Source organism: Phoxinus phoxinus, assembly GCF_949152265.1.
Source record: "Phoxinus phoxinus genome assembly, chromosome: 12".
NCBI classification, from domain to species: Eukaryota; Metazoa; Chordata; class Actinopteri; order Cypriniformes; family Leuciscidae; genus Phoxinus; species Phoxinus phoxinus.
The window spans coordinates 20,345,819-20,489,997 of record NC_136887.1 but is presented as its reverse complement, the minus strand read 5'-3'; the positions used below and the strand labels follow the sequence as shown (position 1 = coordinate 20,489,997).

Sequence of the window (144,179 nt, the reverse complement as noted above, 5' to 3'; positions counted from 1 at the left end):
ACTTATGCATAGCACTGTATTTAGTTCAGAGAGTCTTTACATCAGTGAATGAATACATACTGTGGATCCACTTTGAATGTTTGTGTGTCCTAATGGTCTAAGCACTCAAAATTTCAAAAACAAGACATTCCAGCGTAACGGCGTAAATAAAACTTCGTATTATTTAACGAAATAAATGAATACTTTGATTGTCAAATGGAGATGTTTACGTGGTTTTAGGAAGGCTACATCCGTGCTGTGAAATGTATGGAAGTAAAATAATGACAAATGTTTTTGAAACAAAAAAAGCTTGTTGAATTGCACTACTTGAAAAAATATGCATTGCATTAAACCTGCCTGCATTTTTATGGGTTGAAATTCAACATGGTTGTACATTTAAGCTGTGAATATTTAAATGCAAAACATTTCACACACGTTTCACACACTTCCACAAATTCAGTGGTTAAAATTCGACAGAAAATTCAACATTTCATATCCGGGAACGGCAGGAATATCAGTAGATTGCCGATTGATAATCTCCATAGCTGTTAGTCGACCTCACCAGCAGGGGCTGTTGACGAAGAAAACTATAGAGCAACGGGTGAGAGACTCATTCATAAAAACAGATTTACATTCCCTCAATATGTCATTCTCCTGGATTCCCCTGCGGTCAGGACACTAAACGCTTAATGGACTAATACAGTGATATAAAAGACCAAACTTGCACCTTATTGGGGATGTAGGCTATACTATCCTACATCAGCACCACACACAAGCTTCACTGTGCTCATGTGAGCAGCGTCAGAGACTGACACAGAAGAAAATAAATTGTTGATTAAAGGGGGTTTTTTTGCACAAAAAAAGTATTTGCGTTGCTTCATAAAAGGAAGGTTAAACCACTGTAGTCACATGGATTTTTTCAACAATGTCTTTACTACCTTTCTGGGCCTTGACAATGGCAATGGTATGGAAGGATAAGCTATTACATATATTAGGCTATAAAGTTCTCGGATTTCATCAAAAAGATCTTCATTTGTGTTCCGAAGATGAAACAACAATTGTGTGTCCAAATGTTTTAGCATTGCAATTTAAGCAATATGGTAGCGTCCGTGCAGTATTGGAGTATAATCACAGCTAAAGGACTCTGTTAGGCACGATGTGTAGCCCTTTAGTATAAGCATGACCTTGAAAACCTTCTTCTTTTGGTTCAAAGTTTGTTTTTATTGTTTTTAACAATATAAATCACATTCACAGTCCCCCACCCCTTAGAATAGCATACTGTCCATTAAATCAACATGGAATTGTAAGAGCCCAGTATGTACATACAAACATGCTAACAAACATTAACCTCCAACCAAATACATACATACATAAAAATAAAAAATAATAAAATAATAATAATAGTAAAGTGTCTATAGTAGTGGCATTATTTAAACAGACTTTTTTTTCCGATCCTATACACAGGTTTCTTGTATACAAACAATACCGGATGCGCGCGCATCCAAGAGGCAAGACCGATATGTTATGCCGAGTTCTGTAAAAGAACATTGTAATTAACGTAGATTTCGCATTGTTTGTAAATTCTTGTTGACTCAATAATAAACTGCAATTTCAGAGTTGAATCTGTTTGCTTGTGTTTCATTTGCATATTAATATAACATTATGTAAAAAGTTAGTTAGTTGACTAGTATGAAATTGTCCAACTAAGTTTGCGAATCATAAAAACATGACATACCCTATGCATTTAGGTTAGTTTACAGCACAACAACTCCGCGTCATCTCTGCTTCTGCTAGATATAGCCGTAAAGACTGTTGCTTTCTGCCTCTTAGATGCGCGCGCATCTACGTGATGACGTTGCACAGAAACCCGTGTATAGCGAATATCTAATTTTTTCTAGGCAGAGACAAGACATCATATCTTTGATCCATTGAGTGTGAGTTGGTGGCAAGGGGTGAAAACCTTCTTCTTTTAATTTGTTATTTAATTCATAATATAAATATTGAGAACAAAATATTAAAGCATTATTTTACTAAGCAAATTCATTACGTTTCATCCTTCCGATGGAGAATAGTGCTTATCTCTGACATAACAGAAAGTTGCTAGGCAACAAAAACAACATTCAGCTATGAGTGCTGCGTGATGTGGTGAGCAAGTGCTTTGCTGTTACTAGTGCGTTTTTACACTGCTAGAATGCATATTGTCCAATCCGGAGCTGTAGGACTGCAATTATTTATTTTATTTTAATTAAATTTAAAGGGATAGTTTTTTATTTTCTTTCAAATTTCACCCCAGAATAATAATGCTTGTAAACACCACATCAAAGCTGCATGTCGATTCTGACCTACCAGTGTTAACAACCATTTAAAAGGTAGTTCAATTGACACTGTGACATTCAGGGAACGAATTTAGCAAAACATCAATATGGACTGATTGATTGTCTTGTGACTTAGACTGCATTGTGTAGGTGTCTGTCTATAGGCATTTTCCTCCCCTTTCTTCTTCCTCATTCACTCTCTTTTGCTTTTTTTAAAATTAAAAATACAGTTCTGCTTCATAGAGTTCAAATTCTCTTCTCTATCTTTTCCTGGATTGATGTTAATATGGGAAGTGTCTCTCTTTAAGCAAACCCTAAAGATTTAATTTAGATTTTGTACTATTTTCCTTTTAGTTAAAGTCTCCCCATTGATTACAAATGAGCCTCATTACCTGCCGTACACTCAACCTGTCAGAGAGAGAGAGAGAGAGAGAGAGAGAGAGAGAGAGAGAGAGAGAGAGAGAGAGAGAGGCGGAGAGAGGTCAATTTAACAGACTTACTGCCACAGTGCAAAATCCCTTAATAATCACTCAGTTCAATCATGCGTCTGAAAGCCATAAAGAAATAAACGTGATAAAAAGGACTCAGGCACTGAACTGTGAAAATCCCTCTAGTGTTTAAAAGATAGATGCCAAACAGGCTTCCCGAAAGTATTATCTAAGATCTTATCCATTACAGCCGGCATTTTGCTGGTGGGATTACAGGGGCTTTCTCACAGGAAGAAATTTATTAACACCTGTCGACATCATGAAGAGATGGCAATTCAGGTAAGAGCCCAGATAGACCCGGGATCAATCCAGAACGGCCCCAAAAAGTATTTGGACACTAACAAATGTTTTTTTTTGTGTTATGTAACTAAAAATCGACCTAATTTGAACAAAACAAAAACACTTTTTTAAGCAAAGCATTCCACAAAAAACAGGTTAATTAGCTTTCAAAAAAGATATATAGGTTGAAATTTTACTAGAAATAATTAGGGACATCTAGTTGGTTTGAAAAATTGGAAAGACTACGTATGTTCTGCGAAAATGTTTATTTTGTGTCAAATCTTAAGTGTCCAAAAACATTTTTTTTTTGCATTTACCTGCACAATGACATATTCAACTTCACAAAGCAACAGCGAAGCAGTTTTTTTTTCACAATGAGATGTGTTGCTCTGAGTTTGCTCCCTATTTTGTGTCACCCCTTGACAATGTGAAAGACATGAACAAACAAAGGTGATGGAAGGAGTGATACAGTTTCATAATGAAGTGAGCTATTTTTATTGGGCTGTAGATAGTTTTTTTCCTGCATGTGAGGAGCACACAGTTGCCCTTTGATTTTCTCTCACTAGGCAGATGCAAGATTTAGGCTACAATGCCTTTCTCTCTCTCCTTCATGTTCTCTCTGGCACATTTAGACACATACATGCCCTACAAGAAAGGTTGTTTCATTCATTATTTTGAGTTTGTTTCCTTGTTTGTATTGGCCTGCCTTTCGCATTGGGTTTCTGCAGGAAGTTGCCAGATGCTAAAAAGGGAAATGACATTTGCGCAGCTCTCCGCTATTGATTAGACAATCTTTTCCAGACCCTCTTTGTAGACACATCATAAGCATCTTATATATCGATAACCATCCCAGGTGTCTCATTGAGGAAAAAATCTGCAAAATAATAACACGTTTCTTGCACATTTCGTGACACGTTTAAACTGAAATTTCCAGTAAGTGCCACTAAAAGACTGTTCACTTTTTTTCCAAAACAGATCTGGCAACATTGGCGCTATAAGGATACTGGTCGTGTTTGAAAATAACGTATCACCAACGCCACCCTAAACATAACTGTTACGATCCAAGATGTTTTTAATATCTCTAAGGATATTAAGGGGATGTAACATTCACAACGAACAACTAAAATTTACAGCGAGTGGCAACACTCCTAAACTAATGAATTAATGCACTCTCACACCAAAGGTGAGCAAAAGGGCACGGGAAGACACCACGCTCAAATCGAAATCAACAGACAGAAGACAAGGGTTAAGAAACAAAACAAAACATGTTAAGGGCAACAAAATAACAAGTTGGGCTCCATTACAGACCTCAAAGAGGCGCGCGCACACACAAATAAAGCCCAACCAAGCCCCTACCGAAGACAGAAGTTATTTTTTATTTTTTATTTTATTTTTTTATTATGCTTCAACAACACAAACAAACAAGGTACATTATCAAATCTCTGAATATAACTGCAATTGTTCATCCCGAAGACAGATGTGACATTGCCTTTTATACTTCCGGCAGATCGTCATGGAGACAGCGGACCAATCCCGGATGACTGACAGAACGGAAGTCAATCAGAATCTGGTGGAAAACAAAGACCATGAATATACAAACGTGACTAATCGTAACATTTTAGTTTAGGCCTCAATTCTCTCTATTAACTTATTAGCATGCATATTACTAGTTTATTAGTACTTATAAAGCACATATTACAGTGTTTCTCAATCGATTTGACACATTTCTCCAAATGAATGTAGTTGCTCTCAAAACAATTAACACAGCAAACTAAACACACTCTTATGCTGGCCAAACAGTAAAATTTTACTGTGTAATGCACTGTATTTTATTCTAGTAATGCATTTATCAAAAATAAATAGTAGCATCAAAACTACAAGTGTGTTCTTTGTTGATTTGATGACAAATTCAGCTGTAGATACACAAGTACATGAATAAAAATACATGTTCTTTAATCGTGGTCTTCAAAGTTCTTTTATGAGAAGATTAATTGTATAACAGTGAATTTTCAGCACTTGTTGTCCAGGGACATTGACTGTGGCACAATGTTTATATTAGGCTGAACTCTCTGTCCAGCTTCTCTCAAGGAAAGACCATCATTTATGACATCAAATACGGTGGCTCTGATTTTATTTGAAACCTGTATGTTCCCTATCTTTCTACCTTTCCTCCCTCCTCTTACACCTTGCTCTCCCCTTCCCCTCTGTCCTTGTCTTCTTATATGTTCTTCGCTTGCTCTTTCCACTAATACCATTGCCTTCCACTCTACCATCTCTTCTACACCCTCAACTCTTCTTGCTCCATCTCCTCTACCTATACCATCTATTCCTTTCCCCTCATCTCTTTCGGCCTCTTCCACTGTTCCTCTCCCTCAATATTACCCTTAATCTATCCTCCCTAAAACCTCTCACTCTTACACCTTTTCTTTGTCCCGTTCTTCTTCTTGTTGTTTTTATTTTCCCCTTTTCTCCATCTTTTTCCCCTTTTTGTAATTGAGATAGCTGTGTAAACAATTTGGAAATTTGCATTTCCTGTGTTGTGCATATTACTAACTCAGCAGATATTTATTTGGAGCCTATTGGAGAACATTCCAAGTGCAAGAACAATTTAACAGATAACAGAGTCTTGTTTGTTGTGTTTTGAAAAATGGTGCACAAATGATTGTGATTTTTGTATGAATAGTTTTTTTCCTGATATATGAAAGTTTTGGTTAGCTGTATGAACTACTGTGAACACATTTGATAATTTTGTGCACAGTGTTTTGAGAAAATTATGCATATGATTTGCAATTTGCATGAATTTTTTTAAAAAAAAAGAAGAAATTTACTGTTTTTAATTATTAATTAATGTTCCTTCATAATACATTAAAGTAATATTAATTTATATTCAAAATGTTAATTTATTGATACTATATGAACGAATAAACATTAAGCTGTATTGCTAATAGGTTATGCTATAAATGCATTTATATGTTATAAATGCTTAAAAATGTGTTCATTGTTATTTCATGTTTACTATTGCATTAACTAATGTAAATTTGTGTAGTTTGGTTTTAAAGTTTGATGAAGTAGATAAAGGAAACACACTGATCAATCACAACTCTTCTATCACCTTCAAAGTTGAAAGTGACATTGCTCATTGAGCCATTCACAACAACATTCCCATGATGCACCATTACAAGAGTAAGTGAAATGGATGGCATTACGGTTTTGGTCTGTGACTGACTACCTACAGCATTCCCTTCACACCTTTCCAATCCGTCTGTGAGCTGAAAAATTCATGAGGGCATCCACACCATGTCCATGAAATATTCAGAGCCTTGTATTGTTCACTGATTTTTTTTTCTACTCTCGGTTTAAACCTTACCGCCCAGCGCCAGGAATAGCCAGGTGAGCTTTTCAGCATACATTCTCTGCATGCTAATAGAAGCTCTGGAATGAAGTTTGTATTTTCCCTTGCCTGAGGTAGCTTGTGGAGTTTTATCCATAATTCCCCATGTAAAAGCATAACATTTCCCCACCAGGGTCGTCTGGTAATAATAAACTATAGGAAGCGAAATGCATGCATATCTGTCTTGCTGCAGTGAGTGTAATAGTGTGAGTCTGTGTGTTTCTGCTCATGCCTGGAGGTCCAGATTAGCTCTAATCTGTGCAGTGTGAAAACCTGCTAAAATGGAATGCTATTGATGTCATTATTCTGTTGAAATCATGTCTCAAAGCTTTTATAATGCTGTGGAAACGTGCTCAATCCAGTCAGACACCCCGTCTCAGATGCATATTCAACCTGATGTGAGGAGGTCAACATTCAGAAGCTATTATTACTTTACTGGCCTTTATTAACCCCTGAATCTAAACCATGGGGCGCTTGAGACTCATCGTTGTCCATTGCAGCGGTTCATTTTCGTAATGCTTGCCTCACCCTGGCTCACCCAGTGTTGTCAAGGAGATTATAAGCATTAATTGTTGAGGACAGTTTTAATCACACAGTGAGGTCATTATGTAGCAGTGGTCACTGCAGGAGAACACAGTATGACTGAAAGAGACCACTTGACGTAACCTCGAAATGCAATTAGCAGCCCCTTCGCAGGCAAGGTTGTGCCTCTCCTTAATTATATGAGGGTCAGACGGGGTCACTAATGTTCAACATCTTTAAAAACGTATTGCTTTAAATCACATTAAGAAATTACTTGATTAGTGCAGTTTTTCTCGATGCTGGAAGAAGTAGAAGAGCTCTTCCCTTTTTTAAAGTCAGCATGAAATGTAAATAGCGATTGTCCTTTCTTCTTTAAAAATGTTGGGTTTGTTGATTTTGATTTTGATGAAATCAAAAACTTGATTTTGTTCATCAGGAATTGACTGGATTGTTGTCGTTCATTAATTTTTGTGATTTCATGTGAGTGGCAGATTGCTAAAGGGGAAAATTGTCCCGCTGGTCACATGTCATCAGAGAAAAGATGGCATTCTGTACAGTATACAAATGGGTCCAATATGTTTTGTGGTCTACATTACAATGAAAGCTTTAGTGTAAGTTCTGGCAGGAAGACTCAATCGTTACGTCACGTATTACATCTAACCAATCATGTTCTAATACGTGCAGTATAAAAGATCGGTACTTACACATGTCTGAGTTCACAGATGCTTACGCAAACAATTCCTCCATCCTCCCCGCCACCACCAAGATGGTCCCTTCCCATACCTCCCAGGGGTCAGCTGCAGACAAACCCGTGAGCTTTTATTTTCACGGAAACCACAGTCAAGCTTTTATTTTGGTGGAAAACAAGTTAATAAAAGCGTCTCATTACAAATCTAGTGAAATGCTGTGACCGTCAACTATGCTAATGTGAAAATATTGCGTAACTGTGTTCCCAAATGCACGGTAAACTCATCACATGCACAGATGATAAATATATTTTCCGGCCGCTAGTCTAGTTAATGAATGGGAAGCACTGAAGTCTATTTGTGGCGGTCAAAATTGATATTGTGGTGGGCTGCCACAGATAAACTAATGTATGGGAAACACTGGAGACTGTAAATTTTGAATACATATATAATGTATATGCGAATTTTAAAATATAGGCTCTTCCAAGCAGAGCCCACCATGACTTGACCTTTTTAAATATTGCTTTTAAAAAGTAATATTTTACATGATCCTTTTTAATTGATTCCATGCTTCTGTCCTGCTTCAGTGATTAGGTAATTAAAGCTATTTAATGGGCCAATCTCATTTAGCTGATTGATATCTTGACCGCAAACCACGGCTCCTGAGGGCCCAGCATGCTGAATGTGCTCACCTTACAATTAAACATGCTTATGAATGCGCACTAGAAACAATAACCATTAGCACAGCCAATTACTGAGGCAATCATCTTTTGTTCTTTTTTTCTTTCTTTTTTTGAATAATCCAAATATGAAGTAATTAATGCTAGAGATTTGTTTACATGAATGAGAGCAGTTTTAAGTAGATCGGGGCAAGACATATAATGTTTATCAGGGCTTATAAGAGACACTTTACAGGAATGTGGTATGGTTTGTGTGGCACTATGGAAATTCTTAAAAACTTCGAGGAAGTAAAAATGTCCCTTTTTGATTAAAGGTAAAGAACCATTTTGAGGCAGTAACAGGATTTATATTGATATTTATCTTCTCATTATCTTGAAAAAGCACTGAAGCTAACTGCGTGGACATGTCTACATTTTGTGTAAATGCTCATGATTTAGTTCTGTCTATCACCAGATAGTAGAATTAATGAGTTTATGCAGCAAAGATATCCAAAGTATTGTGGAAATGAATACATTTATTGTTGTCTCACAAAAGGTTAGATGAAATCTCAAGGATTTGTGATGGATTCTTAAATGAGAAATATTTAATTTCAGCTTAACTCCCATGTTAATTTCTCACTGTATTGAAATATTAAATTTCCTCGCTGAATGGAAGATCGGCTATTGTTTGAGTTTAGTTCTATTGAAATGTAATGTCTAAGGCTTGACCCCAAATTAATTAATTTAGTAGATATAGAGCAATCAGATTAATTGGCATGGTTTAAGAAATAGTATTTTCTATCAACGAACATTTGAGTGGTGTTATATTCGTCAGTGGTGGTCTTATTTTGCTTAGTTTTATGGGCACTTTTGTAATATTTTTATGGTGTTTTGCATCTGGTTTTTTTTTTTTAAGCTTAACATCCCTATACAAGAACAAATAAAGTTTGAAACGACATGACGGTGAGTAAATGACACAGAAGGTGAATTTTTTGGTTGAACAGTTCCTTTAAGGATCAGGCAGTTCATCATCCTCTTAGGAGGTTTAACCTTTGCTTGACGTTGTCTTCTCTTTTACTATTTTCTGTGCTTTCCTCACCCTTTTACGTCCTCCCATCCCCCTCACTCTTTCTCTGTCTCTGGCTCGGTATGTGTTCTGGCACATGAATAAACCTGCCATTAGCTGCAGGTGTGCAGGAGTTCAGGTCTGCTAGTGTTGGCAGGTTCCTGTATATCTGAACTCACATAAAGGACAAACCGGACATCCACGGCTTCAGTTCTCGTAGTCTTAATGGCCTGGTTATGAGAACCAGTGAAATGAATCACAGTGAAATATAGTGTATAATTGAAATGTTTAGATTTGACCAGATCAGAATAAATGTGTCTACTACTACATTTAAAAATAGAGTTATAAAACTAAGAAAAAGGGATCAAATATATCTAAAAATATATATCTGATGTGCAACATGAAACTGACTCCTATAAGATGCTTTTTTTTATTTTTTTTACAGAGTGAATGTAGATTTTAATGAGTTATAGATTATAGTACATTCAGTGCAAATATTACTATCAACCTTAAAATGACAGATGCCATTTTAATCAGGAGTGATGATCCACAAACTTCTCTTGAAAATGGCTTGGCATTCAAAAATAATAATAAACTAAACCGAATAATCTTTTATTTTGCTCGGTTCTCTTTCTCCTTCGCTGAGAAGGTGGATTAGAAACCACAAAAGTGTTTTGAATTGTGATCTTCCTGCATATTTCATGGTGCATCATTTCTGTAAATAAGCTCTCTTAATGCTCTTTATCTTTTTAATGGGACTTGAACAGTTTTTTTTGTACATTGTCACCACTGTGCAAAGATTATCTCTCCGTTTCAGTACACATCCCATAGTACAGGATCTAACCGTAAGATTGTTTTGCATATCTGCTTATACCCCATTCATATTCTTCTCTAGTACAGTGTAAATGTCCTAGTATGTCAAGGGGACAGAATGAATGTGAAATCTTATGAAAAGTCTACTGTTAATAATGAAAGAAAGACGACATTCCTTTCCCTCCCTTCGGCATCTGTGCTCATTTGCACAAGGTATCATTTCTATAGCACCCCGCTGTCTTTTCCCTCCCACTCTTATAAATCAACGCATTGACAGAGATGCATCTTGGCTTGTCACATGCACATTTTCTAATCATTGAAGGCAGTAAGTGATTTTCTCTCCCTGTTCCTATGAGATCTGGCCCCGTGGCTCGTTTCATTATTCTGTTATGTTATTGACGTGATGTGCTCCCAGAGGTGTTACAGGTACGCCATTGTATGAGGATATAAACAATGCCTCTCTTGTTCACCATCCAAGCTTGTGTTCCTTCAGTTAGAGATTAGACATCCATGCTCCTGCATCATTGCCTTGTTCAAATATTTGTCATGGTTGTGCTGTGCCGAGTTTGAAAAATTACAATGTAATGTTTTGATATTATATACATTTCAGGCCTGACTGTGTGCTGCAGGCCTCTAGAATGCCAGTTGCCATGGTTACTGTTGCCCGTGGAAGTTGGATGATTGTTGCAGTCATAGAGTATATACATAGATGCCTCATTAATGGCTGTTTCTATGGGCCGCTATATGTAAGCCGTATGTATCAATATCTATCTCTTCAGGTGATTAAGAAAACATCTTCATCAGTTTTACAGCATGTGTACTCCAAATACTCACAACACAACCAAATACAGAAATGCGCTGCAAAAATTCACAACACAACCAGAAACGCGCTGCAAATAGCACAGAACACAACGGAAATGTTTCCAGGGGACCCCAATAAGTGGCATGTTCTTTTTCTCTTTCTTTTTTCTTTTTTCTTTTCTTTTTATAGTTTTCAGTTTTTGTTTTTGTTGGTACATTTTACATTTTAAAATTCATCTTTAAAATTGAAAAGTCATGATTTTTCTAAATTTCACCCTCATGGACTTTTAGTTTGTATCGTTCAGTCACATGTCTCCTTTGTTCTCAGTTTCCCGCCACTTGTTTTCTCCTAGGTTACTCATTGTTCTAGTTTGTTTCTATGGTTACTCATCAGTTTGTATCACCTGTGTTAATCCAACGCTATCTCACGTTGTGAGAATCAAATTTATGTGTGTGTGAGTGATTAAAAAGTGGCTAATTCGTACGAATTTGTACGACCTCACTCGTACGAATTTGTACGATTTGTCTAAACCCATGTGATGGGTAGGTTTAGAGGCGGGGTCAGGGGTAGGACATTCGTACGAATTCATACGAATTAGCCACCTCGTAAAATTCGTACGAATTGCCGTGAGATCGTGTTGATTAATCCAATCATCTTTGTTTTCACTTAGTATATATATATATGCCTGTGTTTTAGACCCTGTCCACACGAACAAAGGCATTTAAAAAAACACAGCTGTTTCTGTGCGTTTCGGCCATTCGGCCAAACGCCGTGTCATGTCACTTAAATCCGATCCTTTTTGAAAACTGTCAGTGTGACGATTTTCAGAAACTCCAGATGCAGTGTTGTCGTGTAGCCGGTGAAACCGGATATTTTGGATTGTGACGTCTGATTGCGCGCTATTATCTTCTTTGTTTGAAGTCAGATTGTGCATTGCTATCTCCTTTGTTTACATGAGGCGCGTCTGTGCATTGGTAGACTTAGCCAAAATATTGCTGCTAATATCATGTTTACTGATAAATTCACAGTTCTCCCATTATATTGTGGAACAGAGGCATCAGAATGCAATACTACGCAGGTCACTGCTTATGATAACATATTGTTAGCATACCGGTAATAAACTTTTTTTTCAGGCTTCTGATTGGCCATGGATTTACGGTTAGGGTTATATCGCCACCTGTTGGTTTGGCATGCTCTTGACAGCGCTTCATAGCGTGTTTTTGCATTTTCATGTGGACAAAGATTTGTTTAAATTGTGCTTGTGTGGACAAGATTTTTTTTTTTTAACAAAGGGGGGAAAACTGTTTATAAAATGACCCGTGTACATGTGGACTATAGGCCTTAGTTGTCTTTTGTCGGTTCCCGTTAATGCTTCAGTCCAGTTTGGTGTAGTTATCTTTCTGTCAATAAACCTGTTCACTTTTATCTTTGTTTTCCCGTCCTGCCTACACCACGCTCAGCCAGAGTGTGACAGCCCCATTCTAGTGATCATTATAAAAAAAGAAGAAAAAAAATCATGGTAATTTCTTCTTTTTTTTTTAAGGAAAAGAAAAGAAGTGTTTCGGCAGTGCTCTTTTATTACACATTCATTTGAAATGTGATAGTTTCCCCCCCTGAAGACAGTCGGCTGTTGTCGTCTCAACTCAGAAACTGTGGTCCAGATTTCTCTTGTACAAAGATTTAACCGTAATGTGCTTGTCCCTGATCCTCTGACTATATGCACACAGGCACTCTCAGCTGTACTTTTGTAAGTTTCCCAAAAGCATCGTTAGCCAACTATGGTTGAGAGTTCAGTTGAATTGTGTTAATACCATAATACCATTGGCTTTGGAAAAGGCTCCCCAGAACATTCCTGCGACCCAACTTTACACGACCCACACAATGGTAGAGAGTGTCCTGACTGAACTGTTGTCATAAATCTTCTCAAGGCATACAGAAGCGATCTGTGTGCATGCAAGCAAGTGTAAATGTGAGCTCCTATGTGTCTGTGAATGTGCATGCATAAATTGCATTTTTATGATCTGGTGAGTACAAATTTAAAACCACACAGAACTCTGAGTTTGAAGCTTTGAGAGGAGAGTCAGTAGGGAGAGAGGGATTTGCGCTGGGTGGTGAAGACAGGCGAGAGTGAGAGAGGGAAAGCTGGAGCCTGCAACAGACACTAAGCTGACAGGCGTTATGAGGAGAGGGGGGGGGGGGGGGGGGGGGTCACTGTTCTAAACACACGCTGTGAGTAGCAGAGAGACCCACATCATCTTAACTATCCTAAACCCCTCGGTCACAGAGAGGGAGTTTGAGCAACTGTGTGTTAGAGAAATGAAAGCTGAGACTTTGGGATCAGCCTGATCCGATAATGATTGCATTTCAACACAGAGGATTTTGTCAATGAAAAAAAATTATATATTTGTTCTTCTCTATCCTGCCCGCCTCTTGGTTTGAGATGCATAATGTACGTGGCATTCTGTAGAGCGTTATACAATATACAGGTTAGCAGCAACATCTTTTCATTCATTTTAAATCATTTTAAACACTTCATTTCTCACTACTCAGTGGTCCGTAATGCTGTGGTCTGCCCCCATAAATATGTACCGCTTTTATTCCTATCCAACCTACTCTCAAGGGGAAGATTTGGCCCCAGGGAGATGAGATGACAAACCTTGGAAAAGGTGATATTACACAAACAATCTGAAATAACTGCACTAGAGGCAGATGTGCCATCACATCTCCGGCCCCGCTGTGTGTATCTGTGCAGAAATGGTTTGAGATAAATACACTCTAATCAAATTAATTATGTGATACACTGTGCACTTCCATATTTGGATAATGAGGGCAGTAGTTATTTAAAGTCCCAGAAGTATCCAACATAATATAGAGGGGGAAAGAAAAGGGATGGAAAAAACAGAGCTCTAACCAAAGCCTTGGGCATTTTGTCATGTCTAACAGTTGTATAAAATATTAACATGTCACAGTGAAGGGGGGTAGGATTTCTTATTGAACCTGATTGAAGGAGGTCTTAAAGGGATGCTTTAAAGGGGTAGTTCAACCAAAAATGAAAATTCTGTCATCGTTTACTCACCTTTTATGTCATTACAAAACCGTATTACTTGTTTTCTTAAAAAATAAATAAAAAATAAACAGATGTTTTTCTTTTTGTCTATACAATGGAAGTCAGTGGTCACCAGTATTTTCCAAAATATCTTCTTTTGTTATTTTGCAGAATAAGGAAAGTCATACAGGTTTGCAATGACATGAGGGTGAGCAAATGATGACTGCATTTTCATTTTCAGGTGAAATGTTTCTTTATGAAAGAGCTAAAAGTAATGTTGCAAGTTCAATCACCAACATATGTAACAATGTTGATAACCACAACAAATGATTTTTAGCACAAATTTAGTTTATGGAGCACTTGCAATCACATATTCTTAAAGGGGTTGAAAGCAAAATGTGAAGCTTATCATTTTTATAAGCACACTTAAATCTACTATTCTGTTAAAACTTGTCTATTATTTAAGCTGTTAAATGAACATTTTTACAGGCATTTTAGTTTTTACAGCATTATATTGTCATAGTGACAAAATTGGATAGATCTTTACACAGAAACGGTTAGAAAAAGCAATTCCCTGGTTATTCTATTGAAACAGCAAGTATTTTAACATTTACGGATTGGGCCCATTGACTTCCATTGTAAATGCTTCGCTTTTTTATGTCTTAAAGAAAAGGAGAGACAAATGGAAATTATTTTTGTTGTAAAAATCACTTATTTCAGGCAAGGACAGTATTATTGTGTAGATAGAGAGAGGACAGCTGTTTGCTCTGGGCTTTCCCTCAGTTTGCTCGCCCAGCAGAAAACCAGCTTGAACAAACCTTTGAAAACCAGCTTGAACAAAACTCATTATAGCCCGTCTGGAATCATATCAGTTTTACCTTTAGTTGATTTTTTTGACAACTATATCTAAAGGCACACTACCTGACACAAGAGCCAAAATAATCGAATGGATTCTTTACTTGAAAGAAAAACAGAACAGTACAGCATGTCAGATTGAATCTAATACTTTTATGTTAATAATCATTCTTTGTTACTTTTTGTTTGTTGTTATTCGGTTCTTTTCTCCAGCATATACTTAAATTGGAGTGGCTGAGTAAATGTTCTTCCTTGGGGTGTGACAGCATGCCATTAGCTGCAGGATTTTCATCTCTGAACAGCTTAGCTGTGCTCATTTTCTAAACATAATGGCTGGATTTGTAACTAAACAGCATCTTTCAAGACTTAAATTGTTCTTTCTTGTAATGGACCAGAACCGCTCTGCTGGCGAGGAATGAGAAATCAGCTTTCTGCTTTCCACATGCACCATCATCTCAAGAACTTCTGCTGTTAACGTTATAATTCAAGTCGATTTTATACATCAAAGACTAGAAGCCATTTGGTAGAACTAGAACTAGAACTATTGCCCGTTCTGTAATTTTCTTTCAAGCGCTCCTGAACCAGACCTGCCCAAACAAGAACTGACAGTTGAGGTCATAAGCAATTACAAAAGATTCTAATTGCATATTTAGCCACTCCATTCAGTCGCCTGCAGGTATCTGCTGACCTACAGGTCAAGTCTTGATTAATTACATTGCATATCGCCATTGATCAAGCATTCCTGCATGCTCTGTTTGAACAGGCTACAGACAATAAGGGAGTGACTTTGTGATTACTCCAGTGCATTTGACACAATTGCTTATCTGAGTACCTGAATGCATAATAAGACATTACATTGAGAAACAAGTGAAAAAATTAGTTTTCGCCTTCTGAGATTAAAATTGATTTTTAGGCACACAAAAAAAAAGGAAAAAAAAAGATGTGTGGCTTAATGTCTAAATGTTAGGGTGGTCGTCATGGAGACCCTAAGAAAGTGTGTGTGATGATTTTTATCTTTTTTTACCCTTTAAATGTCAAGGAAAAACACACAAAATTGAACGCAGCTTTCAATTCATATACCCATTAGGCTGCTCAATGAAGTGAGACCTCCTATTTGTTTTTCAATGTTTAGGCCCTTGTGTCACATGTTCCATTTGATTTGAGACTGAAACCCGCTGTGGCCAAAGGGTCTACGGGTAATAACAGAAGAAAAAAAACTCTGTCTGGCATGATGTGTATGTCAGAAAATTACAGCGAGCAACCGATTCGCTCATACTCACCATTTAGCGTTTCCCCAAAGACAATCCTCTTTGGAGCGACTTCAAATTAATTGTATCACTGAAGGGTACAATGGATTATTGCCCCGCAAGGCCTTTTTGGTTGCACAACTCTTGCTAAGTAAACTGCATAGCGGCATTTTACCTTAGCCATTTATTTATTTTTATTGAAATTATTACTTTTATTCAACAAGGACACATTAAATTGATCAAAAGTGACAGTAAAGACTTTTTGCAGGTACAACTTTTTCTTTTTTGCAGTTACAACAGTTGATTTTTTGTTACGTACAAAAGATTTATATTTCAAGTTGTTCTTTCAAACATTCAAGAATGTATGGTTTCCACAAAAAAATATTAAGCAGCACAAATATTTTCAACATTGATATTAATAAGAAATTTTTCAAATCAGCATATTAGAATTATATCTGTAGGATCATGTGACACGGAAGACAAATGGCTGCGGAAAATTCAGCTTTGCCATCACAGGAATAATTTTAAAATAATATTCAAATGGAATGCAGTTATTGAAGTTGTATTTTAATGTTCACAATATTACTGTTATAATCTTAATTAATGTATTCATAATAATAATGAATATTAATAATTGATGAGTAATGTGAATAAATCCAGCTTTGGTGATCATAAGAGCATAAAACATCTTACAGACTCCAAACTTTTCAATAGCAGTGCACAAGGATTGCAGAATATGAGGCTGTACCTATAGAGATGGAAATGCTTTATCATTTGATAAGCTGCATATTTAGTGGCCCCAAATTTCTGTGAGGGACTCGATTGGGTGGGAGGGTTCAGGTAAGAGCTCAGGGTGCCAATGGGAGATATTTTCTGCGTTTGAGCGGAAACACTCGGCCTAACTTTCAGATTGGCACTGAGAGCAATGATCACGACAGCTTTATTAATCACATCAATCATCTTCTGCACCATGGCGACCGCTGGGAACCCTAATCGCCTTTCACAGCGCCACCCATTTCTCTCCTTCATCTGTCTCACTCCTCCACATTACTGTAGCTCTAAGCACTGTGAGCGAGTATGTGCTTGGTTCCAATGGGTAAGGGTGGGCAACTTGTGCCCAAATAAGATTTTTGGCCTGGACCATGTTAAATACCAAGTTGTTTTATGCTGTAACTTGCGAGTTCTGTAACTTTCAGTGCACTGAAGAGAAACCACTAGCAGGAATACTGGGTGCAGCTTTCCAGTTAACACAGCTACACTATACATTTTTACATTGTTGTCTTGATAATGGTGATGATGTTTTTATTCTGAATATTTAGAAATGTTTGCAGTTGTCTAATCGAAATGTACATATTATGACGTGTTGAACCTACCATAAGGTTTCCAAAGTGTTTTATTTTGGTTGATTAAACTGCAATGCTGTACATGCTTCTGTGTTTCCAATCCATCCAGAAGAACTCCACATTAAGCATGACAACTGTAACCAAGATGTTTTGATCCATCCTGTTGAAATCATGGTGCAGCATATCATTAGCCTGATGTTTCTGGGAAATAAAGCAAATATATGAAACATTACAGGACAAGGATTTCCCAGGAAACTTAAAAAAAAAAAATTCAGTAGTTCATGTACATTCAATTATGAATATATGCTTTTGAAATAAATACGAATCAAAGGGTTTTTTATGACATTTTTTACTTCATTCGATACAGGAAACAATGTCAAGTCACCTTCATTTATAGCGCTTTTAACAGTATGGATTGTTTCAAAGCAGCTTTACAGTGACAATAGAAATTAGCCTAACAGTGAAGTTGCGAAGATAATTAGTCATTAGCTCAGGGGCCGCCAACACGACACCGTTCCAACAGAAAACCCCCAACGCGCTCCGGCCGCCCGTCCACACAAAAAGTGCCCGGTGTCTCGAGAACGCACTCCCCAAAATAGGCTTGAAAGTGCAAACGTTTTTTGGTTTTCTCTGCGCAAACCTCAAAAATGCAAACCCGCGAAAGCGCAGACGGCGCGCACATGCGCATCACATGTTCGGTCAATGGGAAATTATTCCTATAAGACACCCTGATATATTTCAAGTGAAATCAAAGAACAAACAAGTGTGGCGTAATATAGAACGAAATCTGGTCAAAATGAAGTTCTTTTGGAGTTTGCGGACTGTTAAACACCCTCAAACTGCCAATGGTCCGTGATGGTGGATTGAGCTCTGAGACAACGAGAGTACATCCGGGTCCTTCAGTCTATACTCTCAGTTGACACAGAAAATTTAAACTTGCAAAAATCAGCTATAAAGTATGCTAAGGTGGGTTTATCATTTTGTTCTGCAGGAATAGCTGAAGTATTCTATAGTAAGAAATGAGACTATGAATCACAGACCAGGGGTGCGTTTCCCGTACAACTATATAGCTCACTGCTTAACTACCATAGTATGATGCATCGTTGGAGAAATCAACTAGCTCGTCACGACTGTTTCCCGAAACCATATGTCGCAAAGTATCGTTCAACCACGCTGGTTTATGACGTATCGCACGTGGTGGACTAATACATTATTTTAATTAATCTGTTTGAGATCGAATTAACGCTAGATTTTGTCATATAAGTTACAGACATGGCATCTGAAGACCATTTCTAATTTTTCTCAGTTATTTTGCTTTATTACCAGACTCAATATTTGGCTCGTTCTTACATAGTAGAGCGCGTTCGCACATGCGCAGTCTTCAAAAACGGTGTTTTAAATCTCTTGACAAAGTAAAAGACGTAAATTACATTTGTATGTATTCTAAATAAATAACACGGGTTGTACTGAATGTCAGCTTGCTTATTTTGCTAAAGATAAGGATTTATTCAGTCTACATCTCATGTAAACTAGAAACTATGCTTCTAACCACAGCTCCAGAGCTGTCGTTGCAACCACACAAGTTTGCGATGCTGTTTGCGAACGTTCGTTAGAACGATGGTTTCGGGAAACACCAAATCGTTGAATTATGCTGATAATGACGGAACTTGCGACCATAGTTGGCTAACGATGCTTTCGGGAAACTCACCCCTGATCTATATGTTTGTCTGAACTGTAATTACCTCTCAGCATTATGGTATATTATAATAATGCATCTCAAAAAGGATGATGTTCGTCTGTGTAGCTGAGCAGACAAATCAATTTGAGACTTTCTCTCCAACATTTCAGTGCACTTATAATGAAGGAAAAGCACTGAGAAGGCTAAAAAATGCTTTAATTTCCCAGCAGCCCTGCAGATGGTCAAGTCCATAAAAATGGCCTGTCTGTGTGTGTGTGTGCGTGTGCGTGTGCGTGCATTCTTGCGTGCGTGTGTGTGTGTAGACTCAGTGGGACAGCACAGGGGTGCACTAAAAACATCGGTCTGTCTAAGGGGATGATCAGAGAAAGCTGTCGTTTTTGTATTCGTACGAAATTTGTCTTTGTTGGATGGATCGGGGTGAAATGGATTGCAATCGGAAAAAAAGATAGCTAGGGAGTTTTGAATTAAACATTTATTTTGATTTGTGTGAGAAAGCTAAACTTCCTCAAACATTTCCAGGGATTTTATTCAAACAGAGCTCGCATCAGGCAAACAGCCTCAGTCTCCCAATAACAGCGCCTTGCGTCAGCCCTGTGGGTCTGCAACAACATCTGGCCAATCTCCAGCCCCATAAACGCATGGATCCAACAAACAAGCTGGCTAATACATGCAATTCAAAGCAGGTCTTCCGACTTTTTTGACTGATGGAAAACTGTGGTACAAACTGCCTCATCTGGTTTTCTGGATCACAACATATGTCAGTCTAGACAGTCGGTTCACGGAAGCATAAACATCAGTGTAGTGATTTCAAACCAGCTGTGGTGAGAGTCCACACACATGAGACTCTTTTTCCCTTTTCCCTTAAATTGTCATTTGGCCATATGTTCATTATCTGTCCGATCACGCTTCTTCTCCTGGAAACGGTCCATCTGTGATCATGAAATGTCACTCTGACTCCCATTTAAATAATCCCAGTGTCATATGCAGGAACTTTATGTCTCCGATCACCCTCTTCTCTCACATCTATCACTGTCCTTGAATACAAGCCTCGTTTCCAGTTTGCTGAAACCTGAACATCAGTGTTTAACTTCACAGGCTTAATCACGCAGTAGTTTGACTCATATAACACGTCCTGCTCATTGTGGGACAGTAATAGTTATCATGTCTGCAGCCAAACTGAGGTCCACCCCGAGAAAAGCAGAGACGCGCCATCATGACAGCATTCTATAGAGTGGGGATGTCATGTACTCTTCAGGCTGCTTTTTAATGGGGTGCTCTCTCCTCATTTGTTGGAGATAGGAAGGATTCTAATAACGGCCTTATCTCTTTGTGGTGGCAATTTGTCTTCGTCGCTTTCCCTGCGGGCACTCGGCCGCTATCTGGCGACAAGCTTTGTCCAATTTGACACAGCCAACTGACAGTGGCTAATGAAGGTTATAGGGCCAGTCTCTCCTTCTCCGCTAGCTAATTCACATAAGACCACAGTTCTCCACCAGTCGCTCTTTCTAATGGAGGAGCAAACTCTTCCTCTCATTCTGCTGACACGACTTTCCGCGTATTGACTCGCTTCAGTTGTGTTACTTGTTTTATTTCTTTTAAAACAAAGCATCAACATGTTTAAAAAGTGCTGTGTTTTTAACATAATTGCTTAAAGAATCATTTCAGACAAGAATGAAATAAAGAATGACGCATATTGTGTCACTCCATTCCGCTTTACGCATATTCCCAGTCTAAATCCATAAGACACACACAAAAAAAGTTTTTCTGTTTTAAATAAATGCTGTTCTTTTGACTTTTTGGGGAAAAAAAGATCACTAACATGTTAAGCAGCACAACTATTTTCAACATTGATAATAACAATAAATGTTTCTTGAGCACCACATCAGCATATAAGAATGATTTCTGAAGGATTATGTGACAATAAAGACCGGAGTAATGATGATGGGGAAAATTCAGCTTTGTCATCACAGGAATACGTTGCATTTTTAAATATGTTAAGATAAATTGCATTTTTCTGTATTTTATACGTACATGCAAGGCAATCTTTGCAATGGAAAGGCTTCTAAATAATGTCATGTAGTCATAGTCAAACATTAAGTGCATCCCTCATGAGACTAACCTTTGTAGCAAGACTTCTGGCATTTTGCTCATTTCACATGAGAGCTGGAGGTCAAACCATTAGCTTTTAGGTTACTGAAATGTATTTTCATTTGTTATGTTTCTGTTGCCCCTTTGTGGGGCATAAGTGGTAGTTAGAAGCGGGTGTCTTATTAAACAGGAACATTGGGCCTACCAGTTCAAATTCCTTAAGGACCACTTCTTCTATGCTTTGAGCAAAGCACTTAACCTCTATCTGCTCCAGTAGGCTATGAGCCTTCCCTTCACCAGTTTATCTTAAGAATTAGGCAAAGACAAGATGACTCTTCAGGTACCAATGTATATACTGTATTTTATAAAATAAGGCCATGTTTGTATCTAATTTGATTAGGCTGTGCATTTCTTAAACTGTGCATTAGTGTTCAGATTTTCAGTATTTTCCAGCTTCTGTTTTAAAACTCTGGCACGCTCTTTTAAAAAACCAAAAGCCTTTCAAGGCAAAAAGCACACTCTATTTCCATATATTCATAACTGATGAAGTTTATTTTAGATTTGCTGCAAGGGAGTTAGTCAGATTGCTTTGCCATCTCATTACAGGCTCTCCTTCACAGAGCGTTTATAACCACTTTTGCTTGGCTAATGTAATCTGATTGCTAATAATTAATTCTTCATGGTGAAGATGTAGCATAGCCTTCCAGTTTCATTAATTGTTGTAATACAGATGAAAATGCTGATTAACAATGCTAATTAGGCTTTGTTGCAGTAATGACGTGTCAAAAGTGCTGCAGAACAGGCGGTTTTGTCTACAGGACATTTTCCATTTATTAGCGTTTCAGTCAAAATTCGATTTCCTATTAACATTTGTTTGACCTTTTCCGTCCCTGGTGGATGACGGAGCTTTTTGACAGGAGAAGAAACCAGGAGGTCTGTAGTGCATGATTGCAGATGTATCTCCAAGTATTATTTTATTTCCCAAAAAAATGTTTTAGACAGAGTAAGCCAAGCTCTTAGGGGAAACCTCAATGGCTTTGCTGCCCCTGAGATTTGATTACTTTTTCAAAGCAGTTTCCATTTCCCAAGAGGTCCTCGCGGGAAAGAATAAAACATTTTTTTTTTCAAAAGATGGAAAGTTGTTTAATGCCAGAACCCAGGCCAGGTTTTTTAAGCTTCACAAGTTGTATAAATGCATGGATCAATATATATGCCTAAGTGTGATGTCACGAAAGGATGTTTATTACATCGCTGTGTCTAAAGTTAAAAAGAGAGAATTTTAGTCCTTCCATAAACACTATCCTGTGCGGGACATCAACGACTGACAGAATATGAACCATCTATGTGGAAAGAGAAAAAATATATATTAGCTAAACAAATCAATAGTGCATTAAGCCTCCGAGGTGACTCCCTGAGGAAGAGCGATGCTGAGATCGAGCCAGCCTGGAGTGCTGGCCAGCTCCAGCCTTCCCTCACACTCTCAATCTGATGAAGTCTGGAGGTGATCCATTACAGCACTGATGGGAAACGTTATTACCAGAGAGACGAGGAAGATAGGCTACACTCGGCTGCTGGATGAGGCTCCACACTGACAGGCTTCTGTGCTCGGGCGAACAGATCTCAAATCCACTGAGCTCAGATGCTACACAACACTGTTTGTCAGTACTATTGTACATGGGATGTTATGTGCTGGTTGTGTACCTGGTAGGTGGCAGTTAAAGAAACCAGTCAAACTATTTCTGTCATTATTTACTCACTGTATGCTGTTATATTTTCTGTGGAACACAAATGATGTGCAGCTCAAGACTTAAAATGACTGAATCAAAACTATGTTACACCAACAAAAGAAACCTTCTCAATGTAACAAGGCAAATTTGCACTTGCAGATTCACCTCATCTAACTGTAATAAGGCTAGAGCAAGTCCACCACCATCTCGTTGACGTATCATAGGAGACTTCATCCCATTTACTGTGAACTCATGACTCCCAGATTTATAAAAACGAATTGTAATCATTAGTTAATTAGCACAGAGTTAACTAATGTCAATGACGCAAAGAAATAGAGGTGTGTAAATGACCCTGCTGGTGGACTCTCATGAAGTAAGCTATCTTGAAATCAAGATGAAGGGCTTTAGACGGAGAGAAAATCAATCAAATGAGCCTCACTTTTCATTGGTCTAAACTGCTTCGGCCAGGGACCTTGATGGATTTTATCTTTTACTTTTTTTTAGTAGAAATGCATGACTGTTGCATAAATGCAGATATATTTATAAAGAAAATAATTTTAAATTAAGTGATTTACAAATTAAATAGGCCTAAGTAAACAATATAGGGGTGAATAATTAAACTAAGTAAGACCTCTGAAAAGATGGGGGGGTAAAACATTTCTGCTCTGGTAAGTCATTGAACATACTGTATGTACACTGTTCATTGTGTGTAATCCACAGCCGCTGTGGAATGTACAGTGGCAACAACAAGTTTTCATTCTATTCTGATTTCTCCTCTGTTCTCTGTCTCTGGAGAACACTTTCTCCAGTATGAAAGGACAATTCATTTGGGGTTCTTGCTTTGGGGCATAATGAAATTAAAACCATCTCTCGTAGATTATTCCAGCAATAGATTTTCGAAAGAAGGGGGGGGGGGGGGGTATTGTTATTCCAAATACAATCACAGCTTCATAGCAAATTTTCTTGACCTTTTATTGTACATAGTTTATTGTTTAATGCTGTTATTTATTCAGGTGAGACTGTGGCTATAGTTGTCATACTTTTTATTATATTTTTTTTTTATTTTTACTATATATTATTTTGTTTATATTAATTTTCCATCAATATCTGTATAGTTATTTACCCTGAAGTCAAATGTAGTTTTTCCACTGATAAAAATACAAGTCATTCAACACGTTATACTACTGTAAAATCATTTTGGGTATGGGGTAAGGGTCGTGACACACCAACCCGACAGCACACGTCGGCCTCACATCGGGGAGAGTTTGCCCAATTCAGCTTGTTGAATCTGCGGGAGAGTCAGTGCACAAGATCTTACCTGAGCATTCCAATACGCAAATATTTTGCCTGGAGTGAAGAAAGTGAACACCATGATTGATATTCAGAATGGTATTGGTAGTCAGCTGTAGTCTTTGTGGTGTGTTCAATTGCATTTTTTGGCCCAGACATAGCTTCTTCTTTTTTTTTTTGGCCCAGACATAGCCGAGGCGAGGTGACAACACAATTGGCTTTCGTCACCACTAGTTTGACGTCGACTTGGTGTGTCACAGCCTTAAGTAATAATGTAGTTCATAATGGTGGCAAATTACAGGTAAGGAAGGTCAAGTAAGGTCATGCACATTTTGACAGTTTTATTATGTGCAGCTTTATTACCTTTCCCTTAGTGAAACGTGGTGTGATCTTAATAAAATGTTTTCGACGTGCGTCTGTGTCTCATTCAGAGGAACAAAAGCAGAACAACCTTATTGCATTCAGTTCTCCAGTGCTGATGCTTTGCTAAGCCGCAGAATCCCCCCTGATGTAATTACGTTCATGTGAGAAGAACAGGATGCACAGTATTCCATTAGCCTGAGCGAGGCAGGGAAACCCTACTCGACCTTTCATGAAACATTTACCTGTATGATTTACATGCAGAGCATGCTGGATGTACCTGTGAGAGAGACAAACCGAACGCCTCTAAAACATCCCTCAAGTCTGTGTAATCTTTTTACTCTTTCATGAATATTGTATAAAGACAGAGTGTAAAACCACACTTAGTTGGCTCCCTGCCAAACACACACACACACACACACACACACACACACACACACACACGATGATGATGCACATTTGAGGCATTTTCTGATTTTCTTTTTGGGCTGGTATGATTTAAAAAATAATAATAATTTACAGTTTTTTTCAATTGCTTACACACTCAAATTAAAACTTTCCCACAATTAGCACAACCTTACACACAAGGAGCAAAACACCAGCCTAGATTTGCACAACTGTATGCACATTGTCAGCTTCACACTTTTTGCAAAACATTACTCACACAGTGATTTGCAAAACACTAAACACACTTGCATGCATTTGACACAGAAATGTATCATGATGTCTTGCAATTTCAAAGCAAAGGCTTTCAAATGAACACACCCATGAACCAATTGGTTAAACACAGCCACCAGATGTGCACACACACTGGTGCTTAACTGTAGACACAACAATCAGGTTTAAGCACTATAAAAGGCAACAGGTAAGTGCACATGTCTTAGACAATACTGTAATACTGTATGAAAACTGGAAAAAGTTTTGTTATGAGTGTTTTGTTGAAATGTTCAGTATTGACTGACTTGAGTATAACAAATATTTTCATTAGTCTGCACAATTGGTGTCATGGTGTTGGTGAATTTATTTTTATACTTTCTCTGTGTAAATGCTAAAAGTGTTTTAGGTTGAACACAGGAGTGTTATGATGGTTGTCTTTATGTTATGACAACAAAATAAGGTTTTTATAAGACATTGTATAGTTTTGACAAAAGTGTTCCATTTTGCAAATTATTTGAGGTGTTATTTTGGTGTAGTGTTGTGCTAATTGTGTGTAGGGTTTTGAAAAACCTGGCCCTGTTTTCAAAAGTGTGCTTAAGCAATTGAAAAAAACAGTAATATTGTAAAATACATTCTTCTTGCTACTTCCAGTGACTCCCAATGAGATAAAATGGTGTAGTCCCTATAGCAGGTCTAACCTTGTTCTGTTGACAGTCACGCTTACAATGATTTTAGACTAAAGACAGGAAAGGCAAATATCAATTTAATGTTTATAATGTTGCTATCATGCGTTTGCAGTATTCCAATTTGCCTGTTTAACGTGCTTGAATGTAAGTTTTGTTTAAATGAGGGTAAAATATTCAGCAAGGTCAGTGTGACTTCCAAACCCCATCAGAAAAATCTCATTACAGAGCTTCTGTTATTTAAAGCTGCTGTCTGTCTCCCAGAGGAAGTGATGTATGCACGTGTGCAAAGATGGAGAATAGATGGGACTTTCCTGTTCTGATTATTACGGTGGCCAAGAGAACTCAACGCGCTGAAACTGAAGAAAACACATGCAAACAGAAAAAACACCTGCACTTAGCCGGGTTCGTCACTTATTGTTGGGGTCCCCTGGAAACATTTCCGTTGTGGTCTGTGCTATTTGCAGCACGTTTCTGTATTTGGTTGTGTTGTGAACTTTTGCAGCGCGTTTCTCTATTTGGTTGTGTTCTGATTATTTGGAGCACATGTGTTGTGAAACTGATGAAGATTTTTTCTTAATTTGCGGCTGTTTTTCTATTTGCGGGTGTTTTCTTCAGTTGCAGCGTAGAGCTCTCTCGACTCTCTTGTCTATAGTCAGTCAACATCATAAAGATGACCACTTGTTGGTTTCAAACATATTAGCTTTTGGTTACCAATTCACATCTTTAACTGCAATGCCAATATTGGACAGAATCGGCAAACATTAATTTTATTAATTTAAGAATATGCAAATTTGTTCTTTAGCATTTTATGAGTATAATTTATTATATTATTAATATTTTGAATTAGCTTTTGTTTTATATATTTTAAGTTTTCATTGAATTGTTGTTACATTTTTAGTAATTTTGTGTGTTTGTAATTTGTGTTATTTTTATATATTTCTATTTAGCTTTATTTTTATTTCAGTTTTTATAATTTTACTACTTAAACTGTTTCAGTTAGTTGTCAAGGCAACATTTTTTTAAGTATATAATATTTTAATCTAATGTTTTTTTTAGCTCTACCTTAATTAATGAAACATGATTTTCAATAGTTTTAGTTATTGTTAACAATATGTTGTTCAGTGATATTGATATTGGTGTATATGAGTATCTGCACCTGCTTGAGATACAAAGTTCATATCAAAGTTCCACAACCACATATAGAATATTTATGTCAGGAACAGGGTGAGTTTGTTTGAAATATCTTGTTTCTATGGGCTGGTGCAGGGAAAGGAAATATCAAACTTGTTTATTTCAGTATTTTTGGGGGTACTTGCTATTCAAAACACAGTATTTTTGCTCATGTTTTTGTTCATCTTAATGTGTTTTCGGGGGAAGTAGAAACCTGGCATGATCAAAAGGATGTTAATGTGTATTTCTGCCTGTTACAAATTTTTGCTGTATGCTTGCTTAATGGGGATGGTGGAGTACATAATTTAGCCATCAGGCTCCAATTATAGGCCTTTGCTAATAATGAACTGTCTGAATGAAGTCCAGGTCTCTTTGGAGATCAACACCTGTTCAGGTCTCTCCGTAATTTAAGGGAATTAAAGCAATGTGGAGCGTTTTAATGAGCAAACTTTCCATCTCTCCCTGTTCTCCCACCTCTCCGGAATGCAGACTTTCATCCCAAATCAATACATCTGCCAAGCCTTGCGTTAATAATTAAGCATCTGTTATAGCACTAATACTGCGTCCATACTCAACGCTCGTATTACAGCTGATTTTAGCTTGATTTTTGCTTGATTCATTTAAACAAATACATTTTTACAAATGTTTTTAGTTGAGTCAGCTGAGATCCTGGCTGTACCTGGCTGTCAGGCAGTGTCTTTGGGGGAGTGGCCATTGTTTCCTGCTCCTGAATAATTAATTGAGGAAATATCGAGGCTTTTAAGGGCTCTAAATTGCTGATTATTAAAGGTTATAGGTTACAGTTCTTATCATGCTCCTTAAAGCTACTGTAGGACTGTAACACTGGGTGAACTCAAGAAACAAAGGGAGAGCTGAATCCAAATGTAAAGTAGGCTAATTTAATAATAAACAAAACCACAACAGAGACCAAGGAACCGAGAACAGAATGAGAAACACCAAATATACATCCATGTAGGAAAACACCAGACAAAGAACATGAGAAACATTGGGATATATATACACACAAGAGGAGATTGGCAAACAAGACACACCTGGGAACAATCAGGAACTTATCAACTACAAAGGACTACAAAACATGGCACAACAGGAAATAACAAAAGTCCACACACATGACAATGACAAACCTGGAAGTGCTGAGCACATTTATTAGCTCTGCTAATTACGCAAAGGAGGCTTCTCAAGAAAGACTGTTTTGCATCTAATCATACAGCCTATTAAGTACAAGTACAGTAAACATCAGATGGAGGTTACCAAGTTTACTGAGAAATGTTCATTTGTACTCTTATTTCACCCAAGTAGAATGAAGATTAGATGTGGTTTAATTAGCTTGCCTTGTTCGTTATAACTGAGCTGATATAACAAAAAAATAATGAGTATGCTATGTAATAAGTAAAATAGATGTGAAATGTAGATTAATTAATTTTGTGCAGATATGTAAACCAGAGACATCATTTCAATGTGCCATTTGCCATTCCTTTTATTTTGATAAGAATCACCTACTGTTGTTGTTTTCAAACCATTTTCAGATTTTTTATGTTCATGTTCATTTTTTTATTCAGTTGATTCAGTTTAATGTGATTAATGTGGTGGCTGTGGATTAGTCAAATCTGTGTTTTTGGAGTGTATGTAGTGTTTATGTGGGCAAATTTAGCTGTACCTCTTGGTTTGGATGTTTGGCTATGTCTTTTTTTACTGTCTTGTTATATCAGTGATGTTAGAGCTCTCTCCATCATTAGAGAGTGTAAAGCTCTGACCCCTATCAAACATGCACACAATGAAAACAGGACTTTATATTTCATTACTGCTCCTGCGTCTGTATTTCACCACACTTTTATTGCTTGTTGTTTTGTTGGCATCTGACCCAGTGTTTCCACCGGTCACTGGCTTTGTTAAAGAGGTTACGCTGTTGACTACACAGATATGATTCATGTTCTCTTGAAAACATGTCCGAAGCTTGTTGGTCATTCATTGGTGCTTCTGTGGTTTGTTACTGATGACATGCTGTGGAGTATTTAGTGTTTTCAGAACCAACTTCAGATCCCTGCAATACCCTTTAAAACCGTTTTAATTTGTAAGGACTTTTCAGACAAGTCAATTAGCTGACCGGATTTAATGGGTCTCGTTGAATGCTTATTAGGATAATAACATAATGATTATCACCATTGCCCAGGCTTAATTAAGACGGTGTCCCAATTAAAGAGGGGAGGGGGGGTCTCTTTATAGTAATTGTTCAATATCAGTGACAAACTGGAAATTCATTCATTTTGAGTTACTAATCTTTACTGATTTAGATAGATAGATAGATAGATAGATAGATAGATAGATAGATAGATAGATAGATAGATAGATAGATAGATAGATAGATAGATAGATAGATAGATAGATAGATAGATAGATAGATAGATAGATAGATAGATAGATAGATTGTTGCCTAGACTTCTCATAGAAGAGCAGAGGTGCTCAATAATGGACAGCTCTGGATAGTCTGCAGATCTGTGTAGAGTAAAGCACCAAAATCTCTGATAAAAGTCTGTCCCACATAAATCAAGAATCTAGCGTCAATTTTCTTAATCCGGAGAGGGTTTCAACTCTGTTAATTTGTTTTACTTCCCAAGTTTTTAATCAAACACTTGCTTGTAACTTTCCTAGCAGACTTAAAATGACCTGAGTTTTTTAATATAACACATTTGCTCGCATCGTATCGGTAACAAAACAGAAGACGGAGGCATTGCAGCGGTGGAGGTCAGATGTCATTTTGTACTGACATTATGAGTTTTAATATGAGAAAATAACTCACAGGTTGAGAGAAGAAGAGTAAGACTAGGAGACAGGAATGGAAAAGAGAGTTTAAAAAATGAGAAATTTATATCATTACTAAATCATCAAACAGTCAGACCAGGTAGAGGACCATATGACTCATCCCTCACTTTAGAAATAAACAGCTGAAAACATGCACAAACACTCATACACAATGCTCATCTGTAGAAACAACATATCATGGCACAAACACAGGTGTAAAAAAAACATTCAATGCAATTTCAAATAAGTGTTGTCCATATTATTATACTTGAAAAATTAATTTAGCCTATTCATGTGATGGCAAAGCTGAATTCTTGAATCCTTCAGAAATCATTGTAATATGCTCAATTTGATGCTCAAGAAACATTTACTATATGATCAATGTTGAAAACAGTTATGCTGCTTAATATATTTTAGAAACGGCCTGCTTTTTTCAGGATTCTTTGATGAGAAAGCTCAAAATAATTTACTTGAAATAAATAATACAACTTTTTATTTTATTTAAAAAAATAATCTTTTGTAAATGTCCTTATTGTCACTTTTGATCAATTAATGCATCCTTGCTAAATGAAATTAATTTCTTTCAAAAAACAAATCTAACTGACCCCATCAAACCTTTGAACGGTGGTGTATCAAATTCATATTATATTTAACCAGAGATACATACCTCCGGTTTTCAGCCATACCCTGTGATTTTAATGTCTTAAGTGTCTCTGTGGTAGCACTTTATTTTATAGTTCTGTTTCCCATGTGCATACTATGTACTTATTATAGTAATTGCAATAACTGGGTAATAACTATGTACTAACCCTGAACCAACCCCTAAACCTATAACCTTAACCCATGTTACCCTATATTACCAGTATATTTAGGTAAGTACATTGTAAGTACATATGTGCATATACTGTAAAATAAAGTGCATCCTTCTCTATTCCTCAACTAAATTTTGTACTTGCAAAATGTTTGATATTCTGGCTAAAACAAACCTAAGGGATCAGCCCATTATCCATAATTCCACTCAGGAGGACTTTGCTAAAAGGCTTCAAGTTCAAGCGGAATAAAATGGTGGTTTAGTTTGCAGGGTATTCAGTATGTAGGACAAGAGTCCCATGAGTATTTCTATGCTGACACATACGCTGAGCTAAGGGCTTTGCGTTTGGCTTGGGGTTTCGCAGAGCTGCTGACCCACAGCAGACACCCCCTGGAACAAACAGCAGTGGTTCCCAGATGCAGCGCCCCAGGCTGCTGACGGGACCAGCCCCCTGCTCGACTATCCCAGCCAAAACCAGGGGAACATGATCCATCATGCTTATGTGATTATCATAACAAATACTATCATTCTCTCTACTTTCTCAAGTTGTGTCTCTGACTCTCCTTCACACTTCTAATCTATCATTAGTTTAGAATATTCCAGTTCATCATATGAGAGCTTTGTGTCAGAAACAGACAAAACAATTTGCTCGATACTTACCGATATAAGCTTCTCCTTCGGTGAGTTCACCTCGAGAACTGAGTTAGTCTGATTTGTGAACAAATAATATAGACTGGTTCTATGAATTGAATCAAATAATTAATTTAAAAGATGTGATTTTTAAAAAAATCATAAATTTCTTATTCTCATCACAATCGATTATTTTATGCACTCAGGGAAAATTTTCTGTTCTGGTATGTTCTTCACACAAAGCGGTTGTATAACAAGTTAAAATTTTTATAGTACATTCAACTGTGCTTTTATTTTCATTTCTTGATAGCCTCAGCCCTCATTCAGTAAGTGGACATAATCTCCCAAATTTACCTTTTGTGCTTCACAGAGGAAAGAAAGTCAAGTTCGGAAAGACGTGGGTTTAATAAAACATTTTTAAAAGAATTTTCCTTGAAACTTTCTTTTAAAATATTTGCCCCCTTTTGTAAATAAAATATTAATGCTAATAAAAAATCCTGCTACACTATAATGAGTGTGAGTGTAAGAGAGGGAAGCTTGTCAAGGAGATTTTCTAAACCAGCTGGCTCAGGCTTGTAATGTGCTCACTGTTGGAGCCTCTCTCCGCTGGTAGTCTTATTATTTTTCCTGCCGATTTAAGAAGATGGAGTAGTCTTGTCTTGGACCATTACATTTTTATATCATGCTGTGATGTAGCTCTGGATGATACTTTGGTGGTAAAGAAAAGGCAAGACTACCATACGTGACATCTGGCTTCAAAAAGATCCAAGAGAGGGTAAATTACATGAAATTGCTTATTCAATTATTTTTTTTCATCAAGAGTAAACTGTTTTCCTATCTCAGCAGATCTAATGCTATGTAGTTCTTATACCCTGAGCTCTGCATGGTGAGTTCCTGCTCTACTCCACTGGCCTCATTGCTTCCCTTGACACCGACTCACTCACTCACATTCTCACACCCTGTCAATCAGAGAAAGAATGTATTGGATCTGTTTCAAAACCTAGTGAGCTGCCTTGCTGCCTACAAAAACAGCTGCATTTTAAATAACTTTTTTTTAAATCTGATCTAAAGTAGATTCAGTCATAATAAATCATATTTAAAAAACAAATCTGTTCATTTAAATGTCACAGCATCTAATTATTATATTGTGTAATACAGTAATCTATTTTAAATTAGATTCAACAACTATTTTAATAGGTACTTAACATTCCCTCATCTTGTCCACCATCTTGGATTATTTTATGTATTTTATTTCACTCAGCTTTTCACAAAGCATTCTGGCATCCTTCTCCTTGAATGATATATGCTGCTTTATTTGGCTAAAATGTGTTATCTTATAAAGTAATTACCTTTTGGAAGAGGATTCGCATCAGACTATAATGCCTTAACTTCTGCCTCTATTGGAAGCTCAATTGATTTTGGAGCAGACCAATTGTGCCTATCAGTGCAGGAAAGAGATAAAGAGAGAGAATCAAGTTCCACAGATGATGAAAAAAAAAATCTGTGAGTGTGATAGGAAAGCTAAGGTGTATAGATGATATAAAATGAGATATCTTTAATTTTCTCACTTGTGTAATGCAAACACTGTGTAATTCATCTTAAGGAAGACCATCAGTATTCAATTTAGCAAATCAAACTACCTAGTAAAAGAGCTGATTTGCAGGTGGGGAGCTCATTGCCATCCACTGTGTAACATAACAAGCTGGACAGAGTGAAGACATTCCAAACTCAGCTTGCATTCATATTTATCTGCTCTCTGCTAGTTGGAGTGCAAATATGAAGCTCTGATCTGCATGTCCATGACATGATGTGTAGACATCAAGGTTTTTCAGGGTGGATGAATAGAGATGTTTTCCTTTTACTGTCTTTACCCCAGTATGCTGTCTTGCATCTTCTTGCATGTTCCACATCAAGATGAATCTCATGTCAATTGCAGAGGGCAGCCTAAATCAATTTCCTATGATTCATTGAATGAGACTATTGGTGCCAAACTCGGAGGGTCTGCATCATTAGTGGCAGTGTATGGACAGGGTCTCGGTGAATCCATGTTCTCGGATGTCTTACTTGCTTTTTGTCTGGGGTGTCAATTTGTCAGTGCTGACAAGCTGTGGCAGCGTCATCAATCCTTCATCCTGACCAGATCTCACCTCTGGGTTTATTACCATCGCCTGCACAAGCACTGCAAGCCTGACTATAGGTGATTTGCTTAGTTTTAATACCCGTTATCTTTTTTTCTCTAAACATGTTTCTCTTCTTCTTCTTCATCTTCATGTATTCATTTAACACATTAGCATATAACATGTTTTACTGTACATTCAGACACTTTAAAGGGACAGCTTTATACCTTATTCAACCCAAAAGTTTCATAGTTTATGTTAAGGGTGCGTTATTATTCTAGCTAATACGCATTTTAGTTGTTCATACGACACAGAGTTGTCTCTTTCAGGGTACTGCCCCAGTGACAAGCTACTGTACTTATAAAGATGCAATTTTTGCAAAACGATTTCTGACAGTGTACAACATATTAGATTTTGTACATCACAATGGTTTTTGAGCCAGACAGAGAGGAAGAAGAAAAAGCAAAATAAAGCATGCCCTTCAGATTTCTCTGAATTCATAATGCTTTTCTAGAATTTTTTTCTCACATGCGGATAGTGCCTCAGGAAATCAATTTTGGCCCCAGAGAAAAAAATATATAAACCCACATAGTCTTCTTTCCCATAAACAGACACATTATTCAGTGTCACGGAAACATTACACAAGCTGAAAACTGAAAAAATGAGCAAGATGACCCACTTCTGTGATAGCACATCAAGAGCTTTTCACAAGGTCACGCTGTTAGAGCAACACTTCCTAATTTCTCTTGCTTTTCCCTACTGAGAAACCCCCCCAGCATATATTAGCATGAACATTTTGGTCTATCTGGTGTAGTTATGCTTGTTAACCTATGGAAGAAGTATTGTTGCTCTTTTACAGATAGGGAAACCAGAGTAAGGTGTACTTGGATGGGGAGATCAGGAATGACATCTGGCTGAGAGAAATCTCTGAGAGCTTAGTAAGGTGACCATGTCTGTCTGATGATGGCTAAAGCTTTGGCCTGTTCCCTGGTGGAGCAATAGGTGAATCCAGCTTTGATAATCACACAGTAAACAGGAATCAGACGGAAAGCTGTTCTGTCCTGCAAAGCACCATGTGTGAGGACAAGACAAGCACATCCAGGTCCATCTCATTCAAACACATATGGCACATTTAGGTAATATGTTTTCAATTTTAGTCACGCTTTTCAAAGGTTTAGCTGGCAGGTCAGGTCACCAATGAATTGAGAAGACTGCTAGTGTTTTATGCATTATTTTAGCACCAAGTTCATTAAAGGAATTAAACAAGTCTGTAAAGTCTTTACGCCAAAAACACAGTTGATGAAAAAATAAGATGAGAAAGAATCATTTTACAATAATTTTCATGTTTAAACAGTCTAAAGAGAAAACAATGCAAAATTATGTGTTAGGATTAAAGAGCTTGTAATGAAAACTTTAGGATTTGGCTGATATGTGGCAGTGGAAAAAAGAATTTGAAAAAATGTAATTAAATAGATCAAACATAAAATAAAATATAAATATTCGATGTAAAAACTTTAATAAAATAACTCTTATGATAATTAGAAATAAAATAAAGTTGAAGTAGCCTACAACTACAACTAAAACTGATAAAAGATAATAGAATAAATAGATTATAATAATGACAAACGCACCAGACATAATACAATTATTATCTTTAAAATGAAAAAAATATATATAAAGGGTAATTTAAAATATACATTGTTAAGTTAACTTGCATCAGTTTAAAGAAAAGTTTTTTTCCTCTTTATTATGATAGGACAGTATAGGATCAAGAAAGTTCGTCGACCCGGGATTTGAACTCGGGTTGCCCTAAGCTGAAAACAATATGCATGTCAGTGCACTGACCAATATGCTTTTGGGGCTAATAATAAGCATAGATTTGCTAAATATTACAACCTCAGTCAGAAGTATGGGGGGAACAGAATTTGACGGCAAATAGTTTTAAAATATTTCGAAACAGCTGTCGAAATCCGTTCCCCCACCCTGATGATGAGAGATGTTGATGTATTGGCTTAAAAAAATGCTGATTCTATTTTGTGTGTGGATGGAGCTTAAACAACATCAATTTAAAGAATAGTTTTTGCCTTTTATTATGATAGGACAGTATAGGATCAAGAAAGTTTGTTGACCCGGGACTTAAACTCGGGTCGCCCAAAGCTCAAAAACAATGGTTGTCAGTGCGTGCACTGACCACTAGGCTAAATAATAAGTTTCAATTGAACAAATATTAGAAGCTCATTGTGTAAGAAACACAGGGGGAAAAGAATCCGACGGCAAATAGTTCAGCTGTCGAAATCCGTTCACTTCCATTATGAGAGATGTTGATTTAATTTCTTTTAAAAATGCTGATTTTATTTTGTGTGTGGATGGAGCTTAAATTGCATCAGTTTAAAGAATATTTTGTTTGCCTTTTATTATGATAGGACAATATAGGATCAAGAAAATTTGACGACGTGGGACTTGAACTCAGGTTGCCATATGCTGAAAAACGATGAATGTCAATGCATTGACCACTAGGCTATTGGGTCTAATAAGAAGGATCAATTTGCTAAATATTATAACCTCGTTGTGTAAGAAACAGGGGGGACAGAATCCAACAGCAAAAGCTCAGCTGTCTAAATAAGTTCCCCCACCCCGATGATGAGAGATGTTGTTGTATTGGCTTAAAATATGCTTATTTGTTAAATATTAGAACCTCTGTGTGTCAGAAATATACGGCAAAAAAACAGCTGTCGAAATTTGTAATGGCTTACAAAATGCTGATTCTATTCTGTGTGTGGATGGAGCTTAATAAATACTAGTATATAAATATTACTGAACACTAGTTGCAAATTGCAATATAAAAACTATTTCTGAAATAAAAATTCTGAAGCAGGTTAAAACATATTTGAATCATGTTTGATTGGCGAACCTCACTCATTAGTCTGTTCCAGAGCTCTGCTTTTCTTTTCATGTGGGTGATAAGATACTGATTTTGGAAAATGAAAGGAAAGTAAGTGGTGGAGGTGTTGTTTTCCCTTTATAACTCAGCATGCTGGTCAAATTATTGCATTTTTTTTATCTTCTTTCTCATGAGTAAGGTGATAAATGGCTGTTTCATGCCATACTTAAGAGTTATTTATTTCCATTGTGACTGTAGAACTGTCATAAATGTCACCTATATTCAAAGAGAGCCAGGTGCTGTAAAAGAATGAAGGCCTCCATCAGGACAAAACTTTGGTGATATTTACAGCAGCCTGTAAGGAAGAGTAACTGATGGCCCTGATCCGTAAGTGAACTTATGACTCAACTTGCTAAGAACTGTTAAAAAATAAGAAAAAGAAAAAAACGTACTCCTATTCATCAGCCATATCATTATTTTCTTAAAGGGGTGTCCACTGTTAGTCTGCCAAAAACACATGAAATGTACATAAAATACTCCAATCCACAATTGGATTTACCCACTAAAGGATGTGGATAAAATGTAGCTGAGCTCAGATAAAAAAACATACATACACACTCTCATGGACTCTAATATAAGAATGCTGAACCAGGCAACACACACGATGCAGAATATCAACACACTTAAGCATGTAATGTGTTTGCATAGTGCTCTAGCAGGGCGCTGTCAAATCCATCTCATGATTTTTTCATGGCTGTAAAGTAGCAAATCAGATTGTGAAGTAAAGAAGGCAGGGAGAGGGTGTCAGGCATGGACAACTCTCAGAAGTGATTCGGAAAGTGACGCCCATAAATCATGCCAGACATATGCAGCAAAGTGGTTCTTATGTCTGCGTCTACAGTGAGCCTCAATTTAGATGGTGAACTAGAGAACAAACAGATGTGTTCTTTAGTTCAGACGGAGCAGAGCTGGGTTGATGAGGGTTGATAGGAATGACTGCAGTGCTTTTAAGAATTGTAGATGCTACACTTGGTAAAAAGCAGTCATATAAAGAACTTGTCTGGCACAAGACGTGCAATTATGTGGTCCGTATAAAAACAGAGAGATTTTTTTTCCTGTTTGGTAATTTTGTTAATGGAATTGTCCTGTTTATATTTTTTGATCCAATGTTATGTGAAATATTACCAGTTCTGGCCAATAGTTCTGAATTCTGATCTGCAGTGCAGTTTGGGCCAAGTTGTCTTTTTTATGTTGTAATTTTAAATACATTTGAATTGCAGTTGTATTTTTTATATAGTTGTTATTTAGAATTTGATCACTGGAATTTTATAGACTTGTTTTTTTTTTTTTTTTTGCATCTTTGAATTCTATTTGAAGATGAATGGGATTTTTGATTGCATGAAGAGGGCGGGGTTTATGACATTTACTGCAGCCAGCCACCAGGGGGTTGTCGAAATGTTTTGACTTCACTTACTTGTATACTTCTTGTACTACCTTTATCATATCTTTCTATGGCAGAAATAGTAAGAATAGAATGCTGTGGTTGAATTTGCACATTGAATTATGTAACAGTCTGCACCCCATCACACCCCACTCCTCCACGCAGATATAAAAAGTTGGCAATCTTTGAGAAAAATGTTTGCTGCATGCAAGCCAGGTTGTCATGGAGTAATGAGGAGTGACTGGCAGATCGCTGAAGGGTAACATGTGTCATGAAATTGGCCTGTGTCCAAAAAAAAGTGTGTTGATTTCACCCACATGTCTTTATTTAGAGTAGACTATGAGACTCTCCTGCAATATATCAGTAACATGTATGCAGTTCATTCAATGGCATGGACTGACTCCCATTTATTTTTACTCAATGTATGGCTTCACTCGTCTCTATACACTCTAAAAAATGCTGGGTTGTTTCAACCCAATTTTGGGTAAAATATGGACAAACCCAAAGTTTGGGTTAAAAATGTAATGTAAAAATTCATATTTTACCCAAAATTGGGTTGAAACAACCCAGCATTTTTTAGAGTGTATGCATCAATCAATCTATCTGATGCAGTGTCACACGTTCTTTGCTCCTGCTTTTCATTGGACATCTGTGAATCCATTAAGAGCAGGTTTTCCTCATGTGGTAAGAGTGTTCTGTTTTGTTCATTTCTTCATTCATAACTGCTGCTGTTACTTTCACAGTGTGTTCTTTATCAGCATGTGTCACTGTGTTATTTTAAGTTGAGCCCACGTGGCTTTTACACATGTATGCACATTAAGAAGGATCAATTAAAGGAAGAGCTTCCTTCCCAGTTTCTTACAATTTGTCACCATCCTCTAGAATGTGAAGAGCTGTTCACTCTCAGAACATCATGTCTAGAGTGGAATGTGTTAATCTGAGTCTTAATGCATTATTGTTGTGGTATTTCACGATAAAACCCAATCCTGTAGACTCCAGAGCCCACTGAACCTAGTCTTTGGAAAGCTCATTAAAATAAACCATCCAATTTTACAGTCACATTGCGAGTAGAAAAAGTGAATGTGCCTTCATCATTTTTAAAGTCAGACTGTGTAATACTAAGGATAGAGCGAATATTTCCTCACAACAGTAGAGTTGATAGTCGCTAGAGGGTGTTCACTAGGAATGAATTGTGGCAGCCATTAGTACCGTTTTTTTTGCACTTTAGATTAGCTCCCATTTCTCAAAAGGAATTATGCAAATCTCATACCAGCGCAAACTAACAAAATCAGTGTTAAATGCAATTTGTATGGTGCAATTCCCGATCTTTTTGGCTTGTTACAATATGTGCATAATATAGCAGGCTACTGCAATTTTAAAATACTTTTACTGCTCTCACCTGTATGGCGTACTGTATATATGCCCTGCTCTTCTGCACCATTTGATGATTTACTCCTGCAATTATCAATTATATATATATATTAGTAATATCCCTTCTAAATTAAATGCTTTCAGCACAGTTAATATTATATTATATTATATTATATGACATTATATTATATTATATTATATTGCTTTTAAGAAAAACAGAGCATAAATGGCAAAAATACCATGGATTGAGGTGTATATGTTAAAATTTAATTCTATGGTGTTCCAAGAGCATGGAGTAATATGATGTGGAAATGCTTTACAGTCTGTCTACTCTGTGTCTGTCTCTCTAAGGTGGATTCATGTATGAATTTGATGGAGCTTGCCGCAGAGCATGAAATTACATTAGCCCTTGCACTGGCTCTGGCTTACCACACCTGTCAGCCCAGTCAAATGATGGAAGGCTTTTAGTAATAGTAATGGTAATGTTAGGGTGGACTTCTCCAGAATTTTTCTCTTCGGTATTAAACGCAGAGCTGAACATTTTATGTTCAAAGGGTCGAGTAGTTTTGCCTGCAGCTAGTAAACCCTTCTGCACTCTGACCCCTGCAGTAAACTGGAGTCAATTGAACTTCAGGTTAGTTCATCTATTTTCTGTTTATCTGTCTGGAACAAAGTAAATCACATTTTTGTGGGTTTTAACTGCCATTATATAACACCTAATTAAGATTATTTTTGAGTTTTGCAACAACATCATAATGGAAAATGAAACTAGAAAGGTGTCAATTTGCTAATTCTTTGAAAAGTTTCAACCAGCCAGCTTTAATCCCTATGTAGGTGTTTGATTAATAACTAATCACCTCACTTCCACTTTTTGTGTTCAGAAAGTCACAGAACTGCAAATAAATGACTCTATCATTACTGAAACAGTCTCCCAGCGTCATATAATAGTTGGAGGAGAAAGGTTTTGTTGATTCATTCATAACCTGTTATATCATCTCAAGTTTATGCTGATTGTATAAGCAAACTTTAATCATTTTTAATCACTTGTTCAAATAGAAACTGTGAATATGAAAGAAGCAGACGGGAGACCTATGATTAATGGAGGTGCTGGCTCGGGGTCTCTAGACAAATACATAGAGGAGAAAGCCATTGATGGTCTCATTGATCTTTCCCCAAATTATTCACTACATTAGTATCGTTCTGATTTTTAGATTGCGCCATGAGATTAGATCCTGTCTGATGAGTACAAAGATTAATTTCAAGTAGCCTATATTTCATAGGTTTGTAAACAAGGCACAGCTTTGACCTGCTCCAAATAAAATGAATGCAGCTGTGAAATGCTTTTAAAACTGTGTGGGCTGCATCTATAAAAACAGCTTTTGCACTTAACCCTGAGTTATCGGCTTATAAACCCTGGGCTGAGGTCACTTTTAACTGTGGCTAAAGCAACGTTTCATATACAATGTGGAACTATACAGTTATAGAATGTTAGTTGTTGCAGTGAGTTGTTCAGCAACAGACAAGCATAAAATAAAACTACACAGTGCTTACCTCATTATATATTCATGATATTTGTATAGTCCCAGACATTTTCAGAAAATAATAATTATAATAATGATTAAACATTGATATTGGCAAACTCGTTAACAGCAGGAAACAGCAGGAACATTTTCCTGTTCAAATGTGTCTGATTTGTCTAAAGTTATTGACCTCATTATTATGCAAATAAGAATGCTAACAGTGTAAAATATCTAAAAGGATCAATAACTAAGGTATGAGCAGAAACATAAAAAACAAAAGTCAACAATTTGAAAAATAATAATAATAATACAAGATAATCACAAACTTTTACTGTGTGGTTAAAAATATATATGTTCCAGAACAAGATATGAAAAAAGAGGCTGATTTTCTTCCCCTAACACCATGAGAACATTAGCTTATTTGTTCCACAGTATGGAGAACAACAAACACAAGGTGAGCCAAATGCTTTCCCCGCTTCTTTCTCTCCCACCGCAAAGACAATGTTCTCTTCATCTGCCAGCAGATGAATGGAAATAGGTGTGATGGGAGGAGACTGATGCCTAGGAATATAAAGAACCGTGACTCTCTCAAAAGACAAAGACTGCAAGGGGTTAATAAGTGGGGGACGGTGACAGGAGAGAGCCTATTATCACGCAGCTGAGATGGATATTAAATTGAGTCATTTCTTTCTGGTCCAGCTGGCAGGCTGCGATAAGACCCATTCCACTGAACCTGTGAACCCTCCAGAATCCATCAAACTACAGAGCATGGGCCTTTAAACACCACACACCTTTGTGTCTGAGCCTCGTTTAAACTCCACAGAGTGATGGAGGATTGTAACGCTAGGCTAATTGATAATTATTTGGTCTCCGTGAGTTTAAGATATCTGAGAAAAAGAAAGCTTGTGTAGACTTGCGTGGTTTTCAATGCCTATTTGTCTCTAACCAACCATAGAAAAGCCAGAGCTCCACAATCTGCTTCCCAAACACATATGATGGAGTTGTGCACCATTCACAATTGAATTAAAAAACGATTTTCAAACTCGTGAATGTGAATTTCATTTGAACCAGTGTAGCAAACAGGATGGAACTGTAATTTGAGATAGATAGATAGATAGATAGATAGATAGATAGATAGATAGATAGATAGATAGATAGATAGATAGATAGATAGATAGATAGATAGATAGATAGATAGATAGATAGATAGATAGATAGATAGATAGATAGATAGATAGATAGATAGATAGATAGATTGATTGATTGATTGATTGTGAAAAATAATTATGCTTGAAGGGTTATAGGCCATATAGACATATGTTCATGGATAGTTTATGATTTGTAGCATTTTGCACTATCAGAAAAAATCTGCTGAAAATATCTCATCGTTATCACCTCAGTAGCATTGAGGACTGAGCGTTTAGCTGCTCGCGGGACAGCAGCATAATAAGTACAGCATCGTAAAAGGCAATTTAGAGTCTAATTAAAAGAAACATCCCAAATCATCACTGGCCTCTACTCATTACTGCATTACTGTGCTGGGTCAACAGTCTAAACATTTGGTTAATCATAACACAGCGAAAGCTGCCACGCAAGCCCTGCCAACATGGTAATTACTATAACTGGCACCCAAGACAGAGAAGCAGTGAGCTTCAGAGCCAGAGAGGGAAAACTATTAGTCATCTTCATCAGAGTAATTCAACAACAAATTAACATACTTTACAGCAGAGTTCCTTTTTTGTTCTTTTTGTTCTGTATTTCAACATGGATCTTATTGATTTTCATTTTACAACCTGAGATAATTGTGAAGATAACTTTATAATGTAATCGGGTATCCTTAAGACCTTTTGTTTTTATATTATCTTGTGTGCATCCACGATTAAAGCTTCAGGCTGCTGTGGAGACGTTGAGGTTTAGGCCTTCCAGGGGAGACACATCCATTACCTGTCCCCCTCGTGGCAGCACAGGGCCAGACGAGCCGTCACACTCAGGCCTGATTTATTGGAGCTTTTAAAGCCTCGTCATCAGCGGCCCGTTTGATTTACACAGTGCTGTCCTGACAGCTGTCGACGCTTGGCAATACAGCAGCTTACTGTAAACTAGCCACTGAGGACAATGGTTTTTATCACAGTATGACTTACAGTCTAGTCTCTAAAACCCAATAGTCACTCTGAAATTCACGTGAGGGGATCTGTGCAATATAGCTACAGCACAGTGCGAATGTGTGACGACTAACTTTGTTGTTTAATAATGCTATTTATTTCCATTTTCCATTATACTCTATTATATTGCAGTCAGAGGACCACTTTTTGTCACATATAAATGTTAGTAATGAGAATTTGTAGCAGTTCTATTGGTGTTGGCGGTGTGGTTCTGCTCTGCTCTGGGCAAACTCTAGCCATGCTTGGACAGAGCACAAATTAAACCCCTCATGGGTAACAGACCAGATCCAGCAGAATAAGATGTTACAAAATGACTGACTTATTTGCATACAATACAAATGCATCAAATAATTAACATGAGTTTGTTTATCAACATGAACTTATCTGGAATTTGAACGTGGTTGAGTTTAGAATAATTAAGATTATTAATCAGCATATTAGAATGATTTCTAGACCATCTTTTTTTATGTTTATTCATGAATACAAATCACATAAACTAAATGGTCCATTCCCTTGTTCTGTTAAGATTTTATACTCATTTAAAATTCTTAATTCATAATTATGTAGGGATTATTCAATCAAATTTGATGGAATTTGATTCAGTTCAAATTGGCTAAACAAAATAGTATTTGGGATATCTCACATCATGATGCCTAGATTTTCTCAATTTTTTTTTTACAATGTAAAAATGGTGTTCACTGTTACTTTTGCACCCCACTGTTTGCTTTTATAAAAATAGAATGGAATCCTGGGGATGCATGTGAATCAATTACAGGAGTGATTCAGTGATTGCTTTTGAAACAAACCAAGGAGCTCTGCAGCAGTGAGTGCACTTGAAAGTGAGTCAAAATATGTGCTGTTTACAGCTGCCGTGTATGTGATAAAACACTGATGAAAGCTTGTAAGGGTTGCCCCACGCACTCCTGACCTTGATAAGGCATTGAGCTGCTGGCTGCCGAGCTGCAGCTGCTCTATGGGAAATTTAAACAGGGTCTTATCAGAGTCTGCAACTCACCAACTGACTGAGTGCTGATATAGACAGAACTTACCGGGGAGGAGGAAATGTCTCACCGCCTGCATCTAGACATAAGAGGCTTGGTGCAGCAGATATTTTGAGCAATGCCGGTCATACAAGTGACTTGGGTTCAAACCTGGTCTCTGATGTGCCACGATCCAATTTCCCCCTCTCTATCTCTCTCAAATACTTTCCTCGTGCTCTCTGCTCTACCCAATAAAAGTGGCAAAAGCCTATTTTTTTAAAGGGCTCGTCTCACTAGATAATTACTTCCTCTGGAAATCTTACACAGTCCACATCAGGAGTCGAATGCAAAACCTGTCTACAATTCTCCACGAGAACATAAAAGTCATGCTGCATAATTTGCAGACCCAGAATTATAGTATTTATAACTTCAGTAAGCACTGGTGGCTATTTTAAATATATAACACTTTTGAAAAGCAGTAGTGGCTGATACGGGGCTTGGGGTAGTAGAGTGCATTTTCAAGCACGGTGATAGTGATAAGTTATAGAAGCCTATATGCATCATGGTGTTTTAAACGGGGTTTCTGCTCAACTGTGCTTGAAATAAATAAATAAAAAATGAAAAACAGTTACAGTGGTAGTCACACCACATCCTTCTCTCTCTGCATCTCTGCAGTAGATGTGTCAGGTGAGGAGCACTGACCTGCTTTACACTCTAGCATGCGAGTATATGTGAACATGTTGACAACTCTCAGTCACATAAAGCTCAGGTGTGCTCAGGTTCGATGTGTTGTGAGCACTGGAATGCATTTCATCTTAAAGCTGGTGTACTGATCATCCCTGGGGTCAAATGCGTTTAATCTACTGTACAAAATGATTTGATCATGCGTTAATAGTCAGAAGCACACATTAAACATTTGAACTGCATGCTAAAAAGAGTTCACAGAACTTAAAGTTGGCATGAAATGGAAATTGTGATTATCTAGTCTTGTGACATATTCTTGCACAGATTAATAATTTATAATCATTTATAATTTATAATTTTTACAATTGCTAACAAGCGTTTACCAATACTTAAAGTACTTTTTCTAAACTCTTAACAGTTAATTTTCTGCACAAACACATATTTTGTTAAATAAATACAAACTCTTAATTTAAAAAAAAAAAAAAAAAAAAAAAAACCTTTTCAATACTAACCCTATCAAAATACTGCAAAACCGGGTTCAAAGTCGAATCATTCGTTCTGTTTCCATCCAACATATACAGTAGTCATTAGCGCAATGACTGTCAAAAAAGTTGGTGATGGTGATTTTCAGTGTCATGTTTTCGTTCTACCTGTATAGAACATACAAATAAAAAAATAAAAATTATTCTGTCAGCTGTAAACCACTCTACATTTTTGGTGTGCGTGAATTCATGGTGCATTAGATAGAATGTGTACAAAATAGTATCTTAAAGTGAAAGAGTCATAATACTTCATAGGATGTACAACTGAGACAAAAAAATCGGTACGTGACAGAATTGCTGCAATCAAGCGAATGGCGTTCTGGCAGGTCATGTTATGTTGACTCTCAGCTGATCCATGTCTACCTTTGGGAATACGATGCCTATCACTGTATTAATATATAAGCTCCTTCAGTATTATCAGCAGCTAGCGTGTTTCTCAGGACCTAATTACCCTCCTCCATCCCCAGCTCCTCCTCTCGTCAGTCAGGATTTCCCTTTGCCCTTCGCAGTCTGATTCCCCTTTGAATCAGACTAAATTCTCAAATTATGTTACTTTAATATCTTGACATTAATGATATCTGCAATACATTTTTGGTTCTGTTCTGTTTACCCTAAGGGGGTTATTGCTACTCTCCCTGCTCTTATCCATGCTAGGCAGGGAGTTCTTGCCCAGAACAGAACCATACCGCCAATCCTAACTGTATGCTAATTGTCAATCGTATTTGTCGATAGTGGTCCTGACAGAAGTAAAGGCTTTATTAGCAATATGAAATTGCTGCCAGTGAATAACAAAACAAAAAAGACAAACACATGTCCTTTGGTTCAAAGTGTGCAAAAATAAAACAAAATGACAGAAAAAAGGCACAGAAAAAAAAGTAATATTCTAATCTATACGATCTTTAGTATTTGGCCACATGTTCTCGTCCACATCACATGTAGTCTACATAAATTAATTCATGCAGTGTCTGATTAGCCTCCAACTCCATAATCCTCTGAAAGAAATTAAACACACAATGTTTAAATACTTCTTACTGTGTTTAAGCATTTGTAAAAAAATAAAAAATAATAATAATAATAATAAAGATCCATGATTTTGGTATTTGGTAAGCCTATATGTAAAGAAAATTCAAGCATTTTAGAAACATGTCAAAATGGATGATAAAAACAACAGGGTAAATAAAACTTGCAAATGGTCAAACATATTCATCATTCATTGCTGGTGAATACACCTAAACCCCTTTTTATATTCTTATTTGAGCTCAAAAAATGCCTCAACTCAACTCTGTGATGATTTCCCTTCTCTATACTTTCCTGTTTCCACTTCACTTCTCCACAAAATAATGGTAAAAAGTTAAAAACAAAAATGCTTGCAAGGTGGTGTTTATCTGTTTTATACTTTGTGATATGAATAATGTTTCCATATTTTTTATTAGACAGAACAATGGTCCCTGTATTCTTTTCTTAATGCCAAGAAATTAGATCCTTTTGCACAATTTCTCTTCAATTTGATGTGTGCTCTGCAAAGAAAGTTATGCCAGATAGTACTGATAGTATTTTACTGATTTTGTCTAAACTCTGGTTTAGACTGATCATCATAGCACAAGGCCATTAGAAAAAACACCTGGAAGAAATTATATTAAAAAGCATATCTTAAGCATGGCCTGCATTCATGTTCCATCAGACAATCTCCAGCGCATTACTCACTGTCATATCTCAAATGATTCAGCGTGCCATGCATAATGCATCAGTGGGAATCTTTAGAGGTTGCCTGCAGATTGCCAATGTCTCTGACTGCAGGTTAATCTATCCTATACTCAATGGGGAAAAAACAAAACTGTTGTTACCTTCTGCTGTGTAGATCTAACTTTTTACACATGTGTGTCTCCCCATCATCTCTCCATCACTTCAATAAAGCCACTGTTTAATTAATATAACTGAATATGGTTTTAATGCATGCGGATCAGGGTCTCATTACCACCATATTGTTCTTTCAGATGCTGTGTAATGCTTCTATTAAACCAACCAAGTAAAAAAAAATATGGAGATGGAATTGCTCAGGGCTTTAGGGGGTAATTGAAGGAACGATCACCTCGCTTCTGTCATTATCATGGGAATCTGAGATTGACTGTGCCATCATCCTCTGTGGGTGCTACCATTTCTTCTCATTCTTCTCTCAACATCCGCTCCAATATGTCCTCCTGAATAGCTATCTTTCACTTTTATTCTTTTCCCCCAGCCTTTCAAATGACTGAGAGGTGCATCAAAGGATGCCAAGATTCTGGGCAATAACAATAAAACGCTTCTGGTGAAAAAGAGGGAAAGCAATAAGAGTGGAGTGTTCTCCTAGTGTGCCAGCGAGCAGCCCTGAGACTTCTGAGAATTAACCCATCTGCTTCAACTCCATTTTCGCTGTTGCGGATTACACAAAATATTGACGGAATTAGAGAATTAAAGAGGAGGTGGTGAGTTAGCATCTCCAGATATTTGGCTTTTATCTTTAATGTTCTGGCTCTTTTAATTGCTCAAAAAACACATTGTAATGTTCAGGCAGGGAAAAGGACCCCTGGGGAGCCGGTGGAGTGGGATGCCTTGACGGAGCTGGGGTGATGGAAGATCAAGGCGGAGCCAGAGGGCTGGAGAAACCAAAGTGACTCCACTGGACCAGAGGGCCAAGGTGGAGTGGGCGGATTCGAGGAACGAGGTGGAGCTGGGATTCATGGGCTTGGAGGGCCAAAATGGAGTCAGAAGGTTGAAACTTTGCGGCCACCACTCCGAAGCCCACGGTGGATCTGGAGGGCTGAGGAGGGCTGAGGAGAGCCAGGGGATCAGGAGGATGAGGCAAAGCCATGGAGCTGGAAGGAACCAGCAAAGGAAAAGGACTGGGCAGAACCAGCAAAGGGGGCGGAGCCTGGGAACTGGGCGGGACTGGCGGAGCTAGATGGATGGAACCAGCAAAGTATACTTCAGAAGTAAAGGTTGATGAAAATTTAGCAATGGAATGAATAAATTACATTATACAGTATGTTAAAATAGAAAATATTTACTTTAAATTTTAATAATATTTCGCAATATTACTGTTTTTAATGTATTTTTGGTCAAATAAATGCAGCCTTAGTGAGCATAAGAGACTTCTTTTAAAAACACAAGAAATAACAGTTACTACATCTGGCAATGGAATTTCTGTTTTCCTAATATTATATAGTGAGGCCAGCAGGGCGTGCTCACCCTGTGGTCTGTGCCCCCAACGCCCCAGTATAGTGACGGGGACACTATACTGTCAAAAAGCACCGTCCTTCGTTTGAGACGTTAAACCGAGGTCCTGACTCTTTGTGGTCACAAAAAATCCCAGGATGACTTTAGAAAGAGTAGGGGTGTAACCCCAGCATCCTGGCCAAATTTGCCCAGTGGCCTGTCCATCATGGCCCCCTAATCATCCCTATATACTCATTGGCTTCACAATTCGGTCTCCTCTCCACCAATAAGCTGATGTGTGGTGGGTGTCCTGGCGCAATATGGCTGCCGTCTCATCATCCAGATGGATGCTGCACATTGGTGGAGGTTGAAAAGACCCCCCCCCCCCCCCCCCCCCCCCCCTACATGCAGCAATTCTAGTTTATTAAACGCAGTACCATGACATCAGCCCTTCACCCCCCCATGGGCTGGATGAAAATCTGTAATGGCTTCAAAGTGTTCTGCCGTTTCCATGGGAACAGCAATAAAAGCAATTAATTGTGATGCGCAAAAAAAGTGTTCAAAGAGCCATCACTTCCGGATGGCCCTTGAAATTCCATCAGAGTCATTGCTTTGTCTGTCTTGCTCTCCTGCTCTCTGCATGAAGCTTTGAATTGTTCACATGCTTCGTACATTTGATTTTGCTCAGCAGTTTTCCCATCATCGGATCTATGGCATTTGGGGGAGGGTGGCAGAGAGCAGTGCTCATCCCTGATGTGTGGCACATTAGCTGGTATTTGCATAATGTCTCCAGGCCTTATTAGGGCCATGCAGAAATGCTTTAGGGAGGATCTCCTGGGTCTGATCCTGCACGGGCACTCATGTTTCACACCTCCCACTACTTGCAGTGCAAATGAATCAGGTGAACAAATCAGTTAATATATATATATATATATATATATATATATATATATATATATATATATATATATATATATATATATATATATATATATACACACACCCAGGAGATCAGACCCAGGAGATAAGTATAATATATATTTAACATATTTTAATATATAACAACAAAACATGTTGTTAAGTGTTTATTTTATTACACTTTTTCTATTTGTAGGTTTCAATTATACATATCTTTAAAGGCCGTTTTCTTAAAATGTTTTTTTTTTCCCTCATGCACTGAGCCAGTAGCACATAAATGCACTGCTTTTATGTCTATATTATTAAGGTTCACTCTGATATGCCAACCAAAATTAACATTAATTTTGAATATGGCTATATCAATGTTCAGATTTTTGTTCTGGAAATTTCTGCAAATTTATAATACAAAATGATTGTCTTCATATTCTGCAATTAATCAACTGGGGAAAGTATGTTGATACGTATTAGCTAAATAAAAAAAATACTATTCACATATGTATTGCCTTAAAAAGCCGATTTGTTTTGTGCAGCACTTTAGTTCAGCTTCTGTTGATTTTTAGTGTGTATTTAAATGCAAGTAGCCTACATTTTGACTTGACATGCTTTTGGCCATGTATGTTCTACATCTTTGAGACCTATGCCTTTGAGACCAAGCCTATGCCGTGAGCCACAGAGAATGCATCATGTGTACACACCTCTTCTTGCAAATATTCACAAAATACTGTGTGCAGAACGGTCTATCTCTGAACAGCCTTTTGTGATTGAGCACAACTTGACTTTAGGCTCTGGTTGTGCCAGCAATGGAGACTGAGAGGCAGCGAAACAAAAATGCTCAATAGGAATGTGTTATATCTGTGCACCATGGATGCTCAGGATTAAAATAAGATGTAACAATCAATATCTTCCTCGTCTTGTCATTTGCCTTTGGCGGTATCTTTTTCCCCCTACTCAGTCTCACACATAGCGCAATCACAGAGCACATGCAGGCCATGCTCTAACAGATCATGGCGTTTTTCAGGGTTTTTGTTGCCCACGCCCTATCAGAAGATTAATTTATTTTGCAGCAATAGTAGGCCACCCATGATCCATAAATTTGAGGCCCCTCACAATTTTAAATTATTATAAATAACCTTACTATATAGCTCACATTAGCAGTATTAATGAAAAAGGGGCCAATGGTGTCATATTGACTAATGAGAGGAAATTACGTTACATTTGTGCATAATTCAGCATTTTTTTTAAAGTATTTTGTACACATAAAGAAAAACAATACATATATATTTACAAAACATCTGTAACCTGATCACATCCTCCCTTCGGTGCCCTAAATAGGACAGTTTGGTTGCAGTTCATGAACCCTTGGCACTTCTGGTATATAATACTGCTAATCCAAATGTAGATGCTTGATTTTAACCGTAGTGTCAGAATGTATTTAATTCATAAAGTAAATTGTTAAAAATATTGCAATATGATCAGTAATTTGTTAGAATAACGTATAAAATGTATAATGTATAAAATGGCTAATGTATAAAATGGCTACTAAGCTGTTCTGTCAGAAACTGATTTTACTAAAAGGCTACATTTCATGAAACGTAATAAAACATTTTTTTTACATTTTAGATTTTGAAAGGAAACTCAATTAAAAAAAAATCCACTCTCACACTCTAAAAACTCCATTGTGACCATAGACGAGTATGAAAAAAGCTAAATTTGCAAGCTGTTCTCAAAACTGTAAACATATAAAATGTACAGTGTTTTTTTTTTTTACTTGTTTTATAACTTCTGATTTTGATTGATTCTGTTCATAGAGTAGCCTAGGGTAAAAAAAAAAATAGGACCACATTAAAAACAAATCTATATGCTACCATGTTACAACTGGTTTAACATTCACCTTATTAATATATTTGTATCCTTCTAAAAACAACCACGATGCTTAGAAAACATGGATTTGAAAACCACAAATTGATACAATCGTATTTATTAGCTTCACGTTTTGTCATTAGTCAAACATTTTTGTCATTTCCTGTTTGTCTAAAAGCGTAGTGAGTGAGGAGGACGAAATTTGCGGCGCTCTTCTTTTGCCAACAACAGTTCAAGAGTGGCTGTGCGTACAGTATTAATCGAACATGCATCATAAACTCTGAATGATCAGATCGACATGATTAAGTGGAATATGGATGAATTAATATACACTTTTCAAGCTCGCATGACAGGTGTGTGATTTTTAATTACATTCTGAAATTTCTCAGTGCTGTTTTGATATTTTTTTTTATGTTTTATTTGTTATCCTGACACAAAGTAGCCTAATATTGTCCCTTGACCATAGGGTAAAAGAGTAGTCAAACTTTTATGGCTGAAGTCTTACACCCAACAATAATGTGTCGTTTTTAAAAATTACAACTTTAGCAGTAGCCTAACTTAGGCTGCATAAACAAATGTAGGCCTACACCAACAGACCTCGTTCATGCCTGACGGGGAGGATAATGTTCGCCAAAAGGTTCCCTCAACTGTATAGCCAAAAGTAATTTAGTTCACTCAAGTGTAGGCTAACGATAAAAACATATTTACTGTTTTTTTTTTGTGTGTGTGTGTGTGTGTCCAATTTTAGGTCTTAGTGCTTACAGTATATGATAAATCGGATTTATTTTTAAGAATTTTTGTTTAGTCCTTCTTCAGGTGAAACACTTCTGAATGGAATGTCCATCCTACAAAAAATTATTTCAAAGTACACTAAGGAAGTTGTTCTCTGATTATTCACAGCACATTAAATAAATTCCATTAACATTTTTAACAGTCAATATAAAATGCATTTTAATTACTTGCCATAAGGCTTTTCCTCAGTCTATTTATTATTCACCTAATTACTCATTGCTGTAAATGAGATTTCTCAAATGGAAATTTAAATTCGCATGTAAGCCTATATCTAAAAGAGCTGTTTTGAAAACCATTAAAAATTTAAAACATTTAAAAGGGTCGAGTCAACAATATATTTTTGCAGGTATTTGGTACTAAGCTGGGCTGCGTTCCCCAAAAGCATTGTAAGCCTAAGTTGATGAACAATTGCCACCACCCTACAGGAGACGCAGCCATGGTTTAGTTCAGCTAACCAACATGGTATTTGGGTTGCTGATCATCCAGCATGAGTGGTGTTTGTACCAGACTTTCTAACTAGCTTAACCAGCAAGATAATGTTTGGTCTATAAATAATAATACCATGCTAAATGACCAGATTCATAAGCTAAATTTATTTGTGAACAGCAAGACAATACTAGTCCACCAACTAGACCAGCACTAACTACTATAAACCAGCTTTTGTGGTAACATCTAAATTAATTGTTATTTAAAGTCAGTGTGAGTCAGTTACGACCAACTTTACTTTTCTGCTGATTAATTTACAGATACATTGTTCACCACAACACTAGTAATGTAAGCTAGTGAATACGGTTTTGATTTCTTTTGGATTGTGACATTTTTAAGCTATGGTAGATATAGCACATTAATGCAGTGGTTCCTTTTTTACTACAAGGCCTCCAGTTGTCAAAAACTTTGAAGCCCCCTTCTGCTGAAAAAATCGTACAAATTTGTATGAATTAGCCACCTAATACTAAAATAAAATACTTACAAATTACATTGAGATCAGGTTGTACTGTCCGACTGAAATGTCTTATTACATTGGCCAGAAGAAGAAAAAATCCCTAATTGTTTTTCTTGGTTGTCCATGGAAACTTGAGCGGAGATGCGTCTTCAAAGGGTTCCTCACACATTTATTAGCATTTTCCATGCTAATGAAATTGCTATCAGCACTCTCCGCCCCTCGGCTACTCCCACAGCACTGCTTTGTCTTGCCCTTTCCTGAGGTCTGACCACCAGACACTGAGCTTGAGCTCAACCATTACAAGGCCATCAGAGAAAAGAGGGATTTTTTTCCACCTCCGGTCACTTGGGAGCAAAAGCCACTGGGAGCCTCACTAATTGGGCTAGCAACAAAGGACTCCAACAACCCAAAGGCCTTAGTGCTCCAGAAATGACCTGAAAGGCACAGCCATTGATGGAAGGAGTGAATGGTGAGACGGGCTTGTTACCATCTAATGGGCGGCCGTATTTGTGGTATGAACTAAGAAGGGTTTGTTACCTCAGTCCGACAGCTGCCTTTACTCTGAGACGGAAAAGGCTTTTGAATAGTAGTCTTCCCTCATCTCTGTTACCATAGTTGCATGTCCGCTCTCATCCAGGCCTGGGCAGCACAATCCCATGTGAGCTCAGAAGGAGAAGGGAGAGAAGCAGTATGATGTTGTGAGAGATGGTGATAGGGCTAATCAGCGGCATCCACTGCATAAAACTGGGTCTCAGAGAAAATGTAGGCTGGTTTTGCACCAATATTTAAAAGCCGGATATACATAATGTTTCTGGTTCAGTATGACCCAAACGGATGACCTGAGAGATACGTCAAACTAAATCAGAATCAATTACCCGCAGGGTCTACTGCTGTGTTGAACTTCTTTTCGGAGCAACTCTTAAGGGGATTTTACATGTTCCAATATGTGTGAAGCTTTGATTGCTAACTTGCTTCCACTCATATATATATATATATATATATATATATATATATATATATATATATATATATATATATATATATAAACAAAGACGATATAGAACGATGGCCACTACTGCTTCTGCTCAATGCTAGCAAGTAAATATCTGAGGCAGTTATCATAAATATTTTGTTTTGCTCATAAAAGTGAAAAATTAGCATAATAACATGCCATTTAATTTTCCATAAAATGTTTTTCCATAGTTAATTATGAATAGAACTCAGCCTGAAGGTGCAGTCACATTAGTGAAATTTCACAGACAAAAAAGGTCTATTGTCAAAAGTGTAGCAACACAACTCACAAAGAAGACACTTTCAAACCAAGCAGCTTTCTGTTGGTCAATGTGCCAAAAATCTGCATGGGAAAATCTTTCGCTCTGACACAGAATTCCAGATCATGTGGATTCCTAGTGAAATGACTTGACTTAGCTAGTGAACATTTGCTGTACATTGTACAATGGTAGATGTTAATATTTGCTGTATTTTAAATTTCTCACTTGTTCACTCACTCACTCACTGTTCCTTACCCTTAAGAAAAATAAGTTTATTCAAGTGTGCTATTACTATACTTCTAAATAGTAAACTATAAGTATGATGTTATGTTCCCTTAAAGAAAAAGTACAAGTATACTACTCGACCCACTTCAAGCAGGATTCAAACTGGGGTCTCAGGTGTGGGAGACTGGCAAACTATTAAGGATGCTAAAGAACGCAGCCGTTAGAACTCCTTTTGAGGAGTGGGGGGTGAGGTTTACACGCACAGCTCTTACTGGCCTGGTGAAATACTCCTGGATCAATGATATGTGTACTATGAGGTAATTCTTTGTTTCTCTGTGTATTTATTCAGCAGGGATCTAAGCGTGTGCCAAGAACGCTTGTCTTGCTCTCTCTGTGGAGTGACACTGACGACTCTCTCTTCTGACACTCCTCTAGGGTGGCCCGCTTCCTCTCATCCATCCATGCACTTGTCTGCCTTGTTGACAAAGCTTCGCAGGTCTCTCTCCATCAACACCACCACCTGACAGCACCGCGTTTTACGCCGCATGGAAGACTGTCGCGGAGGCAGGTAATGGGTTTGCTGACACAAACTATGCGGGTCAATAAAACTCAAAAGATGTTTCGGGCTCTGGGAAATGTCTTTTCTGTAATGTCTGCACCGTGATGTAGCCCTTTGAGGAGCCGGGAATGGGATCTTTAATATTGACCTTTTGTCTATACACAGACACCGAGCTCTTGTTTTGAAGCCATTACAGAGTCTATGACACACTTAAGAAATTTTCAGAGGCTCACTTTGAAATACTCACTGCATTCACCGTTTTTAAAAACATCCCACCAGGGAAATATACTTAACATTTTTTTTTTTTTTTTTTTTTTTTTTAGCAAATATCAAATTTAAAGATCTTTTCATAAAGGTTTTTCTTGCAGAGATGTAAGAGTTTATTTATTGATTGATGATCAATGAATTTTGAACTATTCTGTTCATGGAGTACCTTAATTAGCCTTTGGTGCTGACATGACTTAATTCAATAAATGGGTTTTACTATAATTAAATGCATTAGTTAATAAATATAATCTTTATTAATTAAAAAATACAGATTGGATCAAGGCGGTAATATAATTTAGGTTTAATTATTTTTGAAGATTTTATTTTGGTAGATTGTTTTATTTCTAAACTACTTTTAAATACTTTTTTAAATTTCTGCCAGTTGGACCCCTCCAGGTGATTTGTGGATCGAAAATTAATATGTAAGGCATTATCCATCTGACACGGTGATGAGCCAGTAATAGAGCAGTGGAGGCACCACATGTGAGTTTTCACCCGAATTTCGCCATTAGCACCCTTACATTCACGTCAGATTTTAGGATATCAATGACAACCCAATAAGCTTGAGGGTGGAGAAAGAGACATTGCCTTCCTCTGAATCCTTATCTGTATTTGGTGTCACTGTTGGATAGTCACTTTTTAGTTACTTTTGAAAAAATGACTTTAGACACTTTTTGAGTTCAGAATTTGTCTTGCCGATTATTTTCTCATCATATTTTTCCCTCAGAGAAAACGCCCCTCCTAAGTAGGTATCTTCTGTGCTTGTATAGAGCTAGTATGACTCACTTCATGACCTCTAGTAATTGGCATGAGACCTTTACAAGATCTGTGAGCTTTAACTTCATGTTTATACAGGACAAGAAGACTTGAACCCTGCTGTACATGCCTTTAGGTGCAGTAAACGCATATATTAAATTTAAAAGGTCATCCAGGCCATAAAGAATACAGAGCATTCCTCTTACAAACAAAACAGTGTCTCTTACGTTCATGTTTAATTATTTTAATGAATTCCAAGCTAATATGTGCTGCAATGTGCACTGCAAACTATTTCAGGACCCTCTAGTGACTTTTTTAACATCCCAATCTCATAAAAAATGTAGGCAATACTGCTGTTTGAGGCAAAGAAGAACATGGGCTGAATCTACTGTATGCTGACGACTTGAGTCTAAGATGCCCCTAAAAAAGGTAAGCTTTGGCATGGTGTCTTTTTATTATATCATATATATGTAAACATTGTTGTATTAATAGGGGCTACTTTTGTGAATAGGGAAAGGCCTGGGTGGAGTTCACACTACTGTATATTTAAGTTTGGAAACTTAATCTTGGCTGCAAGATGGACCGTTACACATCATAATGGTCTCAAAGGGAAATAAAACGTGTGTTATTCCAGAATACACCGACGTACATAGGTTTCCAGAAAACGCCTACACAGCAACTATACATTAAAGGTGCTGTAATACATTTCAGACGTTCTATATTGCAGATGTTTAACCAGACTCTTTTTGTGTGTGTGTGGAAGACTTGTAAAACCATGAAATTGACTATATTTTCCCGGTCTGTCTTTCACGTCAGTGTTGTTAGCTTGTCATGGCATCATTTTCCTGCATCTTCAGAATAATTAGTCTCATAGTTTTATATACAGTATCAGGTGACTGGCTCAAAACCTGTATGTGGAAGGATGAAATCAGTTCTTATGGTCTTTTTCTCTTTCTCTAATTCCCTTCACTCATTCATCCTGTCATTCACTTTTTGTATGGCATTAAGGCGATTGCTTCAGACAGCCAAACGATTGAGATCATTAGGCGAACTGATTTAATGAACAGGAAGCGTCCTGCTTGGCCGTGGCAGGTGTGCGATACTCACACAGACAGGCACTAATTGACTTCTCAGCCAGTGATTTCCCCGGATAAATATATGAGGGCCCAACACCTCCACAATGCGAGCCGTCAGCTCAGGTGGCTGCAAAGGTGCTAGCACAGCATAAACAGTGCACAAATCATGATACGCAAATCCATCAACGCTAAAAGAGCACCTTTGTTACCTCATATGGCCTCCCGGCATTCTCGCCTGTTGCCACGTAGACTCTTATATCACAGTCAGGGTTTGAAAAGTGATGGTATGACGGCTGAAATCAGGAGTGACTGCTGTATTGTATACAGCATGACAGTTTTGTCTCTTCAGTTTTGATTTTGTCCATCTCCTTTTATCTGCTCTTTTTTTGTAACCCTCACAACAATACCATTTTCTTTATTATTGTTAATTATTAGGTAATGCATGCAAAATGTTTGACTATACCCCACTAGGTATGCAGCATCTCACAAATACTTATTTTTCATATTAATGGGATAGCTCACCAAAAAATTTAAATTAGCACATCATTTACTCCGCCTGAAGCCATCCTATGTGTATATGACATTCTTCTTTCAGACGAATACAATTTGAGTTATATTAAAAATTGTCCTGGCTCTTCCAAGCTTAACCCTCAGACGGTCTTCGTTTCGGAGTCACCTCCTGGGCCTTCCCGGTCAGAAGTGACCGGACACCTAAAAATTAAATTTCCTCCATCCCAGTAAAACCAATGCAATTTATTTTTGTTCTATAATATTTTTTCTTTTTAATTTTGTATTTTGAGAGAATTTGATTGAATTTATTAATATTTATGCAATATTTATGGTCTATTTTTGCCATTGAAAATAATACAAAATTTTTAATTTTTTTTTTTTTTTTTTTTTTTTTATGCAGTATTTTAGTTTAATATAGAGTCTAGGCCTTCAAAAAAAAAATGGTTGAAGCAGATTAGCGCCATCTGGTGAGAGTATGGAGAGAAAGCGTAGAACCATGTTGTAACCACTAGATGGCATAAACAGCACTCTATGGAGAGGCATGTGACTTCCCCAGCTGTTTAATGGACACATTTACTTTTTTTTTTTTTTTTTGTGGATTTGAATATATATTTAAACAATCTCAAAAACTATTTCTTATCAAGTTTTAGATATATATTTTTTTAGAAATAGTGATTTAAAGTGTTAGTTTTTGCATTATGATTAGTCAAACCTAAACATTGTGTTAGAAAGCCTAGAAGAATTATCCTAGAGTGGAAATCACACAATCCACCTAATATGTCATCATGGCTTAGTGATATAATGATGTTTAATATAAATATAAATATATATTTTTTAATATATATATATATAAAAAAAATAAAATATAAAAATAACATTTTTTTTATTAATTAAAAAAAAAAAAAATTTATTTATTTTTTTAAAAAAAAATTCTCTCTAGATGTTTTAGAGTGTCACTCCTTTACTGCTGTGTACTTAAAAAAAAAAGTTTTTTTTTGTTTTTGTCAATTTCCCATTCATTTCCTATGGGGGTCATTTTTGACCAAAGACCACAAGTGTAACTATTTTTTTTATGACCACTTAACATGCTCGGATCATGACCTCAATTTTTTTGTGTGTTCACATACATAATGCCATAAACGTCACCAAGTTTCGTAACATTTCGATGAAGCTGTGATTTTTAAAAATTCAAAACATATTTTTTGTAATCTGAATTTATTGGTGTGTATGTGTCTAAAAGTGTGTTTGTATGTGTGTGTGTGTGGGTGGGTGTGTCTGTTTTGCACTCTTGATGTTGTAGAGTTTCCCCCCTTTCCTGCGGTGTACTTTTTTTTAGGATTGTGTCCGATTTGTGGATTGTACACACAAAAATGCGGAGAATTTTTGAATTTTTGTAAATTTCCCATTAATTTCCTATGGGTCGGTGATTTTTGACCGAAGACCACAAGTGTGACTATTTTTTTCACGACCACTTAGCATGCTCGGATCATGACCTCAATTTTTTTTTGTATTCACATACCTAATGCCATAAAAGTCACCAAGTTTCATAACATTCCGATGAAGCTGTGATTTTTAGAAATTCAAAACAGAAAATTTTCCGGTCATAAATGACCGATGACCGCAAGTCGACTTACGCCAAAAGAATAACATTTGAACTTGACGCACAACATAATGACGGCAATTGACGCCTCTCACGGTTCAAACTAGGCAAACTTCAAATTGGGCAACCGCGTTCGTCATTACGTTGTGCGTAAAGTTCAAATGTTACTCTTTTGACGTAAATCGATGCGTACGCCCGTCTGCCGGAAGCTAGTTATTTTCGTCAATAAAGTTTTAAATATGGATATTTTTCTTACACGAACGCATCTCTTTACATCAGAAGGCCCCGCAGATCCGTGTCGACCACTTTAATCATGAATAGATGCGCTTTAATGTACTTCTAAAGTCAAACAACCATTCACTCTCATTATCAAGCTTGGAAGAGCCAGGACATATTTTAATATATAACTCTGATTGTATTCGTCTGAAGAAGAACGGCACCTAGGATGGCTTCAGGCGGAGTAAATAATGGGCTAATTTTAATTTTTGGGTGAACTATCCCTTTAAGGCTGGAATTCACACAACTTTTTGCCCCAATTTCCAGTCTAGATGAGTCAATGCTAGTTGCCGATTTTGAACAGTCAAAATTGACCGATTTCACAGAAAATTGTGTAGTGTATGATGGGCATCAGACTATGATTCCATCCAGTCGTAGGATATCACATGTTTGATATCTTGAGCTGATTTTAGAACACATATTGTTATTATATGTCACTTATCTCTTAGCAATGAGGCACATTTTTCTGCATGACGTTGTTGTGTTTGGAAAAACTTGACAGTCTGGTTGTTTGTGATCCTTAGTTGTTTAGTGTATGATGCCCAGTTTTTCTCTGTAGCCATTTACAAAGTTGGAAAGTGTATGATCTTTACCTTTTCAGTTTCAAATCTGTTTCCGATATTAAAAGTCATGTAGTATATTCCAGCTTTTAGTGACATACGAATCCTAAAAATGCAATTCAGCTTTTGTGTAAATAAAGAAGGCTTCCTCTAGGCATTTTTGAAGGCAGCATGATATTGGTGCATACAAGTCATTGAAAAAATCATCATATTCACGAATTGAGGAAACATGAACACAACTTAAAAAGTCTACTTCAAGTTGGAGGTATGCCAGATACAGATTTAGAAGCTGTTCACACTGACACACTGTGCTGCTTTTCGATTGTGTTCATGTCTCACATCTTTTGCAGCATCTCACGCATGGCACACCATTCTAAAAACACTGTGCTCGAGTTAAAAGAAGTGCAGCTTTAAAAAAAAAAAAAAAAACTTTGTCTTATTCCTCTGCCCTGTGTCCTTGCATTTCTACACAAAAATGTGTTCTGTGTGAATGGCCACTTAGGGTGTAAATTGTAATTAATCTTAATAAGTGATGATATAGTTTAGTTTGTGCATAATTTTTACAGATTTGTTTACTGTTACTGAAGAATAGTCTGTCAGAAAATTCTAATCATATATAGCGGTTTATGAGGAGACTTTTTTGGGGCGGGGAAATCCCATAATTATTCAGGGCAGTATGACAGTGGTGGAAAAAAAACAACAGAAAAACCAACAACCACATACAATGTGCATCTTTTGCTCTTCATTATGTAGCATGAATGCTTTAAAAAGATTCTTGTCTTGGAAAAAAATTATTATCCAGTCCTTTTTTTCTGACAAAAATACTTTAGCGCGCATCACACATCATAATTACAATTTCTTAATGTGGGAATTTCTAAAGTAGAAACTTTATTGGATTGATTGCAAGATTTTTATTCAGTAAATCATAAGTATCCTTTTTGTCAGTTCAATTGTAGTTTTAAAATATTTACTTTTAATACTATTTACTGAATTATTATTCTATATCATTATACATGACGTTATGGTGCTTTGGGAGGTACTGTCTAAAAGGTCGTTGATTTTAGTGCTTTAGGGTTCAGAAACAGCCACAGTTTTGCACTGTGATGCCACAGGTGTCCAGTATTTATCTGTTGATCGTTTGGGCCCCATCAAACACATCTTTACTTCTGCTTTCTGAGGTCGCTGCGGGGTTTGGAGAGAGCCAATGATTGGCAGTCGTGGTGATTGGCACTCATTATTAGCCTCATGACTGCTTTGCAACCAAGTCCAATTCCATTTAACAAAACCCAGCTATTGCTGTCAGCCATTAATTTGTTTTGATTGATTTTTAATGCTTGTCAACTATAGTCGCATTTGGGCTGAAGCAACCACAGCGTGTCTCGCTCTCTTTCTTTAACCCACATGTCTCTGTAGCAGATCACATTAATTTCTTTGTTTCCTGCACCTTTTATTAGCGAGGGTGAACATATCTGTTACATAACTGTTTAACTAGATGTACAGTATTTCGACTGCTTTGTGGATCAAAGACTAGACGTAGTTCAGAAGTAATTGCTGTTCGTCAGTGTATATATATATATATATACTCGTCGAATACCCTCCATCTCTCTCTTTTATCCATCCTCATCAGTGAGAGTTTTCACCTCTTAACCTTGTCTTTATTTTCTGCTCCTCTTCTATACGAGCGTACCAAATGAATGGCCATATGGCAGGCAAAGTTCATAAGTATTCACAATATTTCTATTTTCCCTGAAGGAATTTATCATGAGTCAAGCGATTATAATTTGTTCCCTGAAATTTGTCATGTCTGTGTGCGGGGGTGTTCGATGTTCTGGAACCTGGCGAGGTATCGACTCCATCAATCAGTATTACCGCGGTAACGTTCTGAAAGCCCTACATCCAGCGGCAGGCAGCGGGATGGAAAGACAATTATACCGGCGGGAACATGGAATGAGCGAGAGAGACAGATGGGGGTTTTAGGCCTTTAAAAAATGCCAAACACACATATCTTTGACTCACTTGTTTCCTACCTTTCCATCAGTTGGTGTCAATCGTAGTTCTAACTGTGTAATTTGTCCCTATAGACCTACCATGATTCAGAATGTTCAAAAATAGAGAAAACGTGTTTTGTGCCACATGCAAACAAAGGGATCCGGAGACAATTAAACCAAAATAGTCTTAGTCTGAGAAGGCAATTCTCTCCAGTCAATCAAATATGGTAATTAATTCAGTCGTAAAACCATTACCATAACAATTTATGCAAACTTGCTGTAAATAATACATCCTGGCTATCTCTACATGTTCTGTTGAATCTACAAGAGGTATAGATCTTTATCCTAAGAAAAAAGCCCAACCACAATTGATCACAAAGTCTAATTAAGTTGCACATCAATACTCACGATTAATTAAGACAGAGTTGAAGTTAAACATGCTTCCCTGCTTCATATCGATCTTTAGCATTGAGACATTGGTCCAACAAGTCAAAAAGGGATCCTTAGCTAACAGTAAAAACGAATTATGAGTAACTGTTCAAAACTGTTCACTCTGCGGCTGTTTGCAGTGCTTCCGCACAGCTATTGCGAGCATGCAAGACCAAGTTCTATCAGCATGAATGGAGAAATACTGAAATCTCAAAAACTGCTTTTCAAATCCATATTTCTGTCATGACAACTCTGAGTGTTTGGCATGGATAGCGAGGAGGACCGAATGTAATTTGGGCCTAATGGTTGGAGCTAGAATATCCAACCACACCCTAACCCTACCCACAACTCTATCCCTTAGAGCTCCAGAGAGGAGGAGCTGGTCTGCAGTGAGTACCACTTGTATATTTTTGGTCTTGGCTGAATAGATTATACCCTGCGGACTTACTACTGCCTATGCATGCAAGACATACTGCTGCTGTACAATATAGCACACATGAATTACCCGTAGCAGATCTATACAGGTAGAGCTGGGGAAGGTGGAGTGTCTGAAAGCACGCTGCAACTGCTACAGCAAATGCTAACCAAGTATTTGAGTTCATTGGCTACTGATACAGCAGGAACCAATCAGATGTGCCCTGTAGATAATGATGTGATTGCAAGCAGATTGCGTTAAGAACTTATCAGCCTGTGCCATCCAGAATTTCATGACAGAACTTTGTATTTAAAGCCACGATGAAATGGAAGTATAGCAACAGATCTTTCTTCCATATTTTGAAGTAAATCCGAGAGTAACATATTGTCGAAAAAGAGAAAAAATGTTGGGACTTTGTTCTATTGGTGGTTGATTGGATTTTGAGATGTTGGTATTGCACTAAAAAAACGGACATGAACTTACCCAAAAATGTTGTTTATTATCCTTAAATAGCATTAAAAAAACATATATTTCAGGTTGATCCAGCCAAGGCGCATGTGCAGTCCAAACATACATCTCCGGACACTGACTGTTTCTATGGGAACCGGAGCTTCTAACGGCAGCTGCAGTGACTTGATGACTTTACCAATTGGCGATTGGCTCTTTTATTTTGAAGGTGGGACTTTTCCCACCATATGGTGCACTGCAGTTTCTCTTATGCAAGTAATCTCTCCTGGTATTTGCAGTCTTTGGTCTTTTGGTTGAACAGCCATCAATTTAGTCCACAATCATGACCTAAACAGAACATGAGAGACAAAATATAAACTACATTTCTATAGGTGTCATTTAACATCTAATATAATCTGTCTGTCTGTTTATATGGCCTTCTGGTAGGTATTATGTGATTAGTGGTATGGGCATAATGCTTAAGCTTATGCAAATGTTTGTGCCTTTCTGTGAAACCAAATGCATAAATTAAATACTACAGAAAAAAACAAATGTAGTTTCTACCTAAATCATTGAGTTCAGGCAAGAAAAAAAAACAAAGTAAATTCTAAATTAGTACTAAATTTAAACTTTAAATTAAAGTGTAAATATCAACGTTATAAAATTAAGTAGAACCTACAGTACTTTACTTTCTGATACTGGTGTTCCCATCATGCATTGGAGCATGAATAATAATAAGGTTGCATTTTTCACTGTTTTCTGGCTATATTTACACTGTTTTATCATTGATTTTGTTGTTAGGTTTAGTAAATAGCTGTTTTGTGACATCTGGAGTTCATTCCACATTCATACTAAAAAATAATCAAAATAGTCATACCAAGTATTGAGGTCTCTGTGTTCGGGTGGGTACCAGATTACTGCTATTATATGTTGTCTGTACAATATCTACTGTCTTATTTACTTAGATATTCTAAGTAAAATATACACTTCAACTTTAATATAATTTGACTTAATTCAGTGTTATATATTGTATTGAGTAAAATACTTGACTCAAACTTGAAATGACTCAAACTCTAACTGGCTTGAAGTTAGTTACTTATTTTCTTTGTTGATTTTAATTAACATAGGTAAGTAGATTTTACTTAATTCCATATGTGTCATTTATTTTAAGAAATATACTTGCAAAAACGTGCGGAAAAAATTAGGTACATTTTACTTAGAATTTTTTTTCAGTGTGCATTATTATAAACTGGAGGAAATTATGTAAATTAAAGATGATTCTGCAAATCAGTATCATGTCTAATGCACAGAAAAAACACATGCTGGCATTAACCATTTGAGTTCTTAGACAGCAGACATCATCTTGAAAAAGAGATACCATTAATTATGTAGGCCCCAGAAAAGAGTGCACAGGGTAGAGAGAACAAGCTGTGTGTACAATAATCAAAACATCTTACGTAATGTGTGCAACTCATTTTCCAAGCCTCTAACTACTTGCTCCTTTTGCCTTGATGTCTAATAGAGGTCTTTTGGGTTGAATATTATACAGGCTTAATGAGAAAGGCCTCCTCACCTTCTCACTTTCCAATGAGTAATTGAGCTTCATGGTAAGAAGCTGGTGTGGCTGATTGCAGCCCATATGCTTTATCTCGCCTCATTTGTATGTGTGCCTTCCTCTTGAACTTAGTTCATAATAAATGATACCTTCTCTTTCACACTTTGCAGATGATGGTAAGTTCTCAAAAGTCCTCTTTCATTTTCTGCAGTGCTGCATCTCACCAGATTTCCTTTAGTCTCAAGGATGTCACAGCAGCCAGATACCTATCATGTTTTATCACTGGCGCATTGTGCGTGTTACATTGAAGACAGGGGGGAAAAGGGACTTTTGTTTCTCACCCCACACCCATTAAATCGCTTAAATTCTATTGTCAGTGAAAATATGCTAATTGGGTCCTCTTTTTGCATGAGACGATATTAAAAGGAAAAGCAATTTTTTCATTATCCAGAGAAGAGAAATTGCTAGGGACTGATAAATGGGCTTATCCTTAATCCTAATTATGTCAAAGACGGGATTTACAGCCCTTTTTCATAAACAAGTAGGGAACTTCACAAAAGACTTGACAAAGTAAGCCCACATTGCATTTAAAACACCTGACGCTAATATAGTTTCACTGCAGAAACTATGGTTGGTTGAGCCCAAGGTTTGCTCATCAACAAGGATAATGCTATTACCAAATACATATGCCATTTTTACTGTATTCTCAGACATGTGATAATTTAACCTAGATGCATGATATATAATACATAGATCCATGAGAATATGAGCATCTTGAAGGGCTCATGTTTAAGAATTACTGTTGTGATGCTGCGACAGTGACTGGCATGTTGTTTCCTGCAATGTTTGCCAGCAGGTAATCTCTATCGCACTGAAAGTGCAGTGGATTATAAATAACCCACTGTTGTTCTGAATCAGCCCGAAAGCTCTAATCTTGTCATTGCTCTCTCCAGCTCAAAGTGGCTGTGAAGCCGGCTGTGCAGCTTTAAGTGGTAGAGATTGCCCAGCAACATCATAAAGGATGGTTTCAGTGAGCTTGCATGTTACAAACCATCACAATTTTAACTCCAAGTTTAAATATTGTGAACCAAGGAAGATAAACCATAAGGGGGACCCTTAAAATTCACTTGGAATCCCCTGCAACATGATCAAACACAGACAACACTTTATTCATTTATATTTTAAAATGACACATTTATAAAAAAATATATATATAATAATTTAATTTTTAATCTATTTCCTTGCATTCAAATTAAAATGTATCCTGTTTGTTACTGTACCTCAATGTAAAAGGCATTGTCCGTTTAGTTCTGAATGGCGCACAAAACCTGGTATTGAACCACATTAAATTTATGTGAGCTGTATAAAGTTTTATTTTTTATTATGTGGCCTACTGGGAGGTATTATGTATGGACGTAATGCTTAATCTAAGCTTATTTAAATATTTGCATCTTCCTGTGAAACCGGATGCAGTAAACTGGATTGAAATATCTTAAATTCTCTAAATAAGTATCATGTCTAATGCACAGGGAAGAAACATATGCTGGCATTTACGTTCTTTGACAGCTGACACCATCCTGAAAAAAATATGACACGATGACATCATTTCATATATAGGCTAGTGTTGAGAAGCACTTTTCTGAAACATAATTTCAAAGTATGCGCTCTTGTTTGTTTACGCGTTATTCGCCATCGTCTCTTTGTGCGTAAAACGCACAGTTAAACGCGAGACAGATCGCTGGTTAATTAAATCATACAGTAAGTGGTTAATCGTGAACGTGAGAAGAAAGTCCACACACGGTGTTGCGCTGGAGTGAAATACCGGTTATTGGGGTCCGTCAGTCATTTCTCTCGCGCGCGCGCGTCCGCGGCTCAGAGGAAGTACTGCTCGTGCTGAAAGAACGGGAGCGCTACACACAAGGACGCAGCGCGAAAGAGGACAGCACGCGCAAAGAGGTGCACCTGTAATCCACGCTGTTCACTCGCCGATGTGCGGATAGTGTGAGAGCATCCAGAAGAGATATTCTACACCTCGCGCATACCCATGCTTGGGATTTGGCTTTCTTTTTCTTCGCTGATGCAAAAGGAAATATGCAGCGAAGCCTCACACTGCTCTGCACCAGTTTTCTGGGATTGTGCTTCGGTTCCAGTTTCCCAAGTAATATCAACATAGGTGAGTGAATTACAAAAGTGAAGGGTGAAGTGTAGAATGTTGCGTTATGAATAAAAACTGGAGAAATACTCGTAATTTATGGTCTAGTAAATTTACTTATTTGACCAGAAAACTGCTTGTGTTGTTTTAACGTATTCTGTAATTTATCTATCCCCACAGGAGGATTGTTCCCAACCGAATCACACGAATATGAAGTGTTTCGGTTTGCGCTCTCGCATCACCAGGATATCCCTAAACTGGTACCTCAAGTGGATATGGTCAAAATGGGGAATAGCTTCTCCATGACATATGCTTGTGAGTACAACCCATTTTTACAGTGTAGAGAAAATGTGTGTAGTGAATATCAACACACTGCAGCTGCTGTTCATGTCTATCTGTTGCGTTGATGGAAGAATGATAAAATGAAGAAGTCTGCATGTGAAAGTTTTGTCTCCCTGTTGCGCGTACCACGCGGAGATTAAATCGATCTTATTTGTATTAAACACTAATATATCTGCCATGGCAAACGTTATTGAATGTATTATTGATAGGCCTATATTCACAACTGCATAAAGTGCATTGTCCAGACGCCAAAAATGCGTGTTATGCCGGACGCGCGTGTGGAATATTTGGTTAGGAAATAACCCAATTATCAAATTAAACACCTTTTAATGCACATATGTACGTAATTTTTTTGTTTCTTTTGTTATACTGTGCGTGCAATTAATCTCAATTATGCGTCATGGACGTGAGCGCTTCGTTGCTGATAAATCATGAAACCGTATGTTATGCTTATAATGCGGATTATTATGAATTGATATCTATTTTGCTGATTTTTTTGAGGATTGTCGGTCAGTTATGTTGGGTAATTTTGTGATTAAGTATCTTGTAAGATATTTGTGCTAGTCTTAAAGCGCACAACGTGTGGCAGCTTCCGTTGTACAGAACAGAGGATCAAAGCGTTGTTAATGAAAACAAGCGTTACTAGCAATGGATTGATTAATCAATGACTTTCAAGCTCTTTAGGCTCACGAAGATGTCTAACAGCAGGAATATAGTAGGGATATAGACCGGGGATGTGTAATATATCTCTCTCTCTCTCTCTCTCTCTCTCTCTCTCTCTCTCTCTCTCTCTCTCTCTCTCTCTCTCTCTCTCTCTCTCTCTCTCTCTCTCTCTCTCTCTCTCTGTGTCAGTGATTCCAAATCAAGAGTGGCCTACTTTTATTTATTTTTTACTTTTATTTATTAATAAAATGTATTGTTAGATCTTTCTTTGAGAATGCTTTTCATGTGTACACCTAGAAATGCTTACAAAAACAATCTCAGTTGAATTAGAAAGTACTAAAAGTATTGATCATGTTATGTTTGAAAGTGAATCATTGTAATAACAGCCACTTAATGATAATGCTGAGTGATATCCAGTATAAAATAACATGATTCTTATGATTCTTGAGCCTTACTCATTGGAGAATGTAAGACAAAAAAAAAAGGTTGGGAAACACTGTCCGTTTCTTTTTCTCACCAAAGAATATATAGAGAGAATATAGTTTTTTAAAAATATGACGCAAACTAGACACTTGAGTTGGAAAACCAGTAAGCAGATGTCTTTCAGCTCTGTAGCATTTTAAATATTCTTTGTTCTGTAATATTACTGAGAGGACATCAAAGATGTTCACATTAAATCTAAGGATTCGTCTCCCCCAGGCTACCAATATTTCTTTTTTTGATGTGAATTTTGAGCTACGCATAGACCCTCCTGCCTCATCCTCTATTCATGCATTCTGTGTGTGCCCATCCATCACCACCTCATGCCTTCTCTCTGGTCTTGAGGAAAACCAATCAGATGAAATGAAAACAATTGCATAATGGCCTTATTAACGGATATTAGGATGCAGATCCAAACACTAATGTGAGGGTCCCCAAACAGTGCAATTCAACTCCATCCACTGATTCTGTCAGAGCTGGAGTTGTGCGGTGGGATTTGTAATGGAGTGAAGAGACAAATCAGTCCTTCTATGAATTTCATATGGGTTCTCTCAGGTGGAAAATTCAACATGCTCATTAGTCAATGATGTTCTTGCACTTTTTCCTCACTGTCTTCCTTTTTTTTCCCTCAAGATAAGACATTTGTTATTCACTGACCCATTATGAAGCTCAGTCATATTTAAACGCTGCAGCAGTTTGTCCCGGATAATCGAAGGTCTCTTGTATTGCTCTGCTGTGCTCCCGTCCTGATCTGTTGCATGGTGAATGGGCAGCCCTCACGCAATGAGCTGTGAGAGGAGTGCTGTGAAGGCCCCGACTCTGTGTATTGCTGAATGGCCTCTTGTGCCATGGACTGAATGTGTGTCCGGAGACGCCTGAGGAAAGTTACCCTCAGTTGCTCCCCCTCTGTGTGGGCTCAATCCTTAGAGCAAATCATCCCTGTCAGCACCTGCCAGGGTGAACCAGAGGGGGGTGAGTACACAGAAAAGGGGGTAGGATTGTTCTGGGCCAAAGGTTGATTAAATAAGAAGTGGTGTGGCACCTACTGTAGGAAAGCACAGTTTTATTAATAAATGGAAGAGCACACCTACCCCTCGTGTTCTCTTTGGGGTCTCAGAGACCTCAAGGTGATTTTATAAAATGTATTTTCCTAACATTGATATTTTAGGTTAATACTTACCAATTTTAAGAGAAGTGATGATAAATGAGCAATATCACACGAGTAGCTATGCGATATGGCTGTATATCAGCACGGCTGTGGTCGAGTGCTGTAGGTAATCACAGCGTGATGATAGCAGTTCGACGGCACATATGAGTAAATAAATATGAAACAACAACAAGTGTTTTTTTAAATCCCTCTTTTGTGCAGAACTACTTCATTCCATCATGGATTCAAATCTCAAGTTGACAGTTTAACAGTTGAGCCCAAGCCTCCGTTACTAATTCTAAAACGTCACTTTCTGATATAGCGTTCATTCTTCAGGTCGATGTTCATAATGTTATATCCAAAAAAATCACTTTGAATGTCCGCTGAGGAAAGCAATATGTTTGTCTTTGTCCTTCCCATGACAGCGCTTAAACAACTTCCTTGTTCTGACTCATAAAGCCGCCATCTAACGGCGTAATAATGTAACTTTCACTGAAGTTCATATCATGATCCTTTCGTAATATCAAATATGGCATATTATTTATATAAAATAATATTTATTGAACAACAATATTTAAATTAACAAATATAGCCATTTTTAAAAGACAATAGGAAATAAACACAAGCAAACAATTCAGTCAAACTTACAAGCAGCACTCTAGTACAGGATTTAAGTGAAATATAGCTTTAAGTGAAGTTTCCCCTTAACCAAAATCGATTTGTTCTGGAACAAGTAATAGATTAATAAGACCAAAGATTGCCCATTTGATATACCCCAAATTCATTATATCTAATGTTTAACCACTACCTACATAAGAGCAGCAGCAAAATCCCGAAGGACTGGCCGAGATGACGCTGTTCTCTGCGGGAACATGAGCGCTGAGCGGCCGCTGACGGACTGGGGCTCACATTCTGCGAAAGTGTATAAACAGATTTTAAAATAGGCACTATGATTATATATTAGTCACATATTTGAGGTCTAAATAATACATTATTGCCTAAAAAAAAACTCTTAAACTACATTTCGTGATACAACAACTATTTTTAAAAAGTATGGTGGATTTGCTCAAGCGCCATGACAGTCGACGCAAGTGGAGTGATACAAACATTGAAACGGTTAGAGTGCTTTTACTGGGTGAATAATGCATGCCGAAAATATAAACACTAATAAAACTCTCATTCTCCATTTAATGTGTTATAATGTTTGGGGTCTAAGAGACCCCTGATATAAAACATGAATGAATGCGGTTCAATTAATTGTATTTTTCTTTAGTTTGTTTTTAGTTACATTTCTGAAAACTAGACATTTAGCCTACTTTGTAGTAAACAGCAGGATGAAGTCACAATAATGTTTGCTTACTGGGATTTCATTGAGTAAGAGAAACGTATTAAAATAACTTGAAGTTTGAAAATTAGTTTGATTATTTTTACCCTAATAAATTTTGGTTTCCGGAGAGCATCAAAATCAATAACAGAATCTGAGGGTTAAAACTGTCTTTTGTGATTTTAATTTTGGAATATTGTGTGTGCTGCTATTGTTCATTGTTATATGAAATACAGAATCAGCCGAATATAATATCTCTGTTGATTTCCCAAAGCCCAAAGTTTGATTTAATTGCTGCTGTAGTCTTGTGTTTTCATGCGTTGGATGGGATCTGAGCTCTTATTATATTAATCTGGAGTAAATTTAAATGTCCTGTATATTTAGAGAGGTGATATTAATCAGATTGCCTCGTGGTAAAAAAGTAATTAAAATAGATGGTGCATAAATTGATAAACAGGACCACCTGTTTCAAACACTCTCCCACTTTCCGGGAATAAACACGTTTTCACTTCCAATTTCAGAAGAATGTGCAATGCAATTTATTCAATGACCCCCAACCGTCTCGCTGACATTTGAAGTCCTCACAGTTAATGGTGGATTCCTTTATTTGATCCGTGAGCAGAATTAGAGCTGATCAATAGCCGGACCCCATGCAAAGGCTCCACAATCAATATGAGATGCTCACCTATCCCTGCATGCAAAGACTCAAGAGCCCACTTAAAGATCTATGGGAGAGTTCGCTTTCATAGACCTCCAAGAAAGAAAGCCTTCAGACCAGAATACATTAGCACGCTCCTGGACAAAGAACTGAATCGAGTATATTTACTGTTGCTATTATTGCATCTGCGCTGAGCAATGTCTTATAATATAATGCTCTAAATCAAACATCTGTTTTTTTCATCGCTCTGCTGCTGTTGAAGAGTAGTATGTTCGTGTGTTTCCTTTTATTAGGTGTTTCTAAGTTTGTAGTTTACACCTTCGCATCTGACGTGATTGCTCTTGGGAGATGGCTGTAAACATGCATCAGAGTATCTCAGTATAAGCAGCAGCGGCTTCTGTCATAAGCATGGAATGTCTTCAAGCACTTCACACTGAGAAGAAAATAATAACCCTCTGCAGCATGTCGTACAGTCACAGAGAAATGTGTACGGTAGTGAACCTCTAGGATTGTGAGTGTTGGGAGAGTTGGCTCCGGGGTATTGTGTTATTGTGTAACAAGAGAACGAAGCGGGGGAGGGATCGCCCTCAGTCACTGCAGGACCTCCCAATCCTGATCAGAACAACAGAATCATCTGGATAGGATTCCCTAAAGCAGGATATTCAATTAAAGTGCCAAGAGGTTCCGTCTTTAAATGTTCTTTCCAGGAAAGGTCAGAACAATCAGAGTTTCAAAACATCAAAATAATAACATTATAAATTCAAATTGGATGAGACATGTGCACACATGGGACCGCACATCAGTCGAATTCTGTTACAGGTTGTGCTGTTGCTTAGTAACCGTAAACAACCTACAGTTAGCTGATAAATCACTCCCATTATAATAATCAATGTTCTGTACTAGAATTTTAAGCCGTTGACACATTTCTACTGTCGCATGACGTGTGAATGCACCTTGTCAGCTTCTGTGTCGCCTATGCTTTATAATGGTTTATAGTTATACAATCGGTAAAAAATGTGGGATTTAAAATATTTTTTACAAATATTTTTATTCACCAAAGATGCATTAAATTGTATGAAAAAAAGTGATCCTAAATACATTTACATTGTTTCAAAGTAAGGTATAGTGTTTTTGTTTTACTTGAAAAACATTTTTATCACACTTTTCACAAAAAATATTAAGCAGCACAACTGATTTCAATATTGATAATAGTAATAAATGTTTCTTGAGCAGCAAATCAGCATATTAGACAGATTTGTGAAGAATCATGTGGCAGTTAAATTTTCAGCAGCCATTACAATAGTCATCACAAGAATACATTACATTTTCAAACATATTCAAATAGAAAATGGTTATTTTAAATTGTAATAATATTTCACAGTAAGTGAGAATAATATCCTTTTTTTTTTTTTTTTTTACCAACCTCAAACTTTTGAACTATTGTCTATATTAATTTATGATAAATGTTTCGCGGTTCACATTAAACTAATCCCGGTTTGGACCGGTACTGGTCCAGAACCAAATGTGGATCTCTTGTTAATTGTGACCTTTGACATAAAGCAAACATGAATAACAACACCTGCCTTTCACAATATCCCATGGCAGCTCTGCACACCAGCAGCTTAGGAAAATGCAATGCAATTTCATACATTTTGGGCATTCACATCAATAATAGGCAGGTGATTGAGTCCACTGTGTGGTGAATTTGTATGGCGGCTTTGTATCTCTGATTTACTATAGCTGTTGGTTTTTGTAAGAGCTGTGAAAAAGGATCCAGCGAGGGATGTACTTCTCCTCAATGAGGAAAGGAGAGGAGCTGTCATGTTCAGTCTGAGACGAACAGAGACTCCCTTGTCTCGCACAGTCCTTTACATTAATGAGAGACACAGAGAGAAACACGTCTGCTCTCAACTGTCTTCTCCTCCTCAAAAACATGACAACCTTACTGTTTTTTTTTTGTTATTTATAAAACTAGAACAAAGAATGTAAAGGTGGTAAAACACTAAGGGAGTCTTTTGGTTTTCGAGCTGCAAATGACAAATAAAAGGAGTGTAACAAACTGAAGCATAAATTCAGTATGAGACAATCATGCCTCGACATTGTTATCTAGTGCAAGAGACTCCACTGTCCCCATACCATCATATAGTGTCATTTTAAATAGTGGAAGCAGTCCAATTATGCTTCATTATGAGGATGCCCCATATAGCCTGAGCTTCCTGTCTTAATGAGGACACATGCGTCTGTCTTGGCTGACATCACCATAGAGAATTTAAGAAGGGTTTTTTAATTCTAATCCCTGTAGGTCTTAGTGCTTGTGAAGACGTAATCATGCATGTTAGGAAAATGTTTTATGATGGCGAAGATCTGGCTCATGTGTAGGGTTGAGAATCGATAAATACTACACTAAGAAAATTAAAAGGTACACTGAACCTAATTAAACTGAAGAGAAGTTTTCTATACAATTAAATAAAGCCTATCAAAAACAATAAAAACACATATTGTTATGCCTAGTGTGGTAAACACACACACAAACAAGAAAATATTTGAGGAAGTATTTAATATAGATAGCTAGAGATACATGCGCAGGATAAATATAAACCACATCAACCTAAATATAAACTGCACCGAACACTGAACGGAGGAAACCAAGGGCTTAAAGTCCCCGTAAAGTCAAAATTAAAATCAAATAAATTAGCCTTAGTGAGTATCAGACTAAAAAATCGAATCAAACCCCAAACTTTGGAACGGTGGTATGTTTCTATGGTTAAACATTATTCGCCCATACACTTTATTTAGCCTAAGCAGTGTTACGTCATGAAAATGTGGACTCGTGAGAAGATCGCGAGTGTTTAGGTGCCATTTGGGACAGGGCCTCTGATTACATGTGCATTGGCTCTAACTTTTTTACTGCTCTAAATTTACTGAAAATAGAAAAGAAAATTATGATCATATTTTTGAACATGTCAGAATGATTCAGTGCGTCAGCGTCCTCGTGAAGGTTAACAGGTAAAGATGCCTTGTAATTCGAGTGGACGCAGGTCCAGCTTTCTCAATTATCCGTTTAATTAGGCATTAAGTTCTTTACACTGGTGTAACAAATTGTGGAAGAGAAAGTAAGAAACCAGCCCTGTCCCTGAATATCAGCTGATATCAGCCTCTTTTATCCTTAGCTACTTTGCTTAAGCACAAGCGCGTATATGTGTTACTGGTGCCTGTCTGAGGACGGCGTTTGTCCTTTCTGTGATGTCGAGGACACATACTGAGCTCAGCAGCCACTAGCTCACAGCACTATTAGCACTCTTTGAAAGTGTGACCATTTTGTTCATCCCATGCACACCAAGACCCGAGTGTCAAGTTCTCTGGCCAGCATGCCCTTACACTCTTCTAGCCTACTTGAGTATCCAAGACTTAAGTATATCCATCCATTCGAGGGGAAGGGCTTTCAGCTGGGAATTATTGTGTGTGTGTGTGTGTGTGTGTGTGTGTGTGTGTGTGTGTGTGTGTGTGTGTGTGTGTGTGTGTGTGCGCGTGCGTGCAGGTATGTCCAAACATGCTTTTTAAATGTATGCTGTAGGTCAACCAACACGTCTACTTAAAATAGTAGCTTGTTTCTGGAAAAACTGCTGTATAGAAGCAGATGAGCTGCTGTTAGTTGTGTTGCTATTTTTAGTTAATTTCTACACGTCACGGCCTATCAACATCCTTGGTTGTTTCTAAAACAACGTTCAACCAGACAATTCCTTTATAAGCTATACTGTTTACTTAGCAGAACATTTGTAATGTAAAATACTTTTTCCTTGAGCTAACTCTTAAGCCGTTCACACTGATAGTGAATCAGCTGCCAAATATAATGGGTAATAATCAGTGACTTCAGGTCACTTTGTCAATGCAGATTGGTGTCAGTGTGAACTATTTATTTATTTGTTTGTTTGTTTTATTTAATTATATTCCAGTGCCTGTTCAAATGTGTGGAGGGTTTAAAAAAAATAAAGAAGTAAAGATAATATGCTAATGTTTCGTCTTGACTTCACAACAAAATGGCTTATGACTTGTTTGAAAAACGATTCATTTCATTGAGTCGACGCTTTTGAAAGAAAACGTTATATACGGTGCACTTTCAGATTTAAAACTTTGCAGGATGTTTTCATTCACTTAGAGCTATACACTACATGAAAGGTCATTTTTAAGGTCATTCTTATGGAAAAATCCATAATAGGGGCACTTTAAACTAATTTATAATGTTAGCAAAAAAATAATGATGCTTGTTTCTGGTTTCAATATTGGCAATAATCAGAAACATTTCTATAGCACAATTATTATTGCCCTCCAATTTTATGCTGTTATGGTTGTACAGTTTGGGTTCTGATTCAGGCATTGATTGGTTGGATATGTGCTGTGAGCACACAGTTGTGCCACCCAGCATGTCTGCCGTCATATTGTGCCATATTGTCTGAGGTGGATTTTATTATCTTCTTCCATATTTATCTGACTCTCAAGCTCAGGTTGTGCGAGTGACTCATTCTGAAGAAGTGAACTCTCATTTGGCCGAACCAGCGGTCTCTGCACCTGTGAGCTTCCACCCACCCAACACTGGATCACTTTTGCTGCATTGAGAGCTATTTGTGGCCTTCAGTATGAAGGAGCTGTAACTCTGTATATCATTATCATTAAGGTCAATCAAACACAGTGAGAGGTATGGCTCAGTTATTGTCACATCGTTTTAAACACTTCTAAATCTAAACATAGACTATGTTCTGGACAGACAGACTTTTATTCAGACCTGTAAGGAGAAGGCTGAAGTGTGTTTGTGTGGCTTTTAAATAATGCTTTAGGGCCACAGCAATAACTCTTAATGTCAGCCACCTGGCAGGACAATTTAGTTGTTTCCATAAAATGACAAACATCACATTGAAGCTTAAACTGTCAATATTTTATTCTTTTTTATTGCAGCAAACATGATGGACAAAATGACTTGCAGTACTCGGGCTATTTGTAGTGTTTGGGTAATAGAAAAAAAAGAGAAATTCTCAGAGGTTGCTTCTGGCTTTTGCTAAATTGGTTTGTTCTCCTGTTGCAGGAGTGATAACAGCCGTTTCCCCCTCAGAGGCCTTGTCAGCAGACAGGTTCAGGACATGACTACTGTTATCCACAATAAAAAGATTTCTCAGGATCTTCTTTTGCACATTCAGGATAGAGCAGAAATTATCCTATTGTAATGCAATACTTGAAACTTCTGGAACATGTGGATGTGTAGAGGCTCAAATTATTATTTTTTATATTGCTTTTTATTATTTAATTACAGTAACGAAAACAAAATTGATGATTATTTATTTTTGATGGAATGTTGCAGTGTTTACTATAAATTATTTATCCATCCATTATTGTTTATTTTGTATTATTTATTTTAAATTGTTTTAAATTTTTTGCCCTCATAATCTTTAATCAAAAACCATTAGGGTCCCCTTCCCCTCGCAACAACATCTCTTCTCTGGGCCTGTCCCAAATGACACACCTCATATGCACTTACAGTCCTGTGGACTTACAATGGCTGCCACGTACACGTGTCCGTTAAGTCGATGAGACCGTAGGTTGTCCCATTTATCATTTTAGTTGTCAGAAGGGTGCTCGCGAGCGCCCCCTTTGTGGTTGATATGCGCCCTTGATGCGCACTTTTGCCGAGCCCGCACTGAAGCGAGCTACTCAGCAGAAGGCTTCTCGACAGTCAAAGCAGTGTTACTTGTGAAAAGTGGACTTGTGGGAAGACCGCAAGTGTTTAGGGTGCCATTTGGGACAGGGCCTCTGATGACGTGCGAACCGGCTCTAAGGTGGCATATTAACCCCTTCCTTTCAGCAACCTGTCACTCGCATCAGATCACAGAAATTAGAAAATGACAATAATCCAATCAAAATCAAGTACCGGTGTACTTTTTTTTTTTTTCATTGCCAGCTGTTTCCCTCAGATGTTTGTCAAAATATGAATGAGAAGATGAGCACAATTTCCGTTTCATGCTAATTATAAAATATTATATTGTAAAAGAAAATGTATATTAATGGTATTAGTGCAAAATGCTCTAAAACTGTAACAAAGTTAAAGGATCAGGGAAGAAGGAGGAGGGAACCGGCAAACGTTTCAACAAGTTTAATATATAAGAAAAAAAAACACACAAAACGACTCACTGGCTGCCGCACAAACATAAACAAAACATAAGGTAAAATAGTCCAGGCCTGGGGCCTCATTTATAAAACTGTGCGTAGGATCATTACTAAAAGTGTACGTGCGCCAAAAAGCCATAATGGTGTGCGCAAAAAAATATTGAGACTTATAAAAATGTGCGTACGCCAGAACCTGCGCAGAATTCACTTTATAAATCCCACTCAGCGGAAGATTGTGCGCACATGCGTCTCCTCCCCGAAATGACCATATATGGAGCTTACAACGCCTAGTTTTACTATGCATATCATCATCTGCATATCATTTGCATATTATTATTCATCCACGTGATAACATGTTTAACGGTACAAGACATTAGGAAAATATGACATACGGATGTGCAGTCACCTTACCTTAATAAAAATCATTTAGTAGCCTATCCTTGCCTTGTTTTTGAATAAATAAATCAAATTGTGTAAAATACATTTCAGAGAAAGTTTTTCTCAATCTTTTCCACTGGCCAAATAGTCTTTTTAATTGATTTATATTTTTAATGGAAACAGATAGACCTTGTTGTGCATTATATTTGCACAATCTGCTATTATCATGATAAGCAATTATCTCTGTAGTTAAAACATTGAAACACAGCATGCCAAAGGAAAAGTGTTCAAAAGCATTGCATCCACAACAAATATTTATAGGCTATTTATTAAATTATATATTAAATATATAATATATATATATATATATATATATATATATATATATTTTTTTACTTTTTTTACTTTTCAGTATAGGCCTAAATGTCATGTAGTTTAAGTGTTTAACTCCGTTAATGAGAATGGCATATTTAATCTAAATGTTTATATCAGAAATAAAACATAGTTTAAATCATTGTTTTATATAAACTGTAGCCTATTTATGATTAGGACTCATAATGAAGATTTACAGTTTTACTTCATCTGCCGTTAGATATGCGTCAGTTTCACTAAACGGCCCAACGCGCTCGGTGGCGCGGATATTCAAGGTGTGGATATTTGCTTCAAGTAATAGGCTTGGTGAGTGAAATTATATTTGTATTATCTTTCTGTATATGTATAATTTTATTTAGATTTTCTGTCTAAAAGTGACCAAAAAGACATTTAACTCCAGCTCACCATCGGTGTCGCCAAACTGCTCCGTCTCCAAAACGTTCGTACGCATGGGTCAGAGTTTGCGTGCAGGTGCGCACATTTTCCCGTCAAGTTTGTTTTTATAAATCACAACTTATGCGTCGGAAGTGGCGTACGCCTCTTTCAGGGCCGGTTTTGTGCGTACGCAACGGTTATAAATGAGGCCCCTGGTCCTCGAGACCGTTGTGCCGCGCAGGTAATGAGCGTTCATTATCAATCACGCCACCGGCCTCATCCTGCTTGCCACTACTACCAAAACACGTCATACATGTCATTCTTCCATAACACTAGCAAAGGTTTTCTTTTCACCCATAAAACACAGACAAAACCCCCCCCCCACTAACATCAGGTAGCATTACACAAGTTTTTATTTTTACAAAACAAGATTGACACTCTCTATTGCTTATAATTCACTGCAGTATATTACATAGTCCATCTTTACATTACAGTACAAAATTAAGTTTTCCATTTTTGAATGAATGGTAATGAAATTGAAAGACTCACACTTGTGTATGTGTTTACTGTTTAGTTGCATCTAATTGCTTTGATAGTATTAGATTTTTTTAGAATCCGAATATATTTAAATTGCCGGTAGTGGTATTACTGTCTTATTCATTTTGTGTGTTGTGCTAGGTTTTGAACTTCATTTTAACAGTTTTGAAAAGAGTATGTTAAGTGCAAATTGGCTTGTATAGTACAACGTTTTTGGTGGTCATGTCTAAGTGCGAAATGAATTCATGTAGATTGAAAGATGTTGTCATTGAAGGCATTTTGTGCCAAAGCAAATCCACAGTTTAATCCACACAGATTGCTGTTGTGATCACTATGTGAAGAGTTTTGAAAGACCTAAGTATTGAAAAATGTGTCCTAGAGATTGTTAAAAAAAAAACTGTAATTTCAGTCTTGAGGATGTCGGTTCCTTTTTGGACAAAATAAAATTTTGAAGACATTGATAAGTCCTCAGCCACTGTGATTGAATAGCAGTATCATAGGATATGTGCAGCAGTACATGCAAATGATGAGAAGCCCTCATCCTGGCTTATGTTGTCGTACCATGCACATACTGTATTTGTAAAGGTCGAATTCCTTGGAAATAACACATTATGTATAGCTGACCTGGAACTGTCCACTTAGGGCATAAATACAGCAGGATACAGGCGTGATTATTACTACACATTCCCTTGAGCACCCACAGGAATACGCTCCACTGTGTAGGGTAATGACGTGTAACTCCCATCAATGAGTATGGACAGGCTTGTGTGTGCGCGCGTGTGTGTGTGTGTGTGTGTGTGTGTGTGTGTGTGTGTGTGTGTGTGTGTGTGTGTGTGTGTGTGTGTGTGTGTGTGTGTGTGTGTGTGTGTGTGTGTGTGTGTGTGTGAGAGAGAAAAAGTCTTGGTGATATTTGCAGACACTTGTGTGTTTAGCAAGAGTGAGATCGCTGAATTATTTTAAGTGTGTGTATGTGTGTTTTATATTTGAACTGTGAAGGTAGCTTGTGTGCGTATGTTGGAGTGTGCCAGAGGATATGATATGTGTGTGTGTGTTTATACAGTGGACTGGAGGCCAAAGGAGTGAGCAGAAAACCTCATTAAAGCAGTAGATGTGGAAAGAAGAGGTGCTGCTCACTGTCCTTTAAAATTTAGTTCACTGCAGAGTTATTAAAATAATCCATATGTCAACACATCATCAGGCATCAACATACACCAAATAACTGCACAAGAAAGGGCACACAGGCTCCAATAATCCACAGGTTTTCTGCTCACGATTGGAGGGGTGGGGAAAAGAGAAATAGTGAGTGAGTGAAACAGATTGAGAAGGAAATGGCTATTTAGTCTCCACAGTTCTCCTGAGGGAGTCTACCTGAGACTGCTTTCAGACTGCAGTTTAAAGCAGGTTTACTCCATAGTGCTGCCTGGCAAGAACCTCTCAGACACGCTGTCGTTTAAATAGACTGGCCTCACATATATTAAGTGGAACTGATGTCATTTAGGGTGAGGAAAAACAGAAACACTGGAAAAGCCAGTTCAGCAGTCCAGCTACAACAAATATACGGTTTCTTCACTGTTGCCAGTTGATTTTGGAATTAGAAAGTGATATTTTTCTCGTTTAACGGGATAGTTAACCAAACAATGTAAACCCTCACTCTCATTTTGTTCCAAACATGTCGGACTTCCTTTGTTTAGAATATTATCAGGATGCTAAAAGGGGTAAAAAGTAATTGTGTTTACATAAACTTTAAAAATGTAATTTCAATAATGAAACTGAAATCATACCAGTTTGTTTTCTGTCAAATCGGACTAGCAGAGAATGGGACTGTAGATTGGCTTCAGTCACTGTTATGTTCAGCATGACTACACTTGATCTCTGCATTGTGCACATACGTTGAAAGACAGAAGTGACCCACAGTGTGTATTTAATCTTTCAAATATTCAATTACACATTGTGTCATGTATACTTAGACAGATGAGGACAAGCTCGAATATGCAAAAAAAAAAAAAACTGTTGTTTGATTATAGATGTATGTGTAAACATACTTGTTGCTATCAGTGGTGTTTGAAATGACATGGACATTAATGATTCTTTTATTTTTTGATGAATTATTCCTTTAATTAATTATTAACGTATGGAATATGAAGCGAGTTAGAGTTCCCTTTCGTTGTCACTTCGAGTTACGTTGAATGATGACGAAATGGGCTTCTAAGCGAACCCCATTTCGTCATCATTCGACGTAACGTCTCCGTTCCCTACTCAGGGAACGAGGGTTACATCCGTAACCGAGACGATTTGTGATGTGGAAGAAAGTGCATGAAACATTACAATGTTTTTTTTTTATCTTGAACTTCTGGCAACCACAACTGCTGTCATTTTCTTTTATTCTAACTGTAAATTTAACAGGATATTTTTTCTAGGCTTATAGCATCAGCTTGGCTAAGGCTCTACGAGTCTCATGACCACAGACAAGCTGAACGTTCAATACAGTCATCAGTCATCCCTGTCGAGGGTCTGGTAGGGCCGAACAGACCTGTGGAGATCTGTTTGCAAGATGGTGCCAGAACGGGCAGATGCTGCCAGGATCTTTAGCAGGGCCAGAGAGCACAGGTTGGCCAGAGGTGTTCACATCATGTTTTACGCCTCCACTCAGGCTAACACAAACCACTGCAGGCGGCCAGTGTGTTCCTGTCATTAGAGGGCCGGATGACACGGCCATGTGCTCCCTGTCAGTGGGAACTTTTCAGAACAGGGAAGCAGATGTGAGCGAGAGGGAACCGCACACTTGCAGTCTGCTTCCACACTATCACACACACATAGGAAGTGGCAACAGCCGTGTGGCAAATGGTTTCCATTGAAATTTTTGTAAATTAGTTACTTATAAAACACTAAATACGTTTGTTACTATTCTTGCTTGGATTACATTAAAACTGTCTTGAAAACTTTTTTTTCACCTGATATTTATTTTTACTTCTTTTCAAATGACAATTAAGGTTGTCCTTGAATAGTTTTTGGAATTATGGTTTTAAAGAAATTAATACTTTTATTAAGCAAGGATACGTTCAATTGAACGAAAGTGACAAAAAAAATACTGTTCAATTTCTATTTAAAATGAATGCTTTTTTTAACTTACTATTCATAATCAACATATATTTTATAAATTATGGTTCATCAAAATGTATCACCATTTCCAGTAAAATATTACCGGTAAGCGGTTTTAAACATTGATGATAATGAGAAATTTGTCCACCAAATCAGCAAATTATTATGATTTCTGAAGGATCACGTGACCAATGCCTGCTGAAAATTCAGCTTTGCCATTACAGGAAAAATAAATAATTTAAAAATAGTTTATTAGATTTATTATAATAGTAAATAAATGCAGTCTTAGCACAAACATTAGATTGTTTGGCTTTATTGGTAGGAAAATAGAAAAACAACAGAAAATGGTGCATGGAATAGGAGGGAAAGGATCAGGAAAGGAGAGTGTCTCACACTCGCATCACTGTCTTTAGTGCATTAATGTGACTATCTCAGATAGCATTGCAAGCTTAAGAAAAACCATGAGCAAGACACTAAAGCTGTATTCGGTAGGCTAATATATCACTGTTATTTAGAATGAATTATGCCTAATATCAAATAAAGGTAATAAATATGTTCTGCTGCCAGGAACCAGTTCAACAATATGTTGTATTTGAATGAGCATAGGTTATTAACATTGTATGCATTAACATAAAAAAGATATATATATATATATATATATATATATATATGTGAAACCATTCAAGACAAGCACATATGGTATGATGAGGATCTCGATTCAATATGCCATATGTCTTCGGTAATAGCTAACACAGAGGGATGCAGTCCCCCACCTTCCTTTCTCTCTTTCTCCGGGTCCACAAAGCTCAGCCCAGACAGAATTAATGTGCAAGTCATCAGTCACAGAGGAAGCAGAGCCGTGTGATAAGAACATCCCCAATATTACCTCAGAGCTCATGGCAGCGTCTGTTATAGACGTGCCACACTCATTATTGCTTAGCACCAAGCGTGTGACTTTTATATACAGTGCATGGAGAACCGTTTAATGAGCATGACTGTGTTGAATATCACATTCTCTTTATAAGATGTCATTTGCTCAGAATGAGACAATGTCTATCATATAGATAAAGTGTTGTGGCCGGATGTTAAAATGAGTCATAGTGCATGTGACGAAGGCCAGTGGTCACAAACTCACACACACAAAAACACACATGCTGGAGGAGTTGGCACCCTGCACTGCTTGTGGGCTGTTGCATGATGGGGCAGGCAGTTTGGGTGATGGCCATGCGTATCGCTCCTACTCCCCCTGTGCCCCTCAGGCGGCTCCTGCTGGGATTTGGGCCTTGGGCAGCGAACAGACTGCAACTTCAATCTGTTTAGTTGCGGGACTGAAACGTGAGGGCCGGAGCCACGGTGAAAAATAACCTCCGCCAGGGCAAAGATAGCAACAACAGGGTATGATACAGCATTAAAATACACCGGGAAACCTGGTTCAAAACCGATTGAGGCCATTTTGCCACCAACAGGGAGAGGAAAAGATACTCATCGTTCAAGGCAGCAGAGATAGAAAAGCGCCCTGCTGTTTGGTAAATGTCAGCGAGACCCATTGTGTGCATTGATTATCTGCCTCTTCAGAAACGCCTTCCGCACCATTTCCAGTCCAGTGATGCATATAGAAACGTTTACTAATTGCTTCTCGGAAATTAATAATAAAACCAGCAAGATTCTAACAATGCGACATGAATGATGTCTGTATTGTAAATCGTGTTCTGTTGTCGTCTCCAGTCTGTTCGCAGTTCTCAAAAGGGGTGTACGCCATCATCGGGGTGTACGACAGGAAGACCGTCAACATGTTGATGTCATTCTGCGGTGCACTACACGTCTGCTTTGTGACGCCCAGCTTCCCCATGGAAAACTCCAACCAGTTTGTCATCCAGCTGAGACCCGAACTGCAGGATGCCCTGGTGGGCGTTATTGAGCACTACAAGTGGTCCAGGTTCGTCTACATGTACAGCTCGGACTCTGGTGAGGACTGCTTTTTATGATCGGAATCTTTGGATTTTGGGGGGAATTGTCTAAGAATAAATTGCACCCACTTATAGTCTTATAGCACTTATAGTCTGTTTACACACTCTTATTTACAGCATTTGATTATTATTTGATGTATAACTGCTTCCATGATTTTTTTAAATAATGATAATATGTATTATTATTATTATTCATGTAAATTTAGATAATAATATTGTCGATTTCACTATTTTTGTCACACAGTGGCGAGGTATTCTTATGTTGGGGATCTTGGCATCAAAAAGTTTGAAAACCCCTGACATAATCAATATAAAGTCTCTATAAATCTGTCTAAAAGTGCTCTAAAATGTGCAATGTTTAATAAGCTTAATTTGCATAGAATGGAGGCATGTTTCCCACTCATTAGAATCCAAATACAGTATGCAACATTCTCATTGTGTAGTACTGTATAGCGATGCATTTAGCAAGTCTTGGTTAAACTGGTTTGTGGGTGCTTAGTGAATAAGACACTGGTTTTTGTTCTGAAATACCATGCGCTAAACTGAATTCGCCCCTTAGAGTTCTCTTTTGAATACATTGGTTTTCTGAGACCCAATATTTACCACCACATTGCTGGTGTGCACATTGAGTCAGCTTTTGTTCCCTGTTTGTTTGTGAACATGTTGGTATGTAATGACAGATATAGATATGACTCATGAGAGAGCTGCCTGCTTGTGTGTTGCTGGGATGAACAATAGTGTTCTGATCTGAGTGGATGCATCTCTCCCCTGCACTTGGAGCTCATTTGTGCATCTTTCTCCATGAATATCTGCCAGAATGAAACCATTGTGCCAGTGTAAAATATATCCAGCTGAAGGCTGGGGAAAGAAAATCCCAATTCCAAAGCACCTCTGCACATGGCTTCATTGTTATTCCAAGAAGGGTCCAACATTAACTCTTCTACCACACATGCCAGGGGCAATGAATTGAGAAAATGTAACAAACAATACATATTTCTTACAAGCCATGAAATTATATTTTGGTTTATTTTTATTTAAAATTTGTTGTCCTTTTAAATAATAAAATTAGCTGTTTTTTCCTTAAAGGGGTATTAAAAAGCCCTTTTTTCCCCCTTGTTTTTTGTCCATAAAGTTAACGTAAGTCAATGCATTCTTCAAATATTTTTGTGTTCCATAGAAGAAAGAATTACATACATGTTTGGAACAACATGAGGGTAAGTAAATAATGACAGATTTATCATGTAATGCACATTAATGAGCCAGCTATAATAATTTGGTCCTTCATATTTTTTTGTTTTTGAATTTCTTTGTGAAGAATAATCCACTATGTTTTGCGAAACTTGTAATTTGGTCAAAATTGAGTAGACAGAAGTCATGACAGATGGCTTTTTTTGGTAGACGGTTGTCATTTTAAATGACGCATGTATTTTACATCAGATTAGATTTTATCACAGTTGTTAAGAAAGTTACCAGACAAGTGGTTACTAACACAAATTTTACTTGCATTTGGTGCATGACGAGTGTAAATTTTGGACCTTTTGCCACCTACCATCCCATAGCACAGGAATTTTGAATGCCTGTCTCTTCTCACTTCAAAATAAGTACCTGAAATTCCCAGATCTGCTCTAGAAAAGTCATGGGCATCCGGTGCTGCTCCGCGAACAGGTAAAATCTGACACACCTGTCAGCACCAGGTGTGCGTCCCCCCCCCCGTCCCCCTAGCCAATCGACAGTGTCCCTATAATGTGTCACCATCTGTCACAGACATTCAGCTCAGCCGACCATGATGGGAGCATGGTGTGATCTGCATATTCGTCTTTTTTAAGAAATGTAGTTACCCATAATGCTCTCACCGCCAGCCCTCTTCTTTCCAGCTCACCTTTTTGCTTTGTCGCTGTCAGTTTTGTCATCGCTGTACGTACACAATAGGTTTGATGCCTGCCTATATGCACGCCACAGGTGTCTCAGTGATGGTTTTATCTTGTTGAAGTGCTGAGGGCTCTGGGTTAAGATTGTGGGATCATTAACTCTGTGACTGAGAGGAACCAAACTGCAGGAATCCATATCACCAGCCTCTTGTTGCCTAGATACAGCGCTGCACTGTCTACGGGGTTATTTTAAGCCTTTTAAGGACATACGTGTGAGAGTGTATGTAGCCCGTATGTGAATCCAGTCACGCTGTAAGCTTCCTATGCGTATAAAACCGTCCCCGCTGCCGTTTGCTGTTTTGCATGTTGGCGTAGTACTCCATTGGCATCACACCACCCCAGATGAGTGAGAATGAGGCTAAGGAGAGACGTCTTCCCCCGCTGGCCCTGTTCTCTGTGTGCATCGAGAGCCATTTGTTCAGCCTGCTGGGAGTGTGAGCTCCTTAATGTCAAATCACCCTGCAGTCTTAAAGTGGTCCAGCTGTACTCACACTGAGTCAAACAGGAAGCAGCACTGGCTCAGATGCAGAGGGGTCAAAGGGCAAGTGCTCAAAACAGAGGAGGACCGAAGCAGAGGAGGGAGTCAATATTTCCCTCTCCTGCCGTCAATATGTGCTTTCTTTACTTGGGTAAAGTTGGACTGTTTAAATAAGTTTCTGTGACTATTTACTCAAATCAGTTTTTCCTGTAATATACTGAAGAATTGCACTTGTTGCTTTTTCTAGTCCTCATTCCAACTACAAAAAGGACACAGATGCTCCATTTATATATCATAAATGTATAGTTAGCATGACTTGTATAGTTGGCATGCACTATATTTCAAATCCGCTGAAGCCGCATGATAGCTTTGTGTGAGAAACAGACTGAAATTGAAATCATTGTTCACTGATAATCTTCCCCTCTGGTGCCTGTTAATCACTGCTACTGAATTATTATGATTGTGAACTCAAGAAATGAAACAGTTTGATTCATGAATGAAATGAAGTTCCAAACGAAGGTTCAGGAGGAGCCTAAAAATTCAGTTCTGTCAATCATCAGCAGTCACTGCACCATCCCTCCTCTATTTCTCTTATTCTTCCTCTGCACAGTGCTGTTATAGGAGAGTCTAGCTGGGAGCCTCTAGTTCGAGTCTCCTTCGAGGACAACAATTATTATTATTTATTTATTTATTTTTCATCACAGTAATTGACCAAATTTATCCTTTTAGTGTCCCACCAATAAAATAAAGCCATATGATGTTGAGGTAAAATGGTGTGAAGGTAAACAAGCGGTGACTGAATTTAGATTTTGGGGTGAAGTAATCCTTTAAGTGTGTAGTCCCTATTGTAGTCTAGTGCATATAATGATTCTTCTGGAACAGTCACGGTTTCCTGTAATTTATTTTGTGGTCCATCCCACCCCATAAATGAAATATTTATTCCTGTTATCGCTGCTGCGGCATCCATTGGTTCCATAAATTATAATGTGTGCATCCTTGTTGCTCTCCTTTTAATTGCAGCTCGTACAACAGCTGGGTGGTGTTGCATTAAACAAACGCTATAAAATTCAAGTGCATGCTTTCTCTTTATTTATTTTTTTACTTAAATTTGTTTTATGTTTTGAACAGCACCCAAAGTCCATTAAAATTTTCATAAACAATTTCCCACATAAATGCTCGCAGGGGAGTTACTGTATTTAAGCTTGCCACAGTATACAGGCAGCCATAGACTTTCATTGTCAGTTTTTGAGGATTTAAAAAAAAACTGGATACTGGATTACTGGATGAACTTGGGCTTGTTGAGTGAAATACTCACACAGCAAAAAGCATAGATGGCTGTGAAAGTGTGCAGTTGAGTGTTTGGAGAGGTTTTGATGAGTTTGGAGGAGCTGGCCATGGTGCTGAAGTACTGCGAACACAAGGAGCATAAGCTGCTCTCAGCTGCAGCATAATAAGAGCAATCGTGTATGCTTGTGCTTTCAACTGTCGTCACGTCATGGGATCATATGATCCTTCAGAACTGCTCAGTTCTTATGTGAGAGATGCGGTTCGTGTTACAGTATGTGTAGACACTCACTCTGTTCCAAAACCTAGTGAGCTGCCTCCACAGGCAACATTTTAAGGCATTATAACCATGTTCTTGTTTTAAAGGCTGCTCCAAAAAGTTGATATTGTTGGCTCTAATGGCTACTAAGCATATTGTTTTTGATCTAGAGAGATTTTTGTTGGTGTCTGGGGGAGAAAGCTGATTGGTCCTTCGGGGGTTTCCCACATGCACATGCAATCCTATGCCAAGATCAATGTCTTCACTAATCGAACCCAATTTCCTGTCTGTGAATAGTGTGGCTTTCACTCTTCACTGGTCTGTATCTTCCTGGCAGGTTTTTCTGAAATCACAGCCAAAAAAGTGGCATTCAGATGGTTAGATGGTTAGTTGCTGGAGATAACAGTGTCTATACTAAAGTCCTCCAAGCTCTCAAGCTGCTTTAGAATGACTTTTTAATTAATTAGCTTTGGCATACTATCACATATCATTATTTACACAGTACATTTCACACAACTTGTCACATTAAGTGTCCCATCTTCCTCCAAAATTGTTAGTTTAAGTACAGTTAGATTGCTTGTGAAATGCAGAATTAAAATAGTTCTAGTAAATTAACTGTGGAGTTTATTAACTTACAATTGATGTAACTTAACTTTCTTAACTTAGTTCTGCTAACCTAATATTTCCCATTTTTATTCAAGGACTGGCAGTTCTGCAGAAGGTTCTGGACACAGCAGCAGAGCATAACTGGCTAGTGACCTCCGTGAACGTGGAGACAATGACAGAAGCATCCTTCCTCAAAGTGTTCCAGGACCTGGACAAAAGAAAGGAGGGCCAGATCATCCTCGACTGTGAGCTGGAGAGACTCACCTCCATCCTGAAGAAGGTAATTGGCTCTCGCCGGTCTTATTACAGTCGTACATGTTGTCAGATGCTCCAAATGAATTTGGGATTAAAATGTTTTATGCAAATGGAGCATGTTCTTTGCTTTAATGTACTAAGACTACAATATGTCTTTTAACTAAGTCAAACAGCTAGTCATATGTAATGCTGCTAATAACCGTGCCATAATGAATATATATATATATATGTAATAATGTAAATATATAACAGTAATCATTTGCAGGCTCAGATGACTAAACTTAAAATGCAATTCTGAGCTTGAGTACTTGGATGAAGCCTGTGGCCACTCTTATCAGATGGAGTGGCCTGTGCAACAGGCCCCAAGATGCTCTCTCTCTCTCATAGAGCGCCAAGGACGGAGCAGATAAATAACACTGGGCTGACATTTGGGGTTGGCAGGGGAGCCATAGTGACGCGTCACTTTCTCTGTCAGCTCTCTCCACTGCCTGGAGGAGGAGGAAGCGTCCTGTTACTGTAATTAATGAGAGCGTGTCTTTTCTTCCCTTTTTCTTCTTTCCTCTATTTCATGACTCAAACAGAAGACCCTCGACAGGCCATGTTGTGTTATTGATAGCACAGTGGCCACATTTAAGGCTGTTGCATCATTTGGTGGCAATTTCCACAGCATGTCTAGACAAATTTTTTTCTCTCTGAAAGCAATCATCCATCACCACGCATCCACCAATCATACCGTAAAACAACACTGGTGTAATTTTCCCCTACTTTGATTCTTTCACTAACACCGGGGGCCAGACGGTTTAACTGAGGAAAAACTCTCTGTGCGTGTTTTTCATCGCTCTCTTAGCATGCAATATGTTGTGTGGAGCTTTTCCGATATAAATATTTCCTATTTTTAAGACCCCAGTTGCCAGGCTTTGGGGTTGAGGAGATGAAGCGAGGACTCAATTGCAGGAAAAATGGGCTTTTCTTAATAATACAAATAAAACAGAATGCAGCAAAAACTACCCTGAGGGGGAAAACAAGACAGACTTGACTTGGAAAACGACAAAACGAGACATTAACTTTTTTCAGTGAGAGATAAAAGCTAATGAAAACACTCATAAGCCACGTGTTCACACAAAACATGACAACATGAAAGCACGTGGCCGATGTAAACACGAACGGCGTGCTACACAAAACACAACACCCGTGGACAGAAGAGTGTACGGCCCGAGCAAACTCAAAACCGCACGCTCGCACAACAAGACAGCAGAACGAGCGTAAGCTCATCCTGTGCGCTCACTACAGAAAACAAACACGCGGAGCATGGATGTCTGAATCCCGACACAGAACCGAAACCAAACTAGACCGACGTGCCGGGATCCAAACACCACACCCCGCACATGTAACAAGGCACGTAGACAAGTGAGTTCACGGCTCGAGCACGCTCGAAACCATGCACTCTGACAAAGACGAGACAAAACCAGGAGTGTCAGAGCTCTGTCACAAAACCAAGAAATACACTAGACAGAAGTGACACAACCCTGACACCAGTAGTTTGACAAACACAGTTTACCCCTTTAGTAAGAGATGAAATCATCATTATTTCGGTCCACTTTCCAGTATTTCCCTCTGCTACAGGTTTTTTGTCAATTTTTTGGAGCACGTTATCATATAGATTGCCTCAAGCTTAAGGTGCAGTCACATTTACCTTTCCTCAGCTAAGTTTTTCAAGCAAAATCCAGTAGTTTCAATAGGAATAAATGCGATTGGGAGTTTCACATAATGGTGAAAAAGTTCCACACACAGATTTTGCACGTGTTCAGGTTGGTCACGCAAATGTGCTGTGTTAACCAACAAAAACTGCTTGGTTTTTAAGTGACTTCTGTGTGAGCGATACATTATTGACAATAGACAATTAACTTTTTTTGCCCACAAAATTTAGCAGAATCCTTGCTAATGTAACCAGATCCTTACAGACATGGACTAAAAGTCACAAAACTAATTTTAGTCTGAGGCTTCTCTTTAATTCCTGTGTTCTGCATTAAAGAAAAAGATCACACAAAAATGAAAATTCTGTCATTTACTCATACTTATACTTTTGACTTCAATTACATGGACAAAAACCACTGAGACATTTCTCTAAATCGTATTGTGAACAATGTTACGGGGAATTTCTACATTTTAGGATGAACTCTCCCTTTAATTTTGATCACAGCACTGAAATACACAAGAAGACCAAGTCCTTGTCAGTAGTGTTCTCCGCCCTGGGCTGCCCTGCCGGATGAAATCTTACTGGGGTCACCATTAATAACTAATGCTACTGTCTGTCATGGCCACTAGCTAAAGTCAGCTTTCACAACTTAATTTTACATAAAAGTGTGTAAGAGCAAAGATCTACTCGCATGCATACAAATTTGGTCACAGAATTGTTCTTTACGGTCGCTCATTGTTATTTCTGAGTACCCCAGTCCTGTACATCCTGAGTATATGCAGAGGATTTTCTTTAATTATAGCCATAGAACAACATAACAGTTTGATGGTGTCAAAGTCTTTGATACCCATTGACACCGCACACTACGCACTCACGTACATCCACACAGGTTAAAGCTGTGACCCTCGGTCAGTGTGTACCAAACAGAACTGAGAGTGCTGCTAATGTGTTCCTCCTCCGTCAGAGTATGACTCATTGTTTTTCACCACTGTTGTACTCCTCATGCCTGCAGAAGCTTTGTTATCTCTATAGCCACACACACACACACACACAAAACGAACATCACAAATCTTCATTCCTCTCCTCTTTGTTCCTCTGAAAACATAGCCATCTTGATTCTGAAACACCCTGAACTCAGTGCAAAGATGAAAGCTCAGGATTGTAGTCATATTATGGAGATGAAATGTGCTGTTGTTGTTGTTATTTAAATGTTACATGTTTATGCATTTTGCAGAACCTTTCCTCAAAGTGACTCACATTACACATTTTATCAATTCATGTGTTTGCTAGGAATCGAAACTATAACTTTGGTGTGTACTCTTTGAAGTAAAATACAAAATAAAAATAAATAAATATTATTATTATTATTGGTGTTGTTGTTGTTATAGATAATAATCATTATTATTTATTAACCATAACTTTGGTGTGTATTGGTTGAGGTAAAGGTAAAGATAATTGTATTGTTTTGTTATTATTGATTTGGTTCAAATAATAATTATAGTACAGTAAAATGTATTTATACATTTCTATAGCGCTTTTAATTATTGTTTCATATGTACTGAATGCAGTGGAAAAACAAAATATGTTGTTTGCAGTTATGTGACTGCAAATATTATATTAACTTGTGATTTATTAATATTTGTGGGTTTACTGTCATAAATAAGGCTTTATATAGTGCTGTGTTTTCCAAAATGAATACTGGAGAATTTCATCTTATTTGTTGGTCCATTTCAGATCATCGAGCTGGGGAAGAACGTGAAGAGTTATCACTACATCCTAGCAAACCTGGTAAGCAAAAAACAAACCAAAAAACTGCACTCGTTTCAGCACGATGAGAGATCTCATGACTAAACCTCAGCATTAGGCTTTCAAATGCCACTGGACTCTTGATATTACAAGTGATTTGCATATTTCCACTACTGACCAATCATAAGAAGATGCTCACTATGACTAACAAATGAGATGTTATATAAACATTGCCTGGAGATCTGTTCTGTGAATATGAAAAACTACTAGTGTTTTCTGCAGTCTTTGTCTGTAGGTGCGCTCAACGTATGAGAACAGAGGGCTAAATTGATTTAAACAGAAATGATGATAATCGCAGCATTAATATGCTGTGGTGTGCTCCTGGATGGCACACCGCTGAGGATTTTAAATTAAACTGGTCTGGACGGTTTGTTAGATGTAATTGTAAATGATAAACGATAAAGGTTGCAAAGCAATAAAGAAAGATTTGCAACTGCCTGCTATTTCCATAATGGCCAAATTTTAAGAAGTGAGCAAATTACTCCCAGTGTCCTACGACGGAGAGCTCAATTCTATTTACAGTGTGTGCGCGTGTGTGTGCGCGCGCGCGTGTGTGCGCGCGTGTGTGTGTGTGCGCGCGTGTGTGTGTGTGTGTGTGTGTGTGTGTGTGTGTGTGTGTGTGTGTGTGCGTGCGCGCGCGCATATACATGGACGTTTGTATCTGAGTGGATGCCCGTGTAAGCTTCCCCTCTGTGTCCAAGCCTTTTTGGTAAAGGCTAGTTTCTATAGTAACATCACCAACTCACTGCACCACATTTACAGGGACGCCAAGCGGAAAAAAATACAACTCCATCCACTCAGTTGAGAGATATGAACACCTGCTACAAGTTACATCCGAGAGGAGAGAATAGGGAAATATCGAATTGAGTTAAAATCAATCATCATTTTAAAAATCCAGATATTCATTCTTAAAAGATTGATAGATTGGTCTTTTTTCAGAGGACGCGTGGCTCCTGTTATTTTTTAAGATCAATATTTTCATCATAAAAAAGTTAGGAGGTTCACTGTATTTGAATGCATTTCCTCCATGACCTTTCCATCTTTAGCACCACGGTAAAAAAAAAAAAAAAAAAAGTCACAGTATTTAACTGTTAATGTGCGCACTAGCAAAATATGACCACGGGGTGAAATTGCAAGCACAATAGTCAACAGTCATGGCCTAATAGTATAGTTCGAGTCAGACTGGTAACCCAAAGGTTGCGCGTGACGTGATTCGTGAAGCTATCATCTCTTCTGATTTAATTACAATATTAAATAAACATGAAAAATGGACATCAGGAGGTATGTTGAAAGCTTCACCAAAATCTGTATCATGTCACATGTAATCGATAAAACAGCTTGTAAACAATGTCATATGTCACATTTACCTCAGAAAAGCCATTCAATGTCCAAAAACTCATTAGTCAGCTAGATACATTTATTTAGTGTATAAATATTTAGTTATAAATATTTTTGACCCTGGATCACAAAACCAGTCACAAGTAGCACGGGTATATCTGTGGCAATAGCCAACAATACATATGGGTCAAAATTATCGATTTTTATTTCATGCCAAAAATCATTATGGTATTAAAGGATTAGTTCACTTTTAAAATGAAAATTCTGTCATCATATACTCACCCTTAAGTTGTTTCAAACCTGTATGAATTTCTTTCCTCTGCTGAACACAAAGGAAGATATTTAGAAGAATGTCAGTAACCAGACAGTTTTTGGTTCCCATTGACTTCCATAGTATATTTTTTTCCTACTATGGAAGTCAATGGGAACCAAAAACTGTCTGGTTACTGACATTCTTCTGAATATCTTCCTTTGTGTGCAGCAGAGGAAAGAAATTCATACAGGTTTGAAACAACTTAAGGGTGAGTATATGATGACAGAATTTTCATTTTAAAAGTGAACTAATCCTTTAAGTAAAGATCATGTTCCATGAAGATATAGTAAACTGTTAATTAATGCATTAACTTTCAAACGTGTATGTGTATGTATATGTATGTTATTAATGCATGAATCATTATGACTCCTGTCGTAGTTAAGGATTGCTCTTCATTTGTTCACGATTAGTTCATACTGTCTATTCACTAATCATGAGTTCATGTTTAAGTAACTAATAAATCAGGTATTAGTACATGATTATTCATGCCCTGTTATTGTAAAGTGTTACCAAAAATTATCCTGGGGGAGGATGCCCTTAGACAACCCAACAACAATTTACTTTCTAAACATGTCACCTTTTTCATCTCTTGTGAGTTTGCAGGTCTGTTTTAGTGAATCAAAAAACATATGTATACAAATGACTCTACTGATCAATTAAGCAAAAGAGGGGGAAAAGAGGAGCTTCATCTTTAGTTTTTTGCAGTGTTGTGGAAATATCCTAATGGTTTAACACAGACAGAGACTGTGCAGGCTTTCATACTGCATGCTAAGGAGACACGTCCACCATATCTCACATTTTGGCTGCAATTGTTGAGTCTTGTGCTTGACTGATGTGATTTGAGAACTAGTAATGATAATACAGGTGTCTCTACCCAAAATCTTGCATTCTTTAGATCATTCACTTGGTTTACAGTGAGTTTGTGTAGGATCAGATGGGCAAAAGCCCTCTCTGTAGTTCTAGAGTGGGAGGACCGCCTACGCCTGAAATTGAGAATAATTGCGCTGAGCCAAGAGAACAAGACTGGCAAAAATGAACGAAATCCGTCAAAAACCTGTAATCAATTATATCAGTCACATACAACTGAAGGATATCATCAGTGGTGCCCTGTTCCAGGAAACAGGATGTCACTGTTGCTATGAGAGCAGATAGTTGACATGAGAAGGAATGCCAAAAGATGTGCTGCTGAATGAAAAAAAGAAAGAAAGAAAAACAGAAAGAAGCGGCCAATCATGAGAGAGCAGTGGCAGTGCTTCAGAAAGCAACTTGCTGTTGTAATCAGTAATGACTCCTGGCCCCATTTCTCGATTGGTTATAGACTCATAGAGTCCCTTGCGTGGTGTGTCTAACCAGGCAGATTCAATTCAAGGCAAGCTTCACTATTAATATTAGACATACTGTCACGTACTGCTCTGAGACACAAAGGTTGAGGATCCAAATGCAGTATTTCTTAAACAGAGAATAATCCAAAGACCTAATCCAAATCCAGGCAAGGGTCATGCAAAAACAAGCAATCCAAACACTAACAGATAAGGGCTGAGGCAAAGAGAGAAATCCAAGGGAACAGGCAGAGAATCAAGATAACCAGGAAACAGGATACAAACATTGCAGTACAAACACTAAACAAGACTTCGCAGGGAATGACTCAAAGAGCCAGGCTTATATAGGGTGAGCAAACAAGAAGATGAGACACAGGTGAAAACAATGAGTGCTGATGAGTCCAGGCAGAGAATTTAATGGAGATGTAGTTTGTGAGGGAATGACAATAGTCTGTTGTGGAGTGCCCTCCGATGGCTCTCAATGTCGTGACACCTACTAACTCCTGCTAAATCATTCAACTTAATTCAACTTGCATTTAAACTTTAATTTCAACTTAAACTTATTTAATTTACTTGTCAAACATTTCAAATTTTTTTTTGATGTTCTTAATCTTATTTATTAATTACCAAAAATAACAACACTGCTTCAATATAGTTGTTGTGAGTATTGTGCTACAGTTGGACCTATGAGCTAGTGATTATAATGTTAAAGTAGTGAATGATTAAAAATATATAACCTGTCAAAATAAGAAATTTGAAACATTTATCTTTCTGAAATGAGAGTTTCAGAAGTGTCTCCATGAGAGTTTAGCTTTTTTGAAATCAGTGAAAGTTTCATTCTGCAAACTGCTTGACTTTGTTTTCTCCTTTAATTTATTATACATTTGTTTGGTGAATGAGCTCTTGATTGCCTTCAAAGACTGTAGTGATGTTGATTGAGGGAAGAATGTGCCATGTTTCAGACTTGAGAGCTTGTGATGACATGCGTCCCAGTTGTGCGCTCAGTAACAGCATGGCATAATACGGCATGTGCAGTGATGCAGGGTCTCTGATTGCCTTGTTCACTCTCACCGCAGAGAGTGATGAGGCTGTGAAACGAGGTTGTGTGAAGCTTCGGCCCGGAGGCCAGCCGTGTGATGGCACTTCCCTCCAAGAATTGATTTGATGTTACAGGATACTTTGAGTTGTCCCTGTGGAATGGTAGGTTCCAGTAGGGAGACATTAATATTGGTCAGGGTTTTTAATTTTTTAATGGGTCTTTCTTTATACATGAACACATACACTAGAATTCAAAAGCTTGGGGTAAGTAAGGTTTATCGATGTTTTTATAAACAAATTTTGGTTAAAAAATTCAGTAAAAACAATAATAAAAAAAATGTAAATAAAAAAAGAATGTATGTTTTTAAATGTAATTTATACCTGAGATTAATTTTCAGCAACCATTACTCCAGTCTTCAGTGTAACATTTCTCAAGCAACATTTATTCTTATTATTTAATGTTGAAATCAGTTGTGCGTATTATTATTTTTTTATACTTTTTTTAAGAAGCCCTTGATAAATATGATACATTAATGTTGAATAAAAGTGACCCTAGTCTTTTTAACATTAGCTTATAGTTGCCTTTACATTTTTGCTAAATATATTTTCTAGCGAAGGGATCATTTTTTAGGGGTGTGTGGCACCATAATATTTAGGTTGACAGCCTCTCCTTCTGCATATTTCAATTAGTGGGCAACCAATATGGGCCAACATTGGCATATGGGACTTCCCTGCGGTGCCATTTGATTTTTGCCTATCAGTGAGGATGTCAGAATGTGATGTGTTTGATTGCCCAGTCGACACTGTCAAATGTAACAAATGTCCTAAAGATTTGCTGCATATCATATAGTCTGACATTAAAAAAAGGCATTGCACGGTCTGCCAAGTATACTATTCAGTCTTATTATTCTGACCAGTAGTTTATGTGTGTGTGAGGGTATCTGAGGTAAGACACAAGCGTGAGGTCATGTTAGAAGCGTAGTCAGTCTTGTTCGTTGTCCTACGGAGCAGATGTTCCCAGGGTACACAGGGACATGTTACTGCTCCTGGGGGACCAAGCGTGTTAAGGGATAAAAGATCAAAGATTAACACACTTACAGTCTGACGAGGGCTGTTACACTCAAAACTGAGTGTGAGACACACACACCAACGTATTTTGTTGTCGAGCTGAACACAAACTGATCTTTAGTTCACACACATTTATATTTGAGCTTATAGGAGTAAGTAGTCAGCTTCATGAAATGAAACATTTCTTGTAATACTTCAGGTTAGATTCGGTTCGGTATGATCTCTGGTACGGTGAGTGTGTGGGCTGCTCTGGGGCAGCTTGCCTCAGCTGATAGGATTGTGAGAATTACTGAATAGAGCCATTGGGATTAAAGACAAACCTCCAGAAAACTCTCGTGATGTGCCACTGTTTTTTTGTTTTTTTTTTTACTTCAAATTCCTATTCACAGCTCCTGCATTTTCCAGCACCACATCGGATAACAACCGAGCTTTCTTGGATAACCAGCCTCAGTGGATGAGAGGGATTAGCCTTTTTCATTAAGTGATTGACCCAACCATTCTTTCCATTATAATTTAAACCCTGAATTACATTTGACAGCACTCCACAGGCCCGGCCTCATGCTCACTCGCTACACTTGACCATTATTGTAGAAATGACTCCCTCTGCTGTGAATTCAACCCTGCATTTCTTGTCGAGGTCTTACGTTGGATTTTTTTTTTTTTACAATCGCAAGGAATTCGTCACCGTATTTTATCTCAGATTGGTTTCCCTTTTCAATTGAGTCAATTACGTGCCTTTAATGATTACCATTTGGTTGAAATTGGATTCTTATCTTCTTATTGACTATGGAAATCTTCTGTGTGCTCTTCTGCAACTGAAATCACAGTATGTCATGCTAACATGTTCTCTGTTCTCCTGTAGGGATTTCTGGACATCGACCTGACAGAGTTTAAGAAGGGTGAGGCGAATGTAACAGGCTTCCAGCTGGTGAACTACGCAAACCCTAATATTAGTAGAACAGTGCAGCAGTGGTTGGACTTTGAAAACAAAGATGCCAAACTTCCCAAGCGAGGACTGAAGGTACATTTCACCATGTAAAGAACTACAAAAACACAACAACATGTAATTAGGTTTATATATATATATATATATGCGTTATATATGTATTAAATATATAATGTGTATGTACGTTAAAATAAAACTAAATGTACTTCTTTATGCAGTACACTGGAGCTCTCACATATGATGGGGTCAAAGTCATGTCCACAGCCTTCCAGAACCTCCGCAGGCAGAGGATAGATATATCTCGGCGTGGAAATGCTGGAGAGTGTCTGGCCAACCCACCAGCACCTTGGGGCCAGGGCATCGATATTCAGAGAGCACTTCAGCAGGTACCTTGCCCTGTTGGGACTGCACACAGACACATTTTTGAATGAACACATTGTTCAAAAACATAAACGTTCAATCTGCAAGACTGACACTGGTTCTAATCTATTCTGAGTGCACAAAATGAAACCCCAATAAGCAAATTACATCTTTATTTTGTCTCATAAAGTTCACATTGATTCACCAAAGAGACCATCGCAATCAAATGTGACACTGCAGATAATAAAGCCTGTTGGCGATAAACATTTATGCTGGTCCTAACAGCACATGACAAGTTATATTTACAAAGAGAGGGAAAGAACACCTGGCTTTGTTGTGTTACCCTTAGGCAGATGTTTGTCTCTTCGCTTTGGGCAGCGTATGAATATTTAAGCGCAGAGCATAGAATTTGGCAGGCGAGGTTGAGCAGGATTTGTTAGCACAATCCAAATGAGACTTATTGGAAATCTTTTTTAGAAATGCCCTCTCTTTGAGAAGCCATAAACAAATTGGCATTTTCTTCCAGCCGTATCATTCGTTTTTCCATTTTACTTAACTTAATTGTAAGTGTGAGCAGGTCTAAGCAATGTAGCAAACTCAGTGTGTAGCATTCTTCTTGCAGAGGTAGGCTCTGTCACACAGTTCCCCACGGCTGTGTCTGCTGAGAGTCTGATGTGTGCTGGACTGAGGCAATTTGGTCCATCTGCTGGGAGGCCAGGGAGATTGATGTTCAACTCGGTCAATTAACTCCATCATTCGGCCTGGGAGACATTCTGTACTGTACACACAGAAGAGGCGCTGTGAGAGATGTACACCCTTCTGGGGAGGAGAACTTGAGAAAGAAAGAAAGAAAGAAAGAAAGAAAGAAAGAAAGAAAGAAAGAAAGAAAGAAAGAAAGAAAGAAAGAAAGAAAGAAAGAAAGAAAGAAAGAAAGAAAGAAAGAAAGAAAGAAAGAAAGAAAGAAAGAAAGAAAGTCATCTTCTCTGTGTTTTTTACTCAGGTTCGGATTGAAGGCTTAACGGGACACATTCAGTTTAACGAGAAGGGACGAAGGACAAACTACACTGTCAGTGTGATGGAGCTCAGGCCGACGGGACCGAAAAAAGTAAGTTCTTGAATATCAGGAAAAGAATTAGGAAGCCTCTCGATGTGACAGATTTTTCAGATGGATTTCTTCACTTATAGTTTAAACGAAACATTCACAGACTCCTGCATGGTTATTGTTTCAGCAATCCACTCTGGCCTAACTAAATGAGCACTGTATTTGATGTAGTGTCTCCTGTGGGAAATCTCAGAAAGGTTTCTGATGATGCTCAAGTTCCTGTCCCTGATTTGATCTTTTCTCAGGTGGGTTACTGGAATGAGGATGAGAAATTCGTGAGCACGGCGGCCTACATGCCAGGCAGTAATGAGACTTACGGACTTCAGAACCGCACATATATCGTTACCACTATTCTGGTATGTCTTCAAATCATTTGTGCGATTTACTGGTTTAAACTTGTGCTTGTTTGAAAACACATTAAATGTTATAGTACTGTTCAAATAGTTGGTGTCAGTAAGATTGTTTTTTTTTAAACAAATTAATACTTTTATTCAGCAACACGGGCGCCTTCGATAACCAGAGGCCCCTGGACTACCCCGATGTCACTATAAATGTCACAAGCCCATTAGTCAATATAAACATTTCAATTTGAGCTCATGTATAAATTCAACTGGCATCAACTTCTTCCAATCCAATTTTTAGTGAACATCACTCTTGGTAGACATAGTTGTTTTGTTTTTTGTTTAAAAAACAGTCCTGTTCCATTCACAAAGCAGCGCTTCGCCGAAAATGCGGTTGTGATTTCTGAAAATGTACAGATGTGAGTTCGGTTATAAAATGTAGTTGTCACTTCTGTAATCTCCCACATATAAAAATAATTATGAAAAGTCTTATTTTCGTGCATCCCCAGTGTAGGCCCCTGGGATTCAGCCCATAGAAGCCAGTGGATTAATTCAGCAAGGATGCATTCAACTGATCAAAAGTAACAATATTTATCAAACATAAATCAAATATATGTTTCCTGAGCACCGAATCAGCATATTGTTTCTGAAGGATCGTGTGACACTAAAGATTGAAGTAATGGCTGCTAAAAATTCAGCTTTGCCATCACAGCAATAAAATGCATTTTAAAATGTACTTGTATAGAAATCAGTGCATCGAATTTCTCTGTCGATGGGTGGTCCAGGGCCCTTTGAATCTTCCTAATCTTCCCCAACATTACAGCGCCCCAGGGTCAAATAAAAATACAGGAATTCGGACAGAGCCCACCATTTCATGATTGTTCTTCTCCATTTTTTTTATTTCTTAGAATGGCTGATGCATCACCTCCATGTTTTTATCCCTCAGTAAGATGACAGTAATGCTGTCCTGTGAAGATAAAAGCATGAAGGCTCTTTTGTGCTCTGTCTGTAAATGAGACATTATTGCTCCTCCAGCCACAGTGTTTTCATCTTATACTTAAAGGGGAACCGTGGATTGAATTGCCAGCATTGGACAAAAGATTAATTTTTTTTTCTTTATCCTCGTCTTCTTTGAGGCGATCTTTGGGCTTAGCCTGCGTTTTAGCGATTCTGTCGCAAGTTTGGCTTCAGAGGGCATTTATTAACCTTTCATATGTGGACTGCCCGTCTCTTTCCAAGCCAGAGAAAGGGCAGAGTGAGTGGACCGGCCTCCTGATGGAAGGACGTGGGGGGAATAGGTGATAGGGGTGGGAACAGTAATGGATCAGCGTGTGGGTTAGGGGCTAAGCGCTCACAAGGGTGTAGGGTGGATTGCAGGAAATAGTCTGAGCTATGCTGTTTGTCCTACAGAGACTGTTTATCAAAGAGGCTGGAAATAGTGGCATCACCACGGGTGCTCTAAAGAATGATCTGTTTCTCTAAAAGACAGCATGTACTGTAGGCCATCTTTGAGGTCTACATTAGCAGGTAATATGGTGCCACTGTTCAGGTCTGTTTCTAAGATGCATTGCAGCACAGCTGGGTTCAAATGTTTTGTTATCCTGAAACATTTGCAGATATGACACAGTTACCAGGCATTTAGCATTTTGAGGTTTGTTTCTGGAAAATATGTTTGGCAAAAAAACTATATCTCTATTTGCTTTGGCTGTGTTTGCTTTCATTGTCAAACCTATGCTGATCAGCAAGGGGTTCTTTTCTATTCTTTGTCACCTCACTCTATTTTTCTTTCCCTCCTCTATACGCTCTCATGTTATTTGTTCATTGTGAGCTCCTTAGAAATGTCCTGTTACTGAGTGAGCTGTCAGCAGGGCCTCAGGTGGCGTTTGTTGTAATCTCCTCAGGATGTCCAATCTTTCTGAAATATCACAATTGAACCGCTAACTCATATTACAGACCTTCCACAAATAGAATCACCCTACACTTTCTACACAATTTATAGCCAGGTCTGTCCCTGATGCTCAAGAAAAGTCATCTGAAAATAAACCTGTCAAGTTTACCATGTTCTAAGTAATAAACCACTATTTCTTATCTGCTTTGTCAACTGTTTATTACCCCAGCTCTTAATGTCTTAATATATGGTTTCCATAATGCTTACAGCCTGTCTATTGAGTTAGATATGGTGACAGAGACAGTGTGACACACTGCAACTAAAGAAAATGCATGCAAATAGAAAAAACACCCGCAAATTAAGAAAACATCTTTCATTAGTTTTGAAGAAAACTGCAATGTGTGCTCCAAATACTCACAACACAACCAAATACAGAAACGCACTGCAAAAGTTCACAAGACAACCAAATACAGAAGCGTGCTGCACAGACCACAACGGAAATATTTCCAGGGGACCCCTATAAGTGACGAACCCGGCTCGGACATGCTTATAGCTCAGTCTACTTTTTTTTTTTTTATTACCTTTTTTTGTGTGCAAAACAGAGAGTTCAATCAATGTAATCAGAATACAAATGAGAACAGAAGATTTTACCATGAGCTTTCAGTTAGCTGAAAAAAAAAAAATTAAAGATAGAGAAAGAGAAAAAGAACACGAGGGTAAGATATTAATCTATACATCTGTAACATTGTACAAATTTTGTCATGGTATGTTTAAATAAGTTTCATAAGAAATGTTAGGTAATGCAGGGTCCAAGGCAAAAAAAGTTGAGACACTCACACACAGATATATAACGCATATTTTAAAAACTTTTTTGTATAAAATGTATGTTTATTTGCAACAGTTATGTTAACCGCAATAATACGATAGTTTTGGTAATAACAGCTTTTCAGCTGATGGACACCGTGCTGCGTTGTCATGGGAACATCCCAGGTGAAAATAATGAGGAAATTAGGTTGTCTTTCATTGCTCCCTGCACCAAGTGCGTTCCAAACGGCTACATAATGGCAGTGCCCTGCTCTCTCTAAAGTCCCCACTTCAAGGGCTCTGCCATCTGCCCTTCAAAAGGAGTAGGGCATAGGGATGCTCACGGTCAATAAGCACGTCCCAGCCGGGTTCGTCACTTATTAGGGTCCTCTGGAAGCGTTTCTGTATTTGGTTTTGTTGTGAACTTTTGCAGCGCGTTTCTGTATTTGGTTGTGTTGTGAGTATTTGGAGCACATGTGTTGTGAAACTGATGAAAATGTGTTCTTCTATTTGCATGCGTTTTCTTCAGTTGCAGCGCATTGAGCTCTCTCGGCCACCGTAGTTAGACTATAACTAAATTGCTGCTATAATCAATGGAGCTGTCTACATCAAAAGTTCTCATTGTATCGCATCTGGAGCAGTGTGCCTTCAGTTGGTAGACGACTTCTTCTTTTTTTTCTTATTTGCCTTGTCTGTCTTAAATACTGTAAAATACTTTTAACAGACATAATGTATTTTTTTATTTATTAAAATGTAGTGATATTAATGTTATATTACAAAAGTAAAAAATATTATGTCAAATATTAAAACATCCATTTGTATACCAAACGATTTTCATTGAAAACAAAGTAGGATACATAGTTATTCACATATTCTTTTAGTCTTGAATGGTTAAAGACATATCAGGTCAGTTAAACAAAAATAATGTAAATATTTGTTGTTCAATGTATATGTCTGTCTACTTGTGTGTCCTGACTAGGAATCACCATATGTCATGCTGAAGAAGAACCATGAGCAGTTTACAGGAAATGATAAATATGAAGGTTACTGTGTGGAACTGGCAGCAGAGATAGCCAAACATGTGGGATACCACTACATACTCAAGATAGTGGCTGATGGGAAATATGGAGCCAGAGATGCTGAGACCATGATGTGGAATGGAATGGTGGGAGAGCTTGTCTATGGTGTAAGTGCTACATCTTATTTTCTCGCTGCATAAATCCAGACCCGAATATCAGAGTGTTAAGGACGAATGCCAAAGTACACAATAGATTTTTACCAGTCATGCTACTGATTAAAAAAATGCTGTTTTAAAATCTCAATCATTTTAATCAGCATTCCACTATTGAAAATCTAATCATTAGTGTACTGAGAAAACCAGACCTCATGAGAAAAGGTTTAGTAATTGGCCAAAAGGCTTCATATTGTTAACTCAAGCATAATAACACGGAATGAGAGAAAAAATTCCTCCTGGAAAGGCATTTACTGATGGAGGATATATTAGAGCAGGTCTGCTCTGCGTTCACCTTGTCCTCGATTAACTTCTTCTACTGGTTCATGTGTAATTTTATAAAATATATAACAATATATACTTGGTATTTATTGCAATAACATCATATATTCCTCTTCAGAAAGCTGACGTAGCTGTGGCTCCTCTGACCATAACCCTTGTCAGGGAGGAAGTCATTGATTTCTCCAAGCCTTTCATGAGCCTCGGCATCTCCATCATGATCAAAAAGCCCACCAAGTCCAAGCCTGGTGTGTTCTCTTTCCTGGACCCTCTGGCCTATGAGATCTGGATGTGTATTGTGTTTGCCTATATCGGCGTGAGCGTGGTGCTTTTCCTAGTCAGCCGCTTCAGTCCCTACGAGTGGCACGCAGAGGACTATGACGACGGAGCTGAACAGAACCCTAACCAGCCCTCGTCATCCGCCCAACAGGGTCAGGGCCAACAGAACCAGAACCAGCAGAGTCAGGAGCAGAGCAACGAGTTTGGCATCTTCAACAGTCTCTGGTTCTCATTGGGAGCTTTCATGCAGCAGGGCTGTGATATCTCCCCCAGGTGAGATGCCAATTTGTGTTTTAGTTCAACACTTCTCAAATGGTTTTGCTTTACGATTTTAAATTGGACATAAAGCGGCAGCTCAACACTGAAATTGTTTATCATACAATGGTGAACAAAAATGTCTGTATAAAATTAATCACATCACTCACAAAAAAGAAATGCTGGGTCATTTGGCAACCCAGTATTGGGTAAATATTGTACAGAACACATGGTGAGGTTTTTTTCATTTGCTGGGTTGTTTTTTTTTTCCCTTGGTGCAAGGTCAAAGAACCTCATATTGAAGGTTATTAATTTTATAATCACTTTGCAGTGACTACGATATGGCCTTGTGTCTGTTCCAGTTCATTAAATGACAATCTAGATCAATAGAGATCTACAGTACCATATTGTAGTCAATGGAGCTGTATTCACTGCTTGTGCTCGGCAACTTTGTTGCATATGACAAGGATGTCACATTGTGTCTCAGCCCTGGAGTGTAGATATGCTGGGTATGGAGAAGGCTAGAGTTCCAAACAGATATTTGCTGCAAAGTACATCTATTAAAGAAAAAAGGTATAATATGAGACTGCAGACGTTCCAACTGTAATCATTTGATTACACAATTGAAAACAATTGAATTTCATTTAGTAAGATTCCCCTCTGGAAGTTTTCTCTCAGAACAGAACACAAAATCACTGTTGACAAATGTATGCAGTTTTAACCGGTTTGGCACAGACTACCCAACTTTGTGTTGCACTGACCCAGCTCTGGGTGGGTGTGAGGGAGCATGTCAGTAAAATTGACTGGAGCGGAGTTACACAAAAACTACCCAGTACCCGAGTCAAAACAATAAAACTTAATTAAATGACCCAACAGACTGAACACAGCATTTGGATTCAAATAACATAGCATTTTTGATTGTAGATATGTATTAATTGGTGTATAGTAGATGCACTTTGATTGGTTCATGCACTATCTTTGTTGCAAATGAACTCCTTTTCAGTGTCATTTGGGTTGATTTTTTTTTTTTACTTCACTTAGTTTGAGTACGAGTATGAGGGCATGTCATGCAACTTGTCCAGGTTGGAATTTGTCTAATTTTGCTTCTACCAGTACCAAGTGGCAGATGAATTGCAGCAAAATACCATAAAGTTTGTTTGGACACACACACACACACACACACACACACGCACACAGCCTTTGATGTCAGAAGAAAGTGAAAGCAATTTCCTTTTATTAGTTGATAAGCTGTTTATTTTGCTCTGCTACACCATTACATGGGTAAAAGCATTTCATTATGATGATTTCTTCATCATGTCTCGTTTTATGTTTCGATTTCAGTTTCAAATGACACAACGGTGCACAGCAATCATATCGCTTCCCGAAGATTTTTTAAATGTTTGGTGACTAGTGATTTCTCAGCGGTACTGCTGTTGTGTGGCTCTTGGCAGATTACTGATATGTGCTTGTTTAGCAATTCCTCATTTGCACAGCTGGTTTGTGGTATATGGCAGTATTTCTAAAGATCAAATAGAGTTGCACATCCACTTGGACCGGACACAGCAAGCCTAATTCCACAGTGTCTAATGAGAGGAAGACAGCAGCTCTTTGAAAGGCAGATTAAAGTGCTGTGAGGGCTACATTTGAGCCTTCCACTCGGGATGAAGTGTCTCTCGCTACACAGTTGCTGGACACTTAAAGGTCACCAATTAAAAACCTAATTAATTGGGGGTGAAGCTGGCAACATGAGGTCAATGGCTGTGGGTTTTAAGGGCACAGGGAGGGATAGTGCAGTATGTCTCAGAGAGAGAAATGTCAACGGCTGAGTTCAGGCACCAGACAGCATTCGCACCTGTGGGCAACACGTTGAAGTCCCGCTGATGCTTAAAGCTATAACATTCCAGATGGATATCCTAGATTCCTGGTTCTGAAATATAATTATACATCTGTCTGATCTGTGTCTCTTAAAAAGTTGAAGAGGGAGTTAAAAATGTGTGGCTATATTCTGTTCCAACATATAGTGACTTAAATTGCATTCAAGGTATATGTATATTTTTTAATCCATTCATGTATTCTCTATGAATTACAGGCTGTTTCTGTGGGAGAAATAGTGATTATTAATGAACACATTTCATTCAGTATTGAAAATTATCAATAGAAAATGTTTAGTGTAGTAGAAGACTAATTATTTTACCTAAGATTTGTGTGCATATCACTATGTTAGCTTAGCAACATTTTAACGCCAAACTGTATTGGAATCAATTGAGTCTACTGTGCGCTTTATGTGAGGAGCTGTTTGTATGGCACATGGAATCGATGCGTAGTTTGGACATTTTACATCAGTCACTTATGAACTTCCATTTCGATTCAGATTCTTCCTTAGAAAGCGCTTCTCTATGAAGACTGTCGGTTTCTGTTGTTTTTTGCAGTTTTGCCTGTGGATGCCATTTCATCAACAAAGCAATAATTGTAGGCTACCTTTACTTTTTTGGAGGGGACAATTACTACCATAAGCATAATTACAAATGGGGACGTTGGCAGGGAGTCATTAAAAAAGGAGATGTGATGAGTAAATAATTAGTTCAGTTTCAAAGGTAACATCTCTCACACCTTTTAATATTGGTTTTATGTTCAGCAGCGCCCGTATGGCAGCATGCACTTTAGGTACCATGAGTGTTAGTTTTTTGGTGGTAATATTATTTCTGTCAGGACCACTATCGTCGAATACGATCATACTATATAAATACTAGCATAAGAGCAGCAATAACCCCCCTTAGGGTAAACAGAACAGAACCAACATGAATGTATTGCAGATATCATTATTTCAAGATTTTAAAGTACAACATAATTTGAGAATTTATTCTGATTCAAGGGACACACACTCACAAATGCGCGCACACACACACACACACACACACACACACACACACACACAGAGACACAGTAGTCAAAATCTGTTAAGGGGTAATGAAACAGCAGTTTTACAAAAATGATCAATGAAACGCAGGGCTTAAATAGACAGAACAAAGCAATCTACACAATGAATAACAGGTGCGCAAATTAATAAAACAATGAAAAACCATAGAAACTAACTGAAAACTAGAACACAGAACTAAAACATGTGACAAACCCACCCAAAACAGAAACAAACCCAGATTATCCCTTACAGATTCGAATTCTGACATCCCTGATTTTATATTTCCAATAATTTTCTATGCTTGACTGATCTTTTTGTCATAATTTTGGCAATAGATGAACACTTAAATTGGTGATCTTGAGATGAGTCCCTGTCGTCCAATTTGACTCTCATATGCTAACGTAATACACTGTATATTAAACTTAACTGGTGATTTTATTAAATTATTATTATTATTAATGTTGTAAACAGTGCTGCTTAATATATATATATATATAAATAATAATTTTTCAGGATCTTTAAAAAATATGATTATAGATTGTTTTGTTCAACTTAATGCATCCTTGCTTAGAGTATTAAGTTTATTTTAGAAAAAAATAATCTTACTGGCTGATGATAGTATACATTATTATACGTAGATTCTTTTCTTTGTATAACACTGCACAACTGTGGTCTGTAACGCTATTATACTGGATGGGGAATTTTTTTTTAAAAACTCCAAGATTCCAGCCAAAGGGAATACTAATCGCCATAATGGCCAATTAAACTACACTCTTATCCCACAATACAGTGCAATATGGTTATATATGGTTTATTTGTACTTATTTTTTGCTATGTTGGTATGGAAAATGACCTTAACCTGCACTGATTCACAGTGATAAGATTTGAACAATCCTACAATGTGTCATCCAGCATATCAGAACGTCCAGGCGGTATATGTCTCTGTGAGCTCCTACATGAATTGATCATTCTGTCTCAGCCGTGATGCTGAAATGTCAGCGGTGTGAGGGAGAGCAGCACGTCACTTTCCTGTGGATGTCGCCTGTGATGGGACACAGAGCGGCTTCAGAGGATCTTAATTAGACTGTGTCATTTCTCCCCGTCATTTTTTCACTGCGACTCAGACTCTGCAGAGTAGAATCGACAATGCTGTACTGATTATACCTTCTCTCTCCTTGTCACTGAAGTTCTATAAACAAGTGAGGACGGGTTGCGGGTAGCGTGTCCGCATTGCGGGTGAACATGTTTCACCGTCTAGAACACGTCACCTCAGACATTGCTGTATATGAGCAGACATGCATGACTGGTTCTGTTTGTGTGATGACATTTAATTAGTGACTAGAGGAGAGAGTGGACGATAGAGCGAGTACGGCGGCAGCATTAACCACTTCCATTATGCTTCTTTAATCATGGGTAGTCGGAGCCTCTTTCCTCTGTGATCATCTGCATGTGAATTTACACACTCCTCCTGTCTAATGAGCGCGGATAGGTTGAATGGTGAGCGGTATGGCAGCTTGATGGTAACAGTCAGGCAATAGTTTGCCCAATCGTGTGCTATTTATTCTTTGGGAGAAAAAAAAAAACCTTGTTCAAATGTCAGACCTGTCACTCAAACCTCCCCATCAGGCCTAATTTATGCAAGTCACTCAAGATAATGTTTATCTCCTCACAGGTGGACCCACAATCTTACACTGTCCTTCTCTTCTCTTCTCTTCTCTTCTCTTCTCTTCTCTTCTCTTCTCTTCTCTTCTCTTCTCTTCTCTTCTCTTCTCTTCTCTTCTCTTCTCTTCTCAATATTATATATAAAATTATAAATGGTAAGATTTTTTAATGTTTTTAAAAGAAGCATAATATGCTCAGCAAGGCTACGTTTATTTCATCAGAATTAAGAAATCCGGTCATATCATGAAATTACAATTTAAAAATATGTTTTCCCTTTGATGGCAAATGGAATTTTCAGCATCATAATGTCACATAATCCTTAAGAACTATTTCTAATATGCCAGTTTGTTGCTCAAGAAACCCTTATTATTATCAGTGTTGAAAACTGCTGTGCTGCTTAATATTTTTTATAGAAACCGTGACTCATTTTGTACTGCAAAAAAAAGCGCTTTTTTTACTTGGTATTTTTGTTTTGTGGCATGAGATATTATGTCTTGTTTTCTGAAGAAGAAGAAAAAAAATCTAAATTAAGTGAGTTTTTGCTAAACAAAATTATCTGCCAGTTGGGTAAAAAACAATCTTAATTCAAGATTATTAATCTCGCAATCAAGATATTTTTTTTACCCCATTGGCAGATCATTTTTCTTGTTTTAAGCAAAAACTCAATTGTTTTCATCATCATAACTTGTAACATCATAACTTGTGTAATTTTACTTGTCTAGTAAATGGTTCTTGATTTAAGAATTTTTAGAAATTTGGACTGTAAACAAGACAAAAATACTAAGTAGGCAAATATTTTTTTGCAATGTAGGAGCAGTAGTTATTTGAAACAGAACTCTTTTGTAACAAGATTACAAAGTCTTTACTGTAATTTTTGATCGATCAAATGTGTCCTTTTTAACACTGTATTGTGTTGTATGTTGTACATGTCTTAATCTTCCCAACCACTTCATGAATTTATAGACTCTGGCAGGAATCTCCCATAGTCCCCAGAAAGCAATGACATGCTCTCACTCGCAGAGCACATCATGCCTTGTCTCATGCTTGGTTTACTCCTCTGACCTCTGCTGTACCTTCTTCACTCCTGTTCCTTTAGTCTTTATTTCTAGTTGTCGTTCTCTGTTCCAGAATCGCACAGTGATTAATTCAGTTAATCTGTACTATGAGCAGAAACTACTGTATCTAGTTGAGTGCTTGATGCCCTCTTACACTGATGATGGCTCTCACAGGACAAGGATCTTTTCCATATCAAAAGTCATCTAGTGTAATTACACCAACACACACACACAACTGCATTTTAATAGCCCACATCACACCTATACAGCGATATAACTTTGTAGAGTATTTTTTTTGTGTGTAAGAAGTTAATTGTACCTGTTATTTTTCTAAGGGCCAGTTTGCAACTTCGCACAGAACGTGTTTTTACGGTTTAAAAACGCAACAAAAACAAGGTCTAGAGACGCGTTTTATTAACGCTGCATTTTTAAAAGGTGATGTGCCACAGAAGCTAGCGTATCTGCGCTGACGATAAGGAGGACAAAGGCCACGATGAGGAGAAAGAAATAAAATCGTTCATTTTAAATATTTACAATAGCCACTACGACTGTCAACTGTCACCCGTATTTATTTAGTGACCACAGAACTAACAGTGTGTAAAAAAACTTCAGCGCAGAATAGTGTGTATGACGTCAGAACCCAGAAGACTCATTCGACGCTGGTTCCTTCGACGTTTTATAATGGGGTTTTTTTATGTGTGAAATAAAGCCTGTGAGAAACATACCTTGACGATGCTTTGACGTTTCGTTCTGCAGTGTACACTGCACACACTGCACACACACACCAAGCTGTCTAATGTAGTTACTTAATAAAAACATACATTTTTAAAAATGAACATAACAAAATTAGCATTTTTCCCTATGGGTGTGTGTAATTTTATGTTGTAGAACCAAATGGAAAATTATAGTCTTATATATTATAGTCTAATTAAGTTATGTTTATCACAGCCTTTATTTTACACTTAGGCTAAATCGAAAAGAAAAAACTATTATAAAAACCCATAGAACATTTTTGAAGGAACCAGCGGCGAAAACCTGCATACCAACTCTATTGTGATGAATTCCCATATGAATGTTTAGACTGAGGTCACATTGCTAAGCATTGGACCTGTATCTGATACTGTATGGAAGTGGTCCAAATCAGAATTGAAAAGATCAGATTGCATGTGGCTTGTGCTGTTCACACTGATATGAAAATAAACATCTGAGTCACATTATGAGCAAAAAGAAATTGGATTTGGGCCACTTTTGCCTGCAGTCTGACTTTAACCATGTTTGGCAATACAGATTGATGTTTTAAATTCAGCTTGTCATTTTAGTTTAAGCATTTGTTTGGTTTCCTTGATGTTTCATTTAAGCAAATATTATTTGCCAACACGCGTTTCTTTCTTTCATTCTTTCTTTCTTTCTTTGTGCTGATTTTAGTTAATCATATTGCGTTAGTCAAAGTTCCTTACAGAATAAATGAAATGATACTGTCAAACATGTTTTTTGGGAGAAGATACAATTTTTATGAGGTTTGTTTTTTCTTAATGCGTGCAACAGGCCTCCTGAAGAGAGAACGAACATTCAATAAGAACAGGAGCAGCAACAGTTTTCTTTTTAATTATCTTCAGTGAAGCCGTCCCTGGAGGACTCCACTTAGACTTTGTTTTGCAGTCTTCTCTACGTTTCCTCTGAGGAGTTACATCGCTTATTAGATATTTAGAGTAACTGCCTGAGTCAGTGTCCAGCATTCTGCATATTTACTTGCGTGCTCATGATCTTCCTCACATCAGCTTGTTTATTTCCACCGAAACAACTGTCTTCCTGCTTCATATACTTTGTGCTCTACAGTAGAAGGACGTTAAAATAGATTTGAAACATGAGAGAGTAAATTATGATAAAATTTCATTCTGGGTATCCCTTTAAATAATTCAGTTCATTGTAATACTAACTCTCTTTATGATTACACATAAAATGTGTTGTTTGCTGTGTGTTTTGATTCTACTCTTTAAAGGTATAATTATGAATATGTATTATAATTATTAGTATGCCTCACAAATACGTGTGAGTGCGCATGTCTAGGTAAAGAAAGAGAACTTTAATTAAAAAACTTAATAACCCAAATATTAATGAGTAGGCCTACATTTAATAATGCGTTACGTCTTACATCAAAAAGGTCATCTGATGATGTAATACACGTTACTTATTGTCACGCTAAACTGTGGCTATAATGAATTTGCATGATGATCAGAGATAACACAAACCGTCTTTAATATAATAATCCAAAAAAATGGGAATACACAGGAGAATTTCACGGGGAGAAAACACACAACCACTTAGCTAAAGACGACACGGGACAATGAACAGACAGAACTCGGGGTATAAATACACAGGGGTAAACAAGGAAACTCAATAAACAACAGGTGAACTAACAGGCACACACTAGAAAACTGGGTCAACATACAAATAGCAGGAAAAGTACAGAACCAATTAAACTAAACAGACTAAGCCATAAACCTTAGACTTATAATGAGCCCACCACTGTCTATTTGTTTATTTACTTTCTTAATTACTTGGTTCAGAGTTAACCAAAATATTGGTCCTCTGTTGAATGGTGTTATGCCTGCTACAGACTTGATTTCAACAATCCTACAGTATAAGATCATTACAAATCACACTCTATGACATGTACAGTAATTAGACTGTACGATGATGACACCTATTGAATTGTAGGCTACCCCAGATAGCAGACCGATGTCGATTCAACGTTGATTTTTTGTTGTAAAGGTTAGTATCAATCATCAATCAAATTTCAACGTTGAATCAACAGTTACGTTCAATCAGAACGTTATTACACCGAAAATAAAACATCGATTCAACATTGAAATGCGGTTGAATGGCGTGTCTGACGTTGATTCAACGTTAATTCGATAAGCAAAACGATGTTGTTTCAATGTCACGAGAAACGTTGTTTCCACATTGATTCGATGTCAGTTTGCTATCTGGGACGACACAAGTTAGTATAGAAGAATAAAACATCATCAGCATGCGCTAGTGGTAAACAAATAGAGCAAGATGAATCACTTTGGAAATTGTGTTTTTTATGTGCGCTGAAAAAAGAGGAGGATGTGAAAGAGAATATGGACGTGGTCATGTCTTGGCATAAGAGGCCAATTTGGCATGCCAGTTTTGCAAATGGAGCTTGTTGGTAAGTATTTTAAAGTTTTAGCGCTTTGATTAATATGCCATTTCATGTTGCATTTTTATTGGCTGGTCAGTAGATCGCACGCAGATCGTAGCAACAAACACACTGTGAGATGATCATGCTAAATTTCTAACACTATCAGAAAATTTTCGCTGGGTGTCTTTGGTCGCAAGACCGTGACAACGACCTTCTTTGAACCTTTCTCACTGTACGACGTAGGACCACCGTTTAGGAACCACAACCACAGAAATCGCCACGATTGGTTATCTTTCGTCTGGGACAGCCCAAAATCGTACAATGTGTTGCCATTGGACATTTTATATATATAGTTTTGTCATCTGCTTTACATCCTCCCCAGGAGAAAGGCATTTCTGTGAGAGACTCAGAGTCATATGGGTAGAGACAGTTCAGACAGAGTTTAGAATAGTCAATGTCAGACAGATGAAAAGAGAAAACGTGCAGCGGACAAACAGCGGGCTTCTCCGTGCTGCACAGAAGCATGCTGGCTGTAGACGGGTTTCAGTCAGTTCAGTGTGGACAGAAAGCTGCTCAGTGACACAACCCTTCTCAGCCGCCTGTTTGGAGAGAAGACAGTGCTGCCATGGCAACGCTGAAAGACATGGGTGTTTCCTCTGGAGTGGCACAGCTCACAGTGTGAGAGCACTGCTGACTGAGTACCACCATCCGCTTGTGTGTGTGGGGGAGAGGCAGGTTTAGCCTACATTATAGGGACCAAATGTCCCCACAATGATGGAAGAACAGGGAAACCGTGAGAGCTCAGTCAAACAGTCAAATGCCGAAATGTTTATGTGCATGACGGAGGTTTCGATATAGGAAATGTAATTAGCTGGCATGTCAATGAAACGTCCCCACTATAGAAAGCCATGTGTATTTTAACTGGATTTATGTGCCCTATTAGTGTCTGTAAAGTCATAATTTGCATAAGAATGTATGGCTTTCATTGTTTTTCATGATTTATCAGGGGGTGATTTGTGTTTTTAGGTGCATATTGTATCTAATGCTGGTTCTAGATGTGTCATTAGCCACAAATATCTGGGCCACCTTCAGTAGTAAGTTATCTTGAACAGGGCAATGCAGGAGATTATGGCTGTCATTTATATAACGCAGGAGGGCAGTTCTATCTCAGCAATGGATTTCATAAGACACTTACACATCCATCTAAATAAGAGACTCTGAGCCAAGCGTGTTTTATGATGATCTGTGAGATTTATGAAATTAAAAGTGCACAAATAAAACACAGCAGTTTCATATCTCTACATACCGAGTCACATACATGTGCTCTGCAATGAGCATATTATGCAGACATTAGGGAAATCACTCACAGGTTTCCTCTCATTTAATTGCAGTCGTTTGCAGTAAACGGCATTTGCATAATCATCTCATTCCATACATGCAGAGCGTAAATACTGACCTCGTGAGGAAGAGGATTTAAGCGCGGAGAGATTCTGACATGTGACCAGGAATGAGATCAGTGTGTCAGCTTCACACCGCTCAAACGGCGCCCGGCAAAAGCTGTCAAACAACATCAGAGCACTGAGCTGCATTTCCCTCTGCCAGCTTCAAATATCTGGTGCCCGAGCCTCCTGCGCACATTGTGCCTGTGGTATATTTGAAGAGTTTGACTTGGGCTTTTCTCACAGCCCACTGATGTTTTTCAGGGGTGTAGGAATTATCTGAAAACTGGGAGGGAAACATACATGTTATTAGCTTCGCTCATGAATATTTGGTAATTTAAATGATTTGCTTAAAGTGCACTGAAGTGGGCACTAGCTATACGGATTAGCACTTATTAATTGTGTTTTCGTTCATTCAGTTAAATTCGGATACAGCCGATTGGAAAAGGCTTCCGCTTGAGCTTAAAGCTGTTGTTTTACACCGCAGGCTATTCGTTTCTATTCGTTTCTATTCTATTCGTTAAACGTTTCTATTGATTAAGTTTTTAATTTCATATTTTTTCATCATATATAGGCCTATATATATATATAGCATTCTGCAGTGTTTCAATAATCAAGCTGTTATAATCACAATATGGTGACTGTAATGCTGACATTACTAATCAAAGACATCCCTTAGTATTGAGTCATCCATTTTATTTCCGCAAATAAATGTAGGCCTCAGTAAGCCTTCACATTTGATTATCGCTACTTGGTGTTGTAAATATGGCATGCTGTGTATATGTCAGAAATATGTATAGCGTATTTAAAGGTAATTAGCTAATATTCAATTCAATTCAAGTTTATTTGTATAGCGCTTTTCACAATACACATTGTTTCAAAGCAGCTTTACAGAAAATGCATTTCAAAAATATACATACAAAAATACAGTTAGTTAGTCATGAAATTTAGGGCATAACATATCGCCGGCGTTGGGTCGTCTCTTCACAGGCGTCGAGTCGTCTCATCACAGGCGTTGGGGCATCTGAAGTCTCCATGAGAGGCTGGATACTAACTGGAGCTGACAAACTCTATTTGAGTTATCTCGGGACAGGCGTCCCGAGATAACAACAAAAAAGGCAGATGGGAAATAATTAGCGTAGCTGCTGTTCTTAATATGAATGCATTTGATCTGATTTAACTGTAGTATAAAAGGTATGAGATGCATCATGTGAATGCTTGGCTAAAGAGATGCGTCTTTAATCTAGTTTTAAACTGGGAGAGCGAGTCTGAGCCTCGGACAGTATCAGGAAGGCTATTCCAGAGTTTAGGAGCTAGATGTGAAAACGCCCTCCCTCCTTTAGTGGACTTAGATATCCTAGGTACGACCAGAAGCCTCGAATTTAGCGATCTTAAAGAGCGCGATGGAATATATGGCGATAGAAGGTCTCTTAAATACACAGGAGCTAAACCATTTAGGGCTTTATAGGTCAGTAACAATACTTTGTAATTGATACGGAACTTAATAGGTAACCAGTGTAGAGATGATAAAATTGGTGTTATATGATCATATTTTCTTGACCTAGTAAGAACTCTAGCGGCTGCATTTTGGACTAACTGTAGCTTGTTTACGGAGGATGCAGGACAACCAGCTAATAAAGCATTACAGTAATCTAGTCTCGAGGTCATGAATGCATGAACTAACTTTTCTGCATCAGAAACTGATAGCATATTACGTAGCTTAGCAATGTTTCTAAGGTGGAAAAAGGCTGTTCTTGTGACATTTGAAATATGATTTTCAAAAGACAAGTTGCGGTCTAGTATAACACCCAGGTCTTTTACTGTAGAGGATAAAGTAACAGGACATCCATCTAGATTAAGGTTGTATTGTAAGAGGTTTTGTGGGCAGTTTTTTGGACCAATCAGTAATACCTCCGTTTTATCTGAATTTAATAGAAGAAAATTACACGTCATCCAATATTTTATATCTTTAACACACTCTGTCATTTTAGATAATTTAGTGTTATCATCTGGTCTAGATGAAATATATAATTGAGTGTCATCAGCATAACAGTGGAAACTTATTCCATGTTTTCTTATAATATTACCAAGTGGCAGCATATAAATTGAGAATAGCAGAGGGCCTAATACAGATCCCTGCGGCACTCCATAATTTACTGACGTTATCTTTGATTTTTCCCCATTTAAATGGACAAAATGGTAGCGGTCAGATAGGTACGATCTAAACCAGCTTAATGCCTGTCCCTGAACACCAGTGTAATTTTGAAGTCGATCTAAGAGTATTTTATGATCTATAGTGTCAAACGCAGCACTAAGATCGAGTAAAACTAGTATTGAGATACAGCCTTGGTCAGAAGCTAAAAGTAAATCATTTGTAATTTTAACCAGCGCAGTTTCTGTGCTATGATGTGGCCTGAATCCTGACTGAAACTTTTCATAGATATCGTTATCTTGCAAGAAAGAGCACAATTGAGCGGACACAACTTTTTCTAGTATTTTAGACATAAATGGAAGATTTGAAATGGGTCTGTAATTTGCTAGGTTATTTGGATCTAATTGTGGTTTCTTAATAAGAGGTTTTATAACTGCCAGCTTGAATGTTTTTGGAACATGTCCTAAAGATAGAGACGAGTTAATAATATTGAGAAGAGGCTCTTCCACTACAGGTAACACTTCTTTCAGTAGTTTAGTGGGTATTGGATCTAATAAACATGTTGTTGGTTTAGATGCAGTGATAAGTTTATTTAGCTCTTCCTGTCCTATAGTTGTAAAGCGCTGTAGTTGTTGTTGAGGGGCGATAATTGAGGCTGAATCATAAGACGCTGTCAAAGATTGTACATTTACAATTGTGTTTCTGATGCTTTCTATTTTCTCAGTGAAGAAATTCATGAAATCATTACTATTAAAATGTAACGGAATATTTTGTTCAGGTGATGTCTGTTTATTTGTTAATCTAGCCACAGTGTTAAATAAAAACCTTGGATTGTTTTGGTTATTTTCTATTAGTTTGCGTAGATGCTCAGCCCTGGCTGCTTTTAGAGCCTTTTTATAACGTGACATACTGTCTTTCCACGCAATTCTAAAGACCTCTAAATTAGTTTGTTTCCATTTGCGCTCTAAGTTACGAGTTTCTCTCTTGATAACATGCGTAGCACTGTTGTACCATGGTGCTTTAGTTTTCTCTCTAACCTTTTTTAATCTAATTGGTGCAACAATTTCTAATGTACTAGAGAAAATGGTGCTCATACTGCTAGTCATTTCCTCTAGTTCATCTGTTTGTTTGGGTTCACTGAGGAGCGGAGATAGATCAGGTAAGCTATTCAAGAATCTATCTATAGTGGTTGGAAGGATTGTTCTGCCTGGTCGATAACGTGGCGCAACATGACACATTTCAGCCGTACGTAGTATGCAAGTTACCATGTAATGATCAGTGACATCATCACTTTGCGGTATAATATCTATATCGGTTGGATCGGTTCCATATGATATAATTAAATCTAGAGTATGATTAAGACGATGAGTGGGACCACTAACGTTTTGCTTGACCCCAAAGGAGTTTAATAAATCTGTAAACGCAGCTCCTAACGCATCATTTGTGTTATCAACGTGTATGTTGAAATCTCCAACAATTATTGCCTTATCGGCATTGACCAATAGATCTGAGAGAAAATCTGCAAACTCTTTTAGGAAATCAGCGTAAGGCCCTGGTGGTCTATATACAGTAGCCAAGGCTAGAGATAATAGGGATTTCTTTCTTACATCTAGGAGCGTAACATTTAGCACAAGTACTTCAAACGAATTAAACCTGTGGCCTGTTTTCTGAGTAACATTAAGAATATCTCTATAGATTGTTGCAACACCGCCGCCACGACCAATCAGACGGGGCTCATGCTTATAACCGTATCCTGGTGGAGTGGACTCATTAAGACCGAAATAATCATTTGGTTTAAGCCAGGTTTCAGTAAGGCAGAGTACATCAAAGCTATTATCAGTGACCATTTCATTTACAATAACCGCCTTAGGTGTAAGCGATCTAATGTTTAGAAGACCTAGCTTTAGAAATTGTTTTTGTTCACTAATATTGAGATTTTCTGGTTTAATCACAATTAGATTTTTCTTAGATCCTGCAGTAGATTTATTGTTTGGCCTCACTAAACGAGGAATAGACACAGTTTCTATATAGTGTTCTACACTGGTACTTATATCAATTAATTTGGGACAGCAAAGAATGTGATTTGGACTTTGACTTACTAGTCATATGGTGTGTAACGTCTTGGAGATGTTGTCCGACAGAACAGCCGCTCCGACTCTGCTGGGGTGCAGGCCATCAGCACGGTAGAGCCTAGGTCGCTCCCAAAACAGATTCCAATTATTTACAAAGAGCAGTCTCTGTTCATTACACCATGACATCAACCATTCATTTAGTGCAAACAATCTACTGAACCTTTCTTGTCCTTGTCGGTACGTGGGAAGCGGTCCAGACACGACGATCTTTGCTTCAGGCGATGTTCTGCGTACCGTCTCGATCAGGCTCCTGTAGTCCCTCTTCAGAACCTCCGTCTGCCGCAGCCTGATGTCGTTCACCCCCACGTGCAGCACGACAGCTCCGACGCGCTCGTCACCGTCCAGGATCTCGGGGACCTGCGCAGCGACATCGAGAACACGAGCACCAGGAAAGCAGTGAGTGCGCACCATACCTTTACCTGAGGTAGCGCGGACATGCCGGACCATGGAACTGCCGATGATCACAGCGTCGTCGCGTTCCGTCTCGCGAAGAGGGGAGAAGCGGTTCCGGGTGGAGATCTCGAAGACCGGGAGGGGCGGAGAGGTCCTTGCTCTGGTCCTGGCTCGTGTCTTCCGCTGTGGCATCATCCAGGGTCCATGGTGCTGTGTCGGTGTCGGGGTAAACGAAACCAGGGGTGCTCGGGTCCTGTGCAGAGAAATACACGGAGTAGAGGAGGCCGGAGTCGAAAAGTTACTAACCACTGACTTGTGAGCATCGGCGCGTGATGCTTCAAGCGCTGATCGTCGGTCTCGCAGCTCGGCCTGCCTCCCCAGCAGATCACGGATCTGCTTCTCCACGGACTCCAGCTCCAACCGCACCGAATGCAGCTCAAACGTGTCCTCACCTGCACTCAGAGGTAGACACACATCCGATATATTCGCCATTATGACAGATGAACAATAAATTAGCAGTGATGCTACCAATATCACTACTAATTTAGGACTGAAATCATGGATAGAACCCGTATCCTTCCAGTGATTCGAGTGTAAATAAGACGGTCGATAGGCGAGACCACGCGTGCAAATGCTAGCGGGCTAACTTAACACGTTAGAGATAGTAACGGAAGTTCGGAAAGTTGGATATAACCAGCGATATCAAAGCAATCCGATTGTTTTTTTTTTTTTTATAGAGAGTAACGTTAGTATCGGAGATATGTTCACATGCTCACAAACTAACAGTTAAGCGATTCGAACACAAACTCCAAACACAACCAAAGCGGTTCGAACACAAACACAAACTTCAAACACAAACAAGCGATTCGAAGCACAAGCACAAACACAAACTTCAAACACAACAAGCGATTCGAAGCACAAGCACAAACACAAACTTCAAACACAACAAGCGATTCGAAGCACAAGCACAAACACAAACTCCAACACAAACAGAGCGATTTCAGTGATTCGAGTGTAAATAAGACGGTCGATAGGCGAGGCCACGCGTGCAATGCTAGCGGGCTATCGTTAGAGATAGTAACGGAAGTTCGGAAAGTTGGATATAACTAGCGATATCAAAGCAATCCGATTGTTTTTTATAGAGAGTAGTATCGGAGATATGTTCACACGCTCACAAACTAACGTTAACAGTTAGGTAAGCGATTCGAACACAAACTCCAAACACAACCAAAGCGGTTCGACCACAGACACAAACTTCAAACACAACAAGCGATTCGAAGCACAAGCACAAACACAAACTTCAAACACAACAAGCGATTCGAAGCACAAGCACAAACACAAACTCCAACACAAACAGAGCGATTTCAGTGATTCGAGTGTAAATAAGACGGTCGATAGGCGAGGCCACGCGAGCAATGCTAGCGGGCTATCGTTAGAGATAGTAACGGAAGTTCGGAAAGTTGGATATAACTAGCGATATCAAAGCAATCCGATTGTTTTTTATAGAGAGTAGTATCGGAGATATGTTCACACGCTGGAAAAATAGAAAATGCTCGTTTCTAAATTAGTGTAAAGAACAAAATCAACGATTTATGAATCAAGTCGACGGAGCTTCAAACACAAACACAGCGCTCACTCGCGACGCGTCAGCCATACAGAAGTGATAATATGAATTATGAAGCTGAATAAACAGCAGACACAACACATCAGCATCTTCATGAGGCCAGTTTAGCACTAACTCAACACACTTCGGCAAGTCCCGTCGTGAATCATTTTTACGGTGTAGCCTGGTATTGATTAACCACCATCATTACATTATAATACTGCTGTGTACTAAACCATTCAGCAAATAAATTTCCCATCCTACAGTAAGTGCTTACAGAGCTTTCTGTTCACAACTGGATTTGTAAACACATTTCATGCAATGAGAGAACACGGAAATGAAACCTAGACATGAGTAAGAATCTCGCAGTTTTTTAAAATTTTATTTTTATTGGGATTTTAAAATAGTCTTGAACCAACCCAAGCCAATCAGCTACGAGGTGATTCACAACAAAACTTTGATTTGAAGCAAAACATATTTTGGAAATCTGACAAAACGACAAAGGTATTAGCGGTTTTAGTGAGGAAAAAAAACTACAATCCCATGAAGCATTGCGAACAGCATAATTGAATTAAAACCGATGGAGAAATCTAATCAACATAAATGAGTAGGCCTAGTTTTAAATGTGTAAAAACCATATATTTTAAGTTTATTGCAAAGTATGCATATATACTTACCTACAAACAATTCAGTATTTTTAAGGCATGTGGGAGTTCGACTTGATTATGACATTTGCAGTGCTTCATGGGAGTAAAGAGCTATTTTGGAGCATGTTGCTTTTTTTGACTCTGATTGGTGTCATTTCCTGTACAGCGCCATTAAGACGCCTTAATTTCATCAGGAATTTCACTGTTAAACACAAATATTGTAAAAATATAAGATGAAATAATGCAGACTGACGTCTTTAGCAAATTCCATCTATTAACAACCTTGTAGCTCTCAGTAAGTCTGTTTTTAGAGGTTAATAAGTTGTCGTTCAAAATCAAGTTTTTACTTTCGGAACCCAACTGTTGCACTTGGGGATTCACCGAAATTTCGGCCTCCTGTAACATGGTGTGTATAGCCGTGCTGGACAACCCTGGTAAAATGACGCTACCCTCTCGTTCACTGATCCACTCCCTGCTATCTGCTCACATGCTCTGATAATCATAGTTTTCTAGGACTATACTTTATTTTGATAATTGGTCAAAAAATGAATCCGTTTAATCCGAGTATGCTGCATAGAACTGAAAGAAGAAGAATGTATTGATATTTAATATTATTTTAATATAGGGCTATTTTCTGTCCAATTTTTGTTTGTTACTTTAAATAAAAGTCTGGTTATTTTATTTTATTGGCTTGTAGTTTTTTTATTAAAATAAAATAGTACAATTATTGCATTTAATTTAAAAGTCTAATAATAATACAATTATATATAATAAAAATAAAAAGAAGAAACTAATTTAAAAAAATGTAAAGACATTTTCGGTTTTCTCCCAAGTGCATCCAGATGTTTCGGTTTCGGCGCAGAATTTTCATTTCGGTGCATCCTTAGTTGCACTCTATAGACCTGTTAGCTACACTGTATTGTTTTTTTGTTTTTTATGATTTGTGAAAACTTTTTCAAATGAAATCCTACACCAACATTTTTCAGTGTCTCCTGGCTCTCACCTATCAAGGTGGATTCACCATATAGGCCGTTAACCCCACCCTTTACTCCAGCAGAGAGAGAAGATTATGCCGCCCGGCTGCCAGGAACTCGGTTTATGCCTTCTAGTCCTGCAGGTAGACCATTTAGAACTCCCTCAGAGACATTCAACTGATCTCATACGCCTGTCTGAGCTTCATTCAGGCCATGGGATTAGAGACCACCCCCAAAGATCTGGCAGAAACTAAGAGATGCTTAAAAAATATTCTTGTCACATAGTGTTCTGGCCAGGATTTAGCCAGGGGTGAAGTTGTTTTTTCCTTTTTTTTAACCTTGGAAATTGTGAGCGGAGATATCTCAGTCCAGCCTTTAAAGAATAAAATCAAATATCCGTTACGCTCTTTCTCTTAAATATATATTTGTTTGCCCTTTTGACAATCTCTGCAGATTCAAAGGGTTCACAGGATCTTGCCTTTATATTTCTGTTTGTTGCAATCTTGACAGCCTTTCATCACGATGGGTTTCGCCTCCCTCACAGCTTAAGCGATTAAACCGTGCATTTGTTTATGTTTTTATCAAAGCAGCTTTTCCTGTTCCACCACACACTGAACTGCTATTTTCCCTGGAACTTTCTTCACACACCGTGATGTGTACTGCTTAGTCAAATTTGGACACATTGTTGTTTTCAGGGTTTATTATTATTATTGTTGGTTTAAGAGCAATTACAATGGCGGCTGAGTGTTCTCATCACCATTAATCCCTGACAATTAACATGCATGTATTACTTTAACATACTGGCAACTTTCTAAAAGTGAGATTAAAGCGCTGCTGGTGAGTTGTATTGTGATGGTCCTTATCTCGTCTCAGCACATTTCACTAAGAGTTTATAGCCGAGTGGAGTCAGAGAGCAGTGTATCAAACAGACTAGACCACCGACCAGTGTAAGCATCAATGTGTGCGCTGAGAAGCTACAGTACATGCCGGCCAGTATTTGTAACGCAGTTAGGATTAAGTAAATGTTCAGTGCTCCACAGAAATTAGATTTTTTGAATGGGTACACTTGATAAACTCATAATGGATCTTCATTTGAGCATGTGATTTCCATTAGTTTCTCTGAATAATTTAGCAGCACAGATACAAAATATTCAGTTCCTGAGTGAAATTCTGTCTGATACTCATAAACCGATAATTATGTTCTTGTTGACTGATAACTGATCATCATGACTGATGTTCATTTTCTGTAAAGTTTTTTCTATGTGCAGTACCATTCAAGTTTTATCAACATTGATATCACTGATATATGAAAACAGAAAACAGTTATTTTAAATTGTAATAATATTTGACAATATTACTGTTTTTGCTGTATTTCTGATTAAATAAATGCAGCCTTGGTGAGCATAAGTGACTTCTTTTAAAACCCCAAACTTTTGAATGGTATTGTCAATTAAAAATAAAACACTTTAAACTAAAATCAATCATTTTAAATGTTAGAAGTGAATTTAGGCACTACAACACTATGTACAGTTTGAAAATTGTATATTCATTTTTAAATTTGCTAAATATTTACATTAACTATGGCCATGATGTTACACTAACATCTGATAACTTTTTAGTTTAATTTTAGGTTTTTAGTTTTATAATACAAAGACACATTTTAAACATGGCATTTAAAGTGTATTAAAAGTTATTGAGGATATTTGCATTCACATATACTGTACGTGTATGTTTCCACAGGTCTCTCTCTGGCCGTATCGTGGGTGGTGTGTGGTGGTTCTTCACTTTAATCATCATCTCCTCATACACAGCCAACCTAGCTGCTTTTCTCACAGTGGAGAGGATGGTGTCCCCCATCGAGAGTGCAGAGGATCTGGCCAAACAGACTGAGATTGCTTATGGGACTCTAGACGCCGGCTCCACCAAGGAGTTTTTTAGGGTGAGAGGTGCCATGAATGAGGGGAATTATTCAGCATCACTGAAATTTAAAGTGACCCTATTATGCTATTTTAAAGGTTCCTAATTTTGTTTTGGAGGTGCCCTACAAGAGTTTTACATGCATCCAAGGTCGAAAAACACATATACAATATACATTGTGCATCACCTAATTTCTCAAAGAGTCTGAAAACTGTCAGTTTGAAGATTCAGTCTCCCTAAACCCCTCCTTTCCAAGAGCCTACTCTGTTCTGATTGGTCAGATGGCCCAGTCTGTTGTGATTGGTCTACCACTCATAGCATGTAGTGAAATGACCATTACCATAACTGAATTTCAGCTCCAGAGGCTTCCTCAGCGCTTCAATACACACAGTAACGCTAGCAGCAGTTTTATCATCAATATGAGCCAGAGTCCTCATCCTTTTGAAATGCATGCAACGTAGACTTGCTTTCGCAGCGCAGACAACACACTTCCAGACCTCAGCTACAACTGCAGTGTTTGAGAGCGGCTCAAAGTAGACGTTGTTTTGGAAAGACATTGAAGATCATAGACTGGTATTATGCTAATTTGCTACAAACCTATGTAGGTTTGTTTAGAAAGTAAGGCTAGACTCTTTCAGGCAGTTCAGAATCGGTTCGTTCTTTTGGGAAACGGTAACTCCATTTATCATGCACTTTGATCTTTGAAACTTTTTCGATTTTTACATTCACAAACGGCTATATTACATGAGAGGTAATTTAAAACAGTTGTTAAACAATTTCAAAACAAGTGCAAAACAATTGCACGTTACCACTTTTTACAGTGTGCAAATGCATAATATTTCACTTTCTTTCCTCTTTTAGAGGTCAAAGATTGCGGTCTTTGAGAAGATGTGGTCCTATATGAAATCAGCAGACCCCTCAGTGTTTGTGAAAACCACAGATGAAGGAGTTATACGGGTGAGGAAGTCCAAGGGGAAGTATGCCTATCTGCTGGAGTCTACCATGAACGAGTACATCGAGCAGCGCAAACCCTGTGACACTATGAAGGTCGGAGGGAACCTGGACTCCAAAGGCTATGGCATCGCAACCCCCAAAGGATCAGCTCTCAGGTAAAGCCAGCTGTCCATTGTATGCTGACTGTATTTGACCATTATGAAAATAACATCAGATGGTGGTTCAGTTGTGGTAGAGGCTGGATACAGTACTAAAGGGGTTATGCTCACCTTGGCTAAACTTTTACATTTAAGTTTACATCATCTACTAGCTAAAATAAAAGAGAAACAAATGGGAATTCGTTAAAATGAGTACGCCAATCATGTCACAGCACAAACATAGCCAAATAAATAAATAGATATTTGCATGTTGCATTTCCCAATTTTGCAAGCCAGTTCTGAATAGATTATGAAGGACTCCGCAAACTAATGCATTCTGCTATACTTTACTGAAACGGTATAGCATCACTCCCTCACTGCAGTCCAGGCTCCTAAATCAGCTCTTTAAAATGCCAAGTGTGCTTGGGTTCACTGCCTAATCTATATGTGGAACTATATGTGCTCTTCTCCATCTTTTGATGATTTTTTTGCTGACATGATTGCAGGAAAATATTGCTGAGTTTTGCAAATAAGACGCATTCAAAGCAAAACAACAGGTTTGTGCTGAGAATGTCAGTGACTTAATTTAATACTCGCGGCACAGCCCCCAAAAAAAAAAGAAGCCTGGTTTCCGGGTGGACGTTTTTGCCAAATTGGTGTGGCTTCACTGAACTCATCTGGTTTCTCTTTTGAAGGACTTTTTAATGATGTTATACATGATCATTTGAACCAAGGGCGAGGGTGGAAGTACTGTGCTAAGCAGCCTCTGCTATGACAGAACATCCTGTCGTGTGGGTGTTACATATGTGTGTGGAGCTGTTCAAAATCCCGCCTCTACCTCATGTAGCTTGAAGGGGTTTTCAACACACTCCACCAGAAGTGCTTGCATAAGAAACGGCAGGAAAATGACGCGCGCTCTTCAGAAGCTCTTTAGGAAACACGTGTGTTCGCCGTCCTTTCATTAAACAGCAGCGCCGCTCGGCAGAGCCCATTGAGACACCACAGACATTATTCACGACAGGCACTTTGAAGCTATAGGTCTACTGGATGCTAATTTCAGTTTCTCTCCTTCATTCCGAATTACGAAAGCTCTATTCTCACCGAGTGACTTGTGCATGAAGAAATTGGGCAATCAGTTGTTATTCTTATGCAAGCCACTTCTAAAGATGAATGTCGACATTAACATGTTTCTTTTATATTCTCTGCAATATAAGGTGAACAGTTGTTATTTCAATTGTACACCACCATCATTAACGTCACATTTATTGTGCTTGAATGTACCCATCTGACTAATACACCATGGCCCACATGATATTACATTCATTGCAGTGCAAAGGGCCTCGCAAGGGCAATTTGGAGCTTTTGAAATAACCTCAATAACTCCATCTCTCTCTAATAAGATAAGCTCCTTGGGGAAACGACCTCATAGCAATTGTACAGTCATTTTTTGGGTCACCTTATAGCAAAGCGAACAGGGGTAGAGGGTGGATGGAGTGGGAAAGAGAGAGACATCAGATACAAGATGTAAATGACTGACTTCCATCTTGCCACCTAGGGCAGGACTCGAATTAAATTTAATACTAGCTGGCCATTACATTGACAGCAAGAGTGAAAGAGGCTCGGAAATGAATTTTGTAAATGTGTTTCTCTGTCTGTTGAGTTACCAGCTGTGCGGTGTATATCTGATTTTGAGAGAGAGCAACTCCCTTACTGACACGTTTACATGCGCCGGTTGATTCTACATGGGCACCGACTGCATTATTTCAACACGTGAAAGACAATGGGAAACTTTGCTCTCTCTGTTAAAATCAATAAAAACTGAATTGAGCATTTAGGATGTTTGTGATTTGCTGAACTAACCATGTGGTGCAGTTGTCAAAATGTAATAATGCTCCTGTGTGTCTTTACTGAATTTTGCATTTCATGGCTTTATTTACAGTCAACCAATTGTATTATTTATAGACATCTGGCACAGATCTATGGAAGCTTGTTTTACACCTCAGAATAACTCATAATTGCAAGTTTATATCTCGCAATTCTGACATTATAACTTTAATTGCAAGTTTATATCACGCAATTCGGAGAAAAAAAGGCAGAATTGTGACATAAAAAGTCACAATTACCTTTTTTGCATTTTTTACTTAGTAGCGGAAACAAAGTTCCATACTGATCAGATCTTGTGTTAGGTGCAAAAACTGTTTTTGTTTTTTTTACGTCTATAAATCTATTTTAAAAAAATCTAATTAATCCTCTAATCTGCAAAAATGCAATGACCTTTTAATTGAGATTTTAATAAAAAATGACAAATATTTTAAAATGCTTACATAATACATGTTTTAAATGTAGTTAGAAGAAACAATGAATAAAAAATTAAAAAATTTAAATGCAACATTGCGACTGAATTATTCTGATCAAAGGCTTTAATAGGGATCATTTTTAAACCTTACTGTTTTATGTTTTGGTCTGCTAGTCTCATTTTGCTTTAATGATCAATTTCTTAACAAAGATGTAAATGGATCTTTTGAACTTGTTTTACATGTACTTCACTTTGTGTTTTATAGGTTAGTTTACTGACTGATGGAATAATCAGTTGTTTCGGTGCATTTTGACAGCTGTTCCACATTTTCCTTGTCTTATCTCAAACTGATACCTTAAATCAGTTTGTTTTAGTCAAGATTTGACAGCCCTAAAGATTGATGTGTGCGCCCTTTTATCTCTATTCATCTGTGCCATTCTTTGAGTTTAGTCAATGAAATCATCTCACCCAAAGCACTGCCACCTCCTGAAGCAAATGCTCATCAAATTGAATGTAGCTGTTTGTTTCTCATTCCTGAGACACTCTCTGACTTCTTTCTGTCTGGTACTTCTGGGATTAGAAAGAATTCCTGGGTTTTATCAAGCCAAAGAATCACTCCCTATACAGGCAGAGCTGCAGACGACATTTGCTCACAACGCAGATCGGCCAGCCGATTCTGTGGGTCGTGAGGAGATGTATATTTGTGCCTTTGAACTGTATGGGGTGTTTAAGACCTGAGGATGGAGGAGAAGATGAAAAGAGAGACACATGCTTTAGATGTGTTTCCTGATATGAGTCATGGGGGGCGGGGGGTTACAAATTATATTTGTTATGTATAATGGTCTTGCTACTATGAAACACAAAAAGAGAAGATTAGCAGAATGTTCATGCTGCTCCTTTCCAAACCGTGAATGTGAATGGTGACCCAGCTCCAAAAATGACAAAAAGCACCATAAAAGTAGTCCATACTTAGAAACGTATCTGCTGCAGCTCTCAAATCTTATATTTACTTTACATTTGTGTATTTTAAAATATGGTGCATTGCATTGTTTGTGAAATGAACTAGCCAGTCAGTTTTCCATAATCGTAGTGACAAGATCTTGACCAAAAATGTAAATATTGTGATGCTTTTTCCATCAAGAAGTGCATACATTTTTGGTCAAGATCTTGTATTGACAATGCAAGAGTCAAGCACTCTGTAAAGTCTACTGCAGCACATCTCAAAGTCTTTCAATGAATTTAAGGTCTGTACTCAGAGGTGACAATTTATATGTGAAAATGATTCTTCATGCTCCCTCCCAAACATTCTTTGACAATTTGAGCCTGATGAATCTTGACATTGTCATCCTGGAATATGGCCATGATGTGTCTTCTACATGGTTGTTAAAGAAATGAAAGAAAGAAAACTATACACTCCATCAATTAGGGTTAAAAGAACTGTTGCCAAACATATAACATGCTAGAAACATAATAATCAACGCAATAATAATCCAGTCATAGACTCTTAAGTATTTGCCTATTTATATCAAAACAGACTTTTTTTTTTTTTGGCCGGGCAGTATATGTATAAATACTGCATATACACTGCACACTGTTTTATATTACACATACTGTGTACATAGGTATTACTCACTTGTTTTTATAGTTTGACAGCTCTTGGTCACCATTCACTTTCACTGGAATAAGCAATTTTGATGAAAAATTATTCTGTTTGTATTCAACAGAGAAAAAAAGAAAGAAACAGTTTGGTCTGAGGGTTGTTCAGTGTTCAGTCTAGATTCAGTTCAATATCATTGTTACAATTCAGGGAAGAACCAAATGCAGACAGCAAAAACCAAGGACATCTAAGGACATCTTTTTTCTTCTCCTCTGTCTGAAGAAGTCTTGTTCTTGTGCTTCATAAAACCTGTCTTTCACAAAGGCCACTAACAAAAGCATTGTTCTCCATTAAAACACATGTTAACATAGTTTATATACAGACTCAGGGCAAAACCACTGCAAATGCCATGCATTTAACATTTCAACCTACATAGAGCAGTGACTGTTCTCCCATCACACTGTCTCTAAAATGGTTTATCTGGGCTGACACTGACCAAAATATTATTTCATTATCGTTTCAAGAAACCCAGTAAACCTGGCAGTGTTAAAACTGAATGAACAAGGCCTGTTGGACAAATTGAAAAACAAATGGTGGTACGACAAGGGAGAGTGTGGCAGCGGAGGAGGTGATTCCAAGGTCAGCCCCAATGTGACAAACCCAACGGGTAAAACCACCACTACCATGGGGGGTAACCGGCAACTCACGCCGACCAAACACTCTAGACGAAAACAATCTGATCTAAATTGAGCTTACCACTAGCAAATGTTTGTTTGATTAATAGCAAGTAAAGTTTTGATCAAATTATGGCGTATCATGGCAAATAGTCAATAATAGCCAACCACATTCAAGTTATTCCAGATGGAGTGTTTGCGGTCTGCCGGTTACCCAAAGTGATATAATAATGCACATCTTGCAGCAGGGAGCAAGGAAGCATCGCTAGATGGAGTATTAACCCATATCACTTTTACAATGAACTACCAACATGTTTCTGATATGTGTGCAGTCATTTAAAAAAAAAACAGACACAACAGTTGAGTTGATATTGATGGGTATGTGTTTAATGTGTGCTGAATAACATAAAATAACATGGATAATGTTATTTATGTTATTTCCCTGGTTGAAGAATCCCAGTTAACCTAGCGGTGTTGAAACTCAGTGAGCAAGCCGTCTTAGACAAACTGAAAAACAAATGGTGGTACGATAAGGGGGAGTGTGGAAGCAAGGACTCCGGAAGAAAGGTCAGTTCACACATTTGGTCCTGCTCTGTTCCCCTCAGTTTAGCCTTCCCAGAACCCTTTCAGAAGGTTCAGTAAGGAATCTGGACATGGGCGGCTCTTACTCTCTCTCCAGAGTTGTATTCTTTCATTTGGGCTGGCAGAGGGCAAAATAAAAGGCTTTTGAATATATTTGATGCATGATTTAAATTTAAACTGCTGGTATTTTTAATGACTTTTAAAACACTTGTGTTCGGAGTAGAATATTTATATAGCCTACTACTTACTAATTTACAGGTTTGCAAGCAAAGAAGTAGACATGCTAGTACTGAAGTATACAAACTTGTGTCCTTATGCATGTGACTTGTGTCCAGTTACCAATTTGGTAGTAGACACTTGCCATTTCGCATTTTTAATAAAATTTTGTGTAAAAGCATCTTTCCTTTTGACAGTCAGGTCAAAAATATCCAAAACTGCTTTTTTTTCTTGTTCATTCATCACACTGGAAATGGAAAGTCAAGTTGTGTGCATTTCTTTGTGGTATTGCAGTTTGCACCCTGCAGTGTTATCCTTTACTAATCAAAAGATTGGTGTTGGAAAGAATGAAAAATGTTTTTGAGAGAAGTCTCTTACGCTCCAAGGCTGTATTTATTTGTTAAAAAATACAAGAGTAGTATTTTAGTGTACATTTCCGACCATTATGTTTGTGTATATGTAGTAATAAATTAGATTCTAAAATTAAATAAATTAGATTAAATTGTAAGCTCTTTCTTCCCATTTTTTGAATAAGTCAGGGAAATGTATTTAATAATTATAATATATAATATGATTTTTATATTATTAATTCAATTGTAAGTAATAGTATGTCTAGCTCCAGGAGTCGTGAGGTGAAAAGGCCATTATTATAGACTGGATGACTCACTGTATGATACACACACTTTGTTTAAAATAGCCTGGTGGTCTGAATGGAGCTCTGGAGAGAGACTCTGATCATCCGTAAGAGTCAAGCCCCCTTGTGGTTCTCAGCCTCTGTGTTCTTCCTTCTGTCTGCCCTTGGAGTGTGCATGTATTTGGATGCAAACCCAGTGGACAGCTGTCTGTGCTGTCATAGGCCCCGGCCGCCACACACCCCCACCACACCAAACCCACCTGCATGGCACACACACACACACACACACACCACATCACACCTCTCTTAGATTTCCTTTCAGTAACTAACACTTTACAATAAGGTTTCATTAGTTAACGTTAGTTAGCTACATTAGTTAACGTGAACTAATAAGGAACTGCACTTCTACAACATTTATTAATCTTTGTTCATGTTAATTTCAGCATTTACTAATACACTATTAAAATCAAAAGTTGTATTTGTTAACATTACTTAATGCACTGTGAATTAACAGGACGATGAACAAGCTGTATTTTTTATTAACTAACATTACCAAATATTTTTAAATACTGTAAAAAATTTATTTATCAGTTCATTCATGCTAGTTAACTAATGTTAACAAATGAAACCTTATTGTAAAGTGTTAACTGCCTTTCTTAGAGAACCGGTTCCACGCCAGTTAAGCTCCTTAGACTGTTATTGTCCATATGAAATATTTGAACAACTACATATCCAAATCTCCTTAGATTCATGGCCTGGGCTGCATGGGTGCCAACCACTAATATAAACATTTGCAGCTGTTATACTGTATGTGTATGTTTTAAAATATTGTAATTTATGGAGATGCTAACTAGGGATAAACAAATAAGTATTAAATTAGTCAAAGGTGAACACAGACTGCCTGTGTTACTGCATGAATGCATGTTCCTAAAGCCTAAATGACCATTTGTGCCATGTTTTAAGATTTATGTTTGATATATGTTTAGATGTTTAACCTATATAATTTAACAGTTATTATTTATTATATTATTATTATTAGTTATGTTGTTAAATATCATATTCATATAAATAGTATTAACATTTATTGAATTATTTACAAGTTAATATTATAATAGTATTTTAATATAATACTATATTTATATTAGTTACTAATATAATAGGATGTTTCATAATGAATACTATTATTGATTTATGAAAATCATTCAGCAATAATGCAAGATATCACTTCAACAGTCAAAGCAGAAACTAAATCTTTATATTAATGATATTATATACTCAGGTCATGTCTGAGCAGGAAACATTTTAAGCAAACTTGCAAACATTGTTCTTATTTTAGCTTTTATATTCAATGTCTATGTTTGGTGATGAATGCATAAAAGTGTAGGCCTATATGTAATTTACAGGAATGCTTGTATTGTCTTTGTCCATGTGAATTTGTTAACAGTGTATACAGTAACTCTCATCTAAGACGCTGTTCCTTCTCCTGTAGGACAAGACCAGTGCTCTTAGCCTCAGCAATGTGGCTGGGGTCTTCTACATTCTGATCGGTGGTCTGGGACTGGCCATGCTGGTGGCCCTGGTGGAGTTCTGCTACAAGTCCAGAACAGAGTCCCGCAGAATGAAGGTGTCTGCGCGGGCCACTCAGGCCTTTCACTGCACCGCCTTAGACAGCAGCTACACTGAGCTGCAGAGTTACGGCCTGTACGGTCCCGACACTGTTAAGATATAAAGCACTCTGGGGTAGGAACCTCAAGTACCGCGGAAAACTAGGCCACATCCTGCCCACATAGCAGCCTATCTGCCCCCCCATCTAACCGTCACCAGAATCAAAGCTTCTGCTGCCCACTTTCAATATCATCCTTTTTTCCACAACCTCTTCTTTTTCTGTTTCTCTTACACTGTTGTTTTAAAACTAGGGCTGTCAAAAAAAATTAATGAAAAAAATTATGATAATTCTACAAAAATGTATATGATTGTTTAATAATATTAAAATCAATATTTGCTGGGAAATATCTCTATTTTATTCATTTTATTTAAAAAAAATTTTTACTTTATTTTAAATTAAAAAAGTGAAAAAAAATTGTTGTTTCATTTGTTTTTTATCATTTATTTTTTACTGTTGGCGTGTAGACATGCAGACAACATTTATCTTGACAGCCCTATTTAATACTTCTAATCCAATCTCCCTTTATCTCTTTCTCTCCCTCTATTTCCTGCTCCCCTCAGTTTCCCGTTGGCTGCTAGCCTCTCTGTCCATAGACTAGAGCTTTGTTTATATGCATCGTGTCTCTGTTCATTCATGAAACAGAGCAAGTGTTCCCCGGAGACACTGCCGGTCTCTGTTTCCCACCATGACTCCGAAAATAGTCAGTCTAGATTTATGATTATGCTTCATTCAGCTTGTGTGCTCCTTCATACATTAAGACCCAAGTCAGATCTTACCTAATGTACTTTTGCTAATGCACAGTTGATTAAAAGTATCAGGTAATAATAATTTATTTTATTCAGGCCAAACTTACAAATCAAAGAAGCACCATTGCAAAAAAAAAAAAAAAAAAAAGGTCCTTGCTGAACGTAACTCGTTGAATATACAGATACCTCAGTGTGATTTTTGTAATAAGTATCTTTATGACAGGCAATTACCCAAAGTAGGATTTGTAGCAAGTTTAGCTGGGTATTACACACTCGTGTAATGCTATAATAGCACAGATTAATATAGATTTGCTTTGTTAATTCAATTGACAGGAGTCACATTTCACAGCTGTCCATTTTTCATATTAGGCGAGCGGGAATCTGAGTCATTATGGGCAAACTAATTAGTCTGCATCAGGCGTATAGCTTCATCCCCCAAAGCGTTAGTGTAGGGCAATGAAATCATTCCTAGATTGGAAAAATGCGATTTAAAGGGACACATCATTAGCCTTGGTTTCAGGCCCACTGGCTGTGACTACAATAGCGGATTGCTCTTCACAACAGCAGCAATAAAACGATGACATTTCTCACTTCCTCACCACCGTAGCAAATTAAGCTCGTGTTACACGCCTATCAAGACTGTTTATTGTCTACCCACATGTCAGAGATGCTTTACAGTGTCAGCTTTGGTTTTGAGGGCCTAAATACGGTGGTCCTTGGGGGCACAATGCAACGACAGCAGCAAAGCAATTAAAAATTGACAACACAACAGCATTAGCCCACAACACATCTTTAATGCAAATAAGGGTCGTTCACATAGCGAATCATTGTGAACCGAGTGCTCAGTACAGTTATGGGTAGCACAGCATGGAATTGCAACACAGGCTCATGGGAAACAACGTGCCTGTGGCGACATTTCTGCTAAATTATATTACATCGCTGCTTGCATGTCATGCAACACTTTCAAAGTGAAATGCTAAACCCGAGTGCTCCACATCGCAAGCGCAATGCTGTACCAGGTGAGCGACCAAGCCAGTTTACTACCTTCAAAAAAAGCCCTATGGAGCTCATTATGTGATGAACATAAAAAAGTATTAGTTTACAAATCATGCACTATGGTAAAAAGTGCAAGGAACCAATTAGTCTTTATTAATCGATAATCTGCCACTGTAATCATAATATGTTTAAAAAGGAATAAAAGTTGTTTTACTGCCAGTAGTGTCCCAGACACCAACATAGTGTCGGCCCAGATCCGGCTCACATCTGGTACACATGGATTCCACACGGTCCAGACGTGGGCCGCATCTGGGCCGACACTAAAGGGGCTTTCGCACCGAGTAGTTCTAGGAACTAGCCACCAGCGTCTTTCCCTGAGAACTAATGGTTCCCTTAGGAACGTTTTCCTGGTTGCATTCGCACCGCCAGTAAGAACTCTGAAGTGACGTAAGCAACGCTTGTTGTTGTGACTTTTTTTTCGACAGCACGGCGTACCTTTATTTTGATGGCGCTGAGAACGCCGGCCAGCCAGAGCCACACAGTGCTCGCATTCTCCTTGTTCATTAGTTCATTATCTGTCTAACAGTCCTTTCTAATACGTTATAACTATTATATATAGAAAGTAGACAGTAATGAAAAGTTATTAGCGTATGCAGTGTGGTTGATGTCCAGTGTTGCTAGCTGAGCAGAAATACATAATCATGTTTGGCTTGGTCCCCTCAAAGAGTTGGATTTGCTCTTTAATGTAAAGGTTAAGAGACCCATCTATCACTGTTTTCCATGTTCGTAGAGTTAGTTTTTGGAGTAAATATATAGGCTATAATCTGTTTACAAAGCTTTTTTTTTTTAAATGGCGGGTGCTGGTGTTGGGTTCGGCCAATCAGCGTACACTAACGTCACATAATAGTTCCTATAGTGCTGGATTAGACCCTACTCTGAAGTATGAGCTAAATTACTTCCTCCAAAAGGAGTTCCTACTAAAATTGTTCCTAGTTCTGCGGTGCGAACACGCCAAAATCCGGGTTCTTCCGCCAATAGTTTTAGGAACTTTGAAAAGGTTCCTCTGGTGCGAAAGCCCCTTATGTTGCTGTGTGGGGTTCATTTTAACTGAGGGTAATTGTATGTATAGGTATGACTTTTGCAAAAAATTAGGTAGATGCACATTTTTTCAATGAGCGTATGTTGTGGAATTAGTAGTTTTTCAAGTGGAATAAAGTGCTACTATTGTTATTTATTATAGCAATATCGCTAATATTGGATTGTTTCCTGAAATGCATAATTATCAGAAAAGTTTCATTAGTGTTTCATCTTTTTGCTTTGCTAAAGGCGTTGTGTCGCGCCCTCCAGGCCATCATGCTGATCAATTAAGTCAGGAAACCCAAAAGATGGAAATCTGTTGGCATGTACCTCACAAATGCTGTCTAACTAATTATCCAGTCATGACAAAACATTTTATGTGCATTCTCCATTAGGCAGATGCTTAAATCATCATCCTACTAAAATTGAGCATCTTTCAAACATTCCCATTTTCCTGTCTAACGCTGTTGTATCTCCATCCCAGCAATCCATCAACGACGCCATGCGCTGCTCCACGCTGACCAGGATGAGTGGGAATGGTAGCGGTGGGGAGAACGGGCGGATCGTCACACATGACTTCCCCAAAGCTGTGCAGACGCTGCCGTGCATGAGCCACGCGGCCAGCATGGGCCTGGGAGCCTCTGGCATGTGACCATCTTGACGGAGCGGCACGCGTCACATGTAACGCACGGACCTCCCGTTCACCTGCCGTCTGCCCCTATGTCTGTCTGCCCGCCCGCAACAGACGCACTGTACTGCCAAAATGCACTCGAAGACTCTTCTCAGTGAATAGCCACCAATAAAACTCTTTTCTAAAGAAAGACGAAACATTTTAAAAAAGGGGGGAAATGTGCTGCAATAACAAGCTTGTGGGACTCTTTTGGGGGGGGGAAATTGTTCGTTTATGTCATGAATTAAAAAAACAAAAAAGAGAAGTCACGTGTCTGATTCGACACTCGCGATGTGCCAATATTATAAACCTGTTTACTTCTGTCTGAGTGTGCAATATTTTAGTTCATATCAGTGTTCGGCTATGTTGTCTCTAACTTGATTTTCTTTACAAGGATTAGCTCCCGGAGATGTTTTGTTATTTTTGCACAGAAATGTTCTATGATATGACAAATACAGCATTTCTGTAAGTTCCTTTACCTTACACTTACTAGAAAAGAGTTAAAGTAAGCTAATGAGCCAGATCTTACTCATTAAGATGGATCCAGTGCCCCGTAAACAACTTTGCTTATTTCTCTCCATCCCTGCATATTGAAGAAACATATCAGCTCACCTGTCGATAGTGTAAATACTCTGATGTAAATCTGAAACTGAGCGAGGGACATTTGATTTGTTGTCGATTGGTAGAACATAGCTGAAATGAACTTGTTGATAATCTTGCTCTGTGATTCCCCACCTCATGGACCTTGCATAGCTGCTACGCCTCGGTTCAGGCACCATACCTCATCGGAGACCTGGGAGCGAGCCGCCACATGTTTTGATTGCCACTTCATTGTGAGCTCTCCCAGGAAGGAGGGAAATTTGACCTCAGTTATGGGCAAATGAGCTAGTTTGTCCCCAACACAAACCACTGAGTCTCATTAAGGTGAAGCCATTGAGTATGCATTATGTGAAATTATTCTTGAATGGTGGTGCTGTAACAAAAAGGGACTTATTATGATATTTTGCTAATGATTCGTTGACCTACAATTAGGCCGGCATGGAATATCCAGAGATTTCCACCAAATCCAAATGCCCATCATTGAGTTTTTTTACATATTTGGCTAATTTGATAATGCTAAAAGTGTGACTCTATATTTAAATCCATTCAACAAATTGCCCTCCTCAATTCCCCTTCACCCAAAAATTTTAATTATCATCATTTACTCACCCCCATGTCGTTCCAAGTGATACTCGTATGACATTTTCCTCTGTGGAACACACACACAAGTGTGACATTTATTTTTTATTTATTTTTTTGTCCATATGAATATAATGTGACTTTGGACCCCATTGACTTTCATTGTATTAACAAAAACATTGATATTCACAGAAGGATGTCATGCAGGTTTGGAACGACATGAGGGTTAATAAATTATGAGATTTTTTTTTGGGGGGGGGGGGGGGTAAACTATCCTTTTAAGTTGTTTTCTGTTAATAGAACAAACTAAGAAAAGAAAGCAGATCAGCTAGGCATACAATATCCAAACATAGGCTGTTCTGTCTTATAGACACACTGTGCAACAAGGCTCCTCATGAGATGATGTTTGTGGAGATATCATTGATCGGCTCCTGGGGTCAAGCTGACCTTTCAGAGCTCTTGGCTTCATGACTGCAGGCTTTCAGAACATGGCTTCCAGCTCTACCTATTCAGCCTTCCCCTGCACACTGCCATTGTACCGCGAAACATGACACACTGTGTGGCCATCGAAACTCTTGTATTTCTCTGGCTATTTCTTTCCGTTTTCTTGACGTATTTTATTAGGCACAGAGCACTGCGGTCCTTTATGGCCTCGTGTGAGAGCAGTATTTTATAAGCAGTAAAAGATTTGTAAAGTTCAAGTGAGACATTTACCATTTATACCGCTGTGAGATTTTGAAGAGTTGATTGAACTGGTGTTTTACACATTGCTGAAGCATATTCTACTGACGGATATTCTCACTGATAAGGATGATGATTTTGATTAGTTAGAAAGAAACCTGGTCTTTGAGAGTCTTTGTGTTTCTGCTATAACAATGTTGATACTTCTTATTTTGGGGGTATTTTAATGCAAAATGTATTCTTCATGCTCACCTACTTCTTGACTTTTTCACAAACTTTAGCATTTTATTTGGGATCTTATTGTTTTGTTTTGTTTTTTATCATACAGGAGAGATGTGGTTGAAATTTTACTGGAAAATACATTCAATCAATAATGAATAAAACTTTTCTAACCACAATCATCAAGAGTCTGGGCTTTTCAACAATGGGAAATAAATTACATTTGACCATATTTGTAGTCGTAAATAGGCATGAGGTGTGATTTTTTTTTTTTATGTATTCAAATTAGAAAAATATTTATTGCTATTTTACATAAACAATGATTGCTTAAAAGCAGGGTGATTATTCATTCATTACTTGATAAGTGGTCATCTCTGAAAGATTGGTGTTTAATGTATTTCCCACTGATCTCTAGAGCTTGACTCACTGTAGAGTATTTTAATTACCTACAGGTGCATTCCACACATAATCACTGATGTTTAACTAGTTGGCACATGTCGCCTCGAACCTATTCATTTTAGGAATTATTCATTCTTTAATCTTTGTCAATTTGAGCTCCCCTGCAGAAACAACGGAAGGAGTTAATTGGGATGCCTCATGGCTCTCATTATGGAGATATTAACAAAATGTGGAACAAAGAAACAGGTGTTTGTTCCCTCATTTTTGACTTTGGTGTGATGCCATACATCATATTTAAAGTCTCATCAAGGCATACAGAGATCTAAATCATACTACAACTGCATTCTTGAGCAGATGATAAATCTGGCATGCATAAAAAAATAACCAAGTCACAGCTGTAGCCAATATTGTTCACAAACAAACATATATGTGCTGAAACTTCAATGATCACATGTCTGTTTCAGTTCCTTCAGGATCCCTCAGCTACACTATAGAGATGCATTAGTAATAACTGAAGTTTGTTTTCTTTCTTTAAGATTTGTGCTCCGGAGACTCATTTGTGAAATTCTGTCAAGATGATTTGTAGTGTAATTCCTCCACGTGATAGGCAGGCCTCTGTTGTGACTGAATGTCTTTATTTGCATATCAGATTTATAATCAGTTCTGCTCTATTTCCATGTAGGACAGTTTATTCTAAAAGCTGGCATACTGTGCAAAGTGTCAGATGTGGCATTTTCAGCATAGTCCTATAATCCGCCGTGACACTGGAGAAAATGAATCGTTTGTTCATGGCAAGCTGCAGCCAGGCAATGGAATCTGGGTTTGTCTCTTATTTCCCCAGAGGTGGGTGACACAAGTTAACCTCCTTAACTTCCTTGATCTTCCAGTACATCATTACTTTCTAAAGTAAAGGATATGCTTTAGGCCACTGAGGAAAAAAAATCAAATAAAAAGAATAATTGTGTGTGCGTATACGTGTGCGTGTGTTTGTTCATGTTGCTGGCAGGTATAGCTGTGTTTGCTGTTCTTTGCAACACATGGAAAAAAATCTGAAAAAAAATAAGCAATAATGAAACTGTGTTGTTAGGGTTATGTCTCTTTTTATGTGTTTGATTTTTTTTTCAGTTGGTTTTCACTGTTTCTAGATCAGTTTCCTTTGTGTTCATCATTATGGTTACTCGTGGGTTATTAATGTTCATTTAGTTCATCGGTTTGTTTCAGTGTAAGCTCTGTGTTCATCACAGTTATTTGTCTGTTGTCATCACATTTAGCTTAGTTGATTATGTTCCTGCCTAGTGCTTTTTCAAGTTCCTGTGTAAATAAAGTCTAGCTGCATTTAGATCCTCTTCATTAATCTTTATTTTCAACAAGCAGTGACACATGTAAATAACCATGTTGATATTCGGAAAAATAGCATGATTTGAAGAGTGATTTTGGTGCAACAGTTAAATTAACTAAGTTATTTTGAGTAACTGACATTTTAGAAGCAAAAATTGTCAGTTACTTTATTTTTTTTTGCTCCGTCAATGGAAATAATTCCATACAAAGCCACAGAATAATAATCAAGTCTTCAAGCAACACAAAGTACTGGTGTTACTGAATTAACCAGCGTTTTGGAGAGAATTGCTTAAGGTGAATGATTCAATGGCTCACTCATAAAGACAGTCTAGTTTCATTCGTGTATTCGAACAAATCAGTGTAGTTAATGATTCATTGGCTTACTGATAAAGACATTGGCTGCATCCGAAATCGAATACTTCCCTATAGTAGGCGAAAAACAGTATGTGACAAAAGAAGTAGCTATATGTCTGAATTCACAATGCTCATAAAAGAATAGGCAAAAAGTACCCGGATGACCTACTACTTCCAGCGAGATTCTGATAGACACTTTACTATCCCATGAGGCCACTGGAGAGGATTTGTGAATGGCAGTTAAGCGACATAACTGACACTGGTCATATGATAATGACAACATGGCGAATGTAGTGCGTCCAGATTACATTCATACTGTACACACACATACTACATAGAACATACTTTTTTTAGCGGTCGTTGAATAATTACTTATTCAAATTTTTTGCCGCTTTTCTTGTTTAATTTCAGAATGAATCAGCATAATTTGAACAAATCGGTTGAAAGAATGATTCAGTGGCTTACTGATAAATACAGTCTTGTTTTGTTCCTGAATGAATCAGTGTATTTGAACATGTCAGTTGAGAGAAATCATTCCTGAATGAATCAGTGATTTTGAACTAATTAGTTTATTTTTTTTAATATCTCACTCATAGTCACTCATCACCGAAGTCACTGAAAATTCCCTCCACTAATCCATGAACAGTCCTTTTCGCTTGTCTGTAGAACTTGCAAACATATAAGCGAAGTGATACAAACAGTGAAAAGTCACTCTTGGAATGCAGCTCAGCCAATCAGATTCAAGGACCGGAACTGACGGTTGTACAAGTATTCTTAATCTGGGGCCCTGCATTCTGCAATAACTTCTTTGACATCATCTAATCAAAAAGACTTGAAAAGCATCCAGTATAAAAGAAAACCTCAATTTGAAGGCAGTCTAAAATAGCAGTATGCTTCCGGATAGCCTGAGCTGTTTGATTGCCCACACTGTGACTGTGGCATTGTAATGTGTGTGATTGTGTGGGCCTGAACAGCATACATAATGAAGGCGCAGTGTGGGTGTGTGAGACGCCATGAGAGGATCCATGACACCTGCCACTGTGCCTCAATCCCACGCTCTTTCTTTTCCTTTCTTTGCTATTTTCTCACACACTCCTCCCTGTGAATTGTATTACTTCCCATCAATCTATCTCTCTTCTTTTTGTCTGCACAATCAAGTCATAGCCCAGTCAGTCACAGCCGCTTTTATCTGAGCAGAGGTTCTCAGACCATCCAGCATCACGTCCAGGTTTTCAATAAAATACAGACACAAACATTCATGCATATATTACCCGCAGCAGTGATGTACTATGAAAAATACAAGCAAAGGATATCTTAAGTGACATGCAGTCTCCTGCCTAAGCTTCTCGGTTCCGAGATTGATATTAATCATGAATAGTAAAGGGGGCAGAATATTTGATCTGGGTCTGATCTGACATTACCATCCCATCATTGAGAGACAGAATGGCTCGGGGCAACGCGGTACATGGTGGATGGATCAACATGGTCTGAAGAAGCAAACATACATGAAACATGACAGAAAGTCATCTCCCTTTAGATCATATAATACCCCATAGCCTACTTTTCCATGCAATTACTAGGGTTAGAAGAGTTCAATTTAAAAAAAAAAAAAGAGCAAAAGCACTGTACTATATATAGGCTATCAGCCATTAGCTGACTGGATTGTTGAGTCAGTGAGTTGAACGAATTGAATGAATAAAACAAATCGTTTATGTGAACAGGATGAAATTCATTAAAAAAAATTGACACACTGAAGATCTTTGCCATAATTATGACTTTTGTTTAATTTTATGTTAAAATGATTACCTTTTTATGTCACAATTTTGACTTTTGTCCAAATTTTGACATGTTGACCTTTTTTATTATGAAGTACTACGTCATTATGAGATGAACTGAGTCAATATGAGTCAAAACTGTTACAAAAAGTCATAATTATTGCACAAATCTGCAGTATGTAATAATTTCAAATCTTTGTCATAATTGTGAATTTTGTCCCTGTTTAATTGTAATTGATTGGAAAAGAGGATTCAAACCATTCTCCTTATGTCTTTTACAGAAGAAAGAGTTTGGAGCTACAAAAATGTGAGTAAATCACAGTTTTCATATTTCATGGCGCGGGGTTTCTGTAAGAGGTGTGATTTGTTTTTATTTGTTTGCTACAAGGGGGCAGATGTGAGTGGGAGTGATGGAGTGATAGACCAAAAGAGAGAGCGGGCATGCTTACGTACACATGTGAAAGAGAGAGAAAAGAGCATTGTGTTTGTAAGTTGGCTCATCAGCTTCTCCCAGTGTTCTGCGGTCTGTGCGGAGAGCGGAGGCCTGATAATCACACGGGCTCATCATTGCAGTGACAAAGATAGATCCCCTGCCTCCTCTCCTCCACCGCCACGGTGATGCGTACGAATCACGCTAATGCGCTCA

The 144,179-nt window shown here is 37.8% G+C and overlaps 1 protein-coding gene across 11 annotated transcripts; it reads left to right on the top strand.

Annotated features, from left to right (window-relative positions):
* Positions 1-51,242: 51,242 nt before the first annotated feature.
* gria1a (glutamate receptor, ionotropic, AMPA 1a) lies at positions 51,243-141,412 on the top strand. 11 transcript variants are annotated; one of them, XM_079629823.1, is made up of 18 exons: positions 51,263-51,450; positions 54,678-54,896; positions 56,255-56,339; positions 56,422-56,602; positions 84,172-84,411; positions 89,064-89,248; positions 92,654-92,707; positions 98,664-98,822; positions 98,966-99,133; positions 100,108-100,212; positions 100,455-100,565; positions 104,222-104,428; positions 104,874-105,304; positions 125,167-125,365; positions 126,205-126,452; positions 130,852-130,966; positions 133,923-134,057; positions 137,403-139,844. In XM_079629823.1, exons 5-18 carry the CDS (start codon positions 84,237-84,239, stop codon positions 137,568-137,570), a joined length of 2,460 nt encoding a protein of 819 aa, XP_079485949.1. In that variant the 5' UTR covers positions 51,263-51,450; positions 54,678-54,896; positions 56,255-56,339; positions 56,422-56,602; positions 84,172-84,236; the 3' UTR covers positions 137,571-139,844. The 11 variants fall into 11 exon arrangements, 9 of the variants coding, with proteins under 9 accessions (XP_079485950.1, XP_079485949.1, XP_079485951.1 ...); XM_079629824.1 differs by lacking the exon at positions 56,422-56,602 and having other exon boundaries at positions 51,243-51,450; positions 54,764-54,896; XR_013799648.1 differs by lacking the exons at positions 51,263-51,450; positions 54,678-54,896; positions 56,255-56,339; positions 56,422-56,602 and adding exons at positions 66,614-66,939; positions 67,099-67,233 and having other exon boundaries at positions 130,852-130,994; positions 137,403-137,830.
* Positions 141,413-144,179: the final 2,767 nt, after the last annotated feature.

What these genes read in the sequence shown, in the direction of transcription:
- gria1a (XM_079629817.1), top strand. Translation starts at nt 66,858, where the DNA reads ATGCAGCGAAGCCTCACACTGCTCTGCACCAGTTTTCTGGGATTGTGC. An exon ending in CTTCTCCATGACATATGCTT is followed by an intron (nt 67,234 to 84,171) that starts GTGAGTACAACC and finishes TGTCGTCTCCAG; the next exon opens with TCTGTTCGCAGTTCTCAAAA. An exon ending in GGCTGTGATATCTCCCCCAG is followed by an intron (nt 105,305 to 125,166) that starts GTGAGATGCCAA and finishes ATGTTTCCACAG; the next exon opens with GTCTCTCTCTGGCCGTATCG.